Source organism: Aquarana catesbeiana, linkage group LG02 (assembly GCF_042186555.1).
Source record: "Aquarana catesbeiana isolate 2022-GZ linkage group LG02, ASM4218655v1, whole genome shotgun sequence".
Classification (NCBI taxonomy): Eukaryota; Metazoa; Chordata; class Amphibia; order Anura; family Ranidae; genus Aquarana; species Aquarana catesbeiana.
In genome coordinates, this window is record NC_133325.1 from 68871045 (window position 1) to 69015223 (window position 144179).

General features: G+C 44.7%; 1 protein-coding gene across 1 annotated transcript; it reads left to right on the top strand.

Moving 5' to 3' along the window:
• Window positions 1-6000: 6000 nt before the first annotated feature.
• On the top strand, window positions 6001-68450 carry LOC141126536 (zona pellucida sperm-binding protein 4-like). Its single transcript, XM_073612469.1, has 12 exons — window positions 6001-6160; window positions 8065-8186; window positions 20976-21072; window positions 36237-36383; window positions 41648-41832; window positions 44909-45006; window positions 48052-48179; window positions 52184-52373; window positions 53218-53365; window positions 59846-59918; window positions 60632-60736; window positions 68236-68450. The coding sequence occupies exons 1-12, from the start codon at window positions 6001-6003 to the stop codon at window positions 68448-68450; spliced, it is 1668 nt and encodes a 555-aa protein (XP_073468570.1).
• The last annotated feature ends 75729 nt before the right edge of the window (window positions 68451-144179 follow it).

Consider the following 144179-nt stretch of genomic DNA (forward strand, 5'->3'; position numbering starts at 1 on the left):
AAAGGAAGGCAAATAACCCCAGCAAAGCATGATCCAATTTGCTCCGGCAGGAGAAAAAACTCCTTCCTGACCCCCTGATCAGATATTCCCTGGATCAACTTTACCTATAAATGGTTAGTATCCAGTTATATTATGTACATGTAGGAAAGGGTCCAGGCCTTGTTTAAAACAATATACTGAGCTGGACAGAACCAGCTCTTGAGGGAGTCTATTCCACATTTTCACAGCTGTTATGCTGCGTACACACGATCGGAATTTCCAACAACAAATGTTCGATGGGAGCTTGTTGTCGGAAATTCCGACCGTGTGTAGGCACCATCGGACATTTTTTGTCGGAATTTCCGACAACAAAAATTTGAGAGCTGGTTCTCAAATTTTCCGACAACAAAATCCGTTGTCGGAAATTCCGATCGTGTGTACACAATTCCGACGCACAAAATTCCACGCATGCTCAATCAGAAGAGCCGCACTGGGTATTGAACTTCATTTTTCTCGGCTCGTCGTACGTGTTGTACGTCATCGCGTTCTTGACGTTCGGAATTTCCAACAACATTTGTGTGACCATGTGTATGCAAGACAAGTTTGAGCCAACATCCATCGGAAATAAATCCAGGATTTTGTTGTCGGAAATGTCCGATCGTGTGTACGCGGGATTACTATGAAGAAACCTTTCAGCATTTGGAAATGAAATCTCTTTTCCTCCAGATGTAAAGAGTGCCCCCTTGTCCTCCGTGATGACTTTAAAGTGAATAACTCAACACCAAGTTCACTATATGGACCACTTATGTATTTGTATATGTTGATCATATCCCCCCTTAATCTCCTCTTCTCAAGAGAGAATAAATTCAGTTCCTCTAATCTTTCCTCATAGCTGAGCTCCTCAATGCCTCTTATCAGTTTGGTTGCCCTTCTCTGCTTTTCTTTTTGGAGAGTCGGTCTCATCCAGTCCTGAGTTCATACCTTGGATACGTTGCTAGAACTCCAGCCAAATTCTTTGAGTTGGGGTCAAAATTGGAAAAGTTATTAGAATCTCTGTTAGATTTTATTGTTGCCTGTGCCCCATTTGGGAAAATGTCCCTCCACCTCATGTGTCAAAGGGACAGGAAAGGTGGAAAATCTCCTCAATGGGGACTTTAGTTTATTCACGTAGACAAGGCTTAGAACTGTTAGTTTTTGACTGTGTCCCCTTTGAGAAGTGTTTAATATTTGCTGTGTCACCAGAACATAGGGCTCCCACCTTCCCTGGTTACCTTTCATGTGGAGCACGCTCATTAATGCCAGGGACCAAGCAGAGACTGGGGGTACAATGTACCCCATACTCATTCAGGGGGGGTGGGATCTCAGGGCTCCCTTGTTAAAGAGGGCTTCTAGATTCCTGCCTGCAGACCCCCACAACCACAGCCCAGGGTTGTGGGGAAGAGCGAAGAGGCCCTTTGGGGTGGGGGAGCAGAGCCCTTTGTGGAGGGGGCGCTCGCTCGTCTCCCCCCCTCCACGCCGTTTTTTTTGGGCGTGGGTTCCCTTTAAAATCCATACCAGCCCCCAAGGCTCTGGAATGGATTAGGGTAGACCACCACGTCCTTTTTTAACAATTTTTTATTGCCAGCAATGTTTTTTTTTTCATTCAGCTGTCAGCGGGGAAGCCCGTTGCCTCTCACGTCATGCCTCTCAGGGGGCTTTGGAGCAATCTAGAGCACACTGTGCATACGCAGCTGCACATCATCACTAATTGCATGTGGTGATACATTTATAGCTTGTTGTCGTCTTTGGTTAACCTCATACGGTACCACATCAGCCATGGACTCAGACAGTCTGCATCCAGGCATCCAAGCTGCATGAGCTATTGCATGCTATCAGCCATGAATAGCTTTGTGAGCTGTCAGCCTCCCATTGCTTTCAATAGGACTTTACATTTTTTGCTAATCGCATGGAACCCCTGCTAGGTTTCCCACAGCTAATCACAAGGGGCACCATTGGCAAGTATGAATAAGGCCTAGGCAAATTTTATTCTTCCTGGATTATTTTTCGTGCATTTAGATGTTACTGCTTTACAGCAGGTTTAGCTGCATTAAATCATGTTTACACGTTTAGTTGTGCTTACATGGGTTTCCAATCGTATACTAAATGCACAGAATTTAATTTTCTTTTTCATACCAATCAGCGATAACTTTATGACCGCCCACCTAATACTCAGCAAGTCCCCCTTTTGCCGCGAAAATACAACCCTGACTTATGGAGGCATGGACACCACTAGACCCCTGAAAGTATGCTATAGTATCTGCCCATCAGTAGCAGATCCTTTAAGTCCTGTAAGTCGCAAGGAAGGGCTTCCATGGATCGGACTTGTTTTTCCAACACATCCCACAGATGCTCAATTGATATTGAGATCTGGAGAATTTGGAGGCCAAGTCAACATCTCAAACTCAATGTTGTGTTCCTCAAACTTTTCTTGAACCATTTTTGCAGCGTAGCAGGGCTCATTATCTAGAAAGAGGCCACTGCCACCAGGGAATACCATTTCCATGAAGGGGTGTACTTGGTCAACAACAAGGTTTAGGTAAGTGGTACATACAGTATCAAAGTAACATCAACACGATTGTCAGGACCCAAGGTTTCCCAGCAGAACATTGCCCAAAGCATCAAACTACCTCTTCTGGCTTGCCTTTTTCTCATACTGCATCCTAGCGCCATCTCTTCCCCAGGAAAGTGGCGTACACGCACCCGGCCATCCATAGGATGTAAAAGAAAATGCGATTGATCAGACTAGGGCACCTTCTTCCATTGCTTCATGGTCCTGTCCTGATGCTCTTGTGCCCATCGTAGGTGCTTTTGTATGTGGACACAGATCAGTATGGGCACCCTGACGGTTCTGTGGCTAGTCAACCCCATAAACAACAAACTGCAAAACCCATTTTTTCTGCTCTCAACACATCAACTTGAGGGACAACATGTTTACTTGCTGCCTAATATATTCCACCAACTTTCAGATGCCATTGTAATGAGATAACCATTCACTTAACATGTCAGCGGTTTATAAAAATATAGCGGAACGGTGTGGATGCAGTTAGAAATGTCCTCCAAATGCACAGAAATGCAAGTTTGAAAATGCCAGTGTGAATAAGGCCTTACTGTTCACTCACTGTACTGTATTGAATGAGGAGCCCCCTAAGACAGGAAGGGTTTTAGGACTACAGATCTACTCCTTCTCCTCTTCTCATGACATAAGGAACAGAAGTTCTGTGGTTGACAGAATAATGACTAGATTTCCAGCATGATCAACAGGTTTTTCTTTTAGCACTTATTGAACAGATATAAGAAAATCCATTCAATAGAATATTTAGCTGCTTGAAGATTTTGAACCTATAAGATACATAAAGAAGCCTCAACAAAGTTTCCAGGATGTATCTCTAACAGTCTGCTCCTCTCCCTTTGCAGCCGCTATTATGGGCAAATACCGGCTGTCAAAATGACAGCTGGGAGTTATTTTGTATTACACAGCAGGAGCAGCATATCCTGTGCAAAATGACACTCGCAGATAGTCATTGCACGTGTCATTGAGTAAAAACGATGTAAAAATGCATTGTTTCATTGTACTGTATTTACCATTTTATTCATATGTAGATCAACGTTGTGCCCTTTAATCCGAATATGACATCAGTTAAATACAGTAAGGCTCTGTCTCCACTATTGCAACCCCAAAGTCGTGCGATTTACAGTGCGACTTTGCAATGCGATTTTTGATGCAATGTCATGCGACCGGTGAAAACCATCTGAATACAAGTCGCACCGAAGTCGGAACAAAGTGGTGCAATAACCTTTTTTGGAGTCGCTGCGACTTGAGTCGCACCAATTAGAACGAGGACCATTGAAATACATGGGTTTTGACTTGTCATGCGACTTCACATCTGTCAAGTCGCACAACAACTCGCAGTACTGGTAACAGAGCCTAAATCTTACATGTAAAAAAAATCTAATAAACAGTATTTCTATGTAACCCTATTATTAAACCTTAGATAACCCTAATCAACCCTGTATAGCTCTTTCTTCCGCTTCATCCCATAGCTACTGTTTTTCTGCTGATTTTTTTTTTCACCTTCTATTTAATTTAGTATTAACATTTACATTTTTTTCATTTTCATTGCTTTTATATGTTTTTATTTATTTATCATTATTGTTTTTGCAGTAAATATTTAATTATACCACTTAATCTGAAAATCAAGTGCACCTTTATCCCAAAAATATGCATATATTGTAAAGGAAGATAAAGAGACTTTAAAGGTGCCAAACCACATAATTCATAAAATCATGTCTTTATTGTACAGTATGCAAATACTGTTAATTCATTAAAGTGATTGTAAAGTCTATTTTTTTCAATAAAAATAACAAACATGTTATACTTACCTGCTCTGTTGCAGTGGATTTGCACAGAGCAGCCCAGATCTTCCTCTTCTCGGGTCCCTCTTCTGTGCTCCTGGTCCCTCCCTCCTGTTGAGTGCCCCCACAGCAAGCCGTTTGCTATGGGGGCACCCGAGCCAAGTCACAGCTCCCTGTGTCCATTGCCCTGCTCCCTCTCCCTCCTTATTGGCTGACTGACTTTAATTGACAGCAGCGGGAGCCAATGGCGCTGCTGCTGTGTCAAGAGGGAGAGTCTTGGACAGCCGAAACACTCGTGGACATCGCTGGACAGAGATGGGGCTCAGGTAAGTATTGGGGGGCTGAGAGCTGCTACTGCACACAGAAGGCTTTTTATCGTAATGCATAGAATGCATTAAGATAAAAAAACATTCTGACTTTATAACACCTTTAAAACCAACTAGGAATATCCAAATATGAATGTTACAATGTTGACAAATGCTCTTCGCTTCACATGATTCAACAACCGGCTTCTTCAGAAGCAACACTGATCCTCCTCCCGGAAAATCGGGAAGCGGGATTGATACCCATCACCCGATTGGCTGAAAGGACAGGCGATCCTATTGGACGCCAAGGAGGAGGGGAGAAGACTCACAGCAGAAGCGAGGAGGAGAAGAGCCGCCTGGTCTCCACCGATGCCTGGATGCCCGGCCCCTGCCGCCGCTGCATGGTTACCCGTTTGCCGCATGGTTGCCTGATCCCCGCTGCCTAGATGGGGTAAGTGCCTAGACCGGCGGACAGCAGGGGGGGGGGGTTCGGTTGTTTGCCGCCCCCCCCAAACAAAAAAACACCAGCCGCCACTGAACTACACCAATATTGTTCTTTGCTTTTGGGATAAAGGTTTTACATAAATAAATAAAATCTGATCATTGCAAGCACCCCTGTCAGTGATCAATGGTTTGTCTCATCCCTGTAACTGATACATCTGCCTGAAAAAGGAAATTAATGCAGTCACCACATCTAAGCTGTAAAATACTTGTAGCATCCTGATGTTTAGGCAGGGTAGCTAGTAAATTTACCTGTCAGGTATGGTTGCCATTTTTCGGAAGACGGAACTAAGTAGTGCAAGAACCTATTTTGGAGACGCTGCGACTTAAGTCGCACCAATTAGAACGGGGACCATTGAAATACATGGGTTTTGACTTTTCATGCGACTTGACATGTGTCAAGTCCCAAAAACAAGTCACAGTAGTGGAAACAGAGCCTTAATGTTTACTATGCGTTTAATAATGCTTAAGCCCTGTGGCTTTGAAATCACGCTACTTCACTATACTTCAGATATGGAATTTCATGCAATGTTCACATTTATAATAAATGAAGCACAGGTAATGGTCACATACCACCAACCTTGTCAGATGATTGAATATTCCTTTAAAAGAAAGCTGTACATGTAATGTAATATGGTTCCTGAGGGTTTCCTGAAGTCTGGCTAGGACAACCTTGGTCTGTTTCTGAATAGCCTGTCTGTGCAGTCTATGGAAGAGTTAACTGCAATCCTGCTCAGGTGTCCTGTACTCAACACACTCCTAATATAAGAGTCCAGGTAGGATATCCTCTAGCATAAAGTGAGGTGTTAGAATAAAGGGAGCCATGTCGCTGAGGGTCCTAGTCAGTGCGTACTATGCAATCACTGGGGTTTTTATTACTTTGGCTGTACAAGATGAGGACCTGAATGTGCAGTGTGGAATGGAGAATATGCAAGTTGTCATTCCAAGACACATAAAGCTCGACGCCAAACTGAAGGTTCTTAGTAAGTTTCATTTAATAACAAAACTGCTGTGTAGTATATTTCATAGTTGTTGGATATTCCTTTCAAAGAGAAAATTGCGGACCCCCCCCCCCCCCCCCTGAAAAATTATCTGATATGTCACTGTCGGCGGACTTTGTGCAACCCATTCATTCAATTGAATGTAGAAGTGTTGCGAATGCCCTGGTTGTTGTTATACAAAAAGATGGCAACCAACCACCCCAATTTATAACTCGCCTTTGCAGTAAAATGCACATGGGAGGGCAACGCACAATACAAACAGACAAACATTTCCCGGGACACTTACCAGCTAGGCTGTAAAATCGCTAAATTGGCCCTAACAACTTATGTTTGAAACCGATGGCTTAGTTGCACACTTTTGCAAATATATGTGCCTATGCCAAGGCTCCTCTGTATACTGCGGTCTTTTAAGGCTACATTCACACTGGCGATTAGGGCAGGCGCAAATGGCACAGGCATTTGATTTTTGCTGTGGCTAGGTGCACAGATTACTGGTGGCTGTAGCTATTACCTGTGTTCACTGCTGGATGCATAATCATGATGTGAATGTAGTCTTGGCCTTGCGCTATATTTGAGTGCAGAGAATGCTTTAGGTCAAAAACCTTCTGCCTTTACAATCAGTTTGAACTCTAATTCCTTTGCTTTTGTTTGTCATCAAATGGCGTCAGTAATAGGAGGCACTGATGTGTAACAAGTGTCAGGAGTTCTGATTAATCTGCTTGCTCCAGGTCTGTCACTCCCAAAGTAGAGATGCCAGAAACTGTTCAGCAACCAGCCTTACTGGCCAGCAAAGAGATCCCCTGTACAGTATTCCTCTTATTCTTCTCTGGGTTTTGTCTGTATCCCTCCCCTGACATATTATTTCCCTAAATGTGTGAAAAGCTATCCAAAGAGGACTCCAATCTCCATGAAAAGCTGACAGAAGTCCTATTCCTCTCCACTCCAAATCTGTTGGTGTACCACAAAGGCCAGCAAACAAAACAGGACATTGTGCTAAATACCGAGCAGCAGATTTAGAGTGAGAGGTATCTGGATATAGACAGATGGATAGCTTTTTGTGTGTGCATGAGGCCTTACAGGTCTTCACCTTTTTTTTTTTTTTTTTTTTTTTTTTTTTTTTTTTTTTTTTTTTGTGAAGTACTACTTTAAGGAACTGGACTGTCTATTTACTAAAGCTTTTTTTAGGTGACCTTAAAATGAATAGCATCTGACATTTGCGCTGTGTGCTCTGTAATTTTTAGCAGATCGTCTTGGACTTCCTGGCAGAATCACGGCAATTCTGCCCACAATTCAAAATGCCCAGGTGTGAATGCAGCCTAAGCGAAATCTACTATTATCGGATTAAAAACCTCGTATAATTACTGCTTCTATGAACTTTGAAGGGAAGAGGTCTCAACCCATGTGTGCCACCATGGACGAGCTGGAGTAAGGCTACTTTCACACTGGGGCGGGCGTTGGCGGTAAAGTGGGTTTTAGCGGCGCTTTACCGTCCTTTTTAGTGGTGCTATTCGGCCATTAGCGGGGTGCTTTTAACCCCCGCTAGTGGCTGAAAAAGGGTTAACATCGCCTGCAAAGTGACGCTGTAGCGTCGGTTTGGCGACGCTGCCCCATTGATTTCAATGGGCAGGGGTGTTTTACACACTGTTCTACATCACTGCAAAGATGCTGCTTGCAGGACTCCAGTGTAAAAGCACTCGGGCCTTCAAACTGGAGAGACTCTTTACAGGCACTATGCAGGCACTTTTTTTAGTGCTGTAGCGCCTGTAAAGCGCCTCAGTGTGAATGTAGCCGAAAGGAAAATTGATGGATGTAATAACTACTCTGTAACAAGCTTTTCATGACTGGATTCTGTATAGTGGGTCTCAAGAGTATATAATATTTTTCAGGTAAAAGTGGAAAAATGGACATCTTGCAAACTGATGCTTCCTGCAGCCTTTGGGTGACCCAGAAACCAGATGGCTCTGTGATCGTTGGAACTGCTTACAAAGGCTGTTATGTCACTCAAACTGTAAGATCCATCAATACAGAAGTTGTATAGGGTGGTACTTTACATTTTCTCATACTGTTTTAATAGAAAAAAGAACTCGCCATCCTACTCGCAGACATATGTAAATGATTCTGGAGATGTGGGGGGGGGATGGTTTGGTTTAATGGTGTGTAGTGCTACTCCCGTCCCCCTGCCCAAGGGCCTCCAATTTTTAACTGGTTCTTTCCCAAAATAATGCAGAGACAGCCAGGTACATGGCAAGAGTCCATAAACAGTTTAGGGGATGGTTTTTGTTTTGCATTTATTCCTTAATGAATCTGGAGAGGGTGTAGGGCAGTATGGGATGCTGTGAGAACACTACATAGGACCAGAAAGACACTACACTACTCTTCTCTGAACAGTCCTTGCACCAAGAACAAATAAAGATAATCTGAAGCATTGTGAGGGCTGCCTCAGCCAGAATCACCACTGGCACTCTCACCCAAAGGACACCAGCACTCAGGTCACTAGGGCCTGAAGTTCAGGTCTGTAATCGCAATGTCACAGGATAGCCAGAAGCCTCTTTGTGGTATCCACCAGACTTTTTGTTAAGGGAGAAGTTATTGCCCAAAGTGCCTCCAGGATAGCTAGACCCTTTTTAACCTCCACCAGGCATTCTTCAGTGATCAGCTTGAACCAGTAGAACTACCGCAAGTTTGGGTAGAGGGTTGAATCCCTCCAACTGGAAGGCCCTGCTGTCCAACCTCAACAAAAACAACCTCAACAAAAATACACTCCTGCGCTGTGCGGAGTGCCTAGGTGAAAATGTGTACTTCCGTTAGGTGCTTAATGAATGGATTCTGCACACCCCGCTGCCTTAGCCAGCTAGGGGAAGTTTAAAGACCTAAAACAAGGAAAGAAAAAGCTGCATGGCCTAGTGCATTATCCTTGGTAAAAAGTTTATTCAGAAGTAAGTGGAGTACTCACATTTGGTATCTGGAATAACAGCACATCATTCCTAAAAACAACAAAATCCCAGCGCCAATAAATGGACACCTGGGGAACTAAACCATAACATGTGATATGTAACATATAATATAACATTTGGCATATGTTAACTCGAGGGGGGGGGGGGAGGTGAAACCAGTGCAGCTAGAGCAACTGTAACTGATACAGATGAAAAGCAAAAACAAAAAATAGTCCAGCGCTCTGGATATCACAAAGTCAAAATGCAATGGCCAGAAGTAAAAAACTGAATGACTTTAATAAAGGCAGTTCATAAAAACAGTCCCATGGATACACAGTACTTGAATATAATTGTGGTGAACTTAAAATTGTGACAGACTGTCCATTGAGCAACAAGAATCCAAAACAGGAGATCCATCCAACTACATGGTCCCAAGCTGTGATAAGTTGGGGGGGGGGGGGGGACAACCCAGGTTAAGGCACTCGGAGACCCGCAGCGGCGTGGAGGGAGACAACCGCTCCACCGTGAGGAGGGAGAGCGACGGAACCTCGTTTTGGATTCTTGTTGCTCGATGGACAGTGTGTCACAATTTTAAGTTCACAATGATTATATTTAAGTACTGTGTATACATGGGACTGTAGCCACAGAACTGAGCCATATGACCTTCCACACAGGAGCAGCTCCTGTATTTTTCCCAGACCAGAAGGAGAGACTATTAGGCAAGTATTCCTATGCTTTAATGGTTTCACTGTATCGGCCATAACTTCTTGATCTGAACCCTGTGATAGGGGAGTCTCTGTCCTATTATCTCACATGCACAGTGCCAGATAGCTAGGTTTGTGTGTGGTGTGTTCACCTTCCTTTATATTTGTAGATGAAGCTGTTTATTGCAGTAGAGTTTATATGCAGCTCCTGCTATTTTAGTTAATGCTGTCCCTTCTGGTCTGGGATTCTATAGCTAGTTCTGTCTCAGGGCGCAATGGCCAGTGTGGGCTAGAACCAGGTTAGGCATTTGATGTTCACTTGGTAGTTAAGAGGTCTGGTTGCATGGCAGATTATAAAATACTAGGGACTAAGATGTAGAGTAGATGGGCTGACTGAATTCCAGTGGCACACTGCTGGTGAGAAGCTGCATTTCTCCCTTCGTCTTTCAGGACAGCACCTGGAGAGAGCGCAGCTCCACCCACTTTCCCAGGAAACACTGCAGTCAGTTTCTTTAAAGACCGGACACTTCCACCATGGCCTCAGTTGTAGTGTTTCCTCCGCCATGGTGGAAGCGCTGCAGGGAACCAGGGGTGTGCTGCGCTTTCTCCAGGTGGTGAAAGTTAGGGCATACCGGATCGTTTTTCTTCTTTTCCAAGACAGCCCAGCATCCTCCCTGACGTGTGGGGGATTCTCCGGTGCCTCCTCCTCTTCATGCTCGGCGAGAGCCAGGCTGCGAGGGTCCCGCTCCTACAGACCGGTGGCAGGGCTGTGGAGTAGAGCGGCGTCTATTCCACGGGCCGCACGCCTTCCGGGTTCGGATGGCAAGCGCGTCATTTCCGACCGGGGGCGGGGCCTCGAGCGGCGCGACGCGGCTTCCGGTTCCGGCCGCTGGAACGCAGGAGGGGGGGGCGGTCTCCATGGCTGATTTCATTTCCGGCCCTCACAGCGGTGAGCGGCCCGGGAAAATCAAATAAAAGAGCACAAACGCCGCTGTGTGTCCTGTCAATAATGGAGGACGATCAGACGGCGGTGGCAGGAGCAGGAGCCACAACAATCAGCCAGGCTCAGGTAAGCAGGGATACTGGTCTCTGTCTTTACTCTATGGGCATTTATAATGTTTATATATTATCCCTTCCCCAAAAAAAAAAAAAAAAAAGTGGGGAGCCTGCAGATCACTTGGTCCTGAGTACTAAAGGAGGGATAAGTGATTAATTATGTTTTAAGGTGGATCTGTGGGGTGATTCACCGGCTGTGGAACAGATCATGGGTGTTAAGGGGTTAACTTCCTTGGTGGTGTTTTTTTCTGTGTTCCTTATACAGCATGTAAGCTGTTGTTTGTGAAATATGGTTCAGCTATTGTCTTTTTTTCCCTTGGGATATTGCAGAAGGCTAAAGAAAAGACCAAGCATGTCTCCCCTATTGTTAAAAGGAAGTGTCCCTCTTGTAAGGGGTTACTGAGGGATTCCTGGCCCAAAGTATTATGCAAATCTTGCATTACGGACATAGTTAAGGAGGAGACAGCTCCTGCTAGTCCTGCAGCTCAACAAAGCGAATTGCTAAGCTCTTTCAGGAAGGAACTGGCAGACACCTTTGAGTCCTTCAGGTCCTACCTAGATAGGCGTCCAACGGCGCATAGCAGTGTGGTGCCACATTCTCTATCCTCTGTTTCAGCATCCAGAGGGGGCAGCGACTCAGAGGAGGAGGAAAGTAACATTTTACTAAATTCGGAGGAGGAAGCAGAAGAAGTAAATGAAGCTTCTTCTCCTTCTTCTAGGTACAAGTTATCCCTTGAGGAGGTAGATGATTTACTAAGAACAATTCATACTACCCTTAACATCACAGAGGATAAGGCTCAGCTATCCCTACACGATAAGATGTTCCAAGGCCTCGGGGAGGAAAAACATAGGGTTTTTCCTGTACATAAATTCTTATCAGAGACCATTAAGAGGGAGTGGAAGGATCCAGAGAGAGCCCCCTTCTTTTCTAAATCCCTCAAGCGAAGGTTTCCGTTTGATGAGGATAGCTCGCATATTTGGAATAAAAAGCCAAGACTAGACGCAGCCTTTTCCCAGGTATCTAGGAATACTGACCTGGCCTTTGAGGACATGGGTATCCTTAAAGATACCATGGACAAAAAGGCAGACTCCCTATTAAGGAAGGCATGGGATTCTTCTTTAGCAAATTTGAAGCCTGCCATGGCCTCAACTGTGGTAGCCAGAAATCTGGAACACTGGCTGGAGCAGCTGAAAATCCACATTGAGGCAGGGACGCCTCGTAAGGATCTGCTTGATACGCTACCGGTGTTATCAAAAGCGGTAGGGTATATAGCAGATGCCTCAGCGGAGTCAATCAGGATGTCAGCCAGATCCACAGCTCTGATAAACTCAGCTCGCAGGGCGTTATGGGTCAAGACATGGACAGGGGATACTGCTTCAAAGACAAAATTATGCGGTTTACCCTTTGAAGGTGATCTAGTGTTTGGCCCTGGGCTGGAAGCTATTCTTGACAGAACAGCTGACAAAAAGAAGGCTTTCCCTATAAAGAAGAAGGTACTTCCGCAAGGCAACAAAAATTTTCGTGCTTTTCGAAAGACCCCAGATACCAAAGAGGCAGGCTACAAAAGGCCTTGGAAGTCTCAAAGAGGGAGGGGTAAGTCAGGAGTACTTTTTCGCACCCCAACCACAAGCCCAAAAAACCAGTGACGGTCACCCAACTGTGGGAGCAAGGTTACAGACCTTCTTTTTACAGTGGAAGACTATAACAAGCAGCCAGTTTATCCTAAAGACCATCTTGGAGGGTTACAGGCTGGAATTTTCTCAACCTCCTCCTGTGCGTTTTTACATAACACAGGCTCCCCGAGACTCAGAAAAATCACTAGCAATGACAGCTATCCTGAAGGACTTGATGCTACAAAAGGTGATAGTGAACGTACCCCCTGGGGAATTAGAACAGGGGTGCTATTCACACATATTTCTTGTGAAGAAACCGTCGGGAAAATTCAGGCTCATCCTGAACCTGAAGATTCTAAACAAGACTATCAGGTACAAGAAGTTCAGGATGGACACAATATTCTCAGTGAAGAATCTCCTGACCCCGGGTTGTTTTATGGCTTCCATAGACCTGAGAGATGCATACTTGCATGTACCAGTAGCGTCAACATCTCAGAAACACCTAAGGTTTGCGATAAAACTGGGAGAATCTACCCTTCATCTCCAGTTCAGAGCTCTCCCTTTCGGGCTGTCATCTTCTCCGAGGATTTTTACAAAGGTCCTGGCGGAGGCCTTGGCCCCACTCAGAGTAGAGGGGGTATCAGTCCTGCCCTATCTGGACGATCTACTAATTTTTGCCAAAACAAGGGACCTGTTAGTGAGAGATCTGGAAAAGACAATGAGACACCTGGTAGGTCTAGGATGGATAATCAACGAGGAGAAATCAAACTTGATTCCATCTCAGACCATACTATTCTTGGGTTACACAATAGATTCCATCCAGGAGAAAATTTTTCTCCCCGAAGGGAAGAAGGAGAAGCTTCAGGAGGCAGTGAAGAAGACGCAGACAAATATGCCAATCTCCATAAGAGCAGCTATGTCGGTCTTAGGGCTACTCACTGCGACTATTCCAGCGGTGCAGTGGGCACGTCTACATGGAAGGGAGCTCCAGCAGACAATTTTAACGAGTTGGTCCTATGGAGAGTCCCTAGAAAAATTAATAAGGATACCTGCGCGGGTTCAGAGGAAGCTTTGGTGGTGGAGAAATCACTCAAACCTGAACAGGGGTCTGCTCTGGAGTTTTCCTTTGCAGAAAAGATTAACAACAGACGCAAGTTCCTGGGGTTGGGGCGCCCACCTGGACGAGCAGATGGCTCAGGGGAGTTGGACAGACTGGGAAGCCAGAAAGTCCTCCAATTGGAGAGAGCTGAGGGCTATTCTCTTGGGTCTATGGGCCTTCGAAAGAACAGTCCGGGGCCATCATGTTCAGGTCCTATCGGACAATGCCACAGCGGTGGCCTATATATCAAGGCAGGGAGGAACAAGGAGCAGGGCTCTGCTATCCTTGGCACTCCAGATTCTAGCCTGGGCAGAAGACAGGCTAAACTCCATAACAGCGATACATCTGAAGGGAGATTTAAACCTTATGGCAGACTTTCTGAGCAGAGAAAGAGTACTGGAAGCAGAATGGAGTCTGAATGTAGAGACTTTCCAACAACTAACAGAAAGATGGGGAATGCCCCAAATAGATCTTTTCGCATCCCAAAAGAATGCAAAAGTAGAGGCCTTCTTCTCACTGAACAGGTAGGATCAGGCAGAGGGATTGGATGCATTAGCGCAGCCATGGAAATTCCAGTTGTGCTACGCCTTTCCCCCCTTTCAGATGATCCCCTTGGTCTTAAGAAAGCTACAGAAAGAGAACACGACTATGATTCTGGTGGCTCCTTTCTGGCCCAAACGGGCTTGGTTCGCAACAATACAGGGGATGGCGGTGGAACCTTATTGGGAGCTTCCGCTTCGGAAGGACCTCCTAACGCAGGGCCCCCTTCATCACCCAAATACCCAGCATCTCAGGTTGACAGGTTGGTTACTGAGGAGCAGATGTTAAAAAATAAGGGCCTTTCAGATAAACTGGTCTCTACCCTGCTGAACAGTCGTAAGGAGGTTACCAGGGCCATCTACTTCAAAACGTGGAAACGATTTAATAGCTGGTGTGCGATTAGGATACTTTCGCCACAGGAAATCGCTCCAGTGCTAGAGTTTCTCCATGAGGGAATGGAGATGGGGTTGGCAGCTAGCACCCTAAAAGTGCAGGTAGCTGCATTATCGGTTTTTCTTGAGAGGCAGTTATCAAGGGAGCCGCTTATTAGGTTTTTCAAGGCATTGGCCAGAGCTAGGCCAATACCTTTTAAGTTTTTTCCTAGATGGGACCTGTCTGTGGTTCTGCGGGGTCTAATCAAAGGACCTTTTGAACCTCCAGAGGAAGCGTCAATCAGGCTATGGTCGTTAAAAATAGTCCTGTTAGTAGCAGTAACTTCAGCTAGGAGAGTAAGCGAGTTACAAGCTCTTTCCATAAGAGAACCCTTTTGTTATATTTTTCCAGACCGGGTAGTGCTAAAAACTGACCCGGGTTTCTTGCCAAAGGTGGCATCAGCATTTCATAGGGAACAAGAGATAATTCTCCCTACCTTTTGTCCTAACCCGTCCAGTGCTAAGGAGAGGTCTTTCCATTCCCTGGACGTGAGAAGGTGTTTATTACATTATATAGAGATAACGAAAGATTTTAGAAGATCAGATTCGCTCTTTGTTCTCTTCTCTGGTCCACGGAAGGGGTATAGAGCATCCAAAAGCACCATAGGTAGATGGCTCAGAATGGCCATCAGCGAAGCTTATAAAGCTTCAGGAGCAGAGCCCCCTAAGGGGGTAGTAGCCCATTCAACAAGGGCAGTAGCAACGTCCTGGGCAGAGAGGGCAGGGGCTTCCCCGGGTCGGATCTGTAAAGCGGCCACGTGGACAAGTTTCTCCACCTTCACCCGCCACTACAGGTTGGACTTGCTATCAGCAGCGGAACAGTCGTTTGGCAGGAAGGTCCTGCAGGCGGTGGTCCCACCCTAGAGTAAGTACTCTTTTATCATCTCCAGGTGCTGTCCTGAAAGACGAAGGGAGAAAACCCTAGTTAGACTTACCGGTAACGGTATTTCTACGAGTCTTTCAGGACAGCGCCGATGACCCGCCCTAAGTTTTGAGGTTGTAAGATGTGTTATTGCTGTGTTCTGCTTATCTAATTTCAGCATGGCTGGAGGTACTCTATGAACAACTGAGGCCATGGTGGAAGTGTCCGGTCTTTAAAGAAACTGACTGCAGTGTTTCCTGGGAAAGTGGGTGGAGCTGCGCTCTCTCCAGGTGCTGTCCTGAAAGACTCGTAGAAATACCGTTACCGGTAAGTCTAACTAGGGTTTTCAGTTGGTTGGACTACAGCTGGAGGATCTGCTGCTCTTGTCATCAGGTCTTCAACATCAAGACAGACACAAAATCCTGATCATCTTCAGGGGTCAGTGCAACTGAACTTTGCTATAACGTTCATCTGGCAGTATCATTATTAACTACATCTACCCAGGTATATGTGCACAGTTCCACCAGAGCTCTTGCTCAGAGTAGGTTCATGACACATTTGCTAACTAAGCATGATTCAACAAGACTGAGGACATTTTGAGATTTTGAGGAGGAGACGAGGTACCAAAGGATGGCATTGATGAGAATGTAACTATTGCAACCAGAACTGTTGTGTTCCTGAACCCTGGAGTAATTGGATTTTTTTTTTTTTTTTTTGGGGGGGGGGGTTTTGCAGTCCTTTTCTCAGGTAGTTAGTTGCAGAACACAACACCCTCTCCTCTACTTGACTGGCCTTTATGTTGGCCTAATGCCTTTCTATTTTTGAGAGATTCCAGTCTCTTGTTCACTGCTTGTTAGGAGTGAATTCCTAAGCATGCATAGGGTTATAACCACTAGGGAGCTTGCTTCATTTGTTATGCATGGTGTCCAAATCTCCAGCAAATGGCAGTATATCTACATGTTAAGAATATTCAGTGATGCGCCCTCCAATGAGCTACTAGAAAAGGCTGTTACTGTCTGTACAAAAACCATCAACTTCTTTTTTTTTTTTTTTTTTTTTCTTTTGCTGCATTAAAATTCAATGGATTTCCTGTAGCCTCTTTACAGCAACTTCTGACTAATGCCATGCACTCTAGTGAGGACTGCACGATTTGGCGATTTAACCATGAAGGAGTTGCATGGAAATTCACTAGGTCCCCTTTACTCGTTCAGAGTCTGCCCACCCTGTTTCCAGTCCCACTAGCACACCAACAAACTCAAGCTCCAGTCTAGGTCTTTTTACGCTTTATTGTAGGTTTCAACCCAAAATGCAAGGGAGGAGTTTAGGGTGCAGGATACCCAATGCAAATGGAAAAACTGAAGACCACTTTCTGAAAAAATGTAGTGATCTCAAATATACAAACAGGGAGGGAACATACAAGTACATCTTGCCCTTTGAGAGCAATAATAGCACTTTATGGCATCTTACCCTCCAATGAGTACTTAACCACTTTCCCCTTGGTGGGCATCTCATGATGTCCGGGAGTTTAAAGTGGTTGTAAACCCTCACATATACCCAGTGAAGTGAACAGCCTCAGATACAAAGATTAAACCAATCCTCCTAGATACGTTTTTTTTTTTTTTTTTTTTTTTTTTTCCTACAACCATTCAAAAGTGCAGATTTGTAATAAAATCCTTATGCATCTGTGAGTACAGAGGAGGTGGAGAACTGCAGTTACAGCTCTAAGACACTGATAACTGATTGGAGAAAGGGACACATCCCTCCACCATAGGCAGACGAATGAAGGAACATGCAGAGCTGCAGTGGCGACTGGTTCTCAAAATTTTTTGGGGGGAGCAAACTGAAAAATACTGAAACACCCCCCCCCCCCCCCACATCATATGCAGCCACTGTGCCCACCAAACTCGTGGGGGTTCGCGGCTCCGGCACCCAGCCCCATGTGGATCATGGCTCAGGCACCCCCTCCCCCCGCGCATGGATTGCGGCTCTGGCACCCTCCGCGACTGACTGAGCCGATGGGACTTACCACAGCACTGTCAGCTGGAGATCCTCTCAGCGCGGCGGCTCCAGCACGAGTCTCCTCGCTGCTCTTCCTAAGACTGACCTCCTGACTGGCGGGGAGGAAGGTTGTAAAAATAGCAAAAATTTTTTGTTGTCACATAATTGGGTGGGATCAGGGTGCACTCTCTGCGCCCCGAGCCCACCCTATTTTGAAGCCTATTAAAGCCTCTGGCTCTAATCACGTGCTTCAAATAATGCCACCCCCTCCATAGGAATCCATGCGTCCGGTGTCCTGAAAGGGGCCGGGTGCATGGAAGGGGGGACAGTGCCCATAGTGCACGGGCCGCCACCGCAGTTGTATTGTGTGCCCATCTCCCTCCCCGACACAAATTTTATCAAATAGATAAAAAGTGGTTCTGGACAGCCACACTCCGAATATGCCTTTTATTCAAAAACTACAAACAAAAATATATGCCACAGTAGCGCAAAAGAGCTAATGCGTTTCACCCTATATGTAGTGCTGTTTGTTCTGCTGTGGCATGTATTTTTGTTTGTAGTTTTTGCATAAAAGGCATATTCGGAGTGCAGCTGTCCAGAACCACTTTTTATCTATTTGCTATATGCATTGCCAGCACCTGTGGCTTCTTAACTGGTGAAGAGCTTTACCTTTGGCCGATCCTCCTGGAGAGGTGATACATCCCTTCTCTTTACAAATTTTATCAAGTGTCGGGAAAAACTTGTCAGAAATGACTCATGCTGATAACAGGGGAACCAAGTACCAGAGAGAAATGGCACTCGGAGCTTTGGAGAGAAAAAACGCAAACATTACAGATATGTGCTCTCTTCAAATGTCATGAATAATGCCGCGTACACACGAGCGGACTTTACGGCAGACTTTGCCCGGTGGACTTTTCGACGGACTTTATGACGGACTTTCCGATTGAACGGACTTGCCTACACACAATCCACCAAAGTCCGTCGAATTCGTACGTGATGACATACGACCGGACTAAAACAAGGAAGTTCATAGCCAGTAGCCAATAGCTGCCCTATCGTGGCTTTTTGTCCGTCGAACTAGCATACAGACGAGCGGACTTTTTGACCGAACTTGAGTTCGACGGATAGATTTAAAACCTGTTTCAAATCTAAGTCCGTCCAGCTTTTGAGAAAACAAAGTCCACTGGAGCCCACACACGATCGAATTGTCCGACGAAATCCCGTCCGCCGGGCAAAGTCTGCCGTAAAGTCCGCTTGTGTGTACGCGGCATAAGGGTTTACAACCACTTTAAGCGGTTGTACCAGGATGATGCCTGCAGCTACAGGCATCATCCCAGTATCAAACTTTGCAGCAGACAATGCTCTTTCATGTGGACATGATTAGATGGGCTATACAGCCACTTCTACAGCTGGCGGAAGGGGGTGCCAGGAGTTTGTAAATTCTGGTTTCGGTTCTTTGCTTACCGGCCAGTGAAGCATTCCATCAGTCAATGTTTATCCTTTGTGATGGTAATAAAGTTCATAAAAAAAGTATGAATGTCCATCCTATTCTACAGAGAATAGTCCAAAAAAGAGAAAATATTCAGTGAGTGCTAGTTGTGTGGATGAATATACCTTGTTGATCTCAGAGGTGAATGGGCAGACTCGTTTGAGATGATAGAAAGGCAACATTAATGCCAATAAACACTTGTTACAACCAAAGTATGCAGAATACTATCTCTGAATGCACAACACATTGAAACCTTGAAGCAGATGGGCTACAGCAGCAGAAGACCAAAATCTGTGCCAGTCCTGTCGGCTAAGAACAGGAAACTGGGGCTACAATTTGCACACGCTCACCAAAATTGGACAATAAAAGATTGGAAAAACGTTGCCTGGTCTGAGTCATGATTTCAACTGTGACATTCAGATGGTAGGGTCAAAATTTGACGTAAACCTTAAAGCATGGATCTATCCTGCCTTATATCAATATTTCAGGCTGGTGATGTAATGGTGTGGGGGATATTTTCTTGGCACACTTTGGACCACTTTGGTGCCAAATGAGTGTCGTTTAAATGGCACAGCCTAGCTGAGTATTTGTTGCTGACCATGTCCATCTTTTTATGACTACAATGTACCCGTCTTCTGATGGCTCCTTCCAACCGGATAATGCACCATGTCACAAAGTTCAAATCCTCTCAAACTGGTTTCTTGAACATAAGGTCACTGTACTCCAATGGCCTCCAGTCACCAAATCTCCACACAATAGAGCACCTTTGGGATGTGGTGGAATGGGAGCTTTACATGGATGTGCAGCTGACAAATCTGCAGCAACTGCATAATGCAATCCTGTCGATATGCACCAAAATCTCGGAGGAATGTTTCCAACACCTTGTTGAATCTATGTCACAAAGGATTAAGGCAGTTCTGAAGGCAAAAAGGGGTCCAACCCAGTACTAGCAAGGTGTACCTAATCAAGTGCATGTGTATATTATAATATTTTGGGAGTTTAACTTGATTTTCTAGCAAAAATGCTGATTTTATACACCTGAGGAAAGTGTCCGAATTAGCCAGGCAGGGGAGTAGTTAAATACCGAGCGCTATAGGCGCAAGGTCCCCATTTGCAATGTTGTGCCATGTTCCCCTGCAACACTCTTCAGTGAAGTTTTCCCTCTCCAGCCCAGCGTCAATGGGTAGTTTTTCCTCAAGCCCCCAGCACATGGCACCTGCTGATGCCTAGTAGTAGCTTCTGTGAAACGCCACTTGCCTCCTCCCCAGGGGAAGCCCCGAGGGGGAGATGCTCTAATCCCCGGGGGAAGCCCCGAGGGGGAGATGCTCTAATCCCCGGGGGAAGCCCCGAGGGGGAGATGCTCTAATCCCCGGGGGAAGCCCCGAGGGGGAGATGCTCTAATCCCCGGGGGAAGCCCCGAGGGGGAGATGCTCTAATCCCCGGGGGAAGCCCCGAGGGGGAGATGCTCTAATCCCCGGGGGAAGCCCCGAGGGGGAGATGCTCTAATCCCCGGGGGAAGCCCCGAGGGGGAGATGCTCTAATCCCCGGGGGAAGCCCCGAGGGGGAGATGCTCTAATCCCCGGGGGAAGCCCCGAGGGGGAGATGCTCTAATCCGAAGGGGAAGCCCCGAGGGGGAGATGCTCTAATCCCCGGGGGAAGCCCCGAGGGGGAGATGCTCTAATCAGCTCCTCCCACATTTATTTAAATTTTCTCCCCAGCCACACCTGAGTGAGCCTCACAGGGATTGGTTAGGATCCAGTAAAAATGAATAACCCCTGTGTCTGACCCTCTCACACTATTGTTAGAACACCCTTCCAACAGCAGGCAGGAGTAATAAACCACCAGGTTTAAGGAGAACCTGATGAAACCTAAAATATTGCAGCTCAGCTGGCTACATCTCAGACATAACACAAAATTGAAAAATGCCTTTGCTCTTCCTTCTTCCCTCTTCTCCATTATTAACAGTATGTAATATGAGTAGATGGTAACTTTTTTTTCAATGGCCAATTTAGTAATCTAAATGTTAGCTTTGCATGCAAAGTACTTCTGGTTATTAACTTCTCCTCCTTAGGACAGAGACTTTGTAATGACTCTCGGCTTTCCAACAAAACAAGATGGTGGGAAGATGGTAATTTTAAGGAAAGAGCTCAAGTGTTCTATGGAGTCATGTGAGTAAGCCGATGTCAATTAACCCATTAATGTTCACTGTTCTAGGAAATTGTTGTAGAAATCTAATTTTTTTTAGAAAGGTAAGTTTTGATCCAGTACCAGTTCACCGGTAAGAGTCAGGGCAGTTGCCTGGTTGTTACTTTCACCCCACTTGCCTTATATTTTGATCTTTGAAAGTGTGCACATCGGGTAAGCTAATTGGAAGTCATTCATTCTTGGTTAGTGTATTATAGCAAGCAATTCAGCATGTCCAGCAACTAGCTTTTGCAAAATAAGTGGGAGATGGCGGCAGCCTCAAAAGTTTACTCCGGAAAGGTCCCACAAGACTATATAGCTGAAAATAGAATATCTGATGCAAGGCTTTCATTCGGGTTACTTGCTTACTTATTACAGATGAGTAGTTTAACACAGGTATGAATTGGCATTCAAAGATCACAATAGTTCTGACCATGCCATCTCTGCTATGGTGCATTAGTGTGTGCATTTTAATATGCTACCAAAGCTTCAAAACATGAGCAAAAATGGGACATGAACTTTTTTTGGCTGTAATGTGCCACGTACCATGCAGTGTGGGTGCTTTGTTAGTGTGTTGTGGTGCTTTACAAAATAAATGACGCACTGCCCTTGTGGATCACATGAGTAGTTGATGACTTCCTCTCTCAGATCTGTCTGCAGGATGTCCACTGCCAACTGTTTACAAATGACAGTAGGGAGGCACAGGGCCATAGATCAATCTTTTTTCCTGGGGGGGTTGTTCAGGTTTTGCAAACTTAAAGGCATCATTTACACTTTAATGTTAGGGGAGGTACGGTAAAAACACGTGACAGAGTGGGGCCATGAGACTTTGCAATGCAGCGCAGCAAAAATTATCCCCAGTCAACTGAATAGAATGCAATGCACGCAGTTGTGGTGCGGTAGTGCTGTCACTAGTGTACTTGAATTGACTTGCCTCCCCCCTCTATAAATATTGTTTTTAACTATTACAGATAATATTTAGTTGGTCTTTGCACCATCTCCTCGTGTGGTGGTGTGTTTTCAAAAAAAAAAAAAAAATCCCTGGTGCCACACATCCACTGAGTCCTATGGTAATGTAGTAGTGATGGGAGAGACCTCAGCCTGGGTTCTCGCCAGGCCACACCCCAACGTGTTTTGCTTTGTCCCCTGGAGCTTAAACATGGGGACCACTGGATGTGCAGACACAGGTTATCAGCAGTGGCCCTTTTTTTTTTTTTTTTTTTTTTTTTTTTTTTTTTTTTTTTTTTTTTTGAAAAGGCCACTGCTGATAACCTGTGTCTGCACATCCAGTGGTCCCCATGTTTAAGCTCCAGGGGACAAAGCAAAACACGTTGGGGTGTGGCCTGGCGAGAACCCAGGCTGAGGTCTCTCCCATCACTACTACATTACCATAGGACTCCGTGGATGTGTGGCACCAGGGATTTTCCCCATTCATCTTTCAGGACAGCACCATAGAGAGACACCGGCTCCTCCCCTCTTAGGAAACACCGCCTTCCAATTCAATATTTAAATCTCATCCTCCCAACGGCCCCTCAGTTCAGGTGTTTCCTCCGGTGGGGAGACACTGCTTGGGAACCGTGGCGGATCAGTCAGGGAGACTGAAGCCAAAGATTTTGTGTGAGGAAGAGGGGGAGTCGGGTCTCTCTAGCTCTTTCCCTCTACTATTGTTTGTTCAGTTAGGTAAAGGCTGGGGAAGCCATACTTACCTGTTTTTAAAACTGAATTGGCGCGCCTCAGCCTCTCTTGGGGAAAGAGACAGCTGAGGAGGTCCGTGTTTCTTCTGCCCAGGGGGGCGCTGTGGGAAGTGCCTGAGTCTCTCCTGCTTGTTCAAGCAGCCAGCGTTTGAAGCTCTATGGCCGGGTCGGATGACGGGTGACGTCAGTTCCGGCGAGGGCGGGCACTTCCGACGATTCCGCGTCTTCCGGTTCCGGACGCGGGGAAAGAAAACGGACCGAGCGTTCGGCTGGTGCGACCCTCTTGCTTTGCTGTAGAGTCAGCTGTCGGGGGAAACGATCGACCACCATCCTCAGCGGACATGTCTGAGACAGAGGTCTCTAGAACTGCTCCAGGAGACAGTAGCACCAGCCATGCTAAGGTAAGTGGAACCCTGGGGTGGTGTTCCCTTACCTAAATCCCGATAACTTCACGGGTGTTCTCCCCTCACTGGTGGTCGGGGGGAAGGGGAGTGTGTCTGGGACCCTGGTGGTGGTTGGTCCTGGGGGGGGCACTCCTGGTGGTCCTCCTGTAAAAGCACTGGTGGGATTGGGCATTTATGGCGACTCTCTCTTTCTTTTTCAGAAAGCCACAGAGAAAAGCAAGTCGCCTCATGGTTCAAAGAAAAAATGCCCCTCTTGTAGAGTTAGTATGGGGGAATCCTGGACCAAGGCACTTTGCAAGGAGTGCATTGATGGATTAGTCAGGGAACAGGCAGCAGAACAGGGTACAGATCTTGCTGCATCCGTCAAAGAGCTTTCTAGCACCTTTCAGTCCTTTAAGGCACTCTTTTCTAGCTTCCAGTTGCCGCAAGCCCAAAGCAGTCCTTTACCAGTGCAGCAGAGTGTTACACCTAGCCCAGTGGATACTCCCTCTGTTAGTGGAGAGAGACCAGGGGGCTCCAGAGTGGAAATTGAGGAGGAGCCAGATAGCACCGCTTCAGATTCTCAAAGGGAATCGGATGTGGAGGAGGTGGATGGGGAATCCACAAAAACCTCTCGCTATAAGCTTTCCCTGGACGAAGTGGAGGAGCTCTTGGGAGCTATTCACACCACTTTGGGAATTCAGGAAGAAAAGAAGGTGTTATCGCTCCATGACCAAATGTACAAAGGTCTTGGGGAACAAAAAAGGAAGGATTTCCCAGTCCATGATGTATTGGTTGAGGCCATAAAGAATGAATGGAAAGATCCTGAGAGAAAACCTTTCTTTTCAAGGGCTTTGAAGCGAAGGTTTCCTTTTTCAGAAGGGGAGTCTCTAGTCTGGAATAAGACCCCTAGGCTGGATGCTGCTTTTTCTCAGGTTTCCAGGCAAACAGATCTGGCCTTCGAGGACATGGGGGTTCTTGCAGACCCCATGGACAGAAGGATGGACTCTCTCTTAAAGAAGTCCTGGGATTCGTCACAGGGAAACCTTAAGCCTGCCATGGCGGTCACAGTAGTGGCCCGCAATATGGAATATTGGCTTACGCAGATAAAGGCGCATATTGAGGCAGGAACGCCAAAAGAGACTATTTTGGCTTCCTTTCCCATGCTACTTAAGGGTGTAGCGTATATTGCGGACGCTTCCGCCGAATCAGTGCGCATGTCCGCAAGGTCTTCAGCCCTCACTAATTCGGCTCGAAGGGCCCTATGGCTTAAGACGTGGCAAGGAGACAGCGCGTCTAAAGTTAAACTCTGTGGAATTCCCCTCACAGGAGATCTCTTGTTTGGCCCAGGTTTAGAGACCGTTTTAGACCGGACGGCCGATAAGAAAAAGGCCTTTCCCATTAAAAAGAAGTTTGGGGAGCAGGCTAAAAGAAAGTTTCGCCCTCAGAGAAAGTTTGAAACCCCAAAAGGAGAGCGGCAGAAAAAAGCTTGGGGGCAAGGGGCGGGGAGGGGCGATTTTTCGCCCTCCTGAACAGCCCAAGAAGACCCAATGACGGGGTAACCACGGTGGGAGGAAGATTGGGGGCCTTCCTCCCACAATGGGAGATGATCACCTCCAACCAGTTTGTGTTAGGGATTATAAGAAGAGGTTACCAGCTAGAGTTCTCAGAACCTCCTCAGCACAGACTTCTGGTCACCGAGCTGCCAAAGTGTGCAGAGAAAGCGTCAGCTCTTCTATCCTCCCTACAGGAGTTAGAGGAACAAGAGGTGATAGTGAGGGTTCCTGTAGAGGAGATAGGCAGAGGCTTTTACTCCCACATTTTTGTGGTCCGCAAGCCTTCGGGAAAATTCAGGCTTATCATGAATCTGAAGCCTCTGAATGTCTCAATTACCTACAGGAAATTCCGGATGGATTCTGTCTATTCGGTGAAAGCGCTTCTTCCCCCAAATTGCTTCATGGCGTCAATAGACTTAAAGGACGCTTATCTGCACATTCCAGTCGCAGAAAGTTACCAGAGGTTTCTCAGACTGGCGGTGAAAACTGGGGAAGGAACGTTTCATCTACAGTTCAAAGCACTCCCCTTTGGACTATCCTCTTCCCCCTGCATCTTCACCAAAGTGATGGTGGAGGTCCTGGCTTTCTTGCGGCTCAGAGGCATCTCTGTAGTCGCGTACCTGGACGACCTACTCCTGTTTGCTCCTTCCCCGGAGCAGTTGTACCAGGATCTTCAGGTAGCAAGAGACAGCTTAGAAAACCTGGGATGGCTCTTGAACCTGGAAAAATCCAGTTTGGTTCCGGCCCAAAAGGTCACCTTCCTGGGCTATGTACTGGATTCGACAAAACAAAAAGTGTTCCTTCCAGCAGAAAAAATCCAGAAGGTGGACAGAGCAATATTACTGCTCCAGGGCAGCAGTCAGATCTCAGTAAGGAAAGCAATGTCAGCACTGGGCTTACTGACTTCCACGCTTCCGGCAGTTCAGTGGGCAGGGCTGCACTTTCGCCCCCTACAGCTGTTTATTCTGAGTGTCTGGGACCACAGTCCAGCATCTCTGGACTCCCTTATATCTGTGCCAAGTCAGGTCAAAAGGTCCCTCTGGTGGTGGAGGAAAGGGTCCAATCTCTCACAGGGCCTGGAGTGGGTTCTTCCAGTGTCCAGAACGGTTACGACCGATGCGAGCGGCACAGGGTGGGGAGCACACCTAGATTCCCAGATGATGCAAGGCACCTGGGAAAAAGAAGACGCAAAGAAGTCCTCGAACTGGAGGGAACTGAGAGCAATAGAGTTGGCTCTCAGAGCTTTTCAGAGAGAACTCCTGGGGCAGCATGTGAGGGTCCGTTCGGACAACTCATCAGCTGTGGCCTACATCAACAGGCAAGGGGGAACCAGGAGCAGATCCTTGTGGGGTCTGGCAGAATCCATCCTCAGGTGGGCCGAAGGGAGCATTCTCTCTCTCTCTCTGCAATACATCTGAAGGGGGAGCAGAACCACGTAGCAGATTTTCTGAGCAGAAAAATGCTGAAGGAAGGCGACTGGGTCTTGAACCAGGACATCTTCGAGATGATTACTCGGAAGTGGGGGGTCCCCTCCGTGGATCTCTTCGCCTCAAAGGCGAATACGAAAGCTCGTCTGTTCTTTTCCCTAAACAGATGGGACGGAGCAGCCGGGGTGGATGCACTAGCTCAGAGCTGGCGTTTCTCAAAGTGTTATGCCTTCCCCCCTCCCGTAATGATTCCAGCAGTTCTGAGAAAATTTCGGTCAGAAGACACAACCCTCATTCTGATCGCACCACACTGGCCAAGGAGGCCGTGGTTCTCCCTCTTGAAGAGTCTGACAGTGGAGCCTCCCTGGATTCTGCCTATCCGGGAGGATCTTCTCTCTCAGGGTCCAATCTGTTGCCCTCAGGTGGAGCGATGGAACCTCGCAGCGTGGCTACTGAGGAAGAATTGCTAAAGGGCAAAGGTTTCTCGGATCGGCTAGTGACAACTCTCCTAAATTGCAGGAAAAGAGAGACGCAAGCCATTTACCTAAAGGTGTGGAAACGCTTTAACAGTTGGTGCACAGAAAGCTCCTTCGATGTACGAAGTTCTGTAGCAGTATTAGAGTTTCTGCAGGCAGGAGCGGACAAAGGATTGGAATCCTGTACCTTGAAGTTGATCACCCTCAAAACTGTTTTTGGTGGCGATCACCACAGCAAGGAGAGTAAGTGAACTCGAAGCCCTTTCTATTAGGGCGCCTTTTTTTCAGGTTTTTCCGGACCGTTTGATTTTTAAAACGGATCCGGCCTTTTTACCAAAAGTGGCCTCTAGTTTTCATAGGGACCAGGAAATTATTTTACCTACCTTCTGTTCGAATCCTGTGAGGGAACAGGAGCATATTTTTCACAAACTGGACGTTAGAAGGTGCGTCCTTCAGTACTTGGTACAAAACAGTTTAGGAAATCCGATTCTTTTTTTTGTATTGTTTTCAGGGGCTAGGAAAGGGTTCAAAGCCTCTAGACGATCAATAGCCAGATGGTTAAGGTTGGCCATTAGCCAGGCCTATGTAATCGGGGGTTTGGAGCCCCCGGAGGGTATTAAAGCACATTCCACCAGGGCAGTGGCAACTTCTCAAGCAGAGTGGGCTGGTGCTTCTCCGGAGCAGATCTGTAGAGCAGCAACGTGGTCCAGTTTTTCCACGTTTGTGAAGCATTACAGATTGGACCTGCTGTCAGCCAAAGACCAAGCCTTTGGGCGTAAGGTGCTGCAGGCAGTAGTCCCTCCCTAAGGTAAGGTGCTCGCTTATCCTCTCTATGGTGCTGTCCTGAAAGATGAATGGGGAAAAACGGAGTTACTTACCGGTAACATCCTTTTCCAGGAATCTTTCAGGACAGCACTAGTACCCACCCAGGTTTTTGATTATCTATGAGAACTCATCGCATGAGAACGTCAGGTGAGATAAAGATTTGTATGACGTATTCTTGTGTCTCCCCAGCTGGCCGGAGGAACTCGTGAAGAACTGAGGGGCCGTTGGGAGGATGAGATTTAAATATTGAATTGGAAGGCGGTGTTTCCTAAGAGGGGAGGAGCTGGTGTCTCTCTATGGTGCTGTCCTGAAAGATTCCTGGAAAAGGATGTTACCGGTAAGTAACTCCGTTTTTTTTTTTTTTTTTTTTTTTTTTTTTTCTCTTCAGTGACCACAAGAGCTGGGATAAGCTTCATCCCTTGCCTGCACTCCTGTAGCACATTCGGTATCTACATTACTCCCCACAGTGATTGAGCCTGATCGACACACTAACAAACCATGGGTCACAGTGGTTACCTGCTGTTGGGGACAAATTTCTAAACCCTGGATGCAGAGAGATTTTATCCAAGGGCAAAAATGTATCCCTACCTGCAGGTCACCACTGGATGTGCAGATACAGGTGGAGATGTGTTTTTGAGCAGGTGCAAGGGGCAAAATATTGTGGTGGGCAGTAAATTTGGTGATTTATTTAAACCTTAAAAAAAAAAGTGTCCTAAGAAATGTAATGAAATGTTTTAAGAGATGAAAAAATAAATATTGTGCACTGCCTACCACAGGATGGTGCCCTTTGCACCTGGTCAATATGGTTGGCTTTTATTCAGTCTTAAACTGTAGCAAACCCAGCTTTTGAACTTGTACCTACAAGTAAGCCTATAATAACGCTTATCTGTAGGTATAGTGAATATCTTCTAAACTTGTGGTGTTTTGGAGATATTGACATGGAAAACAGCCGGTGATGTCACCGGTACATGTGCTCTGAAGGGACAGCATAGTTGTACTTCTCCTGGGGAGGAGTGCAGTTAGTTCTGCACTCTTGTGACCCATTTTTAGCTGACAGCTATAGTCAGCTGACATTGCTCAGCAGGTCCAGGCTGTGGAAAGATCCACTTTAAAGTCATGATTCACCCAGATGCCTGGACCAGCAGCTCGCTCAGCCTCTTGGTGAGCCGCAGAGACCCTGAGCCAGTTGCACCTGCCCCCTCCAAGGTCTGGCATTCCAGTGAACTTGGGGAAAGCAAGCAGGGGGGTAGAGCCAGGGACTGACAGTGACCACTCTTTTCTCACTGAAGGCTGAGAACTGAGTGAACAGCGGTCTTTGAGCGCTCTGTTGGTTTTTAGAAGCAGCTGGGGACAGATGCAGCATTGGCTCGATGCCCCATCCACCTAGGTAAGTATAATTTACAAAAAAAAAACATTTCTTTTAAAGGGGGAAAAAAAATCTCCCTCTCCCTCCTAAGAACCCTCCCTCCCCAAGCAAATTATTCCCACTGCAAAATATCTCCTTCCCTCAAATATCCCCCTCCCTCCCCCCTGTCTCTAAACCGACCCACCAACATAAAAATATCTCCCTCAGTCAATACCCTCTCCCCCAGCAAAGATTCCTAATTATGAAGAAAATCTCCCTTCATCCAATCAAACTCCCTGCCATTACCCCCCCCACCACCACCACCAAAAGACACTCCTGCAGACTGGAATTCTTAATTCCTCCTTCCCAAAACAGAAAATTGATGCCTCCCCACTTACCAGACCTCAGATTCAGCACGGTACAGAAGTAGGAAAACTTCTGCATCCCTAGTCTTCCTTCGGCTGTGTCATATGATACCTTGAGGAGGAGTCTAGGAGTTCCCTTAACTGTGTACTGTCAATTGCCCAGCATCTGAGACCTCGCAGTAATTTAATTTTATTCAGGGGGACCCCTTATTAAACTGAGGGGATGGGGCACAATAGAAGGGTGGGGGGGGGGGTGGCTGCTCCACTCTGAAAACTCCTCCTGAGGCTAAACAGCAGGGACACTGGGCATTTTGCCAGGATGCTCGGGGTGGGGGGTGGGGTTTGAACACCCCTGACCCCCCCCCCCCCCCCCCCCTTACCTACCACCCTGGGGAGGCAGTTTAAGCTACTGACGTGTATCTGGATCCTGTTCCGTTTTGGGTGTCGGGGAGGCTCAAATGCATTGCAGAGATGCCTGACTATTTTTTCCTGCTATGGTTGATATCCAGCACCCTTCTGCATACAGGTTCAGCAACTCCTACCATGGCTAAGATGTTGGCCCAGATGGCACAATTGTTTAAAATCCTGATGACTACGCAGTGGCCTTTTGTTTTTGGCGCAGTGTATGTCTTGCATGGATTAGCCCCCTGGTATGTCATCTCACTCTGAGACCTACCAGTGTACTAAAAAAAAGTTACTCAGGTTGCATCCCCCTATGGTTGCACCATATACTGTAATGTCTTACTCTGACATGCCAGAGCAATCTTTTGAATTCCATATTTTTTTGAGGTTTTGCACAGCTTGCAAATATCTATTTTATATATGGCAAAAGAACCCATGACTAGTGTAGTCCAGATGTACCCCAATTTTACCCATACTGTTAGCCACCATACTCCACCCTCTTACCAACTTAAATAACGAGACCACACCTTTCATCTGGAGTATAAATGGCCATAACAGCCTTTTATTAAACAACTGTATAAAATTACCTCCAATATTAACTTCAATATGAATAACATATAAACTCAGATAAAACAACATGTTTTAAACAATCTGTTGGTCAATGACGGAGCTACCCCAGTTTACCACATATCCACAAGAGGGCACTGCAGGAACATGTTTCAAAACTGATAAGGCCTCCAGCTGTACCGCTCGGAGACAACCCCCTCCCGCAGTGCAACATACCGGTATTCCTTTCAGGAATACACAGGAGGGGCCATACTATTGCTGACCCCCCACCCCTTTTAACCTTTTATTTACCGCTACCGTCACCGACCAACAACAACAAACCAGCCACAGCCCGAAAGGATGAAACCTTATCCTTAAGGGCCCCTCCACACCCTCAAGGCCCGTTCTATTCCTTCCTGCAAACCCATGGTCCAAAGATCCGTCCCCACATCTGTGAGGTGGACCCCATCCCTCCTCAAATAGAGGCCTACATTTATCTCGAGCTCTCTGTGCCGAATCACCATGCCCCCTTGTTGAACCAAAAACCTCCCCACCACCCTGTTGACACGTATACGAGCCTTGTTAATCCTTACCACAGATCTAGCATTGCGCCACGAAGTTCGTGCCACAATATCAGACCATAGTAACAAAGTGTTCAGATAATTAGTGTGCAAGTGCAACAAATCTGCTTTTACATCCTCTATCAGGTCCCGGACCGTCCTCACCCCCAAATCGTTACCTCCAGCGTGTATGACCAACACATCCGGAGGTCTATCTAGCCAGGCAAATCGTTCCACCTCTGAAACCACTCTGCCCCACATCATTCCTGGTCTCCCCAGCCACTTGATAAGAGCCTCCCTTCTCGATATGCCTAACTGGCGCCCATCTGGTCTCGCATCACCTCTCCTTGCCCCCCAACAAACGTAGGAGTGTCCCAGTATCCAGACGAGGCGTGGAGACACTCCATCTGAAACGAAAAGACAACAAGGCAGGGTGATATCCCCAACGCAACAGACCAAAAACACCCACTACCTATATGTGAAAACCAAACTTATACAACATACGGGTTTCATTTATTTTTCATTTATTTATTTATTTATTTATATATATTATTCCACTACTAATTGAGGACGAATGTATGAACGGAATCTCTTTGATTCCCATCTACCGATCCTCCGCACCGCTGCTTCATCCAACCCGCATCTGGCAGCTTCTGTGGCCGCCCCAATGCGGAAGGAGTGTGAGGCGTATGCCTTCTCATCCAAACCTATCATCGATAAGCATTTTCGAAACACCGCCACAAATTGAAACTTTGAAAGGTAAGCACCCTTCTCATGACATAAAAATGGACCCTCACCTACCGGTCTAATCTTCCCAAATTCACCAACCGTCCTCACCGGACATACTGGCGATCCCGGTAATGCATGCAGCCACACATCTATGCCCTTTCCCAATTGGTCTGTTTTCGACCTCCTCAGCCGTAAACACACACTTCCCGTGCGTGCCCGCACGTCTTGCACCAAAATACCCCCTGCTTCCTTTTTGGATGGGCTGACCAACTCCCCTACCCGAAACGCCCCAAAAAACGCCAGCGAAAAAGCCGCTGTAAACAGTAAACATTCATAACTTGAGCTGCACACCAACCCTAGCTGATCACAAATTGCCAACAGGTTGGCAAAAGTGACCGGTCTACGGTTATCTTTTTTCTTGTGCCCTTTCCGGTACCCTTTTAATGCCTGCCGTACCCAAAATTCCTTCGTCCAATCCTCCATCCCCTGTAACTTAAACAGAAACGACAGCGCCGCCAATTTCTTACCAATAGACGATACCCCCACCCCATTTTCCATATTCCTGGACACAAAATAAATGACCAATAATCTCAACTCTCCCCCGTCATCCTTTGCTCCGGATTCCCGTACAAGTCTCAACCATTCACCCCATACCTTCACATAGGCCGACCATGTGGACTCACTCACAGACTGTTGTATCCATCCTGCGATGACTCCAATGCCAGCTCCCAGATCCAACCCGGGCAAGGAATCCCTTCCTTCTCTGCAGCCGGAGCTAATTCCCTGAACTTGTCCCACTGAAAGCGAGACAGTGAATCAGCCAGCGTATTTTCAATCCCAGGTATATGCACAGCATATATAAAAATATTCAATTGCAAGCACCGTAATACCAACTGTCGCAATAGTCTTATGACAGGTTGAGAAGACGCTGACAAGCGATTGACTACCTGCACCACTCCCATATTATCACAGTTCAGCCGCAACTTTAAATTCTGACAAGCCTTGCCCCATAATTCCATAGCCAGAACTACTGGAAACAATTCCAATAGTACCAAGTTACGAAGGAAACCTGCTTCAACCCAGGATTTTGGCCATGGTTCTGCACTCCATTGACCCTTAAAGAACGCCCCATATCCAGTAGATCCCGCCGCGTCAGTAACCAATTCTACATCGAAGTTGCTTACCGGACCAGACATCCACACTGACCTCCTGTTGTATTCCGACAAAAATTGATACCATACCTTTAAATCCTCACGATGATCCTTAGTAAGCCTAATGAAATGGGCCGGTGCTTTTACCCCTGCCGTAGCTGCAGACAGCCGTCGGCAAAAAACCCTACCCATGGGTATGATTCTACAAGCAAAGTTCAACTTACCAAGCAAAGATTGGAGATCCCTCAGCTGTATTTTTTTTCATCCCATGGACCCGCCTTATTTCCGTCTGCAGATCCAGTAACTTTCCTTGCGGTGACCTACATTCCATTGCCATTGAATCAATAACAATGCCCAAAAAGCTAATCTCCGTGGTGGGGCCCTCAGTTTTGTCAGCAGCCAGGGGAACACCAAACCGTTCTGCAGTGTGTTGCAACGTTGACAATAAAATCGCACACACACTGGAAGACGGTGGGCCTATGCATAGGAAATCATCTAAATAGTGTATCATAGATTCAAGGCCGGACAAATCTCTTACCACCCACTCCAAAAAGGAACTGAAAACTTCAAACATGGCGCAGGAAATGGAGCAACCCATAGGCAAGCATTTGTCCACATAAAATTGTTCCTGCCACTTGCAACCCAGCAGCCAAAAACTGTCCGGGTGTACTGGCAGCAGCCTAAACGCTGCCTCAATATCAGCTTTTGCCATCAGTGCCCCTTTTCCATAGCGCCTGACCCATCGAACCGCCACATCAAACGAAGTGTATGACACGGTGCAGACGTCCGGGTCAATGAAATCGTTAACCGAACCCCCTTTTGGAAATGATAAGTGGTGAATGAGCCGAAACTTATTCGGCTCTTTCTTGGGCACCACCCCCAGAGGGGACACCACCAAGTCATTCAATGGTTTTGCCTCAAATGGCCCCCCCATCCGTCCTAAAGCCACTTCCTTTTCCAATTTCTCCCCCACCACCCCCGGGTGTTGCAACGCAGATTTTAAATTCCGTGCTACTGGAGGAACCACCGCCAATGAACATGGAATTTTGAACCCCTCTCTAAAACCATCAGTGATCAGTAACGCCGCTTTCCTATCCGGATACTTACTTAGGAAAGGTTGCATCCTTTCCACCGTCACGGCGTCATCCCTCTTGTGAGCAAACTCCCCGGTACGTTTACCTTTTTTGAAACACCGAGACAGGGTGTGGGCTCCCCCACAGCCTGAACACTCGTGCTTGAATTTGCAGGACCCCCCAAATTTACAGGATCCTTCATTATACTGCCAGCATACCCCCCATTTTCTGCCGGCCGGTAGTCCTGAGGAGTTAGTACCCCCGGCCCCCCCTTGAAATAACTGAGGCGGGGTCCTAGCCGACGACATCAGCTTCATCCATAGGCTAATATCCTTATGGTCCCAACGCAGAGCCGGACGCACCGCTCTGCGTTGACGAAACTGCTCATCGTAACGTAACCACGCAGTTCCCCCGTACACTCTATGTGCCTCACCTATAGCATCCATATAACAAAACAACCCCGAACAATGTTCAGGGTTCTTTTCGCCAATGACACTAGCCATGATAGCGAACGCTTGCAACCAATTCACAAACGTCCGCGGTATCAATCTATATCTCCTCTTCTCCTCATCCTCCTTCTTGGAATCGTCGGGTTTAACCCTATCCAGGTTAAACTTTTCCAATGGCAACAAGGAGAAAATTTCCACGTACTCACCTTTTATGAATTTTTTCTCTCACTTCAGGTTTCAAGTGTGCCCCTAACGGGCCTTCAAAACAAACATATATCTCACATTTTGCAGCATCTGCCAGCCTAACCACATCAGTCCTGCCTTTTGTTTCTGCAGCCCCCTTCTCACCTGCTGTTTCCTTGTCTGCCACCTTCTCTGGCGTTGTGGTAGCTGGCACCTCTGTAACCGCAGCCCCTGTCGCCCTTTGTGCATCCCCTTGCGGAGCCTGCCCTGGTCCCTCTCCAAAGCGACCAACCAGGGCCCTTAAACCCTCCAATAGCTCCTGGAGCTGTCCCCCTGACCCCGAACTGGCGGGTGCAGTACTCGCCAGTTGTTGGTCAGTAACCTGACCCACCCCGCTCTGCAAAGGTGTCACCATCCCTCCTGCAGTTGTTGCTATCCCCCCCCAGCAAGCCCTGCAAAGCATTGGTAAAGGAAAAGTTATCACTAGACTTACCGGGCTGACCAGGATTCTTCCCAACAGCCGCTGTGCTGCTCTCTCTTGCTGGTTCCGGCTGCTGTAGCCCATCTTCCTCATCGGACACCTCGTCTTCGGACTGTTCCCCTTGCACTGGGACTGGCGTCAGAGGTAGCCCCCCAGGAGAAGCCCTCCTGGAGGCCGGAAGCCCACGCTGGTGTGAGGCCTGCACCGTGCGACGAGTCACTGCTGCTCCCTGCTGCCCTGAACTTCCAGCTACCGGGCCAGCCTGGGCGCTGTTTCCATCGCCATCTTGGGACACGTCCCCCCCCACCCGGTAAGCTCCGCCCACCCACGGTGCCGCTCGATCCACGCGACCCAGACGCTGCTGCTCTCGGCGCCGTTCTCCCCCTTCTGTCCACCCGCTCACACTCGTGCAGAGGTACTGAGGGGCTGTTCGAAATCCTCCGTGCAGTGCCAGCGTGCGGGGAAGTGGCGCCATGTTGGCCCGTGGCCCCGCCCACCGCTCCGTGACCGCGGCGTGTAACCCGCCCGGGCCCCACCGAATCACCTGTGTGGCTCCTCTTGGCCGGCGGTGCCGATTGCTCCCCCCTTGGGCTCCGTGTCAGACGACCCGGTCCATGTCCTGGCCCAGGTGAATAGCGCGCCGGAGGCCGCGATCTCCGCGCACGCGCAGACGGCTCACCTTCACCCCCTGCATGGCTTGCTTCTCCCCCGAGCATCGCTGTGACCTGGCTGCGAAGCCAGTCGGATCCATTCGCCGCCGCCTGCCGCAACCGCGCCAAAATCGCCTCAACGTCCGCCATTGTGTCTGAGGAGCAGAGAAATTCTGCCTCCTTGTGTCTCCTTCCCAGCACACTGTTCCGTTTTTGCTCCTCCCCTCTTTTATAAGGCCACTCCTCCTTACTTTCCTGTTATCTCCTCCCACACTTTTCCTTGAAACATTAACCCTATGTGTGTCACTAGACACACTGTCATGCCCGGCCCTGCACTATTCCTCTTCTTTCCATCATTCCGGGCCTCACTTTATGTGAAGTTTTGGACTCTGACTTGCACATGTAGCGTAGAAGGTGATTAGAAGCTCAAAACACTTGGTGACTGGACAGGAAAGGAATCAGAAGAAATAGTTGTATTTTCACTTGTTTCTGACGTGTTTTTTGTTGGGTGCTAAATTTTTGCAATTTGAAAAGCTGGATATCAAAGGTGCTGTAAGTGTCTTTATGTTGTCTGCCATAATTTATTATTGTAGTTAAAAGGTGGCACTGGGTCATAGATGGCAACCAATTGCCAAGCCAATGTATCTAGAGCAAAAAGTGTCTCCCACTCCTCCTTGTTGGTCAAATACTATTACCTGATACAAATGCTGTGACTTCTATTATAAGTTGGCCCTGGTTTTTCCAGACTTTATAAAAAGGACCACCCTACACATTACTTGCAGAAGTGGCATTATCCTCAAGTGTATTTCTGGTACCTTCCAGGATTGAAAGTCTTTCTTCTTCTGATCTTCAGATGATGATGCTCCAAGTCCAGACCAATGTGCTGCAGTCTCTAAACCTGACAGACTGAGCTGTCCTAGTTTGCAAGACTCGTGTACAAGTGTAGGTTGCTGCTATGATCCTTCAGACCAGACAACTCCATGTTACTTTGGCAATACAGGTAACCTTTTAAATCAAATTTTGTTTTTTGTTTTTGACCGATGATTCTAGCAGAAATGTTGGCTTATATGGTATCAGCATATTTGGTTGCATTTCAGAGAACACTGAACAATTCACAAATATGGGCTTCTGTCACTTGCGTAAACATCACTCTAGAGTCGGAAGTCTACTTCCAAGCTTTATTGAAGCTTTTAATGCAAATTTATGCTCCAGTGTGCTTAAGCCACTTTGCTCAACAAGCTTCCGTAAGCTATAGCACTTAAAGTGGATGTAAACCCGACATTTGACAGGTAAAGATACATGCAGGAGGCCTGCATATCCTTATAGATAACCCCTATGGCAGTAGTTTAGAAAGGATGACATTGGGTTTACATCCACTTTAAATGCTCAATCAGCACAAAAAATATCCTTAACTATGGAGCAGCTGTAACACTCAAGATCCATATATTAAATCCTGGATAGTAATTCACAAATAAAATAGTGCAGCATAAATACTAAAATTCATGTGTACAATTCATAAGATGCAGTGTAAAATATAATGGTCCAAAATCAGAGATGAGTCCATACATCAACAGTGAAGTAAAAAAAACAGCAGGAACGGGGAATGGATAGAAAGATATGTGAAATGTGATCACTGTGCTTGGACATCTCAGCAGTGTGGATCCATAAGACCTCCACCACAGGCAATATAAGCCACTCGCCTCACTGCGTGGACCTTCTGAGCCAACAGGTCAAACAAGCCTTCCCATAAAGGATTAAGAGATGATTGGTGCATCTGCAGGGATTCCACAGATACAGAACTACACCGCTACAGATCACCAGCCCCCCCGGATTTTCCTCCTAGACCTTTCTTCCCTGATGTTGTCAATATCACTTGATCTTGCTCAAGTGAGAGCCAGGTCAGATCACCTCTCCCAGAAGCCACTCTCCCAGTACCTGCAACAGCCTGCTCCTGAAGCATAAATTTTACATGGTGCAACAATTTTATCTGGTCCCCATTGACTGAGATCTGGCTGGCGATCAGGAGCAGTAGAATCCCTGCAGAGGCACCAATCATCTTTTAACCCTTTGTGGAAAGGCTTGTTTGCCTGTTGGCTCAGGAGGTCCACGCAGTGAGGTGAGTGGCATATATTGCCTGTGGTGGAGGTCTTATGGATACACACAGCTGAGTATCTTTCTAAGCACAGTGATCACAGCTGAGGATATCTTTCTATCCATTCCCCGTTCCTGCTGCATTTTTCTTACTTCGCTGTTGATGGACGTACTCATATCTCTGATTTTGGACCATTATCTTTTAGTGTGCATTTTATGAATTGTACACATGTATTTTAATAGCACCGCACTATTTGTGAAGCTTTAGCACTTGTCTCATGCCTGGTTTATGCAGAGGAAGGCTTCTCTTGCACCTCCGGACTGGGGGGGGTGTAAACGGGTTGGGGGGGCCCCTGGTAGAGTAAACAGGTGGCGCTGGAGTGCAGAGTCGCACCAGTGCCGGGTAGATGTGTTTGGTGCTGATCCAGTAGTCCGCCAGATGGCAGCAGATCTCTGTGGGCAGGAGCAGGCTGGTACTTAACCGAAGAGCAGGTCCCAGAGGTAGCTGGACAGGTGCTAGCAACTTGGTAGCTCCTGGAGGGTCTGGAACGTAAACAGTGAGACAAGCTGGTCATGCACAGAACAATCAGATCAAGTACAGATGCGGAGTCAGAATAGTCAACAAGCCGTGGTCGATGCAAGTGGAAAGCAGGAATAGTCGGACAAGGCAGCTCAAGAATTTAAGAGCAGATGCAGGTAAACGGTAACAGGACAATCACAGAATGCTGTAGACGAGACGGCACTGAACCTGGGTGCTGATCCAGCTAAAATGGCCCATTTGGTGCCCTTAACTGTCACCGGATGCGCTGCCCACATTTGCGTTGGCACGCTCAAACGCACCTTTTCCAGGCATTTGGGAAACGGGGATTCTTCTGTGGCTGTTCTGTCTTCTGACAGTCTTCCTGACAGCACTGCTTCAGTAAGCAAGCACTTTCATTGAGAACAAACTGGAGCTAAAGGTTGCTGAAGGCTTTACCCATTTGTGCATGGAAGTGAATTTTTATTTTTTAATTTGTTCTTTGTGTGATGCGCTAACTTGTATTTCTGCATTGACAAATGTTTTCAAGGCCATTAGTAACATGATGATAAGAAATTTGATAAACAAATGTAATATACAGTACATCATGTAAAAATACATAATGTATAAGGTTTACAAAGAAAACCATAATTAATAATAATAGCATATTTAATCTTAAATGAGCATGATTAATACAAAGAACAATGATACATACATACAATAGACATATAAGTCGTTTCTACATGATTAATATAAATAATGCAAACAGTACATGATATAAATACCCCAGACAAAAGAACATACTCAGAACCATCTCCATTCCAAGCTAGGAGCCGTAGAGCCAGACCTATAAGTTCTCTCCATAGGTAAAGTATCCATTGGTAGTATGTGCCCCTTATCTTTCTGATAGAGGGCATGATATATTAGATGCTTGACTATTTATATTTTATTTATCTTATAGCATTCTACTCCTGATGAGTCCATACTCAAGGGTGCCAAGCTATAGCTTGCTCACCATCATGAATTTTTCATTATCTGTATACATATAATTTTTATATCATGTACTGTTTGCATTATTTATTTATATTAATCATGTAGAATCAACTTGTATGTCTAATTGTATTGATCATTGTTCTTTGTATTAATCATGCTCATTTAAGATTAAATATGCTATTATTATGTATGGTTTTCTTTGTTAACCTTATACATTATGTATTTTTACATGATATACTGTATATTACATTTGTTTATCAAATGTCTTAATATTATTTTACTAATCAATTTTATCATGCCTATGTGGATAGTCCACCAGGGGTTGGATTAATAAATCCATTTATGGTCATGATCAAACAGTTTATATAGTAGTTGTTGGTAGTTACAGAGAGGCTTCATTTTAAAGTCCCGCCCTCCTTTTTTTTTTTTTTTTTTTTTTTTTTTTTTTTGCATGCAGTGTAAAATGGCTTTACATTTTGCCTGGAGTTGGATTTCATTCTGTTACAATATTCCTAACTCTTTACCCTTAATGTCCTTTGGAAGCCAAAGAAATGCACATACATTTTAAGATTGACTTTTGTGCTGGCCTACATTTTTTATAGTTTGGCTCCTGCTTTCCTGTTACAGCAGTTGTGCAGAGTGTTAAAATACTGTGCAGTCTAATAGACACCAGGTTTGACCCAGTGTACTCTTTAATGTTGCAGACCAGGTCAGACCCTTCCCTTTCTTATGTGGCAAGTCTGGATCCCTTGAAGAAAAAATGTTTTTTAATGGGTTTTCCAGTGTAGCGTTCTCCCGCAGGAGCCACTTTCACTTTCAGTGATCCCATTTCCCTACTTGGTGAACCTATGGCATTTTCTTCTTTCGCTGGCTCAATTAAGTCTAGAGGTAGTGTGGGGTGTGTTTTTGTTTTTAACTTGGATGGGTATGGGGGAGGCATGGGATGCCCCAAAGAAACAAGTAACATAGACTTTCTCTCCTCACCTTCCTGGTAGAGAGCTTCCAGAGTTACTGCTTGCTAGGAGAAATGTTTAGGAAGTGCTTCTTTGTAGAAACCAAAAAAAATAATAAATTGCATATAGTCTTTAAGGCACAGTGCTTAGGTCAGTACTTGAAAGGCCTTAAATTCGTTAGCTGCCACCTTCTGAGCGCTTCTCAGTGAGGGAGGGAAAGCCTCACAATACCACCAGCCACTGGACCCTCTTCCATCCAACATACCCCTGGTATTCTCGAGTGCTTCTCCAGACCATAAAAGCAATCCTAGACTTTAGGGAAGCTATGGCTGGGACCTCTGTGTCCTCCAAACAGCGTCTCCAGCAGACTTGCAAGTGGGTGTAGGGTGTAGCGGCTTCAGAGGGAATCGCACGTACTGACTTTATAACCAGGCAACGTTTATTACCGGAGAGATGGTGGTAGAGTGTTTACAGCAGTAATGCAAGTAGTTTCTCTCCAGACATGGAGGCATAGATACAACGCTGTATCCTGGCCTAGGCTGACAAGGCCAAGGCCTAGGGCAGCACTTTGCAGGGGGGCAGCACGGAAAGAGTCCCCACCGGCTTGCGCTGTTAGGGTAGCACCAGTCTTATGGGGCGGACTGGGCTGAGAGGCAAATTAGGCACTGCTTGCGGTATGCGGGCATTATCAGAAATTTGTGCTTAAAGTAGAATTTTTTTTTTTTTTTTTTTTACCCATTTTGGAAAGAGTAAGGAAGGTTTATAGCCCCTGTCAGTTTTATTTTTTTTTTACCATCCCTGTCCCATTGTACAGATTTCCCTTCACTTCCTGCCCCATAGCCAAACAGGAAGTGAGAGGAAATCTATGCAAATTTAGGGAATCCATTGCGCCCCCCCCCCCCCCCCCCCCCGGCCCTCAGAACTAGTGTCCCCACTCAAATATTTCAGGGCGGGTCTTAAACAGCAAGGGGTGTGGCCTTGACAGGAAAGGGTGGGTCATATTTAAATTAGGGGGTGCACGAGTTTAGTCAGGCCTAGGGCAGCAAAAAACCTAAATACACTACTGCATAGATACACAGCACAGTCACTTCTGATGTAAGCAGTAGTTGTATTCGTCAGCACTATAGTCACTTCTCACTGACTGATGCAGTATAAACCCAAGCACACAATGCATATCTGTAGAGGCTGATTTTCACACACGTTACCCAGTAACAGCGATATTCCTTCAACAGATGGCTATAGGCAACTGATACACTTGTCCCTCCCTCACAGGACTCCTATTGGGCCCTTTGCTGATAATATCTGTTTGTACATTTTTCTTACATAATCCTTGTATTTCTCTACTAGTGTGCATCTATGGTTTAATATTATATGCTGATTGCAGTAGTTCTTCTACCCCAGTTACTTTACTTATATAAAATTTTTATATATATATATATATATATATATATATATATATATATATATATATATATATATATATATATATATATATAATTTATTTTTAATATTAAAAAACAATTTTTGCGCCCTCCCATCCACCACTGGGTTTAGTGCAATATCCAGTTTGGGGAGGGGCATTTCTCAAAACCCCCAAAAAGAGGGCTACACCTTTCTGTCCTCAATAATAAAAAGTATACTTGATACAAGAATGTTCTAGCTTTATGCTAATGAGATGCTTCTTATTCAAATTCAACCTTCCCTCCCCAGTTACTGCTAGCTGCACACCAGATGGTTTTTTCTCAATTGCTGTTCCCAGCACCCTGACTGCACCAATGCTGGACCTGAACTCTGTTCACTTACTTGACAGTGGTGCCGAATGTGACCCAGTGGCCAGAAATGATGCATTCCTGCTGTATACATTCCCTCTTTCTTCCTGTGGGACAACATTCAAGGTAAGGGTACTAAAATATTAAAACATTTTACTGAAAATTATGCTATAGAAATGTATACCAGAACATTTATTGGAATTCAATATTTATAATGAAATCCATATCAAAATGAGAAGTATTTTCTCTAGCAATTGGACATGGGGCATGTGAAATTCTCTATAAAAAAAAAAAGCCTATAGTTGAACTTAAAGTTTGACTTGGAAAAACTTGCACCTCAGCTTGATCAAAACTGGATATTTGCGTTGCCAAAAGGATTTGTATTTCTGTCCAATCTTGAGACTTGCACAGTTCTGCAACACATCCCAGACCTGCCTGGTGCAGCAGAAGACAGTTAAACTAATCTTTCTCCTTCCTGGAATATGGTACACGCCTGTAAAGGGAGGAACTCTGCCATATTGTACTCTAAATCCCCCTGGCCTGAGGGCTATCTTCACAAATAAAGGAATGTCCACACGAGCAGCCTGTGACCTATTTTACTGTAAGACAATGTCAACCACTTCATTAAAAGAGTTCATGTTAATACAATAAACTTGAGCACAAAGTCCAGCACTACAGTACTCTTCAATGTAGTAACACTCAACACGCTCTCCAGCCATCTTCCCCAGTCTCCATTGTGGGTCTTCATCAACTGTGCCTGCGCCCTTGTGTTATATCAAGGGTAAAAAAACAATACTAGTACAGCGCAAATAATAAGAAAAGAAAAAGTCCACATGATCATATATATAATCAATTCCTCTTGGCCATTTTCATAAGGCACCAATATTCGTCAATTCAATCATAAGAATGCGCTTACCGGAAAAGGTGGACCTCTTAATTACAGGAGGTCATACGAGCCTGGGTTCCATAAGGACTGGGTAAATGTTGTACAGCTTTACTGGATCTCATCTGTGGTCATCAACCTTCAGCTTTCCCGAGTAAAGTGCATGAACCTGCAGTGCGGTGTAACATGTAGCAGTCCCAAAAATAAAGGAAAGGTTCTAAGTGTACTCCGTAGATAAAGATTTATTCAATAAAAGTTATTGTAAAAAACTGTTAAATATAAAGCGCTAAACAGCGCAGCACAATGAATGAAAATTTGCAAAGCTAAAACCGTCTGTTCGTGTCCGAACAGCTGTGAGATGGCAGCGGGTGACGTCAGAAGCAAGGCTCCGCCCCTGTACAGGGCGTTGCGTCCACACGGACTTCGTCACCAAGAGGAATTGATTATATGTGTGATCATATGGACTTTTTCTTATTATTTGTGCTGCACTAGTATTGTTTTTTTATTTGTTATTTAGGTTGGTGAATCCTTATAGTGTTCAGCTTGTATTTTTTCATTACATTATAGTTTGCGCTTATTGCCTTTTGTACATTATATCAAGGGTAGCCTGTTCCCATCTTCCTTCTGCCCAAGGCTCCATGCACTCAAGATTATAAAAGGGGCATTAACTCCACCCAGAAAGGGTCATCTAGCACCTGTTTTACATGCGTCTGGACAAAGCGAGATGCAGCAGACAGCTGGCCTTATATCTTGGTCACCCTGCTCTCTTCTGTCAGCATATTCTATTGTACATGAGCACTGTCGCATACCCAGTAAGCTGAGGTACCTGCAATCCTTGCTTTAAGAAAAAACACCATACCTGCGTCTTGTAGTAGAAGGGTAGAATTGTGTGTTTGGCCCCATATAAACCTTTAAATTAGAGCACCAAAAAGTACTTAAACAGGTGCTCCCATTCCATGGGGTCAGAAAAGCATGAGCATGATTCTGCACTAATGCTCATGCATTTTCAAGCCTCATGCTGCAAGCAAAACATTGCTCAGGTATGGACAACTTAAAGCAGAGATCTGCCAGGGGGCGGAAATTAAGTCAGCAGTTACACCTGACGCCGTCCTTCGGCTCCGGGTGCAGGCACCGACATCCTTTACTAGGGGGAACGGGAAGTTAAGCCTTGCAGCTTCACAGCCTGTTACCTACTGCGCATGCTCAAGTCGCACTGCGCAATCTGAATGGTCCCTGTTGTGTGTGTGTGTGTGTGTGTGTGTGTGTGTGTGTGTGTGTGTGTGTGTGTGTGTGTGTCTCTACCAGAAGACCGGGGGGGAGGGGCTGGACGTAGCGTAGTTCGCCGCACTACGCACAGCGCTCTATGCCCAGAAGTGGGAGCAGATACCTGGATTTGACAGGTATCTGCTCTCCCCCCCCCCCCCCCCGAAAGGGGGGGGAAATCCGATAAGCAGAAGTTCCTTTTCTGAGTGGAACTCCTGCTTTTTAAAAGGTAGAGGCCAAAGCTTCTCTTGGCCCTATTTCTTCTATGGCACGCAGGAGTGTGCTTAGTTCTGCACTCGTGTGACCTGTATTCAGACAACAGTGAGCTAAAGTCTGGTGTTGGCTGACATCACCAGTCATGACTCTGGAGCGATCCTGATTGTAATGTGGGGATCCACCCAGATGCCTAAACGGCAGCTGGCTCACCCTCTCGGCGCACTACTGAGAACTCCAGCCGGTCACTCCTGCCCCTCCACAGCCTGGTGATTCAGTGATTGCTGGAGGAGCAGAGCAGGGAGCCGGAAACTGACAGTCTCTGCTCACTGAAGAACTGGGTGATCAGCATTCTTTGATTGCTCAGCTCTCGGTCTTAGAGGCAGTATCTGACCAATGCTGCACCCACCTAGGTGAGTATGTAGTGTTTTGTTTTGTTTTGTTGGGATGGAGGGGGGTGGTGGTGGTGGTGGTGAATGGGGGCTAATCCCAGGGGAAAAAATGTAGCACAGGAAGAGCTCCACTGCAGGCTTGGTTCCGCTTAACAGATATGCCGGTTCTGTTTTCTTCTTTAGGTCCATGTTTATGCATTCATTTTCATTTTTCATTTTCACTATAGAAGTCAGAGTTGGCCATCGTATTAAAAACTATGTGCCCTATGTGTAGCTGTGGCTTATGTCAACGGTTTGTGCATTTTAAAATAGAATTGAAGTGTGGAGTGTGTGGGGGGGTTTTTTTTTTTTTTTTTTTTTTTTTTGTTTTTTTTTTTTTTTTTGTTTATAAAATTCATTTATCTTCACTATATTCTTTGAATGAGGTTATGAATGCAAAGTGTAACCCTAGGTGGTTGGAGATCAGGCCGTGTATGCAAACGAGCTGCTTGCCACAGAAACTGTACAGACATGGAAAGGAATCTCCATTACCAGAGAAACCACATTCAGGTAATTTATTTAATTTTTTTGTCTTGATTGATTGTAAGGGTTTTACTTCCTTTCCTGTTATGCTTACAACGGTTTTAACAGGTGAGAAGTACGGGGTGGAGAATTAAAAAAAAAAAAAAAAAAAAAAAAAATCTAACAAGGGTTATAACACTTCCCCCACTCTACTCTACTCTAATTGGGTTTTCGATCAGCTAGCACATTCACATAGTAAGCTTAAAGTTATTTGTCTATGGCGACAAAGTCCCACCCCTTAAATGCATTCCATTTAATGCTACTATGAACCCTTTAAAGACTGTCCCTTTGCATTTAACTGTGTTTAATGTTTGACATGATGAGACAACTGTAACCAATGTCTTTCTGCTTTTGTCTATAAAAAAAACTGTTAATGTTATCGCTGTCATTTACTCAAACTGTTCTGTATGCTTTTGCCAAATTCTTAAAAAAAAAAATGCATCTGGAACAGATCTGGAGGAAGTTTTGTGGTGTACTGGAGGCAGGCAACTAGTATTTTCAGGAAGCCTTCAAACAAAAACAGTTGACCTGTTGGTCCAGATGTCATTTACACAATATGGGATGCTCTACGGCCTTTTGGTCCCATTTCTCCTAGAGTAGGCTGAGGCCATTTTTTGTGATTGGCGAGAATCTAAGAATTTTTATCTGTAGGATAGTTGATGTGAGACTGAAATTGTATATTGCAGTGTTTGCACCAACTTGAGACTTCTGCTAGCCTGTGGGTAACAGGTTATTTAAGGTCCACCTTACAGGTAGGTATTCTATGGTCAAGCTTGTGCCTGATCCTCAGGACACAATTTTTCTGTAAAATTACAAGCCAGAACAGTGATGTTCCTCGTCTTCAATAAGATAGTGTCTGGTGTTTGGAGAAGAAGAAAAACTGGTAGCCACAGAAAAATAAGGTGAGAACCTAATGTAGTAAATAGGTAATAACCTTCACCAATGACAGATAAGCATTGGGTACATTTTAAAAAAGTTGAAATGGTGTTTGCAGCCTTTCAGGTGTAAATTACCAGTTTTTTGGTATATGCAAACTCATACAATGCTTGTATAGAGCATGGCTGTCTCCATGCAGAGAAGATCATGGTGGCTCTAGATTCTGACCCCAATCCTATATTCTTTTGAGGGACTTCAGAATGGTGAGTGGAAAGTGCACTTGTGGGCACCCATTTAGTAGGTTTATGGTTGTATATTGAAAGGTGTACCATGGAATAAAAAGGTTCCAAAGCCGAGTACAAGCAAGATGTTGCTTTTAAAGAACAATTATGCATTTAATGACTAAATGTCACGTCTCAGATTATAGGTGTAGCACAAATTCCCAAATAAACCTACAATTCAACCTCCATCCCAACATGCAACCACTGTCAAAGATCCAAGGAAACTATTTCTATCCTCATCCATCATCCATCTTTTCAAACCCCCGCCCAAAATAAATGCTTGAGCAGTTGAATCTATATGCTGGGGGAAACTTGCTTTAAAATGTATACATTTTGCTATTGAAAGAACTGGAAAAAACAAACTATTGGAGGTCATACCTATAATCGCCAATTACTGATACACTATATTACCAAAAGTCTTAGTCCATAGAGTTCAATATTGAGTTGGCCCGCCCTTTGCAGCAATAACAGCTTCAACTCTTCTGGGATGGATGTTCACAAGGTTTAGGAGTGTCTATGGGAATATTTGACCATTCTTCCAGAAGCGCATTTGTGAGGTCAGGCACTGATGTTGGACGAGAAGGCCTGGGTTGCAGTCTCCACTCTAATTCATCCAAAAGGTGTTTTATCGGGTTGAGGTTAAGGCTCCAGCAGGACAATGAGAGATGGCACTGGGACCTGATACCGGACGCGATGCAACAAGACGTTGCATTGGCGCTGGTCATAGCAAGTGCGTTTCAATGCCAGAATGCATTGTAGGGGCAGGAAGAGGATGTCAGGCCAGTCAAGTTCCTCCACCCCAAACTAATCCATGTCTTTATGGACCTTTTGTGCACTGTCGCCAACTCAATATTGAACCCTACGGATGAAGACTGGGATGCCATTAAAGTTCGTGTAGGCAGGCGTCCCAATTTTTGATAATATAGTGTACATGAAATCTATACAGTATTACTCAGAGCTAGACCACCATTCTAGAATCTAAGAGCTCCTAAAAAAAAAAAAAAAAAAACACTACCACAGCACACAGGAAAACAATTCTTTTATGCATTGTGTTCTTTTGGATTTTAACCCTTTTCTTACTGTGTGCGCAGTGTTGCCAACCAACCGTATTTTTACGGACAGCCCGTAAAAACAAGGCACTTTTCTCCCTGCCCATAAATGCCAGTAAAAAATAGCCGTGACTAGGACTGCTTGGAACTGCATGCGCAGTTTTGGAGCTATCCGATCCTGTATTTGGCTGGGGGCGGATTTCACCAGGTCTGTGAGGCGAGTGATGTCATGATGCATCCTGTCAGGCACGCCGACATTTAAAAACTGCAACCAGGAGGCTGAGCAGGCGGAACAGAGGACCCCTCCCTCGCGGTAGTCTGTCCAGGCAATCCAGAGTCCACGGGGATGGAGTGACAGCCCAGCCGACGATGGCAGGAGGTCTTTGGCATTGGGGGCATAAATTCTGGTGATCCTAGTAGCTACCAGGGATTTCCCCTTGCTTTCTGTGGTGGTTATGGAACAGAGGTGAAGGAGAAATCTCTCCAGTTGGCTATAGGTGACAAAAACTGATTGGACTAAATCCCCCCCCTTATATTGAAAATAACAAATATATTTATTTGCCTAGTGTACTCGTACTTGTTTGTAGCCTAAATCCTCAAATTTGCGCTTTAAAAATGTAGTTGTGTAAAATGCCAGTAAAAACTTGGCTGTGCCAGTAAATTTCAGTCTGGTAGGTTGGCAACACTGTGTGCAGTGTGTGGGTGTTTTTTTTTTTTTTTTTTTTTTTTTTAATTCTTCATAGAAGTGTTGCCTTTTTAAGGCTTCCAAAAAAATGGCATACAGGTTTCATTGTGTTTTTAGATCATGTGCACTGCCTCCTCTACAGGTTGCTGATTCGTTGCAGTTTTGCAGTCACTGGTTTCCTACCGCTGAAAGTAAAAGTTATAACTTTTCCACCCCCACCACCAGTATCCAGTGAAGGGCCAATGGAGTTTGACATGAGGATTGGTGTAGGTATGAACTTTTTTTTTTTTTTTTTTTTTTTTTTTTTTTTTTATTATACGCCCATGTTTAAAACTAGAATATAAAGTCCTAATTGCATCTTGCTTAGTGTTCACTTTTTTATAGAAAATTTGTAAAGGTGGCCTTACACCGGACCTCCTTCCCCAGTTCTCAGCGACCAGCGCAAGTCAATGACTTTGCGCCCACTAACCTGTGGACTTTTAGCACTTTCTGAGTCCCTTCCACTGATACAGGAGTACTGACCTACATGACTCCTACATTTTGGGCTGGATTAATACTGCGGCTATTGGAGTTGCAGCTCCATGCCCCTAACTTTTTTTTTTTTTTTTTTTTTTTTTTTTTTTTTATTAAAGCCCCCGGCTGGCCAGATTCACTTTCACCGCTCTTTACTGTCACTTGTAAACATAGGAGCCCAGCTTCTCCCAGGAGCTGCTTCCTCAGAACCTCCACACACTATGGAGGGCGGATGTAGAGGACAGCTGCCTGGGTACAGATGTATTTATGGGCTTCAGAGAAGGCATCCCATGCTGGCTGAGAAATGGTCTGGTGCTCAGATACCGGCGCCCCTTGCTGGACTGTCTCACTGCTGCTGTCCAGTGGTGGAGAAGCAGAGCTACAAATGGACTGTGGGATGCTAAGACCGACACCTTCTGAGGTATGGGGGGGGGGGGGCATTTGGGCACAGTTGGAGGAGCAGGGGTCAAAGCTGAAGCAGCTGCATGGAAGGTTTAGCTGTTGTGGAATAAGGGTTGGAGGTGGCTGCAGAGATCTGTGGGAGAAGGGTGCAGAAATGAGCTTTGGCTGTGGGGGCTGAAGTGCTCTTTCTGCATAGCAAACCCCCTGGACCCTGCACTCTATGTACATCTCCCTCTTGTGTATTAGGCAGTCCTGTACCCAGCACTCTGTATTGCGCTCTCCTGGTTTTATTTAACAATGCCCCTTTAAGACCCACCACTATGCAATTTGACCACACCCACCCAGCCACCCAAAAAACTGGCTGTGTAAGGAAAGCAGTGGGCCGACGGGGCGAGATCTCCCCTGGCCTGACTGTTCCTAAATCCTGCACGCATCACGTGGGCTGGGTGGCGGGATTAATAACAGGTGCTGAGCGGGCAGTCCTAACGGAAGCCTGGTATTCGGCTTCCGTAGTGTTAGGCCTGCACCCCCCCCCAATACGCAAGACAATGTAGATTGGTGGATCCTCCTTACCTCTCCTTGGCCTCCTTCGTCAGGCTGATCAGGGCTCTTCTCAGCATAGGCCAGTACTGGTTTGGGGTCCTGCCGCCCAGCTGCTCCTCAGCATCAACAGCTGTCATACCTCTGCCATCTGCACAAAGTACCCCCTCCCCATCCCCCGTTCTCACACACCAGAGGGATCGTGGGGAACAGACTAGACTTGAGGAGTCCCAGGGCGACAGGAGGAGGAAGAGGGTGCTGTGTAGGAATGCCTAGAACATGCCTCCTCAGAGGGGGAGGAAATAGGCCAGAGCACACTCGGAATAGCGTAGGAAGCCTTTTGTGTCACTTTAAACGTTGCGCCCAAGATGAGTGCACCGGCTGCCCCCCCTGCGCTACACCACTGTATACTGGAAAGAACCCAGGTATCCCTCACCTGTTCAGAGGCTGCCAGCCCAGGTACTAGCTCCAAAGCACACCACTACATGTGTGTGTGGTGTTGTGTTTTTTTGTTCTTTTTTTAAGATTTATTGCAATACTTAAATACCGGTGGGTAAAGGAATGAGGGTACAGGATACTCCAAAAATGCGTGCAGGACAGATTCTCCTTCAGTAGCAGCCTTAAGTATAGCTGATGGTAGAGGAGACAGCCAGCTTGTCTGAGACTCTGTAAGAACAGTTCCAGTCCTTTTAGCAACCTCTGACGTATAACCTTCAAAGCATAGGCACACATGGAGCTCTAGGGAAAAGGTCCTACTCACAATGTCCAGAAACAGCTCCCCAACCAGCTTCAGTGAAAGGAGTCCTTCACCAGCTCGGCTTCCTAAAAGTAGTGTCTTCCAGCAATTTCTAGACATGTGTAATTCGGATGAATCTTTGGTTCTTCGGAGATTTGAATGTATCTAAATGAAATGGTAACTAATTTAGTTGACTCATATATTTTTTTTTTTTTTTTTTTTTTGTATATTTCTTTTTCTAACATTTCCAAATTTTCAGGACAATTTGAAATCCAATCGGTTGAAAAATGATCACCCGATTTGAATTCTGTGTGAAGAATAGCTGGTTAGGGAGCGGGCCGGGAAGCCGGCCGCCACATCCTTGACAAATGACTCATTAGCTGTCAGCGGGCTTCCCCGCTGACAGATGAATGCAAACAAAATGCTAGCAATAAAAAATGCAGGAAAAAACAGGATGGGGTCCCCCCCCTTCGGGTCTGGTATATATTTTAACCCCAAAAAATCTATACTAGACCCTTATCCAAGCATCCAGTCCGATCAAGGCAGAAGAGGCCCAGATCTCGTTCCTCCATATGGAAAAATCAAATATATAAAAAAAAATCCCTCGGTGTAGATCCATCAATCATGATGCCGACCCCAAAAAAAAGCAAAGAAAACCTCTGGTCCCTACGAAGGCTCCTGGTGTATTTGGATTTTGCAAAAGCATTTGACACAGTTCCCCATAAACGTTTACTGTAAAAAAGGTCTGTTGGCATGGCCCATAGGGTGAGTACATGGATTGAAAACTGGTTTCAAGGGTGAGTTCAGAGGGTGGTGATAAATGGGGAGTACTTGGAATGGTCAGGGGTGGGTAGTGGGGTTCCCCAGGGTTCTGTCCTGGGACCAATCCTGTCTAATTTGTTCATAAACCACCTGGAGGATGGGGTAAACAGTTCAATCTCTGTATTTGCGGATGATACCAAGCTAAACCGGGCAATAAGTTCTCCGCAGGATGTGGAAACCTTGCAAAAAGATCTCCACAAATTAATGGGGTGGGCAACTACATGGCAAATGAGGTTCAATGTAGAAAAATGTAAAATAATGCATTTGGGTGGCAAAAATATGAATGCAATCTATATACTGTGGGGAGAACCTCTGGGGGAATCTAGGATGGAAAAGGTCCTGTAGTAGATGATGGGCTCATCAATGGCATGTAATGTCAAGCTGCTGCTAACAAAGCAAACAGAATATTGGCATTTTAAAAAGGGGATTAATTCCAGAGATGAAATGATAATTCTCCCGCTCTACAAGACTCTGGTCCGGCCGCACCTAGCGTATGCTGTCCAGTTCTGGACACCAGTCCTCAGGAAGGATGTACTGGAAATGGAGCGAGTACAAAGAAGGGCAACAAAGATAATAAAGGGTCTAGAGGATATTAGGAGAAAAGGTTGCGAGCACTGAACTTATTCTCTCTGGAGAAGAGGGATATGATTTCAGTTTACAAATACTGTACTGGTGACCCCACAATAGGGATAAAACTTTTTCGCAGAAGAGTTTAATAAGACTCGTGGCCACTCATTAAAATTAGAAGAAAAGAGGTTTAACCTTAAACTATGTAGAGGGTTCTTTACTGTAAGAGCAGCAAGGTTGTGGAATTCCCTTCCACAGGCGGTGGTCTCAGCGGGGAGCATCGATAGTTTCAAGAAACTATTAGATAAACAAACACCTGAACGACCACAACATACAGGGATATACAAGGTAATACTGACATATAACCACACACATAGGTTGGACTTGTGTCTTTTTTTTTTTTTTCAACCTCACCTACTATGTAACTATGTAACCATACTTAAAATAGAAGTTAAAAACCTATATGCATATAAACAAAATTACAAAAATTTGCAGCTGGGAATATGTTGATCTGGGGCAATCCAGGGCAGGAAATTTTGACAAGATCATGAGGGATTGAGGTGGCAAGAGCTTGTACAAGTGGGGCTCAGACTACTACAGGTGATATAGTTGCATGTATTTTTTGCTACTACCTCTTCTGGCCCACCCTTGCTCTCCCAGCTAGCTTACATTGTTTTGTTTTTTGTTTTTTCAGATTCACAGTACAGTAACTACTATGAAGACCAGGACTATCCAGTAGTAAAGGTACTGCAGGATCCAGTGTATGCTGAGGTTCGGTTACTTGGAAAGAGTGACTCGTACCTTAGCCTTGTGCTGCACCAGTGCTGGGCTACCCCAACCACAGACCCATTGTATGAGATACAGTGGCCAATACTTGTTAATGGGTAAGTGAAGCTTCAAATTGATGGTGGGGTGTATTGGTGTGTTTTTTTTTCTGTCTGTTTGTTTTTTATTTAAGGAGCTCTTGTCATTGTAAATTAATCAGCAGCTACAAAAAAAGGTAGCTGCTGACTTTTAATATACACACTCCCCTGTCCCAGGATCTCACGCTGTGCTCATCTGAGCCCTTTTTCTCCACCAGTCTTCGGTCCCCGGTGCCAGCATCTTAACTGTGGGGACCCTGTACGTTGTGAAATTGTCCTGGGGTCTTCTGGGACTTGTGCCAGAGGACTATGGGGAAGGAGAGAAGAACTTTTGACAAGTACCTGCTTCCACTTCCGATTCGGATTACCTAGGTGTCATTTCTGAAAGAAGTGTGGGGGAGGAGGCCTTAAAGCGAAACTTCCCGTTTTAGGTGGAGCTCCCCTTTAAGAGTAAGCATAGGCAAATAACATTTCCCCAGTAAAGTATTTGTTACAATACCTGATGGGAAGTGAAGTGAGAGAATCTCTCCAAAAGGAAGGAAATGTCATCTTGGACAGGTGACACAAGTGCCTAATTAGAAGATTTAATTTGTCTTTGTTTGTGAGCTAGAAATGTTGGCTTTCATTCCTGGCAACAGTGATCAGCAGAGCAGAAAGAATGAATCTCCCTAACTGGAAAACAGATGGCAATACAAACCCGACAAGAGTTCTAACCTCACAAAATGTAGTGCTGGTTTTAGATGCACTAACTTCACCAAACCTTATTTTATAATTGTGTATATTTGTTTCACCGTATGCAATGATTTGCCAGGTTTGTGACGGGTTGCTTTACTCGTGTGTTATAAGCGACTTTATGTAATTGCAGATGCCCATTCACTGGTGACAATTACATCTCTGAGCTGATGCCAATTAATGGCACCTCCACAATAATGTTCCCGACCCACTACTCCCGCTTCAGTCTGAAGACCTTTATCTTTGTGGATGAGAACACTGGTCAAACCCTCGGAGGACAGGTAGGCCAAGCTATGGGCTTTGTCTTGAGATTGGGATGCTGTATAGGCAAGGCCAAAATTCACAATGCATACTGGGTCCAAACCTTTAGCTGCAGAGGCATCTTCTCCATGTGGTGGCCATTTTATTTGTAAAGCAGGCCTTCTATTTCAGAGAAAAGGTTGACTTTTTTGCAAGCCCCCTGCCCTCCCAGCGCAAATGTCTTTTGAGCGACATTTGAAAATGGACCACCCAAAAATACTTGGCTAAAGCTCCGAACACTTCCAGATGGCATAGGTGAGATCATCATGCCTCCAGGCAGTCCTTGATGCTTCCACAAACAAGAAAAAAATAAATATATTATGCACACCCAAGGGTTATCACCTCATAGCTAGTTGATATACGGAACAGAATGGCCCATCCCCCATGTATCACCCAATGACCGGTCCCCCCCCTTAACCCTGTGGTAGGTAGCCCACACCTAACCCTCCCTCCTATGTCTAGTGATGGGGCTGCAGGAGACCTTCCCCCTCAGAGCTGAAACCAGGAGACTGTGTAAGCTACCACCCAAGATGGTACCCCTAATTAATGCACCTGCAGCCATTACAGAAGATGATGCAAATGGGTTGTCCTCCCAGAAACCTGAAAACCTGAATGGAGAGCTCTACACCTTACAGCCACAAAGGGCGAATGCAGTAGCTACTTCCATCACAGGTAAATCTGGGAAACGATCCCATCGGTTGATGACCACCTCTGTTACCGTTCCTCTTATGGCAGATCACATAGTCTAATCCCTCCTGTGTGGGTATTGGCGATTACTTAAAGCCAAATTCAGGAAAAAAGCAAAAGAAGTTCATATAGCCAACAGGAAGCTGGATATTGTAGAAGGACCCACACTCAGAGCTAATTACCCTGTTGCTCATTCCACGCCTGTGCCATGTCAGTAGGATGCATAGGTGTGCGCAGCCTCTTGCATTAGGGTGTGCACCCCAAAGCTCAAATACATATGCATGTGTATATGTACTGATGGTGTCAGTAGGGCAGTGGACAGTGTCAGTAGTTTTTATTAGATTTTTAAAAAAAATTATTTTATTTTGTAACTTTTTTTTTTTTTTTTTTTGGGATGAAATATCAGTGGTCTAAACAGGGGGGGAATATGCACCACACAAGGCGATTAAGGTGTGCCCTGGCACACCCTGTGCGCACGTCTATGGTAGGATGTCATGAAGAGGTTCCAACCCACAGTGTTCACAGAAGGCAGTTTACATATGAAAATGCAGTCATAGGATTGCATCCGATCCGGCAAGTCTATGACTGGGTCCCAGCACTCCAGGTACCCTGGTGTAACTGCTGATATGATCAGTCTACAATGTGTAAGGGTACTCACTGTCCTGCTACCTCTTGTAAAGACTTGGTGTTGGTTATGATCCTCTGATATTCCAGTTCTTGATTACTGCTCAATGAGTGGTCAGATCTGCAATGCTGTGTGTCAGACAAAAAATTCAGTACAGGTGATTGTCCTATGTGAATAGTACAGACATGCAGTTCCCATGTTGAGCCATTTTCCCATAAGCAGGGAGACCATCCAAACAATCCAGGTAAGCATCAACAGCTGTCATGGACGCACTGCTCATAGTTCTGCAACAGGTCTCAGGCGCACAGGTTCAGAGGCGCAGTCCGGCTAACAGGCATCCAGCAATGAACAGACGTGCGCCCATGTGCAGATCCCAGAGATAACGCACAGTGACATTGCCTTGACGACCAGTGACCTTTCAAAGGGCTCCAGCTATTAGTTCTTTGCTGTTTGATCTGCAGCTTTACCCTGTGACCTGATCCTGAACCTGCATCTGATCCAATACTGCCCCGGCTTCCTGACCTCGCTGCTATCTCCAGTCCTGACCCTTGGCTTCCTTAAAGGGGTTGTAAAGGTAAAAATTTTTTCACCTTAATGCATTCTATGCATTAAGGTGAAAAAACTTTTGACAGTACCGCTGCCCCCAGCCCCCCCCGTTTTACTTACCTGACGCCTCGAATCTTCGCTGCTCGTCCTCGTCATCTTCATTGCAGCTCAGCCTGGTCGCTGATTGGCTGCAGTGGATGGATTGAAAGCAGCGCAGCCATTGGCTCGCGCTGCTGTCAATCACATCCGATGACGCGGCGCACCGGGGGGGGGGGGGCGAGTGATACAGCGAGCGGCTGTAGCCGCCGGCTGTATCACGGGAGCGCGCCCGCAAGCACTCACCACCATGCGAGGGAGCTCGCATTAAGGTGGTAAATGCTTGCGGGGAGGAGCTGAAACAGCCGCCGAGGGACCCCAGAAGACCAGGTTCGGGGCCACTCTGTGCAGAACGAGCTGCACAGTGAAGGTAAGTATAACATGTTTGTTATTAAAAAAAAAAAAAAAAATACCTTTACAACCCCTTTAACCTTGCTCTGTTTACCTGTCTGCCTGATCCTCCATTACTAACCCAGCCTGAACTCTGACCATTCCTTGCCTTGTCTCTGCCTGACTGATCCGCTGTGTACTACCTGGCTAGTCTGACCTTGCTCCTGCATCCTCTGTGGACCTGCATCCGCTCACCTGCATCCTCTGCACACCTGCATCCACAGCACCCAAGCTGGTTCCCGTCTGCCAGCTGTCCTCTGCAGGCACTCATACCTCACTGTGCTCCTATGGTCACTGTCACAACTCCAGTGACTCTGGAGCCAAGGCTGTATGAGAGGTCTCCCTCTGCACGTCAGGCTCTCCCTCCAAGGTACATGTCAACAGCAAAGTCGGCTACAGACCATCCAATTTCCAGTTAATCCCGTGATTGGGGACTCCCATAGGTTCCTGAGTAGTTGGGCATGCGGTGCATTGGGGGGTGGGGGGTCCATTCCTGTGTCTGGTCTGTCCACATATATTTTGTACCTCCCCAGAGCTTCATCGGCACATAAAGGCTCCCTTCCTGTCACTGAATTATAAATGCATATAGGCTCCACCTACCGGCTGCCATGTCTAAAAGCAACAGTCTATATATAAGCCCCATCACACTATGTACATTTACTAAAGAGTTCACCCACTTATCTAATTATATATCACTAAAGGTGCACAGCTGGGGCGCAGCCCAAGCAAACATGCCTATGCCCAGGAGCTAACCAAGTCAGATCTAGCCATTGCCCAATCTATGGGTATAACCATATCTCATAAGGGAGCAGAAAACTAAAAGGCAAAAATGGAAAAAGAGAAATGGGCCAATATTTTGGGGGTTGACTTAACGGTCTCCCAATTGTTCCATGTGGCCCCAACAGAGGAAAGGAGCGAAGAGGGGGGGAATCGTTTCTCATTTTGGCGAAACATTGTTACATAGAGGAAACGGGGACAGCTAATTCATAGACTATGCAATGAAAAATTGTTCAATCCTTTTTAGGTGACATAGATTCCAACAGGAATATCCACTTCGCCTCCTTTTTGAAGCAATATCTTGTCCTTGTCTCCTCCTGTCAGACAATTGAAGTTTTTATAAATTGCTGCACATCTGCATCCCTCCGCTGATACCCCATCTCTACAATGTATAGCTATCTACTGGTGACTCTTCATCCTTTTTTTTAGTTGTACTCGTTAGGTGTTCGCGCTTCTCTTACAGCACTCCGGTCTCGTCTTCCCTATATAAATCTTGCCTCATGGGCATGATATCTGGTATACAATGAAACTGGAGGAGCAATTAACAAATGACCTGATTTGTATGTTTAACTTCTGAGTCAGTGAAGGACTTGGTCTTTACATATACTGCAGTGCCACAGGGGTACATGCCATTTAAACGGCCAGTGCCCCATACAATTCTGCCAGTTTGTTCTTTTTATATTTGCTCTTAACAAGGGTGTTAACTATAGTTGCGGCTCTTTTTGCAATAAGGATGGGTCTGGGACCCAGAATGTCTTTGAGTCTTTGGTCAAGGAGGAGGATGTGCCAATGTTTTGGTTAGTATTGTTTTCAGGTGTGTCCAATGTGGTTACAACTTTTTTTTTTTTTTTTTTTAAATCTTTTCCCATCTTTAGTTCAGGTATGAGGTTATCAGTATTTTGTGTTAAAATCCAAGGGTGTGATCCCTACTTTTATGTAGTGCTTTCTTCATCCCTTGTCTTATTGTAGAGTTGGGGTAACAATGTGCCCTGAATCTGTATCTGAGTTCCTTACTTTCCTGATAGAAGTCCATAATATTCAAAAAGTTCCTGCGTGTCTCTAGGAACTGTCCTATCGGGATACTCCTAATCGGGGGCCATGGCATAGGTGTGCATAGCCTATTGCATTAGGATGTGCACCCTAAAGCTCAAGCACACGTGTGCCTACATAAGGTCTTTCCCATCTTCCTGCTGGCACACTAATGCAATAATGCTAATGTGCATGGGGTTAGTAGGGTTTGCCCAGGCACACCCTGTGCACACGCCTTTTGGACCACCGATGCCTACCACAGAGTTGGTGGGGAGGGAAAGGCACTGGTCATTGAGAGATGCATGGAGGGCTATTTCTGGAGTGCTCTATCATGTGATGCTGTTTATCTCAATAAACTAGCTATGAGGTGATAAACCTTGGGCGTGCATAATTTTTTTTTTTTTTTTTTTTTTTCCCCCTTGTTTTGTGAAAATTTATCTAATGTACACACCCTGTTATTATTCATGGTGGTACCCTCATTCATTAAATATTTACTTGTAGTCCTTGAAGCTTGCATTCCATAGCATGACATCCAGGAGAATGCACGCTTGCGATGGGCTGGAGTGCAAACTCTAGCTGTGCTGGGAGGCATGTCAACCTCACCCAAGTCACCTGGAAGCATCAGAATTGAGGGGTGGGTTGTTTGGTTTTTATTAAAAAAAAAAAAAAATTTGATTTTATAGCGAACAGTTTGTGCAGCACTTTACAACATGAAGGCGTACAGTTACACTATTCAATACAGGAGGAATCAGAGGGTCCTGCTCATTTTATGTGTTTTTTTAAGTTTAAAAAAAAAAAATACTGATGTATCTTTCAATTTTGTGAGCTTATCACTTCCTGTACTGCACTACACTATCGGTTGCATTGTTCTTAGCTGGTTAACCACCTCCAATACGGGGCACTTCCACCCCCTTCCTGCCCGAGCCATTTTTCAGTTTTCAGCGCTGTCGCACTTTGACAATTGCGCGGTCATATTGCACTGCAATGAAATGAACCCTAATGACATTTTTATCTTTTTTTTTTTCCCACAAATAGAGCTTTCTTTGGTGGTATTTGATCACATCTGTGGTTTTTATTTATTACGCTATAAACAAAAGAAGAGGGACAATTTTGAAAAAACACAATATTTTTTACTTTTTGTTATAATATCCAATTTTTTTCTTTTTTCCTAAGGCTGATATGTATTCTTCTACATATTTTTGGTAAAAAAAATTGCGATAAGCGTATATTGATTGGTTTGCGCAAAAGTTATAGCTTCTACAAAATGGGGGATAGATTTATAGCATTTTTTTTAATTTATTTTTTACTAGAAATGGCGGCAAACTGCGATTTTGTTTTGTGTTTTGTGTCTTGTTTTTGTAACTGCGATATTGCAGCGGACATATCGGACACTTGACACATTTTTGGGACCATTCACATTTATACAGCAATCCGTGCTATAAAAATGCATTGATTACTGTGTAAATGTGACTGGCAGGGAAGGGGTTAACACTAGGGGGCGATCGAGGGCTTAATGTGTGTCCTAGGGAGGCGATTCTAACTGTGGGGGGAGGGGACTGACTGGGGGAGGTGACCGATTGATGTCCCTCTGTACAAGGGACACACCATCAGTCTCCTCTCCTCTCGGACGTGGATCTGTGGGTGCCCGGGGGACATCGCGGCCGCCGGGCACGTGCACCCTCCCCCTAGTGGCTTGGGAGGGTGATCACGTCATATGACGTCCGCCCAGAACAGCTGCCTCGTCCCGCCGTCATATAAAGGTGGGCGGTAGCTTAGTGGTTAAAAGCAGTGGTTCTCAACCCTGTCCTCAAGTACCCCTAACAGGCCATGTTTTGGGAATTTCTCTAGATAAAATAGCTGTCCAAAATACCAAGCCATTGACTGATTTAAAGCACCTGTGCACTTTGAAGGAAAACCTGCAAACAAGGCCTGTCGGGGGTACTTGAGGACAAGGTTGAGAACCACTGGTTTAAAGGACAACAGAACCACACCCCTTCATTATGGACAATGGGAGAAGGGCAGGGTTCTCTGGCTGTCTTGTTGCCCTTGCCCTGAAACTAAAGTCCTACTGTGACTGGAAGTTACCAGTAGAATCAACAGGTGGAAAAAAAAAAAAAAACGAATGCAGCCTTTGCATACAAGGCTTGGGGGTAGATACGCTTTTAAATTCCATTGTTTAGGGGATGTGGCTTGTGAAAATCCTCTGCCTTCAGTATTTGTGGTGCTTGTGACATCTAGAGCTTGTTGAAAGTCCTATTACTACAGTACTTCCCTACAGCAAAGACCTTCACTGCATATTTGACTGTTCCAGGTGTATATACACTGCAGTGTTTCAGCATGTATGCCCAGCCTTGAAGAGACCTGCACATCAACATGTTCTAGAAGTAAGTTTTTACTCTTATTCCAAATAAAATTCCATTTGACCCAAAGGTGCCAAACCTTGAAGAAAATTCAGATTGTGTTTTTAGTAATTGAAGAGCTGCTAGACCAGCATTGGGGGGGGAATCATATTTGGAGAGCTACTATACAAGCTCTTGTCACTTAAATATCAGGGTAAATCCCTACAGCGTGGGGAAACCTTTTTAAACCTTTTTGCTAATGAGAGATATATATATATATATATATATATATATATATATATATATATATATATATATATATATATATATATATATATATATATATATATATATATATATATATATATATATATATATATATATATATATATATATATATATTTTTTTTTTTTTTACCTCGGATCCCACCTCCTGTAGGCAGCACTGTACCTCAACCTTGCCTCCTGATAAAACTGTGCTTGAGAGCTGTCAGAACGCGCTCCTACACATTGCAGAAATAAAAATGTGGTTTTGAAAAAATAGTTCTGAGCAAATATTGATCAACCCTCCTGCAAATGCAAGTTGCCTTCTATTCTGCTAACCAGGAAAGAATCGCATAGATTAGCATAACAGCCAGACATCGCATGTTTTTTTTTTTTTTGCGCAAAAAAAAAGTCATGTCATTCCCCTGTGTAAACATGTAAACATTTAACACTTATTTAGTTTGTGTCCTCCTTCTTTTATTTTTCATTCTACAGGGAAAAGGTCAAACATCCTTATGAATAATAGTAAAACTGTTCTGGTCTCCTTGAATATCCCTGTGTACTTTGAGGTCTTCCTGCAAGATATGCAAAAAGTCACAAGTAAGTGGTGTGTGTGTGTGTGTGTGTGTGTGTGTGTGTAGGTTTTCACACTGGGTATGGTCAGGGCTTTTTTTCAGGGGAAACTTGGTGGAACTCAGTTCCACCACCTCTGGCTCAGACCCTTGGGGGGGGGGGGGGGGGGGGGGGGGGGGGGGGGGCTGCTCAGCACAATCACTTGTAAACAAACAAGTACGGTTTCTGTGTTTACAAGTGACAACTCTGCACTCTGTGTGTAAACCCCCCTGAACTCTGCACTCTGTATGTAATGCAGTCCTGGTATTTAATGCCCTTTTTAAGACCCTCCTACTGGTCATAAAATTTGACTGGACCACACCCACTATTGATGTGATTTGGGGGGGGTGGGTCGTGGTTGAGTTCCAGCACCTATTGTTTGAGAAAAAAATGCCCTGGGTATGGTTGTCCCAAAAGTTTTAGGCAGGTGAGAAAATGCTGTAAATTTTAAAGTAAAAATACTTTTAAAAAAAAAGTGTTAATAGTTAGAGTTTTGTTTTTCCCATTTAAAGCGGAGGTCCACCCTAAAATAAAAAAATATATAAATTTTATTTATTTATTTTTTTTCTTGCCAGAAACCCCCTGTTGCTAGTCAGTCTTCCTAATCTGCCTCTTCCGGGGCCATTCACAAAGCGCCGCGCGACAGGAAACAGGCAGTGAAGCCGCAAGGCTCCACTGCCTGTTTCCCTTCGTTAAGATGGAGGTGCTGGCACCTGATCCGATGGACTAATCGGCCTCAGGGGGCCGACATCGCAGGCTCCCTGGACAGGTAAGTGTCCTTATTAAAAGTCAGCAGCTACAGTGTTTGTAGCTGCTGACTTTAAAAAAAAAAAAAAAACCCAGCTGGAACACCGCTTTAACAATGGAATGTAAAGGAAAAAGAGGAATCGAAATCAAATCAATATTTGGTGTGACCACCCTTTTGGCTTCAAGACTGTACCAATTCTTCAGATGAGTGTCTAGAGGCATCAGTGAAGTATGGTGGAGGCTCTTGCAACTTTAGGGCTGCATTTCTGCAAATGGAGTTGGAGATTTGGTCAGGGATCAATGGGGTGTCAATGCTAAGAAATCTCAGTAGATACTTATCCATGGATGGTTTGACTCCCACAGAGCCCTGATCTCAACATAGTCTGCCTGGGATCATATGAGGAGATAGGTTGTGGGCTGCCTCAGATCCTTCCTTCAATCTGCTGAGATCCTTCAAAAACTGCAAGTATACCTAGAAGAATTTTTGTACAAAGAGTTTTATTGAAAATATATATCAACAGAATAGTACAAAACAGTGATGGATACATCATGAATTAACAGGTATAAGACTGCCGGTAACCGGCAGGTAGAACTGACATTCAAAGATATAAGCCAGGTCTCAGGCAGCTCAAGGCCGTGAACTGCAAACGCAGAATATTATGTCTGCAAACACTCTTGAACATTTAAAGGATGCCTAGCGAGATGTTATTGTAATACGTAACATTGCATTAAAAAAAAAAAAAAAAGAGAAAATCAGATTAAATTGATTAACCTCAAAGATAAGATACCTTTTCTATGGAGTAACTTTTTTGTTACCTTAAATATCCAACCTCTGTAGACTTAAGCCCAAGGGCCTGAATAAGAAGGAAAGAGAAATTGAAAGTGGGAGTAGAGGGGGGTGGGAAAAGGGGGGGGGGGGCGGGACCCTGGGGTGGGGGGGAACGGAGGCTCATTATAGGGAAAGAAGCATTAGGTCAAATCTTGATGGACGATTATGGGGCACCCAGGGTTGCCATATCCTGAGGAATTTATCATGCGTGTCCAACAATATGGCCGTAAGCTTCTCGTTTACCATGATATCATTCACACAATTTTTAACTGCCTCAAAGCTGAGGTTCGGGGTTTTCCAGGCCCTTGCTGTGGTCAATTTAGTTGCGGTAAAAATATGTGCTGCTAATTGGCGTTCAGGACGAAGAAGTTCTGCAATCGGTTTCCATAAAGGGGCCTCAAAAGGGTCCTGCTTATATGTGGTATTAAAAAGATTGCATAGTAGTGCGTATACTCTGGCCCATAATCTGCAAACCCTGGGGCAGGTCCACCAGATATGTGCCATCGTGCCCTCCTGTGAGCACCCACGAAAACATAGGGGGGAATAAGATGGGATGAAGCTTGCTAATCTAGCCGGGGTAAAGTACCATCTATAGAAGACTTTGTAAGCGTTCTCCAAAAAGAGAACATTCTTACAGCATTTGGATAGCATAATAGTCATACCTTGCCATCTTCCGGGTCTAATTGTTTCCCGAGTTTGGCCTCCCATTGGAGATGATAGGGTCTCAATGGTGGCGTCTTGGAATTAATTATAGCGATTTATGAGGGAAATCCGACCCCGAGGATTGGGGGGCGCGATCTACAAAGGCTTTCAAATAGGGTCATGGTAAAGGGGGGCCGAATGGGATTTTGTAAGCTGTTGGAGAAAGTGCCTAATTTGCAGGTAACTGTAATGCTCCCTAAGGGGGATATCGTGTGAGGAACGTGAAAGGGATGATCTTGGTTGGGGTGAATAACGAATGGATATCTGTAAAGCCGTTATCAGACCACCATTTAAACTGCAGTGGATTATCACAACCTTGTTGAAATAAAGGGCAGTGGAGGAGACGAAGTAATGGGAGATGAGGAGAAATTAGGCCTGCTGAGTACTTAACCGCATCCCACAGTTTAAGGGAGTAAGCCAGACAGGGACCTATGGTAGAGGGGCGATGTGCTTTAGGAAGCCAAGGAAGAGAAGCTAGAGGTGTTGGGTGTGCGTTGACTAAATCCATGGTGGCCCATAGTGGCATTTGTTTTCTCATGGAGGTGAGATAATGGGGCGATACCCGCAGCTGTATAATATGCTTGCAGATTAGGAACTGAAAGGCCACCATTGCTTTTGCGTGCGTAAAGTACCTGTCTCTTGATCCTGGGTTTCTAGGGGCCCCATATAAACTGCATAATTTTACGTTGATGTATTCGAATGATATGGGGGGGGCACATTGACTGGCAGAACTCTAAAATAATAGAGCAATTTAGGGAGGTACGTCATGCGTACTGTCACTATTCTGCCAAACCAAGAAATCGGAGTGTGGACAAGAGGCAAGCATAGCCTCCAGCTTTCGGAAAAGCGGAGGAAAATTGGCTTGGTATAATCCCGAGTACCTCGGAGTAAGTTTAATACCCAAATAGGGTAGTGAGAATAACCACTGGAATGAGAATGCTGATTGTAGGGGTTCCAGGGCCCGAAGGTTGATGGACAACGCTTTAGATTTTGCCAGGTTAACTGAAAGGCCTGAGAATGAGGCGAAGGAGTCTAAGAGAATAAATTGGGAAGGGAGATTCTGGGTTTAGTAATGGTTAATAAAATGTCATCCGCAAACGGTGACAATTTATGCGCGGTGCCTGCTACTTCTACTCCTGATATATCTGGGTGAGAGCGTATGGCCTCTGCCAGGGGTTCAAGTGCTAGTATAAATAGAAGTGGGAGAGTGGGCATCCCTGACGGGTTCCCCTCTTAATAGGGAAAGTAGGCGATTCATATCCATAGTAACGCACTTTAGCCTGGGGGGAGTGAAATATGGCTGAGACCCAACTCCAAAAAGGAGGTGCCGAAACCATAGTGAGTGAGGACCTGTGTCAAATAGGGCCAGGATAAGGTATCGAAAGCCTTATTGACATCTAAAGAAAGAAACAGAAACATTGTCTCCAGGGACCTTTCATGAGCTATATGTTGCCTGCCTACGGGAGACGAATCCCCCCGATCCTTTTTTTTATCAGGCGCGGTAGAAAGGAGTTCAGGCGATTGCCCAGAATTTGTCAATATCTTCATGTCAATATTTAATTAAAGAGATTGGCCGAAAATTTGCCCAGGAAGAATGGTCCTTATCTGGCTTAGGAATCATCACTATGTGGCAGTCAGCAAGACTGGTGTAAATGAGTGACCTCCTTTGACCGAGTTATACATAGCCGCTAGGTGTGGGGCCAGAACCTCTGCAAATTTTCGATAATACAAAGCAGTGAAACCGTCTGGGCCTGGTCTTTTGCCCACTTTCAGTTCCTTAATACACTGGAGAACCTCAGAGACCTGTATAGCTCGGTCCATTAGGGAGATATGGGATTCAGTTAGGGAAGGTAAAGAGAACTCTTTTGAAAGCATTCAGAGGCCCTGTATTGAAGAGTGATTTGGGGGGGGAGTAGAGTTTGGTAAGGCGATGGCAGAATTCTTCCAAGACCCGCTGGGGTTTCCCGTGCGGATGTTATGGCGGGTGCGCAAAGTTATGGGAGTAAATTTTGGGTAAAAGTGTGTAGCCTATTGGCCAACTAAGCATTGGGTTTGTTTGCCTTAGCATACCATTTCTGGCGGGCCCAACGTAACGAACATTCCGCTTCATCTGTCAGACATAGATCCAAGTCTGTACGGGCTTTGTCTAAAGATCTGCGGTTAGCAGGGGTGGGGGTTAACTTAAAGGCCGCCGAGCGGTCCTCCAAGTTCTACTCTAACTTGAGTCGGGCCTGAATCCTTTCTCTTTTGCGTTGAGATGCTATTCTAATAACGCGACCCCGGAGGACAGCTTTATAAGCCTCCCATAGTGTTATTGGGGACGAGACAGAACCTGCATTGAGTCTAAAGTATTCCGCAGAAGCTTCTTGGATTTCAGTGAGGATCGGTTTGAAGGATAAAAGTGAATCATTCATTACCCATGGAGCATGTTGTGGTTTGCTGAGTAGGCAGCGACAAACGGTTAGAACAGGATCGTGATCTGACCAAGGGACTGCTAAAATCGAGACCGAGTCTATTAAAGGGAGATGTTTCCGTAACACAAACGAATGGTCGATTCTAGAGTGGGAGTGATGAGGATGGGAATAGTGGGTGTAGTCCCTGCCCATGGGATGAAATAATAGTTACTTCATTGTCCTGAACAGAACCCTGCAGCAGAAGGTATCTACCATTAGGGTCAGCTATCTGTTTGTTACAAATAAATGGGATCGATTTACGTATAGCTATAAGGACCCCTCTCTGTTTAGTAGGACCATTAGCCAAATGGACTTGGGGATAGTTTGCTGCGAAATATTTGGGGCAGGAAGAGGAAGAAAAGTGTGCTTCCTGCAAACGGGCAATGTCTATTTTTTGTTGCTTAAGGTAGTTAAAAACCTTGACCCGTTTTGGGGGGGAATTCATGCCCTGAACATTCAGGGACAACCAATGAAGGGTCATTGGGTCTGAGATATAACGTTATGGACTACTCCATCCGTACACCCCAGGGTCTGAGGGCATGGGGAAAGGGAGGGAGAAGAATAGTAAAAATAGGAAAGAACATAAGATATAGGAATGCCGAGAAGAACTCGGATTAGAGTGTGTAGCGAGTACATTGACGTATCACGCCATGGGCAATAGGGCCCACAATGGGGTGGGACCATAGCCAAGACAAGTATCTTAGCCAGGTACCAACTCTTGAGGGGAGCAGTGGTCCATCGGAACCACCGGCCTATAGTGAAAATAATGCAATCAAGTTAAACAAAATGAACATAGAATGTAAACGATACTTAGAGATAGCGTCAATACAAATGGCTTAAAATTAATTACAGTATGAGAACCTCAGTGCGTTATCGGCATTTGAGGGTGTAGATGCGGGAGTCCCCCCTGCCCCCAGGGGCGACAGCCACAAGACCATCCACCCCAGAAGGCAGGGCGAGACCCCACATCAAAGTCAAAGCGCCAGCCCTATCACTCCACTGAACAGGAGTGAAGGGCCTCGGTGTGTAAACAAAAACAACCAACCTACATAACAGTCAGTGGAGGCGTGTCCCTAGCCTAAAACCATTTACCCTTCTCCCCCCACCCCAACAGGTCTTGAAAGTGATGTCTTAAGCCTGATGAACCCTCTACTCCACGAAAGCCATCAGCACTGTAGAGGTGGTTTGGGGGGCAGACTAGTGCCGGAGATCCATCAGGGAACCCCATATGGGGTGGTCCATGCCCGGGACCGCCATCTCACAAGCGGGGCAGTCTACAGTCGGGCAACGCCCTCCCCAGCCAAGCATCAGTCAACTCGATAGGGCAAAGGTATGGCAGGGGGACGTCCTCCAAAACAAGCTGCTGGACTCCTCAAGTTGGGTTGGAATTTAGAACAAAAACAGTCAGTGACACACCGGATAAGCGACCAAGAAAAGTGAAATGCACATCAAGGGAAGATGGGGATTTTCATCTGTTATTGGCTTGTTGGAATCGTTGGGCCTGCAGGTCCCGCAGCGCCTGGGATCCAGATTTTTATCTTTGTGATGCTTGAGAGGATTGACGAGGAGGCCTAGCGGGGCCTGGTCGGGAATGTGAAGCCTGGGCATCAGGTTGGGACAGAGGGATGTCCAATTGCAGATCCTGGAGATGTTGTTTTAGGCCTGATGGGGAGGTGGCATGGAACTGGCGACGCTGATGGGAGAAGGAAAGTTTAAAGGGGAACCCCCATCTGTACTTGATCTGTTGGGATTGTAGTACCTAGAAGAATTCATGCTTGTTTGAAGGTGGTTACACCAAATATTGATTTGGATTTATTTTCTGTTCATTTACTTTCCATTTTGGTAATTGCTAAAAATTGACCTTTCTATTTCTGAAAGCATTTTTTTCCACTTCCCTAAAACATTTGCACCAAAAAAAAAAAAAAAAAAAAAATCAAATCATATGATGTAGTCTGTTACTAGTATCACAGATGTACTTGGTTTGGCGTCCTACCTGTAACTTTGTTTTATTGCATCTTGTACCCAAGGAATCCATTGTATTCCCCAGAGTGACAACACTGTTCAAAAGTTGGTGAAATCTGACCTGCATTGTCACCTGTAGGAGTGTATTCATTCATGTGGGTGCTGAGACCCATAGTCCATGAATAGGACTCCATATGGGACTATGGGAAGCAGTTTGAGCTGCCTGCACATAGCAACTGGCTGCTCATTCAAGTTTACAATCTGATTTCACAATCCCCTTTATGTCTACCTATAGTTTTAAGTATACTTTTAAAAATCCAACAATTAACATGACTAAAGTTGACCCTTGTAAGAACTCCCACTGTTGATATCCCTGTGAATGCAGGGGGGGGGGGTCGGGTCCTGTTATTCATCCACCTTGCCTACATTCACAGAAGACTTTGCATTGTGTAAAAATACAAGAGGTTTGCGAATGGACGAGCGTCAGACTGAAAGATCCTTCACCATAAGTGGAGATGGTAAACCCATGCAAAGCCAGAAGTTCACTGCAGTGTGGAGGATCTGATTGCTTTAAAAATGGCAGCAGGACATGGGCTACATTTCATTAGAAGCATGTTATGTCACTGGTGCTGGAATTCTTTTTTTTTTTTTTTTTTTTTTTTTGTAATTGTCAACTTCAATAAACCATATATGATGTAGACCGGAACTGACCAGTCATATGGTTATGTCATTCACTAACTTTTGTGTGGGGTGTGTGGTTTTTTTTTTTTTTTTTTTTTTTTTTCTTCTTTTAGAAGTCTATGGAATCAAAAGACTGTCCCTGCCGCAGGATCAGATAAACATTGCGTTGGTGACATTGGGGATGTTGGGAGTTTTGCTCTTGACTCTTTCTACCTGGGCCTTTAACAGACAGCGCAAATCTAGGTCTTTGCTCATCAGCAAACCTCCCTCTGAGAAGAAAACTTCCATACATATCAGAACTGTATCCAGTGTAGTGGTAATGTCATGAAATAAAGTAATGTTTTGTGTGTTTGTGTGGTGTGTGGTGTTTTTTTTTTTTTTTTTTTTTTTTTGGCCAGTGGCTTTTGACTTGTGCAGGGGAAAGGTGCTGGAAAATGGGATCCTGCCCTCATCGAAATTAGTGATCTTGGGTTTTTGGGTCTTGTCATTCTTTTATTGATTTGAAGTGAGTCACTGATCTAGAATGACTCCATCGGGGTGTCAGCAGACTGACCCCCCCCCCCCCCCCCCCCCAATCACATTTTTCTCTGTGTGGTTAAGTGTTGACAACCCAGCTTTTTTCCATGGAATGTATAAGCCTAGTCCATATGATAAATATGGTGTGTGGCCACTTTTTTTTTTTTTTTAGTTTTAGAGCAGGGGAAATGGAGTGTAATATAACTTGTAATATTTAAAGCTAATCATATTTTGTCAAACTATATTAAAGAAAATATGAATTTTATATCCAAGATATGAAATGTACAATGTGACATAGAGTTGTGTAGTTGGGAGCATGAACCTCATCAATTTATCAACCTAATATTAAAGGCTTCCACGATTTTGGAGGACTTCCTTACCACTCAACTTTAATTTGCTTATTTTACTGTAAACACAATAAAAAAGTTTCCTCTAGGCAGTGCTATCAAACAAAATAATATATGTACTGTTTGAGGCACTAGCTCAGATACAATTTTGTGAGTATGTGACTAACCATATATGTGTGATTAGTTCAAACAATGCAACAAATAATTGATTACAAAATATCAAAATAATGCAAAAAGACCTCAAAGTAGGAATTGGTGCAAAGCAGAACTCTTCTAATGGCTTCTTTCTTTCACCACATGTGCATTAGTGATGTATGCTTGTCTTAGATGATGTGTTCTACTACCTAATAATATAAGGGGGCCACTCACCAGGACCTTCAACCGCAGACAAAAAAAAAAATCCTTCACATCACTGGATGAAGGAGTTCAAAATGTAAAAAAAAAAAATCATTTGCACCACTAAATGTTACCTACCAACTTGCCTGTGTGGTGTACGTTTAAGATACGGTGGGGACGGAAAGTATTCAGACCCCCTTAAATTTTTCACTTTGTTATATTGCAGCTATTCGCTAAAATCATGTAAGTTCATTTTTTTTCCTCATTAATGTACACACAGCACCCCATATTGACAGAAAAACAAAGAATTTGTTGACATTTTTGCAGATTTATTAAAAAAGAAAAACTGAAATCTCACATGGTCCTAAATATTCAGACCATTTGCTCAGTATTTAGTAGAAGCACCCTTTTGATCTAATACAGCCTTTTTTGGGAAAGATGCAACAAGTTCTTCACACCTGGATTTGGGGATCCTCTGCCATTCCTCCTTGCAGATCCTCTCCAGTTCTGTCAGGTTGGATGGTAAACATTGGAGGACAGCCATTTTTAGGTCTCTCCAGAGATGCTCAATTGGGTTTAAGTCAGGGCTCTGGCTGGGCCATTCAAGAACAGTCATGGAGTTGTTGTGAAGCCACTCCTTCGTTATTTTAGCTGCGTGCTTAGGGTAATTGTCTTGTTGGAAGGTAAACCTTCGGCCCAGTCTGGGGTCCTGAGCACTCTGGAGAAGGTTTTCAACCAGGATATCCCTGTACTTGGCCGCATTCATCTTTCCCTCGATTGCAACCAGTCATCCTGTCCCTGCAGCTGAAAAACACCCCCACAGCATGATGCTGCCACCACCATGCTTCGCTGTTGGGACTGTATTGGACAGGTGATGAACAGTGCCTGGATTTCTCCATACATACCGCTTAGAATTAAGGCCAAAAAGTTCTATATTGGTCTCATCAAACCAGAGAATCTTATTTCTCACCATCTTGGAGTCCTTCAGGTGTTTTCTAGCAAACTCCATGCAAGCTTTCATGTGTCTTGCACTGAGGAGAGGCTTCCGTCGGGCCACTCTGCCATATAGCCCCGACTGGTGGGGGGCTGCAGTGATGGTTGACTTTCTACAACTTTCTCCCATCTCCTGACTGCATCTCTGGAGCTCAGTCACAGTGATCTTTTGAGTTATTCTTTACCTCTCTCATCAAGGCTCTTCTCCCCCGATAGCTCAGTTTGGCCGGAAGGCCAGCTCTAGGAAGGGTTCTGGTCGTCCCAAACATAATCCATTTAAGGATTATGGTGGCCACTGTGCTCTTAGGAACCTTAAATGCAGCGGAAATTTTTTGTAACCTTGGCCAGATCTGTGTCTTGCCACAATTCTGTCCCTGAGCTCTTCAGGCAGTTCCTTTGACCTCATGATTCTCATTTGCTCTGACATGCACTGTGAGCTGTAAGGTCTTATATAGACAGGTGTGTGTGTGTGTGTGTGTGAGACCTTCCTAATCAAGTCCAATCAGTATAATCAAACACAGCTGGACTCAAATGAAGGTGTAGAACTATCTCAAGGATGATCAGAAGAAATGGACAGCACCTGAGTTAAATACGAGTGTCACAGCAAAGGGTCTGAATACTTAGGACCATGTGATATTTCAGTTTTTTTCTTTTTTAATAAATCTGCAAATATGTCAACAATTCTTTGTTTTTCTGTCAATATGGGGTGCTGTGTGTACATTAATGAGGGAAAAAAATGAACTTAAATGATTTTAGCAAATGGCTGCAATATAACAAAGAGTGAAAAATTTAAGGAGGTCTGATACTTTCCGTCCCCATTGTATGTGGGTAGGACCACTATATATCTATATAAACGTGTATACAACATTAAAAGAGGATATAGACATCATAGGGATTTATTTACTAAAGGCAAATCCACTTTGCACTACAAGTGCACTTGGAAGTGCAGTCGTAGGTCTAAGGCTCGATTCACACCTATGCATGTTGCTTTTGAGCGTTTTTGGAGGTTTTTTTTTCATGCTTGGCACGTTTTTGAGCAGCGTTTTTGTAGCGTTTTTGCCGCGATTTGCGTTTTGCGTTTTTTTTTTTTTTTTTACAGTCTTAAAAAAAAATTACAAAAAAAAAAAAAAAAACGGCAAAAACGCACCAAAAACGCTGCAAAAACGCTGCAAAAACGGTGCACTTGCGTTTTTGATGCTTGTCCATTGAAATCCATTACATGCAAAACGCTGCTTTTTGCATGAAAAAAAGTCCCCGACCCTTTCCAAAAACGCAGAGATACAAAAAAGCATTGATGTGAACATGTTCCATAGGAACCCATGTTAAAAAATTCCCATGCATTTCTGCAAAATGCAAAATGCATCAAAAAACGCGCTAGTGTGAATGGAGCCTTAGGGAGACATGCAAGGAAAAATCAGCATTTTTGATTTGATGATAAAATCAGCAGAGCTTCCCCTCATTTTAGATAGTCGCCTCAGATTTACAGCAACTGCACTTCCAAGTGCACTTGCAGTGCAGAGTGGATTTGCCTTTAGTAAATCAACCCCAACTACTTTAGACAAATGTATAATAGAGATTCAACTAAATTTAAAACTGTGGGATAGAGTAAACCACTATTGATTTAAATTGCTCCAAGAAGGAAGATTTTTGTTTTTAGGACTTTTTGCATTGTTTGTAATCCATTATAATTTTAACTAATCGCATGTATATGGTTATTCAAATACTCACAATTGCATCTGAGCTAGTGCCTTAACAAACGGCACACAATTTTTGGGCATGCACCAAAAAAAAAATTGATGGGAGCAGCTGATTGATGAAACACTAGAGGAATTGTACACAAGGGGCGCCATTTCTAATATTATTTTATTTATTTATTTTGGTTATAAAACAAAGTATGTATGTGCAGAGGAGCCAGACTTTGGGTTGCTGCCTAGCTTAGTGCTTAAGGCAGCTATGTATGTGGCATTTTATGGTTTCTTGAGGCCTGGGGAGTTTACTTTTTCTGGGCTAGGATCCAGTATTCTTTTGGCCAATCAGTTAGTCAAGTTCCCCGACTACTTTCAGTTGCGTCTGCATACTTGCAAGAAGCAGTAGCTGGGAATCGCACTGCCATTCATTTTTTTTTAAGACCAACAATGCATGGTGCCCGATTTTGGTCTTAGACCAGCTTGTAAGGGCAACAGCGGACAGTCCACTACTGCCTTTCTACAGCTCAGTTCATGCATCATTGCTGCACCCTTCTGGCCAATTTTGGGTTTGGACCCCAAGGCGTATTCTGGCCATTCTTTCAGAATTGGGGCAGTTTCTCGCCAAGGAGTCCCGGTTCATGTGATCAAAAAATTAGGTAGATGCAAGTTATCTTGCTTCTCTAGATATATCCTGGATCCTCTGGTCGAGATGTCACAGGTGTTTGTTGTTTTGACTGATTGTTACATTTCAGTTTTGCAATACATTTTTGATGGCTTCATTCTACTGTCTTTATTTTTGCCCCCTTTTAGGCATACTGACCACGGTATACCCCAGGTCTATTTTCCGTAGCTTCTTCCTTTCCTAAAACAATCCATAAGGAGACTCTGACTACACTTGCATTTCTTGTAATATATATATATATTTTTATACATAGCACTACCCACGGGAGTTGCTGATGTTTGGGTCCCTACTGCTGCACAGCCAGTCACTTGGCATTGCCTTCATTTGCTCAGGTACAAATCAGTCCTTGGCTTGTTTTTCATTTTATTAGGGGATGATAACTTGGATGGGGTAGGGAATTATGGGATCCCCAACTTTAAAAAATGTCCAGAACACAGAACAAAAAGCAGACAAATTCCTCTCTATTTACAAAGAAATCCCCTTCTTCCTTCATCATGCACAAACTTTGTTCACTACAGCACCTGCTGATCACTCTGGTGGAATTAAGTCTTTTCAATTTTAGCAGCAGCCCATCACAGGCTAGGAACATCCAGTCCCTGTGTGTCCTTCTGCCTCCCTGTAGACACTGAGCCCAATTCTAACAATGCAGAAAATACCAGCCTGGCTGCTTGCTTCTCCCAGTTCTCCTGATGGACACACACGGAGATTCCCCCAGGGCAAGGTGAATTAAGACTTGGCACTCTGAGGTCTGCAAAAGAGCACTGTTATGCTGAAATCTCTCGCCTTGTCCCTGAACCGTGATGATCTACTCACTGTTTGTTTGCTCTCTCCCACTGCCTCTACAGCATGAATCCCTCAAACGGCCTCCACTGGTGGGATCCTTCCAGGCTGAGGTAAAACCACTCCCTGGCATGGGTCCCTCAAGGGCCACTGAAGGCCATCTCCTCAGCACTGCTTCTCCGTCCTTCCACCCGACTCCTTTGCTAGCGTGGCTCATGTCTATTTAAGGGCTCCTCAGTTTCTTGCCAGGCCCCCACCCTGGTGATTGGGGCCCGCAAATATTCAAGGCAACCCCTCCTTGCCTCTCTGCCCACTATCTTCCAGAATATTCTAGAAACGGGGAGGCACCAGAGAGCTTCCAGGATGAGTCGGTCATCCAGCCCTGGCCTCTATTCACCCTGACCCAGACTTAATGACTCTGGTTTATCCCTGGGCCAGACTATAGTGTCTACTCTTAATTCTAGAGGGTGCTACAATAGTTATCTCAAAATGTTACATTCTTTGTTAATAACTTGGTGGTATTAAACCCAAAATCAAACCTTTTTATTATATTGCAGCTTACTGATTCTTTGACGTGATGGCTGCACTCCTTTCTTTTCTCCTTTCCTTTTTTATAGCAACCTTTATATTCCAGCCAGCAACAGTGAGACAAACCATTTAACACTGGCAGGAGCACTTACAATGGTTGGCTTTTATTTAGGTAAAACGTCATCGCCCCCCCTCCCCCCCCCAAAAAAAACTGCTGCTATCCAAAGGTGTCTAATACAGGTGTGTTACTGGCCAGATCAACAGGTGAAAACTGAGGGGGGGGGGGGGGAAGCTTAATCCTCTGAAATTCTAGGTTTTTGGTTTTGGGTCCCCTGTTGGCGGTTAGCCTTCATCACAGGCAGAGCTCCCCCATTCCTCCCCCTGCCCCCCTTTTTTTTTTTTTTTTTTTTTTTTTAAATATATGAATTTTCAAACTGTGTGTGGGTTTTTTTTTCCTAATAATTTTGGTGAATTTAGTAGGGGTACAATGTGGGCTGGGCGACAGTCTGCATAATTTAGATCCAGTAACCACCCCAACGTGGCCAGCGAGTGCATACAGACCTTTTTTTTTAGCTCTGAGGTGTGTTGCCTACGACAGTCCCATCCTGGACAGAGGCGGCCGGCAAGTGTCCAAGGTTTTCCTGGCCGATAGAACCACCCATCAACATGGTAGGGGGCGGTCTCGGAAGTGTTACCCAATACCTCACTACACTGGTAATTGGGACCCCCACAACCTTCACCCCTCTTACACAGTGACAGGCTGCAGGTACTCCCTGGGGTGTTAAGATCACTGGGCTCTCCTACCCCTGCCCCCTCCCCTCCAACCCAGGCCTGGGTTGCCTATGTCCAGTTCTAGCTCCATGCATCACCTTCAGACCCCCTCATTTTGGTGGCAGGGTCCTTACATTGTCTTTTGGGGGGTCATTCCTTTTTGGATGCACTGGCGGTGGTCTTTAAATCAATCGTCTCCCGGGGGAGAATGGCATACACCTTTTGAGGAGGCCCTTTTGAAGAAGTGGAGCTCTTCTCCTGTCAGACTCTGCCCCCCCATCTCTAGGTTTAACAAGGCGACCATGATGCCAGTGAAGGAGTCTTCCTTCAAGGATCCTGTAGATAGGAAGGCGGAATCAATTGCCCACTCTGTTTACGATCACTGGCTCAGCACTTCATGCGGTTTTGGCCATTGCCCTTGTGTCTCAGACGCTCGCTGAGAGGGCTAAGCTCTTATGCCAAGGTCTGGGTAATGAGCAGGTACTTCAGGTATAAGAACATGTGGTCCAATTGGTATAGGACTCAATGTGTTCTTGAACTCCCCACTGCTTTCCCGGCTCCAAGTCTCAGCTGTGATGCTCTGGCGAGTTCTCTGGGTTGAGTGTTGATCTATGAATTGGACATCTATGCAGTGGTGGAACTGCTAGGGTCACAATGGTTGCATTTGAGATCAGGCCCTGGCATTCTTTCACTGTCGGGGGGACGCTCGCCGCAGGACTCTGAGCTGAGTGTCCCTTACAGCCCAGAGCCTGCACGGACAGTTCCCCCTCCCTTGCACAGATGGGAGAGGGGAGAGCCAATCTGCTCCCCCCTCTTCTCCTGTGTGTTCTATGGGAAGTGTGATGCTAACCACCAATTGAATCTGATCATTCAGCAGCTGGGCTTCACACTTCCTGCTGTGTGCACACAGGCAAAGGAGGAGAAGGAGCAGATTGACGCGCTCCTCTACTATCCATAAGAGGGAGGTGACCTGTCAGTGCAGGCTCTAGGCTGTATGAGAGGGATTCTCTCCATTCGGGTTCCTGATGGGGCAATATTGATGAGCACTGATGGAGGCATTCGTGGGCAGCACTTATGATCAGTATAAACAATGTACTGTCGGTCCTGCCGGTTAACTGCTCTCCTTTCCTCACACAGACATGGTGTGGGAGGAAAAAACTGCCAATAACCAGAGTCTGTTTACAGATGTGGTAAAGGGCCACTGTGTCTAAAGAATACCACAGAGCGTGGCCTCAAGAGGCACGTGGGAGGCAGGGTTCTGGCAGATGTCCATAGATGCCTTCCCGGAAGTGGAAGCCTAGGGCTCGGATGAAGGGGGGGGGTGGTGTCAGGGGGGCCTTCATGGGTTTTACACAGGGGCCCTGAAGGTTCTAGTTATGCTTCTGCATCTATGAAAAGCCTGGCATCATCCTTACAGGGTGGGTGGTTCTTCGGTGCCACCCTGGGCAACATTATCATGAATCCAATTGGAGAAAAGAGTACTTTTTCTCCTACAGTCCAAGAAAGATAGAAGCTACACTGCAAGCAGGGTTCTTCTCTGCACACAAGTGGCTTTTTTTTTTGTTCACCAGGCTCTTCAGACAATGGAACCAAGCCCTTCAAGGCTCCCACAGGTGGCACCAAGTGATGCTGGTCGCACAAGCCAACAGACCAGTCCTTGGCATGAAGGCTTGTCTCCACCTGTTTCCAGGGTGGGGGGGGGGGGGCTCCTTCATTGGTTGGGCCTCTCTGCTTTCTGATAAATGTGTCTGCAAGCAGTTTTTGTCAGCTACAAAAATAGAATTTCTTTCCTATCTGCCAGAAAACTTTTTCATCTCTCCCCATCTCCTCTGAAGGTTCTTTTTGGGGTAGTACAGGGTCTGCTTCTCAAAAGTGTGAAAGCTGGTCCTGGAGCCATCAAGGTTTGGGGTGTGGGGGTTTTGCTTCAACCTGTTACCTTCCTTCTTCAGAACTGTTATCATCCAGTACTGTAGTTCAAGGCTTGAATTTCTTTGAGAGTACAGAAGTTCAAGATGGAAGCCATTTGTTTGGCCATGGCCTCTCTACATCAGTGGGATTTTCTAGCCTCCTTGGACGTCAAGGATGTGTAATTGTGTGTTCCCATCTGAGAAGGGCACCTGAGCTTTGCAGTCGGATGCACACAGTTTGTGGTGCTTCCCTTTTTGATCTGGCCTGCGCTCCACATGTATTTAGTGATGGCTCCATTCCCGGGAATGCTGAGACAGCGGGATTGCTGTGATAGGCAATCTGGAAGACCTCCTCCTATGATTGGAGTTTAATCTGCGCTGATGGATAACTTTGAATGCCATGCACACTCTGCAGGAGTTTGGCTGGGTGTTGAACCTCAAGAACTCTGCTCTGACAACAACCAGGTGTCTGCAATATCTAGGGCTGATCTTTGATTTGGTGCAGGCCAAGGTGTTCTTCCCACTGGACAAACTTTGAAAACTCTACTGCCGTTTGGTTGCTGCTGTCCTGCAGGTGTTATAGGAGATCAGAATATCGGTAAATTACTTTGCTGGACACAGGACTCGAATAAGAGAGTTTTTATTCCACTTTGGCCAAAAGCGGACACCTGACCCAACTCACGTCTGGATGCCAAGTGTCCAAATTACAGCTCATACAGTGTACATATAATTTCAGTATATTGCATCACAAGCATACAGACGGTATATTTCCGTTATACAAACATCTAACCTTTTAAAACAGCCAACCTACTCTTATTGATGCAAAGCTATTTAGTAAAGCGATTTCTTTGTATTCTTGCAAGAATCTTGCAGGTTTGCATTTGCAGGTTTTCCTCATCTACCTTGTTAATCAGCTAACATACTATAGCTTCAGGAAGGTGAGCACAGATGTCTGTGCTGGGGGGGGGAATGGGTGAATTCAGTATCCAACCGCAGCCTGTCACAGATGTTCTTAACATAAATGATTTTTAGCTGAAACTCTAGATCAGTCTTACTACACACATAACTATGGCCACATAAACTGACCCTCGTTGCCACTTCACAGGTCCCCATCTGCATCCTCCTTTTTTGCATGCAGGGTCTGGGCCTCATGGTGTCTACCCTCGAGGTGGTCCCTTATGTACAGTTCCACTTGAGGGTCCTGCAGAAGGAAATCTTATCCAAGTAGGACAAATCTACTGTATCCTTGGACAACCATATTGATTAATATATATGATTGACCAGGGCCTCCCTTCTCTGGTGGCTTTGGTCTCCATTTCTTTGGATGGAACGTCATTTCTCCCTCTTCATTGGACAGTGGTCATGGCAGACGCCAGCCTGTTCATCGTGTGTGTGGGTGTGTGTGTATTCATTCTAGGTCTGAGATTGGCTCAGGGCTGATGGACACTAAAGGAGTCTGTTACCTATCAATGTTCTGGAACTATGGGTGATCAGACTTTAAATCATTGGACAGAGCTTCTTCAAGGGTGCCTGTTAAGGAGCCAATCAAACACCGCACAGTGGTGGCCTATGTCAATCACCTGACCCATTCTTTAGTGGGAGGCACTTCACATGCCAGCTCTCTCCGCCGTTTATAATCCAGATGGTAGAAAACTGGTTACCTCAGTTGTCAGGTATTAGGTGGAGAGGTCGTTACACCCAGACTTGTTAATCAAATCGGCATGTAGCTCCAGTGCTCCTTGTTGCCAATATGGGACCTGAATCTGGATCTTTCAATTCTTCAGAAGCCTCCTGTTGAAAATGATAGAGATCTTCCCTTACTCTCTCCCAGAAGGTTGCCTTTTTGGTTGTTATTACTTTTACACACTGCGTATCGAAGTTGGCAGCCTTGTCCTGTAAGTCGTCTTCTTATTTAGTTTTACACAGGAACAAGGTGGTTCTCCATCTGTGTCTCCGAAGGTGGTGTCTGCTTTCACCTGAATGAGGAGGTTGAACTGCACTGTTTGGATGTGGCCCAGGTAGTTTGAGTACATGTCTGCTGCTATGGCCTCCTTTCGGAGGTTGAATCCTTTTGCAATTGCAGACTGCCCATGAAAAGGCCTGGCAACCTGCTCTGCTAATGGCTTAGGCCATTATGGCACACTATACAGTACCAGGGCGATCAGTGCCTGCTGACTGTTCTGACAGCACGTGTATTTGTGCAAGGTGGCTATCTGGTCATCTGTGCACACCTTTTTTACCATGGTTTACAAAGCTGATATTTTTGTCATCTTCGAAGGCGTATTTTGGCCACAAGGTTTTGCAAGTAGTTTTTTTTTTTGGTTTCTTGATCCTCTTCTGGGGGTTTATTGGGTATTGAATGTTCTTCTTTAGTTACCCACTCCTTTTGGACTTCCCTTTGCTCAATATAGAGAGTAGTGTACGAGAAAGGGATCTTACGGAGTACAAAAATCCAGTTTTGCAAAATGTAAATCTGCACTAGGTTCCTGTCTATGTGGTCAACTTGCTTGGTAAATCCCCCTCCATTTTAAACACTCTCTTGCAAATTTTTCCTTTTTCTGTTTTGTATTTTCTCTCTGTATCTTTCCTAGATTGCATTTGGTTTCAAGAGAAAACGCCACCTTCACATATCAATGAATTGAGAGCGAGAGAGAATTACTGACTTTGTACTGTCACCTGGTGGAGAAATAGCAGTTGACATGTACTAGTGTATTGGGATGAATGAAAAACACATACAAGGAAATTTTTTTGGCGGGGGGGTTGTGTGTTAATGTGTATAAGTAAAAGAATGGTTTGTGTTTTTCTTTAATCTGCTAATAATTTTGCCAATATTTATCTGGAGCAAGGTGTAAATAATAACTGAAGTCTCTTCTAGTTGCAATACCACTAAATGGATGTAAAATTCAATAACTATACAAAATTATACAAAAAATACTTATTTTATATGTGGTGCTCATGTGAGGATGGGGAGAAAGAAATTTGGGGCATGACCGGGGGCATATGCTTAAACACAGGACTGATGTTAAGGTGGAGCTCTCCATAAAAGCGGTACTGGCAGCAGCCGCAACCCACAGAACTTGATCTCTATTCCTCTTCTTTCCAAAAGTAGTCCCCCCTTCTCCTGTAACAAACTCGCCATCTGTGGCATAAGACTAAGTTCCAGAAAACTTCACACAATACAAATCTGCCCTCCTAAAATACTATTCCTGCCTCCAGACTGCCAAACAGACCTACTTTATCACACTCATTAACACCTTCTCATCCAGTCCATATCAACTTTTCTCTACCTTCAACACTCTACTCTGTCCTTCACTACCTCCACCCTCTAATTCCCCCACTGCCCAGGAGATCGCCAATCACAAAAATAAGATTGATACAATTCAGGAGGAGAGCTCCAACACGCAGAAACCTCCCCCTACGCAACACCCCATGTCCACAGATACAATCGTTACTTCCCTCATTTAACCCTGCTAGTATTAATGAGGTTGCTAAACTTTTATCAGTCATCTAACCACCTGCCCCCTGGATCCTGCTCCCTCGCAAATGCTATGCTCACCCTCTGACTCTATTCTCTAACTCACATTTTCAACCTCTCCCTCTCTTGTAGCAACTTCCCAAACTCTCTAAAACATGCGCTAGTCACCCCCATACTTAAAAAGCCCTCACTGGACCCCACCAATCTTAACAACCTATGTCCCATCTCCTTACTCGCCTTCTCCTCCAAACTTCTTGAAAGACTGGTCTACAACCGACTGAGCGACCATCTGACCATGAACAAACTTCTTGATCCCCTTCAGTCAGGATTTCGCCCTCAACACTCCACGGAAACTGTTCTCCTTAAAGTCTCAAATGACTTGCTAACTGCTAAAACCAGCGAACACTATTCTGTACTACTTCTTCTCCTGGATCTCTCTGCTGACTTTAACACAGTGGAGCACCCCCTCCTCCTCAATAAACTCCACTCCTTTGGTCTTCGTGACTGTACTCTTCGCTGGTTCTCATCCTACCTATCCCACTGCTCCTTCAGTGTCACTTACAACTCTACTTCCTCCTCTCCTCTTCCTTTCTCCATTGGGGTCCCCCAAGGTTCTGTTCTTGGACCTCTCCTTTTCTCAATATACACCACCTCCCTGGGTCAGTTGATTGCCTCCCATGGCTTTCAATATCATCTCTACGCTGATGACACCCAAATCTATCTCTCCACCCCCCAGCTCTCTCCATCTGTCTCCTCACGCATCACCACCAACTTACTAGCAGACATATCAGCCTGGATGTCACATCGCTTCCACAAACTCAACCCATCCAAAACAGAGCTTGTGTTATTTCCTCCCCCACTTGCTACTTCCCCTGATTTCTCTGTCAATATCAAAGGCTCAACCTTTCGGCCCCACATCCTATCTCTATCCAAAATTTGCCGCCTCAACCTCCGCAACATCTCCAAGGTAACCAATATCACCACAAAGCTTCTAATCCACTCCCTGGTCATCTCTTGCCTCGACTAGTGCAACTCCCTCCTCATTGGATTGCCTCTAAATAGGCTATCCCCACTTCAGTCCATCATGAACGCTGCTGCTAGGCTCATCCACCTCCCAAACTGCTCAGCGTCTGCTATACCCCTCTGCCAATCCCTCCATTGGCTGCCACTAAGCCAACTAATTAAATTCAAGATACCAACTATAACTTACAAAGCCACCACAACCTGGCCCCCAGCTACATCACTAACCTAGTCTCAAGATACCAACCTAATCATTCTCTTTGCTCCTCCCATGACCTCCTGCTCTCAAACTCCCATGTCACCTCATCCCATGCTCTCCCTCAGGACTTCTCCAGAGCCTCTGGAATGCTCTACTCCAATCTGTCCGATTTTTCTCTTACTTTATCCACTTTCAGACGATCCCTGAAAACTCATCTCTTCAGAGAAGCCTATCTGGCCCCCACCTAACAACTGTAAATGTATCTTCTCCATCAGCACATTCCCCACAGTTATTACCTCTTGTATCTCTTGACCTTCCCTCTTAGACTGTAAGCTCTAAGGAGCAGGGCCCTCTGATTCCTACTGTATTAAAGTGCATTGTATTTGTACTGTCTACCCTCAAGTTGTAGTGCTGCGTAAACTGTTGGCCCTATATAAATCCTGTATTATAATAATAATGTAACACACCAAAATTTAACACTGCCCAAGGGAGACAGACAAAAATGCAATAATATAGGGATCTGTATGAGGTCGGAGCAGACAGTGCAGTATATGGGGGTATAGGGTATGGAACAGTGGCGCTGGTGTTTTTTTTTTGTTCCTTTTTTTTTTTCCGAGGGGGGGGGGGCAAACAACCACCCCCCCGGAGGACAGTCAGGACATCGAAGTCTCGCACTTACCCCATCTAGGACGCGGGCAGAGTGTCTGGCAGCTTTCTTCCTCCTCCTTTGGTGTGGATCATGGTGGCTTCCGCCGTGCATCCCCCTCCCCCTCCTCCTCCTAGGTGCCTGACCTTTCAGCCAATCAGGAATGGGTAGCAGACCCGTTTTTCCTGATTGGCGGAGAGGCTATTTTAGTGACAGAAAAGCAAATGAATGTTCGCTTTTCTAACACACCTGCATGGGCTCTGAGCGCAATGCTCTGCGCCACAAATCCACCCTATTTTGAAGCCTATTAGAGCCTGCTGCTGTAATTCATGCGCCTGGTGTCCTGAAAGGGGGCGGACGCATGAATAGGGGGTGGCGGTGGCCGTGGATAGATTTATGCCAAGCATGAATCTATCCATTCCTCATAGAGGGGTTGATATCTGTGCGCCCTTAATGTATGGGCAATTGGACAATTAAAGCTTTTTTTTTTTTTTTTTTTTTTTTTTTTTTAAGTTTTAAATCCTTTAAAGTTTTTTGAAATCGCATAAAAATAGTAGTAGCAACAATCTTGACTAAGCTATATCAAGCAAAACATAAATATGGCTCTTGTGAAAGCTCATTGGATTAAAAACCTAACATTGTCTTGTATAGTCATCTTCCAGGGAAGCACTATTGCCAAAAAAATATTATTAGCCTTGGCAGTGGTATATGACAACCTATTATGAGCAGTGTGGCTGGAGTCACTTTGGGCGGGGTTCTTGTGGAATCCAGCTTGCCTTGGAGAGCCTCGGGAACTCTGACGCCAGGCTCATATCTCTGCTGAGGTAACTGAAGTCTGCTAGAAGTCATTATGCCCAGATATGGTATGGACCCTTGGGAGTAGCCTGGCAGCATTTTGATGTTGAACATGGAAAATTCCCAAAGTTCTGGGTCACCTTCTCCATAGCAAACAGGTTTAATACTACTGTGAGAGGTGTCCCATCTCATGGATACAAGCATAAACAAATCAGTATGACACAGTAGTGGTACTTAAAAACAATGTTTCCCTCCATGAGACTATGGCTGCAGGGAAGACGCGCGCACACACATGCCCACCAATCAGGGGAGGATTTAGTATAGCTGTGAGCTGCGCCGCCCAAATAGTTGTGCTCATTTCTAAATGCAGAAACCGGGCATCGGGCTTCTGTATTTAGAAGTGACAGCAGTCAGAGCCTGAGAGGAAACACCAACAGGGCTAGCGCTTGAGGAGTTCCGCCATGTTCTGTTTGAACAGAAGCTCTGCCTTCCTCTCGCTGCCCTCAGGATGGTGTCACCCTGGTGTGGTCCGCATCCCCTGCGCCCCCATAACGACACCACTGAGTGTACTCCACCAGGCCATTTAACTGTCACCTCATCTCAGTGACATTGAATCACAAGAATCTTGATTCTGTACATCACCCATGCCTATTCTCGCCAAGGCCTCACTCCATCTTCTGTAACTTCAGGCTGGGTCCTTAGGATACCCAATACAATACAATTTGAACCTAAATTAGGGTACCAGTTGCTAGGTAAGCAGCCTAAGCACACAAGCTGCTTCACTACCAGGACCTTTCATCACCTAAGTGAAGTCATCACCTCTTCCTGCCAAGCTAGCTGCTTATGCACAAAGACTCTAATACTTTAGTCATTAGCAATGACAAAATAGCCTCCTAATTGGCTCACTGCACATGCAGCTGCAGCCATCATCCCAGTACCAAAATGTTTAGCCAGCGATTGGCTTTCTTGCAGAAGTGATCGGGTTAGGCCTCTTTCACACGAACGATCCGTTCAGGTCTGCCTGTCAGCCTGAACGGACGCTCCATAGACCTCGGATGTCAGCGGTGACATGTCCGCTGACATCCGACCCACTCCGATCCGAAAAAAAACGGAGGAAAAAGCTACTTTTCCATCCGTCTGCAGTTCACACCTATGCATTTTTTAAATTGCTTTTTGCAGAAATGCACTACAGTCTATTAAACATGGTTTCCTATGGGACACGTTCACATTTATGCTTTTTTTCAGCCGCTGCATTTTTGGAAAGGATCAGGGACTTTTTGAAAAGCAAAACGGTGCATTTTTGGTTCAATGCACTTCAATGGAGAAGCTTCAGAAAAGCATGTGGTCTGCTTTTGCCACAATTTGCATTTTTTAATCTGCCCAAGAACAAATTGACAAAAAAAATTTTAAAAAATTCAAAATGCGTGTGCAAAAAATACAAAACACACTGCAGAAACTGATCAAAAAGCAAACTGTGTAGCTGTGAACTGAGCCTAAAAGACCCCAGATCTCCCAGTAAAAAGTACCTGTCACTGCCCATGCTATTACGAGAGATGTATACTTGCAATTGCAGTAAAGTTAATTAAAAAAAAAACAAAAAAAAAACAAAGTGACATTTAATTATTATTATTATTAATTTTTTTTTTTTTTAATAAAATATTGAAAATTTTAAAAATTAAGGAGCCCCTATCCCCCTGTACTTATGAGCAACTACCAATGCATATGTGGGTCCCACACGCCTATGTAAATTTTGATCATACCACACATGTGAGCTACCGCTGGAAATGTCCGAGTGAGAGCGCTAATTCTAGCCCTAGACCTCCTGTTTAACTCCAAAGTGGTAACCTGTAAAGGCTTTTAAAGCCTTGCCAATGGAGATTTTTAGGTACCGTAGTTTGTTGCCGTTCATAGGTGTACAAAATTTTAAAGCGTGGCAGGTCAGGTATCTATTTATTTATTTATTTATTTACAGTACTCAGGTATTGCATTGTATTGTATTTTGTGTGCACTAAAATTCAATAAAGTTTCCTGAAAATTTTGCGTTTTAAAAATGGTTGCTTAAATTTGTGAGACAAATAATTGCCACAACCACCATTTTTTATTCTGCTTTCAAAAAATATATAATGCTTGGGGGTTCTGCATAATTTTCTAGCAAAAAATGCTGATTTTTACATGTATGTGAGAAGTGTCTAAATTTCACCTGGAGGTCAAGTAGTTAGGGCCGGGTTCACACCTCCGGATGTGGCTCGCAGCAGGGGACGAATCAGGGCAGAATTTTTGCCTAAATTTGGACTTTAAAACGGAGCCAAAGATGTACAGCGTTCCTGTGCAAGCCACTCCCAGAGCCGCAATGGATATATGTAAACCGGCTCCATAGAGAGCCAGTCACAATCTCCTGTCATGTGAATTGGATGCGGTGAAATCCGCATCCAATTCACATAGGTGTGAACCCGGCCCAAACATCTTCTCAGGTCCATGACCCCATTGCAAGAGGATAGAGGAAAAAACTGTCCCAAACCTTTAGGCCCCTTTCACACCTATGCGAATTAGATGCTGCTTACACTGCATCCAATTTGCAGGACATTTTAAAATGCATTCATATGAATGCATCTGGTTCACACATGTGCATTGCATTCGCACTGCGCATTGCCCAAAAAACGTTTTCGTTTTCTGGGCTTTGCAGTGCGAATTACAAGCACATTATCTTCTATGGGAACGCATCTGATTTGCAGATGCATACCGTTCTGAACACGAATTCTCTCCTTCTCCTCGCTACACCTCCTCCCCCCTGCTCACTGATCCACAGCTACAATGGAGAGCTGAACAGCTGCACATGTGTGAACCCAACCTAACTATACAATGGTGGACGGCTGGTAAATCGACCACTAGTTGCACATGTATCAGAACAAAACAAAATTGCGCCAGATAAATAACTTCAGCAATTTGTTCTTTTAGGCCTTATTCACATTTGCTCAGAATTATGATGCCTAAAAAACTCTAAAATATTTTTATACCCCCACAATTCTTATGTTTTAAAGACATTTTTTCTGGCACAGGAGTGTGGTCTCTGCACAGCAGTAAGGCAGCTGACACTGTGCCCAGCCAGTGTGTACACAGTAGGGGCTGCTGGTGCTATCTGGCTAGCACATGTGTAGTAGTGGCTCTTGTGTTCTTGACTTCTGGCACTGTGCTTGACTGCATGCATAGTAATGGCTGTTTAAGCAGGGCCTGGCCAGCACATGCACAATACTGTGTTTAGATTTCAAAGCGCAGCTCTTGGGTCTGCCGGTCACAGCACCAAATCTAAAAAAAAAACCCACAGGAGCCACTACTGTGCATGCACTCTTGACATTGTATCACATTATTTTACATGTGGACCAATGTAAGTATGCATGGGCCATACCTGGAAGCTTATAATTAGAATAATAGCCACCACCACTCCAATGATAACAGTTGACTTCCAGGTCCCTTGCTAAGCAGCTGCCTTGCTGCTTAGCGAGCACTAAATCTTAATTGACTATGGATTTTATTCACTTTTTGCATTTTCTCAATGCATACAAAGGATTCTCGGAATGGATGAGGTGGAGATTATGATGTCACCACCCCAACTCTCCACCTCATCCAATCCGAGATTAAACACTTGAACTTGCTGTCTCTGGTAAGTTTCGCAGATTCTTAAAATTCATTCTGCTCAAAGTGTACAGATGTACCCTAAAATTAGATCTCTGGGAGTGCCTCAGGGTTTCTGTTCCATCTCCTGGGATAGAACATGTCTCTGCCTTTTTAGATCTGGTGGTGGTTTAGAGGGCAGCACAGCAGGAGTAGAGTCCTCTATTCTAGCATCTGCTTGACTTCTTGGTAGTAATGTTGAGGTATGCTTCGATATCTCTCGGCGCTGGGAGGGCTCTCTCCTGTGGGTAACTTGTGTTCAATGATGCTATAGCCTGGGTAATTGTCGCCCTGTGAAAATACCTGTTAACTACTTATCCAGGTGTTGCTTTACTGCTTCTAACTGGGTGGATATTAGTTCCTCGGTGAATAGTTGAAGGATAGGTAGTATTTGCACTCCTACCCACTCTGGTTTAATGGCTTCCTCTTTGCATGGTTAGGTCAATCTCTCTCTGGTGATGGCCCAAGTCAGAGCCCCAGCACAGGGCTGGGGAGGTTGGCTGCCACTGAGGCAGTGTTTAACTTCTCCATGAGGGTCTGTTCTCTCCTTGCCTAGCAGGAGTATTCCTGGCTGCACTTTAACGCAGATTATTTTCTGGAGTTGAGCCATCCCTTCTGTCCATTTCCAGCTAGCCCCACCTTTAAATGAACAGATAGCTCCATTGGAGCTTATGGTTTCCAGTCTACAATGGTCATAGGGGTGTCTATGTCTGGATGCCTCTGCTCCTGACACTATGGCCACTTGGGCCGGTTATACTGTGGCTAGAATTTGCCAGGCAGCTGTGGCATAAGATGGTCCAAGGCAATATGAATGACGACTTGGTGTATAGACAACCTGAAATGAAAACCTACACGTCCCTTCTCGTCCAGAAGCCCTTTTAGCCTACACCTGTGCTTTCCCTACCCAGCGGAGCTCTTTCCTGTTTACTTCCTCACTGCACTGAATGACAGCTGCCTCCTCGCCTAAAATCTCTTGGGAGATGGCTGCCTGGAGACTGATAGGAGACATTTCCTCTCCACTGGACTCTGAGCAACCTAAAGGGATGGTACAAAACCACCTTCAGGTCAAAAGACATACTGCAGCCTGCAATGGTAAATATTAGTTAAAAAAAAATTCTGATGTACTGGGTTTATTCATTTTTTTTTTTTTCCCCTCTTACCATCATGCACATACCTAGGCTCTTTAACCATTTTGTTTTAGGTATGTTAAAAGGAATTTTTGCACGAGTACCAAGCAAGGATAACCGGTCTTATTATCCGCTCAACACACTGGGCATTTGCCCCCGGTACGTGGTGTCCTGGCGTTTGGTTGCAGGTGAGGGCACAGTGCTGGCAGCCTATCATACTCATACTGACCTAAGTGAAATTATCTGCTCTGTCCAGGTGCATCAGCTGTCAGCCTCTCATAAAGTTGGACAGGCTGACAGCAGGGAGGCTGGACAGCACACCTGTGCCCTCCACTTGTAGGAAAAATGCCTGAGCCCCATGCATCTGGGCTTATTGGGGCTGGTACTCTTGTTTAGTGCTTGTAGGCAGGTACTGGGTTTTTCTTTGATCCGACTCTCCGGGTCTGTGTGCTAAAAAAAGGGACAAGGGCTCGGATCCTCGGGGGAGAACTTGCATGCGCACACACACAGGGAGAGTGATGCTCTGCCTGATGCCCTTGCCGGAGTCTGAATGGCCTGTGTCCTGCCGGAGCTAACTTCCATGTATGGACTCAACCAATATTGGACTTTTGCTTGAACAGGTATGCTGGGGCAACTACAAGCCTGTAGTCAGGGACTAGGGGTGTTAGGGGAATGTTTGCACTTTATCTTGGACTGTCCATTGTCGTCATCATGTTAATTTATTCTTCAAGTAAAGCTTTTGAAACATTGCCTTTGCCTAGTCTGAAGTTACTAAGTGGGATGCAATGCAAATAACCAGTATATACATATACACAGTGGGGAAAATAATTGTTTGATCCCCTGCGGATTTTGTAAGTTAGCCCACTTGCAAAGAAATTTTCATAGGTGTATTTTAAATGATAGAGACAGAATATCAACCAAGAATCCAGAAAAAAACACATAATATAAATGTTATACAGTAGTCTGCAGCTCGGGTTATTAAAACACATTGGGTTATGAAGACCTCAGTACAAGGAGCTCATACAGTGTGAAGATACAAGTGGTTACTAACGGTAACAAAGGTTTCTCTAGCAGCCTATTGTTAAGCCTGCACATGTGGCGAGGGCGATGTTATTGGCACTCCTTCGGCCACGATCTATCTCTTCATAGCAACGGAAGCAGATCTGCACAGCCGGGGCCCTAATCCTGTACACAGGTACATAAGAGCAAGAGTTAAGTGTAGTGCATGCATGGAGTCCACACTAGGTGCAAGGTGGGACCCCATACCTTTTAAAGGGGTTTTAAAGTCTCAATCTGCCCCCAGAGCCCCCCCTTTTTCTTACCTGAACCCGATCGTTCAGGCGCCGAGCACAAGCCCAGCGGCTCCAGATGCTGTCTCTGTCCTCATTGGATAGATTGATAGCAGCAGGAGCCATTGGGGGGGGGGGGTGAATCTTGCTGTCTGTGTCAATGGACGTAGCAGCAGGACTCTTGAGCGCACCCTCACAGGTGCCCCCAGGGACAATGGATCTCCGCGGGGGCACCCGATAAAGGGGAGAAGCCAGGAGCGCCGACAGGGCACCACAGAAAAGGAGGATCGGGGCTGCTCTGTGCAAATTACTTGCGCACAGCAGGTAAGTATAACATGTTTGTTATTTATTTTTATTTTTTTTAAACAAACCTTTACAACCCCTTTGTGGGAGTGAGGTAGCGGTGATATGCTGGACAGGTGGAGAGGGCATTGGCTGTGTGTGTCCCTTCTAAATGCACAAGTGACTGTGGTGATGCTTAATACAACAAGAGAGTTTACTAGAGTTTGTTCATGTCTGTCATTTACGTGGCTCAAGTAAAGGTACCTCATGTGTATGGCAGTGACCCTGTACAAAGTGCCTAGTGTAGCCCAGAAGAACCCACCTCTGGGTGAGCCTCTCATGTGACCCTTGCTTGGCGCCCAACGAGGAGGGAAACATGGAGGACATGACGACCACCTCACGACACTACACCTACTACCCACGCAACTCCATACCCTTACATACTCACGCAAAGGTAATGAAGGTTGTTTTAATGAGAATTTTGTGACAATGAGACTAAACTTTTGCTGAAATATTTGGTAGTCCCTAACAAGCCCTTTTTGTTTTGGTTTTATTTTGTGAACACATTGCAAGTTTAGGAAACAGCTGACTGATGGAAACTCCTGGCACAGGTGGACAGCTATTAAAAACATTATTAAGGCCCAACTCCAGTCAAAGCTTTTTTAGCCTTAGGCAGGATGAGAGAACCTCCCTCAGGTTTATAATATGGTCTGTGTGACCAAAGGGAAGATTTCCTCCCACTTTCTGTTGGGGTAAAAAGCGATGGAAAATCACTTCATTGCAGACATAGAGATTGACTGTACCGCCCCTACTGGCCATGGAAGAGTGTGGGCTTACCTCCAGCACAGTGAGAGGGCTAACATTACCCCAGTGTGGATCCATGGCCGTTGTGGAGAGTGTCATATGACAATAAAGGGGCCAATCACTTAGGACTTTTTCAGGTTTTAATTGCTTCAGTTTACAGGGAGAGAGGGTTAGGGTATAGGTCTTTATTAGCAACATGGCTTCCAGACTGCACCACACTCCCACTGATACAATGCATAGTGAGGATCACTGTGTATTGTAAAATACGGACCCTCAGGCTACACCGTCAGCACTATCTTTAGAAAGCCACAGCCAGGTAGTGGGTATTTTCAAGCCCCTTCCTCTACTCAAGGGAGTGCCAGGTTCCTCTGAGGGCGGACACTGATCCCTCCCTCCAGAAGGATTTCCATCAGGCTCTGCCACCTTGTATGCTGAGCCATTAATCGGTCAGGGTAGTTTGAGGAATTCGGTACTAGGCCCCATACAGGCTCCAGGCACACACAGCACAAATGCTTGCACGCACCTCCCCAGACAACCTGGGGGAAAGAGAGCACACCAGGCCACTCCCCAAACTTTTATACCCCACCGTAGCATGCACCACTGGAATGAACTTCCTAGTGGTAGCCGGAGAGGACATAAATGCTCAATAGCACAAGTTTGTCATCACTTCCATAACAATTGCCCTGAATGCCAGTGACACCCAGTGCCGGAAGTAGGGAACTGCAACAATCCTAAACATGGGAGAGAAACCAAATAATAAAAACTACAAATTGTCCTGAGCAAACTACTGACCAGGAGAGCTATATTTATTGGACACCACTGAAGAAGCTACAGAAGCGTTTGTTTAAAATCTCTGACAGGCTATTATTACTGTCTTCCTGTCCAAACGACAACTCCTCCTCCTGATTTCTTATTCTTGCTGTCACAGGGATAGGTAGTGAGGAGAAAACTCCAAAACTAAAAAGAAGAGAAAATGGGGTGGAGTTGCAACTTAAGGTTAGTGTGTGGATAGATAATTGTGAGATGCAAAAATGTATTTTTCATGGTGGTTTTCTGCTGATGCAGCACCCATTCTTGGTGCCTAGGTTCACGCATATAAATCGCATGCATTCCAGCACCCGCATTTAAAATGCGTTGCTCTTTACCAGATACACAGGGGTGACAATAATTCTTAATGATACCCCCACGCATCAGAAAATGAAGTGTTTTCTGTGTGACTACCCTGCGGGTGCATTTGAGGAAAAGGGTCTGTAACTTTTTCCCTGCATTTCCTGCAGGGAAAGCAGCCCATTCAACTGAATGGGCTGCTGTGCCCAAATCGATGCATCTGCACAAAACGAGGATTTGTGAACCTAGACTTATGGAGACTCAAGCTGGTCTCCCCCACAGCACCACCTCTGCTTGTAGAAAATTCAGGACTCCAGCCTTATTGGTCCATACTATTTACCTGTCATCTTGGCAGTATTGCTTGGCTTAAAATCTAACTCCTGGCACCCTAGACCTGGCTCGTCCACCCATGTGCATAATTTAACTGGAGTAAAAAAAATGTGTATACATAACTTTTTTCTAGGCATGTGCGGTTCAGTCACTTGGTGTCATGGGTATCGTTCACCATCTTCTGCCTGTGGCTGGATCCTGTATGCCCTTGAGAGCAACATAATTATGTGGGGGGGGGGGGGGGGGGCACTCTCTGCAGAATTCTTTTTGTGATCCTTGGATGGGAAGCAGCTCCTTGACAAGCCCTGGGCTCAAATGAAGTGGTTGGAATGATGCTGGGTGTTACTTAAATCAGAAGAAGAGCAGCACAGCATCGCTGGATTGGCAAGTCTACAGGAGAAATTGGGTGAAATGTGCAGCGCTTATGTGATCATATAAACCATAACAAATAATATGAGTACAAAAAACATGAATAATAAATGATGTGCTCAAAAATACTCCAAACAGTCCTCTATTATGACATGTGATGTCTATAAACAGAGGAACTTGGACGTGTGATGTCCAAAAAAGAAAAAATTCAGTGACAAGCTTCAATCATGTGTGATGATAATCCTCAACCACATGTGGATATAATATAGTGACAGTCTTTAACTTCAAATATGTATGATGTAATAACAGTTGATAGTAGATCCACCACCAAAGACACCAGAAGCTGCTTACCAGAGGGATTGAACTCAAATAGGTGTACACCTAGTGAGTCAATCAAGCTTTGTGGTATAATATACCAAGGGGATCAGATGCTCTATCCAGATATGACCTCCAGATGGACCTCCAAACAGGTGTAAGGTATGGATGGACTCAGTAGATATAGGCAGTCAGCCCCACCATTAAAAGAAAGAGGAAGGCATATAGCGTAACTCCGTATGGAAATTTTAATACATGAAAAGCAAAGGAAATACACTCACGTGTTTAGCAGTAAAATCAAGCACTTGTATAAAAGAAGACAGTGGTCTCAGCATATCCTCCCGATGCGTTTCGACTTAGAAGTCATCATCTGGGGTGCTGGACCACTGTACTGGCTGAGTATTTATAGATACTGGTTACCCCTCTAACAAGTGGCAGCTCCGTCTGATTGAAAGTGCCAATTATGGAGATTACTTCCTGGTTCCTCCAAAATGGCACCCGGGCTTGCATTCCAAGCCTCGTTTTCATATGTAGAGGAGGATTACTTCCTGGTTCTGCCAAAATGGTGCCCGGACAAGAGTTCCAAGCCTCATTTTACCATGTGAAAGAGGATGTAACATCATGTGGAACTGTGACTGGTTTAAACAGCCAAAAACATGGCACCGCTATTCTGGGGGACTTATAGGAGCAGATGTGGCTTAAAACGGCACAATGTCCAGTGTATATAACCTACAACATGGCGCCGTTTGTCATAAGGACATGTAAATTAATACACTAAGTCACAAGGTATCGCCCTTCTGGCAGCAAAAATGAAAAACAGTGGTGTAGTGGCCAGCACTCCCACCCAGCAGCAAAAGGGTCGCTAGTTCGAATCCATGTGGGAGTAGAAAAAAAATATAAAAATGATCTAATATATATAAAAAATATATGATACTAAGGTGTGACAAATGATGGCGCCCCTCAAAAAGGACATGTTATTGGTTGGATCAAGCTGATATTTGTGATAGGGACCAAACCAGTATATATTCAAATAAGAAATCCAAAATACATTCTAAAATATATGTTATCAGAAAAATTTATAAAATACCCTCATAAAAACATTTAAAAATACTTATAAAAAAACCTCTCATAAAAGGTACCAACTGGACCCTAAAGTACCAGGAATAGAGAAAAGGCATCATGCTTGGTTGATAAAAGCATTGATGTCCCATTCTATGTTCAACCCAAAAGGGGAGTAGGTCTGCAATTGGTGGATCCAATAAGTCTCCAAGCGAGAGACTCCCCTTGTCTTAGCTCCTCCCCTCCAAGGAAGTGTATATTTATGTATGAAAAGAAATTGAGAACCAGTAGGGTCTCGTCCATGATGCTCTCTATAATATCGAGGCACATTATGTTTGATGTCACCACTTTTTATTTTAGCGATATGCTCGCTGACTCTAACAGAGAAAGCTCAAATTATACGGCCCACATACTACTTCCAGCAGGGGCAGGTAATCAGATAAACGACATGTGTGGTAGCACAAGTGCAGAATGTTTTAATGGGATATGTACAGTTTGTAGTGTTCGATTTAAACTCGAGGCTTTTACGTCTACTGCAGGAATTGTATTGACATACAGTGCATTTTTTGCAGGGAAAATAATCCCACTAAGTTATGAAAAAAAGATGGTCGTATGGGGGGATTTATGATATTAGGTGCAATTTTTCCCTGCAAAGAAGGTACACCTCTAAAGATGACCTTAGGTTGTTCTGGGAGTATTTCCTTTAAAACACGGTCATTCTTAAGTATATTAAGTATATCCTAATGAGCATAGAGCACTTAAAGGAGCTATCTTGTTCACGAGGAGGTTTTGGTGTCAGCAAGGAATTTCTATCAATTGCAGCCACTCTATTTCTGAGGTTAACGATGTTGGGTCGTACCCCTTTTCTATGAATCTGACCCTCAGTGTTGATGCTTGAGTAAAATAGTTGTTTACATCTGTGCAATTCCTGCGCAATCTCAGAAACTGACTACGAAGCACAGACTGTAACCAGGATTGGTGGTGACAGCTGTCAACTGGTATAAAGCTATTGCGGTCAGTATTTTTGAAGTAAGTTTTAAACTTAAATTGGCGTGAGACCATCTCGATTTCGAGATTCAAAAAGTGAATTTTAGATGAGCTAAATTCATATGTCAACGATATCCCCCGATCGTTGTCATTTAAAAACACAAAGAAATCCCGGAGGGATTCGGGGGTGCCATCCCATAGGAGGAGGATGTCGTCTATATATCTGTCCCACAGTACCAATGAGGGCCTGTGTTCAGAATAGACGACATCCTCCTCCCATTTTGCCATAAAAAGGTTGGCAAGGCTAGGGGCAAATTTAGCCCCCATAGCCACACCCTTCTGTTGCAAGAAAAACTTTTGGTCAAACCAGAAGTAGTTGTGTTTGGTAGCGAATTGTAATAGCTCAATAATATATTCACTTTGTTTATTGGTAATGGAATGATCCCTGTTCAGAAAATGTGTGACCGCTTCTATACCTCTGGTATGGGGGATACAGGTGTACAATGATGCCACATCTGCAGTGGCCATCAGCAGGTCCCTTAAGATACGATGGAGTACCTTTGACCAATGGTTGAAGGTAGAAATCGATATATTTACCGATACGTGATGTTACAGAGTCGATTCCACTTATGATTGGTTGACCCAGATGGTGAACAGGATCCTTGTGGATCTTGGGCAAATGGTACATGATTGGGATTCTAGGTGCAGTAGGTACTAGGTAAGCCCTTTCTTTTTTATTTAGAATCTGCTCATTAAAACCTTTTAAAACTAGTTGGTCCAGCTCTTTTTTATATTGGGCAGTAGGGTTTCTGGTAAGTTTCCAATATGTCCTGGTCGCTTAATATCCTATACATTTCTTGAATATAGTCCAGTCTGTCCTGCACGACTATGCCTCCGCCCTTATCGGCAGGACGGACTACAATGTCTTTCCTCTCGCACAGTGATTTGAACCCGAGCATTGGAAAGAACTGGTTATATGTCTTTTTGGGAGGAAGCTTGGCTAAATCTTGCAAAACTAAGTCTCTAAAAATGTTGACGGCAGGAGCTGCAGATACGGGGGGCTGAATAAAGACGGATTAGACAGCCCTGAATGTACCATGCCTGAAGAAGCAGCTCTTTGAAATTGAGAAGACGTATTGGAAGCTAGATAAGGTTGGATATTAATCTTTCTAATACATTTATGGATGTCTATAAAGGTGTGAAATTTGTCTTTCTTTTGGGGGGCAAATTTTAAACCCTTGTCTAGTATCATCATTTCCTGAGTGGTCAATTCCTTAGTGCTTAAATTATAAACTCCATTGCCTATCATGTCCTTTTTATTTTTTCTTCTCTGGATTCTCCTTATTCAGCCTTATTGGTCCATACTATTTACCTGTCATTTTGGCAGTATTGCTTGGCTTAAAATCTAACTCCTGGCACCCTAGACCTGGCTTGTCCACCCATGTGCATAATTTAACTGGAGTAAAAAAATGTGTATACATAACTTTTTTGTAGACATGTGTGGTTCAGTCCCTTGGTGTCATGGGTATCATGGGACACTCTCTGCAGAATTCTTTTGTGAATCTTGGATGGGAAGCAGCTCCTTGACAAGCCTTGGGCTCACATGAAGTGGTTGGAATGATGCTGGGTGTTACTCAAATCAGAAGAAGAGCAGCAGAGCATCGCTGGATTGGCAAGTCTACAGGAGACTGTGGCAGACAGAAGGTGATTGTTTAACCACTTGACCACTGGGCACTTAAGCCCCCTTCCTAACCAGACCAATTTTCAGTTTTCAGTGCTCTCACATTTTGAATGACAATTACTTAGTCAGGCAACATGCTACCCATATGAATTTTTTGTCTTTTTTTCACACAAATAGAGCTTTCTTTTGGTGGTATTTGATCATCACTGGGTTTTTTATTTTTTGAGCTATAAATAAAAAAAGAACAAAAAATTTGTAAAAAAAAAAAGCATGTTTCTTTGTTTCGGTTATACAATTTAGCAAACTAGTAATTTTTCTTCATAAATTTTAGCCAAAATGTATACTGCCACATATCTTTGGTAAAAATAACCCAAATCAGTGTATAATATTTGGTCTGTGTGAAAGTTATAGAGTCTACAAGATATGGTGCCAATCACTGAAAATTGATCTCAGCTGATCACACCTGATGTACTGATGGCCTATCTCATTTCTTGAGACACTAACAAGACAGGAAAGTACAAATACCCCCCAAAGTAGTAAGAGGCATTGTGAGTTTTTTTAAAGTTGTAATTTTTTCCCACAATTTTTTGCAACATGAAGATTTTTTTTTTCGTTTTTTTTTTTTCCCCACAGAATTGTCATATTAACGGGTTATTTCTCTCACACAGCATATGTATACCACAAATTATACCCCAAAACACATTCTACTACTCCTCCTGAGTATGGCGATACCACACGTGTGAGACTTTTACACAGTCTGGCCACATACAGAGGCCCAACATGCAGGGAGCAACGTCAGGCGTTCTAGGGACATAAATTACACATTTCATTTTTTGACTACCTCTTACACTTTTGAAGGCCCTGAAGCAGCAGGACAATTGAAACGTTAACAAAATGACCCCATTTTGGAAAGTAAACACCCCAACGTATATTCTATAAGGCATAATGAGTCTTTTAAACATGGTAAAGGGCCGCTGCCATTGGCCCTTTACCCCGTTCCGTGACACACTGGGTTCGGAGGACCCGGCAGTCACGGATATTCCCAGGGGGCGCACGGGAGCGCGATTCAATGAGGACGTCCATGGAAGCCCTCCCACAATAAGCCGATTTATGTGCATGCGCCACCCCTGTTTGTTTTCTTTATGTGTATTAGGCAGGGCTTTTTTTTCTCAGAGAATAGGTGCAGGAACTCCACATTGCTGAGTAATTCCTGTCTCTGTCCCCCTACCCATCTCCGAGCACCGTTTCTTGATTCCACCCCCCACCCAACTCTCAGTACCGCCCCTTTTCGAGAATACAGAACCAAGTATCATTTTGTGGTGCTAAGTAATTTGTATGGAATTTGTTAATAATATCAATAAAAGCAGTAAAATAGATCCCCAGCAACAATAGATTTCCCCCAGCAACAACAGATCTTGCAGCAGCCAGCATCAATAGACCCTTCCCTCAACAGCAGATCTCTTTCAGCAACAATTGACCCCCGAGCAACATAAGCCACCCCCCCTCCAGCAGATCAGCAACAATAGACCACCATGCAAAAATAAGTCCCCTCCAGCAACAATAGATCCCCCAGCAGCCAGCTTCAATAGACCCTGCAGAACACCCCAGCACCCCTTGGCATTACATACAGTACTGGAGGTGCCCACGTTCCCGCTGGAAAAAAAAAGCCCTGGTATTAGGTACTCAGGACCTATTTCGGGAAGCAGCCATCTAACTTTTATCTTACATTCCTTATACACTAATTCACATTTCCTTACCATCGCTTGGCTGTCATTAGGTTTTCCTGTAGCACCATAGTTTTTTCAATTTCTTTCATTGGACATGATGATGCCAAGGGACAGTCCGCCACCGGGGCGCCATCTGCCAGAGGAGTGGAGGATCAGGTAGGTAAAACTGTTTCTCTTCTCCCCTTGCAGTTCGGGTGCAGGATCATTTTTTTCTAGTTGCCCAGAGTTGGGCTTTAAGCTGGAGTAGCATTTTCATCTTTTTCATTTTTAGGTTTTTGCTAATCCTAGAGTTAGGCTTTAAATTAAAGCTTTGAAGCCTAACTTTAGCCACTCTAATTTTGATTAGAGTGGGGAAGGTTTTCCCCTCACTTCCTGTCCCGGAGACAAAAAAATAGGGGGGTGAACAGAATACAGCTGGTGCATCTATCTCCCCTAGCCTCAGCCTTCATAGATTTATTTTTGGTGCTATGGTACAGGTGTACTTTAAAAGGAGGAGTGGTGTCGGTAGCAGACACATGGGACTGTTGTTACAGGATTAGAGAAGTGACTTGGAAACAGAATTTAGAATAACAGTTCCCCTGCATAGGGGAATTGTACATGACACTGTGCCAATGTGTCTGCTCCACCCAGCTTTGTTGCCAGTGTCTATAGAAACCACAGTGATCTGATCTTATGGCACAGCAGAAGGAGCAAAGCAAGCATAATTCACCACATCACATTGCTTCTCATCAGGTATGAGCTTAGGAATCTCTGTCAGTCGCTTAAAGAGCATCAGTTTCAACTAGGCTTATGCAAAAGTCTGAATATTCAGCCATCTGTTAGAACAGACTTTCACCCGTAGAGTTTTACTATTCAGCTTGAGTGTCTGACAGGTGCTGGCTGGCCCCACACACTGCGGTTGAATTACTAAAGGCAAATGGGCTTTTCACTTAGTTAGGGAAGTTGCACTATGCAAGGGAATTATCCTCACAGCTTAGTGAATACGGTGAAGCTCTGCTACCTTCCATCATCCAAACATGTGCAGGCATGTGTTTATTTTCCTTGGATGTGATTGGTTATTCTTTGCAAAGTGACATTTTAATACATCCACTGAGTACAGGGGAAATTCTCTTGCAAAGTGCAACTTCCCTTGCAAACTGAATAGCTTATTCTGCTGAGAGTATGCAGTGGTGTCAAACAAGAGTCCCACAATGAGGAGGGGGAGTTGAAGGAACTCCAGAGATTTGTTATTTGATGTAGTTATGACATTTGAGGAGCTGGAAGCCAGTATGTGGTCAGGAAGTTGACAAGGCAGCTAATGCTAATTTTAGGTGTTGCTTGGTCCACATTTGGAAATACAAAGATTATTCAACAAAGAATTCTTAAGAGATAGAATAACACAAAGCAACCGATCAAAAGCCCTGTGGTCATCCTAAAAAAATCAATTTTTTACAGAATTCTGAGAATTGAAAGTCAGAATTCTAAGATTGAAAGTCAGAATTCTGATGCCGCGTACACACGGTCGGACTTTCCGGCATACTTGGTCCGGCGGACCAGAGTGTGCCGGACAATCCGCCCGTGTGTGGGCGGCGGCGGACTTTTCCGGCGGACTTTTTCCCAAAAGCCCGCCGGACCAAGATTTGAAACATGTTTTAAATCTTTCCGTCGGACTCAGTTTCGGGCGGAAAGTCCGCTCGTGTGTGTGCTGGTCCGACGGAAAGCCCGCTCGTGTGTAGGCTGGTCCGACAGACCAAATACGACACGAGGGCATGGTATTGCATCTCGCGCTCGCTGCAATAGGAAAAACAAATCTTCCTATTGCGGCGAGCGCGGGGCATACCAGGCCCTTAGGTCTGGTATGGATTATAAAGGGGAACCCCGCTACGCCGAAAAAACGGCGTGGGGCCCCCCCTAAAATCCATACCAGACCCCGATCCGAGCACGCAGCCTGGCCGGTCAGGAAAGGGGGTGGGGACGAGCGAGCGCCCCCCCCCTCCTGAACCGTACCAGGCCGCATGCCCTCAACATGGGGGGTGGGTGCTTTGGGGGAGGGGGGCGCCCTGCGCCCCCCCCCAAAGCACCTTGTCCCCATGTTGATGAGGACAAGGGCCTCTTCCCGACAACCCTGGCCGTTGGTTGTCGGGGTCTGCGGGCGGGGGCTTATCGGAATCTGGGAGCCCCCTTTAATAAGGGGGCCCCCAGATCCCGGCCCCCCACCCTATGTAAATGAGTATGGGGTACATGGTACCCCTACCCATTTACCTAGGAAAAAAGTGTAAGTAATAAAACACACCACACAGGTTTTTAAAATATTTTATTAAACAGCTCCGGGGGGGGATCTTCCTCCGGCTTCGGGGGTCTTCTTCCGGCTTCGGGGGTCCCTCCGCTTCATCTTCTCCCGGCGTCCGGTTGGTTCTTCTCCGCTCTCCGGCCTCTTCTCCCGGTGTCGCAGGTCTTCGGCCGGCCCCTCCGCTCTCTTCATGTAGCTCTATTGCGAGCGGAGGTCCGGACTTCTGGGCTTCTTGGCTTCTTGGCTTCTTGGCTTGGCTTGGCTTCTCTTCTCTTCCCCCAGATGTTGACACGACGCTCTCTCCGGCTGGACTGGTCTCTGAGGGCTGCGTTGTGACTTATATAGGCGGAGACCCCGCCCCCATATGATGTCACAGTCCCTGGGCATGCTGGGACTGTGACGTTTTAGGGGGCGTGGTCGACCACGCCCCCTAAAACGTCACAGTCCCAGCATGCCCAAGGACTGTGACATCATATGGGGGCGGGGTCTCCGCCTATATAAGTCACAACGCAGCCCTCAGAGACCAGTCCAGCCGGAGAGAGCGTCGTGTCAACATCTGGGGGAAGAGAAGAGAAGCCAAGCCAAGCCAAGAAGCCAAGAAGCCAAGAAGCCCAGAAGTCCGGACCTCCGCTCGCAATAGAGCTACATGAAGAGAGCGGAGGGGCCGGCCGAAGACCTGCGACACCGGGAGAAGAGGCCGGAGAGCGGAGAAGAACCAACCGGACGCCGGGAGAAGATGAAGCGGAGGGACCCCCGAAGCCGGAAGAAGACCCCCGAAGCCGGAGGAAGATCCCCCCCCGGAGCTGTTTAATAAAATATTTTAAAAACCTGTGTGGTGTGTTTTATTACTTACACTTTTTTCCTAGGTAAATGGGTAGGGGTACCATGTACCCCATACTCATTTACATAGGGTGGGGGGCCGGGATCTGGGGGCCCCCTTATTAAAGGGGGCTCCCAGATTCCGATAAGCCCCCGCCCGCAGACCCCGACAACCAACGGCCAGGGTTGTCGGGAAGAGGCCCTTGTCCTCATCAACATGGGGACAAGGTGCTTTGGGGGGGGCGCAGGGCGCCCCCCTCCCCCAAAGCACCCACCCCCCATGTTGAGGGCATGCGGCCTGGTACGGTTCAGGAGGGGGGGGGGCGCTCGCTCGTCCCCACCCCCTTTCCTGACCGGCCAGGCTGCGTGCTCGGATCGGGGTCTGGTATGGATTTTAGGGGGGACCCCACGCCGTTTTTTCGGCGTAGGGGTTCCCCTTTATAATCCATACCAGACCTAAGGGCCTGGTATGCCCCGCGACGGGGCTCGCAAGGTGTCAATCTAGCCGATAAAAGCGGCAAGATTGACATCCTTTTCTAGTCCCGTCGCACCTGAGTCACGTTCAAAATGAACGGACTTGTCCGTGTGTGGGCAAGTCCGTTCATTCTGAAAGTCCGCCGGAACTCCGGCGAAAGTCCGTCGGAAAGACGGGCGGACTTAGCCCGCCGGAAAATCCCGGCGTGTGTGGGCAAGTCCGTTCGTTTTAAAGTCCGGCGCACCTGGCGGACAAAGTCCGTCGGAAAGTGTGCCGGACCAAGTAGGATAGAAAGTCCGACCGTGTGTACGCGGCATGACTTTTAATCTCAGAATTGTGTTTAATAAATTTTAGCATGGCCCAAACCTGGAATCTCAGAATTCTGACTTTCAAACTTGGAATTCTGTAAAGAAAAAAATAGGCCTAATTTAGTATGGAGGGCTCTTCCATACTTTTAAAACACTTTAAAACAATTGAAAAAAAGAATTCACTTTCTGTTTTATGCTGCTCTTGTCAAGTGGTAATATTTAGAAAGTGTTTGTATGTATACAGTCTGTGTGTATTTATGTATGTATGTGTGTATATATGTATGTGTGTGTGTATATATGTATGTATGTGTGTATATATGTATGTATGTGTGTGTGTATATATGTATGTGTGTGTGTATATATGCATATACAGTGGGGACGGAAAGTATTCAGACCTCCTTAAATTTTTTACTCTTTGTTATAGTGCAGCCATTTTCTACAATCATTTAAGTTAATTTTTTTCCTCATTGATGTACACACAGCACCCCATATTGACAGAAAAACACAGAATTGTTGACATTTTTGCAGATTTATTAAAAAAGAAAAACTGAAATATCACATGGTCCTAAGTATTTAGACCCTTTGCTGTGACACTCATATATTTAACTCAGGTGCTGTCAATTAGACATGTGCACAGCCAAAAAATTCGTTCGTTTTCGTTTCATCAGTTTAATATTTTTTTAGTTTTTCGGGTCATTCGTTATGATCGCGATTCGTAAATTCGTTCATTCGTAAATGCGTTCATTCGTACATTCGAACATTCGTTCATTCATACATTCGTACATTTTTACATTTGTACATTCGTAAATTCGTACATTTGTAAATTCGTAAAATCGGACATTTGTAAATTAGAAAATTCGAAAATTTGTAAATTTGTAAATTCGAAGTTTGAAAATCCAAAAACCCGAAAATTCACAAATCTGAAATAGTAACTAACTATTAAATTATAAGTATTGTAATTTCCTTTCCAATTTGACTGTCAGTGAACGTAACAAATACGAATTTATTCGAAGTTACGAATTACCCAAAACGAATGCTGCATCTAAACAAATGGAACGGAACAAATTAATAATAAATAATAATAATAAAACGTTGTTATTATTATTATTGTTATTTATTATTATCAATTCATTACGTTCCATTCCATTTTTTCAGATTATTCATAACTTCGGATAAATTTGTATGTGTTATGTTCACTAACAGCCAAATTTGAAAGGAAAATTACAATACCTATAATTTAAAAGTTACTAGTAATTACTAATAGTTAAGTTATTATTAGTTAACTATTATTTCAGATTTCCGAATTTTTGAATTTACAAATTTACGAATTCACTAACTTACTAATGTACGAATGTACGAATGAACGAATGTACATTCGTAAATTGCGAATGTACGAATGCCCGAATTTACGAATGTCTAATTTTATCGAATTTATGAATATTCAGAAAAAATTTGTTAAACTGGTTTTCGTTAATTCGGATATTCCCGAATTAACGAATTTGTCGAAATTCGTTAAAAAACGAATTCGGAACGAAACGAATTGCACATGCCTTCTGTCAATTTCTTCTGATCATCCTTGAGATGGTTCTACACCTTCATTTGAGTCCAGCTGTGTTTGATTATACTGATTGGACTTAATTAGGAAAGCCACACACCTGTCTATATAAGGTCAAAGAAACTGCCTGAAGGGCTCAGAGACAGAATTGTGGCAAGGCACAGATCTGGCCAAGGTTACAAAAAAAATTCTGCTGCACTTAAGGTTACTAAGAGCACAGTGGCCTCCATAATCCTTAAATGGAAGACGTTTGGGACGACCAGAACCCTTCCTGGAGCTGGCCGTCCGGCCAAACTGAGCTATCGGGGGAGAAGAGCCCTGGTGAGAGAGGTAAAGAAGAACCCAAAGATCACTGTGGCTAAGCTCCAGAGATGCAGTCGGGAGATGGGAGAAAGTTGTAGAAAGTCAACCATCACTGCAGCCCTCCACCAGTCGGGGATTTATGGCAGAGTCGCCCGACGGAAGCCTCTCCTCAGTGCAAGACACATGAAATCCCGCATGGAGTTTGCTAAAAAACACCTGAAGGACTCCAAGATGGTGAGAAATAAGATTCTGTTGTCTGATAAGACCAAGATAGAACTTTTTGGCCTTAATTCTAAGCGGTATGTGTCCGGTATGTGTCCAATACAGTCCCAACAGTGAAGCATGGTGGTGGCAGCATCATGCTGTGGGGGTGTTTTTCAGCTGCAGGGACAGGACGCCTGGTTGCAATCGAGGGAAAGATGAATGCGGCCAAGTACAGGGATATGCTGGAAGAAAACCTTCTCCAGAGTGCTCAGGACCTCAGACTGGGCCGAAGGTTTACCTTACAACAAGACAATGACCCTAAGCACACAGCTAAAATAACGAAGGAGTGGCTTCACAACAACTCCGTGACTGTTCTTGAATGGCCCAGCCAGATCCCTGACTTAAACCCAATTGAGCATCTCTGGAGAGACCTAAAAATGGCTGCCCATCAACGTTTACCATCCAACCTGACAGAACTGGAGAGGATCTGCAAGGAGGAATGGCAGAGGATCCCCAAATCCAGGTGTGAAAAACTTGTTGCATTTTTCCCAAAAAGACTCATGGCTGTATTAGATCAAAAGGGTGCTTCTACTAAATACTGAGCAAAGGGTCTGAATACTTAGGACCATGTGATATTTCAGTTTTTCTTTTTTAATAAATTTGCAAAAATGTCAACAATTCTGTGTTTTTCTGTCAATATGGGGTGCTGTCTGTACATTAATGAGGAAAAAAATGAACTTAAATGATTTTAGCAAATGGCTGCAATATAACAAAGAGTGAAAAATTTAAGGGGGTCTGAATACTCTCCGTCCCCACTGTGTATATATATATTTATTTTTTATTTTATTTTATCTTATTCTAATTGGTGAACTGCTCTATACCAAACTACTCTTTTTTTCCATCCTTAAGAAGATATGAGGAGACAGCCAAGGAGCAGAATTCATGGCGGGGATGTGACATTGTGGAATGCGACATCAGATGAAGAGATTATTAATGAACAGGAAGAAGCAGAGCTGACTTCTACATTGGAAGGGGTACCATTCAGTGAGTGATCATTACATAGATTAATTTTACGGTTAAAGATTTTACTGTCATAGGGTGGCTACGCTCACTCCTCTACTGGATCCATGGAGGGAGCTATGATTGTCACCCAGGCTAGCACACATGTCTCCGTCTTTTAATCTCTGTTACATTAGGGGGATTAGTAGTGTACAGAAGAAAGGATAACATTGTTTGGAGTTCCCCCTGCCAGCTGATTGGACAGTGAATGGCGCATATTGCACTAATGGTCTCCTCCTTCTGCTTTCTCCTTTTGTCAGCAAGCTTACCGCATGCACAGCCTTATTGGCTTACAGGGCTGTCCTTACCTCCCCCATTAGGAGTTCCACTCTGCAGCAGATTGCAGGGAGTGAATTAAAAAACAGATTCAGCATCATAAAGAATTTTTAGAGACAACCGGTATATTTTTAATGAATACATAACTGGATTCAACATATTTATATTTGTACAACTTCACTGGTGATCATAGATTTAAGATAGCTGGGAAGTTACCTGGTGGGTAAAGATGACTATGCAAAGTTAGGTTATGGTGCTGACCACCTTGGCACCACCCTTATCTCCAAGGAACAATTATGATTTTCATTAAAGTCTAACTTTACTTTTGTGGGAAAAAAACTAGCAAATAAAAAATAATAATAATATAGTACGGTATATACAATTGTAGCTCAAAACATATTGTAGCTGAATTTCATTACAAATGATCTTTCCTTTTCGATCTGCAGCTTGTAATTTTCTGTAAAATGCAATGCAATATGGTTACCTGGAGGTGTTCTGTACACAGAATGTCATTTCCTGCTTGTGTGATTGGCTCATTGATTTTCCCAGAAGTCTGCATTAAGATACAAGTTAGATTTCTGTCATCCCCTGCAACAAAAATGTAATTTGTGGTGAGATACTCCCAATAGGAAATCACATCTAAAGGGATGCAGGCCCCGCAGTTTTCCTTATTAGAGCCCTGCAAGTGCAGCAGCTGATTGACAAAAAGAAACCACTCCCGTTAGTTACACTTTCCACATGGACACATACAAACACACATGGATTTCTTCAGAATAACAAAAGCTAGGAATCTGCAACAAAATGTGTTAAAATCCTTGTAATGTACATAGATCACCCAAAGGGGAATTTTTTTTCTCAACAAAAGTGGGGTTACTCTTAAAAGTCCTTCCAAGCCAAACAATTCTGTTAGTGAGATCCATGGGCCCTTGTATTGCCCATAGTCATATGATGTCTATCTTGAGAACTTCAATCTAAAGCCGGCCATAGACGGTTCAAATCTTGGCCAGTTCAGCAGGGACTGGCCAAGATTCACACCATGTATGGGCAGGCTGATTGTACAACCAGTATGTTGGATTTTTCATGTGATTATGGCCAACGGCTATAGCCACTAGCAACAATCACCATGTGTTCCCCTGGCCGGGATGGCTGCCCCTGCCGGGGAGGGCGGAGGCCACAATAGCTCAATGGGAGGCATTCCCCCATCAACAGGGGCAGTGTTTGTAGGAAAGAAAATCTCTCCATCTAAAGCCAGCTTTAAACTGGCTGTACAATAGTAGATTTTTGGTTGAAATTTTTCAATTTAAGATCATTCCATTTTCTATTGGTTAGTGGGGTCAAATCCACATTCATTTTTGACCACAGTGATTAGAAATTTCAGTGGAGCAGGACAGAAAATATTTCCTGAACAGACAAATTTGTAATAGATAATGTGTTTTTTGTTTGGAAAACGTAATTAATCTTAATCTAATTGAATGTTAAAAGCAAACATTTTTAAGTACTTTCAAACAATATTTATCAAGTCATCTGATGAGCATTTTCATATATTTTGTAAAGATAGTGAGCTGAAACACTTATGCCCCGTACACACGGTCGGACATTGATCGGACATTCCGACAACAAAATCCATGGATTTTTTCCGACGGATGTTGGCTCAAACTTGTCTTGTATACACACGGTTGCACAAAGTTGTCGGAAAATCTGATCGTTCTGAATGCAGTGACGTTAAACACGTACGTCGGGACTATAAACGGGGCAATAGCCAATAGCTTTCGTCTCTTAATTTATTCTGAGCATGCGTGGCACTTTGTGCGTCGGATTTGTGTACACACGATCGTAATTTAACCGATCGGATTTTGTTGTCGGAAAATTTTATATCCTGCTCTCAAACTTTGTGTGTCGGAAATTCCGACGGAAAAAGTCAGATGGAGCCCACACACGATCAGAATTTCCGACAACACAATCCGATCGCACTTTTTCCGTCGGAAAATCCGACCGTGTGTACAGGGCATAAGATTGTATAACATGATTTATGTTTTAAAATGTGTGCACTACATTCAGCTGAAACTGCACTCTTGTCTACAGGGAAGCATTTCTTTTATGTTGGCACCCCAAAAAGGATCCAAGAGATTACTAAGGAAGAGAGGTTCCTACAAAATGATGAAGTTCAGGTTCCACCTGGTAAGAACAGAGTTAATTGACAAATCCTTGGTGGGGAAAGGGGAGATTTGGAACTTTATATGAGGCATAGGACCCGTAGGTACAATGCCTTCATCCCTGTTTGACAATTCATTAAAGTGGAGTTCCACCCAAAAAAAAAAAAAAAACTACATGAAAAATACAAAAAAAAAATACAAAAAAACATTTGGATATTTTTTTTTTTTTACTCACCTCTAAATGCCTGCTGCTAGGGGGTCCCTCGTAGTCTGCCTCTTTCAGTGCCTGGGCTGGTGACATCACTTCTGTCTCAGCACAGGAAGGGCTCAGCTCTGCTCCCTCCCTCCTGTCAATCATCTGGGACCCATTACAGGTCCCAGGTGACTGAGCGGCCAATCACGGCGCGCGGCGCCGCTCACGCATGCGCAGTGGGTGCCAGGCTGTGAAGCCACAGCCGGCGCCCACAGTTGCAATGCCGGCGTCGCTGAATGGGGCCTTTTTCTGAGATTTGTTGTTTACAAGTTAAAAACAGTTTTTCTTTCTAGAAAATTACTTAGAACCCCCAAACATTATACAATTTTTTTCCTAACACCCTAGAGAATAAAATGGCGGTTGTTGCAATACTTTCTGTCACACTGTATTTGTGCAGCAGTCTTACAAGCGCACTTTTTTTGGAAAAAATACACTTTTTTGAATTAAAAAATAAGACAACAATAAAGTTAGCCCAATTTTTTTTTATATTGTGAAAGATAATGTTACGCCGAGTAAATTGATACCCAACATGTCACGGTCTAGGGCTAGAAGTATTGCTCTCGCTCTACCGATCGCGGCGATACCTCACATGTTTTAACACTGTTTTCATATGCGGGAGCTACTCACGTATGCGGTCGCTTCTGCATGCAAGCTTGTGGGAAGGGGATGCGTGTCACCCGGACACAGCGCATCTCCGATCTGCAGGAGGGCTCTGTGATTGGCCCTCCTGATCACATGACGGCTGTGTCCAATCAGAGCCATGATATGATGTAAATACAGAGCTGGTTGCTAGGAGATCGGCTCTCCCTCCCCTCACATGGAAGTTGTCAGTGAGGAGAGGAAAGCAGATTGCTGCAGACAGCCGGTGATCAGTGAGTATGAGCTTTTTTAATGGCTTTTTACACACTGATCACCGGCCCAGTGTCCCCACACATGTAAAAACACAATGTAAACACACAATGTCCCCCAAATAGTGTCCCAAAAACACTGTCCCCACACACATGTCCCCACACAGTAAAAACACCCGTCCCCACATATGTAACACTAAAATCATCTGTCCCAATGATCATCTGCACACATATGTCCGTGATCATCTGCGCACATCTGTATATGATCATCTGCGTACATATGTCCGTGATCACACAAACCAATTATTATACACTTAACAGGATTTTTTTTTTTTTTTTTACCAAAGACATGTAGCAGAATTCATTTTGGCTTAAATTTATGACAAAATTAGAATTCATTGGATCTTTTTTAAAACAGAAAGTAGAAAATATATAATTTTTTCAAAATTTCCGCTCTTTTTTTCGCTTATATTGCAAAAAATGTAAAAATTATTTATGAATAAATACCACCAAAAGAAAGCTCTATTTGTGTGAACAAAATGATAAAAAAATTTCATTTGGGTACAGTGTTGCATGACCGCGCAATTCTTATTGAAAGTGCGAGAGCGCTGAAAGCTGAAACTTGGCCTGGGAAGGAAGGGGGTGAAAGCGCCCGGTATTGAAGTGGTTTATCACAGTGTTTCGGTATTCCTGGAAAATAAACCTCTGTCTTTCTTTGTACATAGAATAGATCACAAAGTAGGCATTGAGTGAGTTTGGATGTCTTTGAAAAAAACAGTCTATATTCAGACCATAACTATTGTACTCCTCCAAAGCTTTATCTATTTTATATCATTAACCCTTGAAACAGGTTTCCATGACACAAAATAGTCAGCCGAAAGCCAGAGTACAGTTGCCATTTATACCTAAAGTTGTCACTTAAAGCGGTGAGCCAGCTGAAATTTTTTTTTTTTAAAGACAAACATTGTAGCTGCTGACTTTTAATAAGCACACTTACCTGTCCAGGGTGCCCATGATGTCGGCCGCCTGAGGCCGACCTGTCCCTTGGCTCTCGGGTCCCGGCGCCGCTATTTGAACTAAGGGAAACAGGCAGTGGAGCCTTGTGGCTTCACTGCCCGTTACCTACTGCGCATACGCGAGCCACACGGCGCTTTGTGAATGGGGCGCGCTGCGTTCTGGGAACTGTGTGTGTCCCAGAACACAGCGCGCCCTATTCCCCAGAAGACAATGGAGAAGGAGAAGACTGAAGATCACCGCGGTGTAGGAAGATTGGGACGATCTGCCTAGCAACAGCCATTTCTGGTAAGTTAAAAAAACATTTTTTTTCATATTTTTAGGAACAGTTTGATGTATTTTTTTTTTTTTTTTTAGGGTGGCCCTCCACTTTAAATTCCAATAACTTTTGGGGAAGCAGGGGGCAGAAGTACTTCACAACACTGCAAAGGGACATCTAGTATCAGTCAACCTGGAAGAATGAAAACATACAGTGAGTGCACCGTGTCACCACAGCACTCTGCATTCACAGCGTAATGATGTAGACAACAGCCCTGATGTCACCGTATCAGCAACACTACAAGCTGGTATCAAAACATTTTGAGACTTGTTTTGTAACACTCCAAAAGATGGCAGCACAAGGCTGCACGCACAGTCACAGGGAGCACCTACCTTCATAAGTCAGTGTGCCAAAAGACATCGTCCTGTGTACATCGGGAGCTGTGCAACTGGTGCTATTCTGACCACGTGCATTACCATGTCTGCTATTTCATCATGGACAGCAAGTTAGGACAAAGAGCAAACAAGAAATTCGGTGTGAAACTGGGCAAATCCTCACTGGTATCATGTGTGAATTTCTGCGTAGGAATCTGCAACGTGCCTGCAGTTTTCTGCACGGGAAAAAAGTGACATGACGTCAAGATTGGTGTGAACTGGGCACATAGCTGATGTGCATAAAAACTGATGTTAATGTAAACGGTCAAGAAAACTGCTGATGTCTCTGCAAGTGAAAGCTGCACAGTTTCATCTATCAGTTTCCCTGCACATATGGTGTGAATGAGCCCCTACAGCCAAGGAAGCTGCTTCTGTTTGACCTGCAACTGCCATGGTGCTGCACATGTGATCAGTTATGACACCAGCCATTTAATGGTGTGACAGTTAGCAATCCCAGCATTCCAGGAATGTAACTGTTTTTTGAATCTGTTAAATCAATGGGTTTAGTTCTGATTTGGCCCCTTTCACGCGGGGTTGGCGTCGGCGGTAAAACGCCGCTATTGTTAGCGGTGCTTTACCGTCGGTATTTGGCCGCTAGCGGGGCAGTTTTACCCCCCACTAGCGGCCGAGAAGGGGTTAAAAACCACCGCAAAGCTCCTCTGCAGAGGCGCTTTGCCGGCGGTATTGCCGCGGTATCCCATTGATTTCAATGGCCAGGAACGGTGAAGGAGCGGTATACACACCGCTCCTTCACCGCTCCAAAGATGCTGCTAGCAGGACTTTTTTTACCATCCTGCCAGCGCACCGCTCCAAAGTGAAAGCCCTCGGGGCTTTCACATTGGAGACAAAGCAGCGGCATGTTCAGGTCGGTTTGCAGGCGCTATTTTTAGCGCAATGGCGCCTGCAAACCGCCCCAGTGTGAAAAGGGTCTTAAGGATTTACTGCTGTTCAGGGGCTCTGGGCTTCAGCAAAATGGCAGCCTCCAGCAAGAAGAAACAGGAGCAATGCAGGAGGCAGTTTACAGCACAGACTCATTTTGGTAGCATAGTTATTATTATAGAACAGTGGCGGCTGCTGGTATATTATTATTTTGGGGGAAAGGGGGCAATCCACTTCCTGCGCCAGGATTGGCCGGAAGGAGAAGCAGAAGGACAATAGCGAATATTAATTCACTATTGTCACACAAGTAGTTGGGCTCACCCTTTTTTGAAGCCAGTTATAGCCTCAGGCTCTAATCATGTGCTTCTAAAAAACAAACAAACATTGGAATCCATGCGTCCAGTGCCCTGCATGTAAATTAGGGGCCGGGCGCATGGATTAGGGGGACGGCGCCCCTGCGCCCCGTATGGACGGGCCACCCCTGATATAAAATATATGTTTATTGTTAAAGAACATTATTTTTATCAAATTATTATGAGTAAAGTTCAAGTTCAAGAAGGTTATCCAGTATACATGATGATTGTACTTCAGTATTGTGCGCCCTCCCATTCTAAGGACTACAAAACAGTATTTTCTGATAGATCAGATCTAACTTGTCTAGGGGAAGAAAATTTGACTAGGAACAAGAATTTTTTTTTATTTTCTTGTAAACTAAAGAATTATGTTGTGCTTTGTGGTTTCCATTATATATATTGATACGTCTTCTAGGCAGTTCAAAAGATTTATGAGAAGACTTGTGTTAAACTTTATCAAGCACTCTCATCTCTTGCAATGCAGCTTTATCTTTGATGGACTGCAAACCATTCTGCAAGTGAACATTTGTTAACTACACAAGATCATTTTTCTTAGTACTGTTAGGTGATACTTGGGGACCCAAAACCAGTGATTTTCATCAGAGGGTTTATTGTAGAGGCCCTTGACAATTTTTCTGTTGAGTATTTATACTCATAATTAGTACATATACACTTGATGATAATCAGTGTTGATCATAACCTAGATATTAGTATGTAATAAAGTTCATTACATCTTAAAGGGGAACTTCAGTTAACAACAAAAATTAAAAGTCAGCAGCTACAAATACTGTATCCAGGGCTGATGTTAGAAACTATGGGGCCCCATACAGACAACCTGACACAGAGCCTATACAGACAACCTGACACAGGGCCTATACAGACAACCTGACATGGGGCCCCATACAGCCAATGCTTCACTCATGAATGAACACAGTAAGTGATCAGTCACTCATTGTGTTTATTCAGGAAAGGAAGGGGCTGGTAAATATTACATATTTACCTAACCCTTCCCCCATTCTCAATCTCAAAGGATCCTATTGTGTGCTTGCAGTTGCCAGTGGAAAGAAGAGAAGGGAAGCCAGCAACGTTATATGGGCAGGGTGGGGTGGGGGGGGCACACAGGGGGGCCCGGGCAGCAAGAGGAAATGTATGGTGCACAGGGAGGGTGATCTGTGTGGCGGGGGGGGTGGGGGGGGGGTGGGATTCCTAGAACTAATTCTTTGTATGGTTCTCACTGCAGCAGCTGTGCCAACAGGAGGAAGAGGAGAAGAAGCCAATTTGGGGATTGGTTCCAGTAATTGCCCCCCTGCTGTACTGATTACCCTGCCTGCCCACATCCGAATTACCCTGCTGTCTGGGCCCCCCTTTTGGCCCAGGCCCCGTACAGGTGGACTGGTGGTACCCCCTTATCTGCGGCCCTGACCAGTGGTGGCCCATCCATAGAAGGCGCACAGGCACCGTCTCCCCTATCCATGCGCCCGGTCCCCTGATCTACATATCAGTGGCACCAGACCATGGATTCCAATGCGGGGTGGTTGTTGTTTTGAAGCACCTGATTAGAGCCAGAGGCTCTAATAGGCTTCAAAAAAAGGGTGAGCTCAGAACACAGTGCATTGTGCTCCAAACCCACCCGGTTGTGTGACCATAGCGACCTGTTTCCCGATTGGCCAAAGTGTCAGGCAATCCTATTGGATGCCTAGCGCTTTGGTGGAAGACACACAGCGGAGGAAGCTGGAGGAGTGGACATTGGAGCCGCCACGGGCGCTGCCCGCTCTCCAGGAGAGGACACCAAGCCCCGCCACACAAGCAGGTAAGTGTCTGCTGTTTCAGTGCCGTGCCACGTCACCAGGGGGGGTGATGTTTGTTTGCCGCCTCCCCAAAAGAAGAACCCACCAGCCGCCACTGGCCCTGACTGTATCTGCTGGCTTTTAATAAAAAGACACTAACAAACTCAGGGATCCAGTTGCTGGTCTTTGGGTCCCAGGCGCAAACATGTTGAATGTGGAAAGCTGGCTGTGACTCCCAACAGCTTCATAGCTGGCTGCCCACTGTGCAGGTGCAAGCCAAGCTGTGCTCTGTGGATGGTCCCGTAGCCTCCTGGGACCTGTGACATATCCCAGGAGGTTGCGGGTGGTGAGAAGGAGAGCCGAACTTATGCTGGTGCATAACGAAACTGGGAGCTGGTGCCATTTTGTTTTATACATTATGTTGCACTTCCAGATCTATTGTTCCCCAAGTTTAGTTGCCAATTAGCCATGTTGGGTAATTTGTTACTGGAAGAGGTTATGGTCTGGTAAAAAAAAAAAAAAAAAACACCCCCAGATTTCTTATTGAAAATGGTGCATACATATTCAAATGGTTGCACGTGTGCTTTGAAAATTTAAAATCTGTGAGCGGGGAAGGTTTTCTTACTGTCGCAGTAAATCTATTGGGAGTGGTGTACAAGCCTGGAATTCAATTTGCGGTAGAATATTACGTGTATAGAGTGTGAATATTTGACTGAGTTGAGCCGAGTGAAAGTTATGGAGATGATTTGTCATCCCCAAGCTTGGGATTTAGGCTCCATTCACACTTGCACAAATCCAAAGTTGCGTGACTTTGGAGTGCAACTTTGATGCAACCTTGGATGGGTGCGACTTGGACTTTGACCAGTGATAATGGACAAATGTTGCACAACTGTTGCCCTTATAACGATTAGGTGCGACTTTGATGCGGCTTTTGAGGGTTTACGTTGCAGTCTATGGCACTCAAGTCACATGAAAGTCAGACCAAAGTAGTGCAGCAACCTTTTTAAAGTTGCTACGACTTTAATTTGCACATATTTGAACGGTGGTCATTGAAAAACATGGGGTGCAACTTGTCAAGTGTCCAAAGTTTCATAACAGGTCGCACAAATGTGAATAGAGCCTAATGCCGTGTACACACGACCGGACTTTTCGACAGCAATGGTCCGACAGAACGAATCCGCCGGACAATTAGATCGTGTGTGGGCTTCATCGGACCTTTGCTGTCGAAAAATCAGATGGACTTTAGAAATAGAACATGTTTCAAATCTTTCCGACGGACTCGAGTCCGATCGAAAAATCTGTTCGTCTGTATGCTAGCCCGACGAACGAACAACAACGCAAGGGCAGCTATTGGCTACTGGCTATGAACTTCATTATGCTAGTCCGGTCGTACGTCATCACGTTCGAATCAGTCGGACTTTGGTGTGATCATGTGTAAGCAAGTCCGTTGCGTCAGAACTCCGTCGAAAGTCCATCAAAAAGTCAGTCGAAAGTCTGCTTGTGTGTACACGGCATTAGAAGTATTTAAGAATTGTTTATTCATTCATGGTTTAAATTCAACCAATATAAAAACAACATTTTTGATAAAGATACTGTCCCAATATAAGCATACACAAAACAAAACACAGGCTACAAATTAAGAAGTATTAGAAACGAAAACATAAAAGTGCAAACATGTAGACATTTGAACGTGAATGATGCCTCAAAAGAACACACTGCACTAATAACACATGCTTGAAACCAGAACCATGATTGAATGGAGCATTCTGATGTGCAGCTCTCTGCAGAGACTCCTTTTTAGTGTATCTGCCTTCATGCTTATCCACTTTGTCCTATATCAACATATATGCTCTTTGAAAATGCATTATGCTTTAAACCCAATCAGTAAAATCAACATACAAGCTTTAAAGCATATGTAAATCCCCGAAAAACTAAACCTTTCTATACTGCAGCTTACCAGTTCTTAGATGTGGTGTCTGTATTTTTTTTAGACTCTTTTGTCTTTATTTTCAAGAAACGCTTTTCATGTCTTTATTTTTCTGCCAATAACACACTTCTTTTCCTAGGGTAAAAATGCTCCTTGTACTGTTTCTTTGGAGTCTGCACCCAAAGCTGCTTTCTTGATTTTAACTACAAACATGTTTTCCTCTTTTTATCTCCTTTACATGGGAGATGGGGGGTTGTTGTTTCTAAAATATAGCTTGGAAGAGACATATTATTGTTTGAGATTTTCGTTCAATTCACAAGATGTGACAAGGACACTGCATGCTGCAGAGAGAGCCCGGTCACTACACACCTCGCCCGGTGAGAATGATTAGCTGGTAAAAGCAGCCTCGCCTTGATTCATCCAGGTCATGTACCCAACATGTTTCGTCCTGCCCCTGGGGTTTAATCATAAAGATTATGATATTGTTTACACCCCAGGGGCAGGGCAAAACATGTTGGGGATGTGGCCCGGATGAATCAAGGTGAGGCTGCTTTTACCCATAGCTCCCACCTGTTCCTGATTTGGAGGGACTGTCCCTGATTTGGAACAAAGTCCCTCTGTCCCTCTTTCCTCCTTATTTGTGCCTCATTTTGGTCTGATCTATATAGTTTAGGTATCGACCTATATTGTTTTATTGGTGCCGATACGATACCGATATTTCGGCCACCTCTTTTGCCGATAGCCGATATTTTTGGCTGATTTTTGTACAAAAAAAAAAAAAAAATTTACACTCTCATTTTACATTTTTATGTTTTTAATCACTGTTATTGTTGTCACAAGGAATGTAAACATCCCTTGTGACAGTAATAGGCATTGACAGGTACTCTTTATGGAGAGATCGGGGGTCTATAAGACCCCAAACCCCTCCTTTGCACTTCAAAGTATTCAAAATGTCAAGATCGCCGTTTTTGAATACTTTATTTTTTAAAACTGGTGCCTTTAAGATGCCAGTAATCCGGGAAGTGATGTCATGACATTGCTTCTGGATTACTAGATCCGAGACCCGAACAAAGCCTTCGTCCAGCCAGTTGCTCGGGTCTCCCGGTGGTATGGGAGAGCCTGGGCGAGCGGTGAAAAGCGGCGGTGGGGGGGAAGTGGAGTCCCCTCCCGTTGCTTGTAATAATACCCCCCTCAGCCCCCCTAATACTTGTTGTGCAGAATAATGCGCTGGAAGCTTCTTGTATACAGCAATAAGTTTTACTTTCATGGAGGATTGCAATGCATGTCTTTACAACATGAGAAACATGAAACAGGAACAAGGAGCATACAAGTACACCATGAGGAAAGACAAACACTTCTTCTCATTACATTACCATAGAATACATACTATAATAATACAGCGCTACCTGCTGCATAGATAAGCATAATGCAGTATATAGTTCACAGTACTTTACATTACATGCTGTTGTCCTTCCAACAATACTTACCTGAGCCCATCTCGATGCAAAGATGTTGTGTGAGAGTCTTGGCTACCCGGGATTCTCCCTGCTCATTGGCTGAGACGGCAGTGTGGCCCCATTGGCTCCCACTGCTGTCAATCAAAGTCGGTGAGCCAATGAGGAGAGAGAGGGGGCAGGGCTGAACCGCAGCTCTGTGTCTGAATGGACACATAGAGCAGCGGCTCGGCTCGGGTGCTTGCTGTGGGGGCAATCAGCAGCAAGGGACCCAAGAAAAGGAGGATCTGGGCTGCTCTGTGCAAAACCACTACACAGAGCAGGTAAGTATAACATGTTTGTTATTTTTAAAGAAAAAAAAATGAGACTTTAGTATCACTTTAAACATTTATTATGGGTCACAAGGACACTGCATGTTCTGTTTCAAGCAAAGCTTTATGCATTGACATACCCCCTTTAGACCTCGGTCCATCCAAGCAGTATGGTCAGCTGCTTAATAAACATCCCCCACACACAGCTTAACCCTTGAATAAGACAGCGCAGTTTAAAGTGGTTCGAAAGGCTCAAGGTTTTTTACCTTCATGGATTCTGTCCATGAAGGTAAAAAAACACTCTTTGCAGCAACCTCAGCCCTTCCCTAATACTTTCCTGAACCTGATCTTTCTCCAGCACTGTGCACAGGAGCCTTGGCTCTGCTGGGTCTCTCCCTCCTCATTGGCTGATACAGCATAGGCTCCTGTTGTTGTCAATCACAGCCAGTGAGCCAATTGGGGAGGGGGTGGGGCCGAGCCATGGCTCTGTGTGTGAATGGACAAGCACACCAGTGGCTCGGGAGCAGCACCTGCTCGGATGCCCCCATTGCAAGCTGCTTGCTCTGGGGGCACTCTGAAGGAGGGAGGGGCCAGGAGTGCTGGCGGGGGACCCGAGAAGAGAAGGATCAGGGCTGCTCTTTGCAAAACCACTGCACAGAGCAAGTAAGTATAACATGTTTTTATTTATTTGAATTTTTTTAGTTATTGCCTTTATTATCACTTTAATACAACATAGTTTTGCTTCTTAAAATAAAGTAAATGGGATGTTCATTGGCCACTTGAAGTGTAAAGAGACAATAATTTTTGAGCCTTATGCCTGCTATGAAGGCTGGCAGCTTACTGGGGGGATCTAAAGAAGGGAGGTGTCCATCCAAGGACTAAACTAATTAGCCCCAGCGTACTGAGAATTTGGATCATACCATTAACAAATATAGAAATAACAAGTTGCAGTTACACTGTTACTATGCACCAAGATACATAATGGAATGCTTTGCAACAGTTATGGATACAGGATGTTTCAGAACACTACATTTCTAGCAAGATCTATAGGACTTTTCTGTACTTGCAGAGAATGTACACACCCTGAAAAAAAACCAAACTCATTCATTAGAGACTGATACACTGCAATATATTGAATTTTGTTCTTTGGTTTAGATATCCTTTAACACGTTTATTCAATTTCAAAAGTTGTTTTTAATATTTTTAAACCTGAATCTTTCTTTAAAATAATACTTGGTGATAATTCCATCATAGTCCTTGTTCAGGCACTTTTTATGGGATTACAGCTGCCTCTTTATTGTGCTCTTGCATTGTCAGTTTTGATATGCGCCCCTGGAGAAGTCTACAAGAGGCTGTGACCACACATACCGCGCAGACATGTTCCACTATTGTTCTTAATAGGAATGAGGTTCTGGTTCGCCACTACCATGGGGAGTTTTGGGATTTTAAACACTTCAATACCGGGCACTTTCACCCCTTTCCTGCCCAGGCCAATTTTCAGCTTTCAGCGCTGTCACACTTTGAACAACAATTGCGCGGTCATGCAACACTGTACTCATATGATTTTTCATAATTTTCAGACAAATAGATCTTTCTTTTGGTGATATTTAATCACAATTTTTTTTTCATTTTCTGCTAAACAAACAAAGATCGAAAATTTTGAAAAAAAAAAATGTTTTTCTTCGTTTCTATTATAACATTTTGTAAATAAGAAATTTTTCTCCTTTACTGATGTGCGCTGATGAGGCTGCCACTACTCACATAAGAGGACAGGCCTCCCATGGCCTGTATCACCTTGCCTAGGGTTTCAGCCCTGCAAAAAGCCCTTCAGATCAATACTGCAGAAGATTACTGTGATGGGAGTCACTTTGGGTGGGGGGCCCGTGGAACCCAGAATCCCTTGGGGAGGTTGGGAAACCCTTGTTTCAGCTTCCCATGCACCTCCTATGTTTAAGCCACCCTGTGTCCATTCGGGGCACAGGGTGACCGAGAACCTCCAGTCTGATCTGTGCTAGTCAAACTCACTGTACAATCACACTGGAATATTGTATTTGTACAGTGGGGACGGAAAGTATTCAGACCCCCTTAAATTTTTCTATTTTTGTTATATTGCAGGCATTTGCTAAAATCATTTATGTTAATTTTTTTTCCTCATTAATGTACACACAGCACCCCATATTGAGAGAAAAACAGATTTGTTGACATTTTTGCAGATTTATTAAAAAAGAAAAACTGAAATATCACATGGTCCTAAGTATTCAGACCCTTTGCTCAGTATTTAGTAGAAGCACCCTTTTGAACAGCCATGAGTCTTTTTGGGAAAAATGCAACAAGTTTTTCACACCTGGATTTGGGGATACTCTGCCATTCCTCCTTGCAGATCCTCTCTAGTTCTGTCAGGTTGGATGGTAAATGTTGGTGGACAGCCATTTTTAGGTCTCTCTAGAGATGCTCAATTGCGTTTAAGTCAGGGCTCTGGCTGGGCCATTCAAGAACAGTCACGGAGTTGTTGTGAAGCCACTCCTTCGTTATTTTAGCTGTGTGCTTTGGGTCATTATCTTGTTGGAAGGTAAACCTTCGGCCCAGTCTGAGGTCCTGAGCACCCTGGAGAAGGTTTTCGTCCAGGATATCCCTGTACTTGGCCACATTCATCTTTCCCTCGATTGCAACTAGTCATCCTGTCCCTGCAGTTGAAAAACACCCCCACAGCATGATGCTGCCACCACCATGCTTCACTGTTGGGACTGTATTGGTCAGGTGGTGAGCAGTGCCTGGTTTTCTCCACACATACTGCTTAGAATTAAGGCGAAGTCCCAAGATGGCAGAGAGACAGCCTCATGGCAGGCTTTTGCAGCAAGAAAGAGAGGGAACAATTGCCTGTGTGCTCCCTTCATTCAAACATACACGCCCACTCGTAGCCACCCCCATTTGCCTTCCATCCAATAGATATTGCCGAGGGGTATTCCTTCAAATGTCTGCCCATTCTACAGAAAGCATGCTGTATTGTCCACTAGGGGCAGCTCCATTAGCCCTGGGCCATCTTAGCTAGCTCTTATTCTCTTTGAAGCCTGTAATCACACATATCACAGCAGGTGGGCTTGAGCCAAGTCATTGTTCTTCTGATTACAAAGTTTTGATGTTTGATCATTCCTCCCTGAGTCTACCAGGAAGTGAAATACCAGAAGTATGATATTAAATCATGTTGCTATCCAACAGGGACGTTTCGTTACAATTACATCTTAGCAGCACTGGGGGTGTCTGGCTCCCATGCCCCATCTACTAGGCCCCTTCCACACAAGCATTTATATAGGCACGAAACACACACACATGACATCATGAAAGGAGGGTCTATGCTCAAATGGAAGCTAAAGTGGATGTAAACCTGATTCATGAAATTTGACCTAAGCACACATATCTGCAGTGTTTTGTTATCTCTCTCCAAAGCACTATGTCTAAGCACTAAGTCTGGTGTCTTTCTGTTGCTCCTTTCTTCTGTTATCAGCATGATAACTTCTGACAAATTCTCCGACAACCAGATAAAACCAGCCCGAAATTTGTGTCGGGGTGGGTGCTATAGATTAGCAGAGAGCTTGTCTATTCAAAGCACATTCCTTCCTTCCTCTGCCTATGTGGAGTGGGGGTGTGTGCCTTTCCTCCAATCAGCTGTCATACAGTGTGTGCCAAGACTTCACTCCCAGTGCTGAACAGGAAGAGAACATTCTAACACGGTCTGGAATTTCTAAAGAATGTAGAAAGACAGCAGATATACAGTACATGTAAAACTTATGTAGGGAGATTTGTTTCATCTCTGTGTATAATAGGGATCTTCAAACTGCGGCCCTCCAGCTGTTGCAGAACTACAGATCCCATGAGGCATTGTAAAACTCTGACATTCACAGACATGACTGGGCATGATGGGAATTGTAGTTCCTGAACAACTGGAGGGCCGTAGTTTGAAGACCCCTGGTGTATAATCTGAGGCTGTTCACTTCACTGGGTATATGTGAGGATTTGCATCCACTTTATCACAACTTTCCCTTTACCGTGCTATAATTGGAACAAAGCCATCTAGTGGCAGGTAAGCTAACTGCACCTGCCAACATGTTTGTAAATATGAACAGTATTTTACCATTTTGTTGGGAAAATGGGGTCGGGGCACTGGGAGGACCTCTTCTCTATTGTTGGGTGATACCTTTATATCTCGGCACTGTTTGTTGTTTGTGTATCACATGCCTGAGGAATGGTCCCTGCAGGCTCCTGAAATGTTGCTTTTCTATACGATTACACAAGAATAAAGAGCTTTGCACTTTGAAACAAGCTTGTCGGTGTGCTGGCAACATATTTCACTCATGTTGTACACCGTGACCAGTTGGGAGTACTTGCAGCACGCTTTTAGTAACATGGCCGATTACAGTATGGTGTGCCAGAATACACCAGGTCATAAGAACTTGTCACCAGTTCCTCTTCATGACAGAGTTAAACTTTTTCCACTTTGAGATACAAGGGCTGTTGAGTGATTTGTGGCACTCGGTTCATTATCATTCGTAGCAGAACCAAGTGTTAAAAACAGCTTTGCTGAAAAAAAAAATATGATTCTGATGGGAGATGCTGCTAGGAATACCTATTCAGGTCTATGATCATCTACGGCAGTTTCTTCTCTAACATCCAAGCCACCAGACCGCAACTTTCTTGTAAAAATTAATGAGCTGAGAACTGTAAATCACTGAACTGCAAACTCTTTATCCCATGAGGAAGCAGAAAGAGTTTAAATCTTTCCTGAAGAGACTTTCATTCCATTTATCTTACTCTTATTACCAATCTGGTAGTAAAAGTGAGATAATAAATGTGAATGGGAGTTATATTTAAAAAAAAAAGTAAATCCTCTTCTAAGTCCCCTCTAGCAATCGGTGGATTGTGTAGAATCTCTGTGTGGAGATCCTATTCATTGCCAGCAATGCATTAGACGTGGAACAAGAACGTTTGTGAGATGGGAGAAGATAATGATTTAAAGAATGCATAGAGCTACTGTAAAAACTTTCTTCTCATCATTTCATCTTTAAAATCTGAATGTTCTCTGAGATGTCATCAATATTCCCCCCAATCTATGCTTGGCAGACTATATCATTCTGAAATGATTATTCAGTTTTGCATATTCCTAATAAAGGGAGCAATAGAAGAAAAACGAAGAAATATTTTTATACATGGAAAAGACTATGTGTTCGCTAGTTTTTTTTAAAGTCACGCACTAGCCTAAATGTTTTTGATAAAGTCAGTAAGAGAACTTAAAACTTTTTTTCCCGTGTCCTCATTGGAGAGATTTATGCTCACTTTCTGTACACCAGGGAAAGAAGTAAAAAGTTTTGGCAAAAACTGTTTAGCGAAAAAAACTCTTGCCTAAATAAAAACATTGTTTCTAATTGCAGGGATTTTTAGATTTTAGAATTTTTGGTTCTCAGTTGCCAATGGTATAAGATCTGTGATTCTGCCCATGATAAATTGTGATCTCCTTACTCTGACTCCTCTAATCTCCTGCTCCAAGATCTGTTGTGACCCTGTGAAGTCTGTAAAAGCTCCCTACAATAGAAGAAATAATATAATCATCTCCCTGGTGGCCTGTGCACCTTCCTGCCCACTCTGTTCCAGCACTGCAGCCTCCACCAAAAGTCTTCCTTTGAAACATTCAGGAGTGCCTAATGGTAGAACGCCATCATCCTACTGGTGACAGTGGGGTCGGTTGACAGGGTCACTGCACATGGCAGTATACACAGGCATCCGACATTCACAGAATAGTCATAAACTGAAGATTTTGATGGGGCTGCAGCACTGGAACATAGGAAAGGTAGGAGGTACAGGCCACCGGATAGGTGAGTATATAGGATTTTGCAGGAAGCTGTTAGCGTTTTTTTAAAGATTTAAAGCTGAGCTTCCAGAATGTTAAAAAGAAAACACAAAAAAGTGGAGCCCCTGCACTGCAAGCGTTAAATGCTTGTTAGGTCTTGCTTTAGAGAAGAGGCATTGGTGGTCCATTAGCACAGCGTGGAAGAAGCCTGCCAGAGAAAGGAGTAAGGTTAAAATGATTGCATATGCAATTAAAAAAAAAATAAAAAACAGGTTTATAGTTGCTTGCTCTGTGCAATGGAATTTCACAGAGCATCCCCAAACCTCCTCCTCCACTGGCGCTTCTTGCTCCTGCTCTTTGGCGGGTGCCCCCATAAGAAGCCACTTCCTATGGGGGTACTCATGAGAGCTCGATCCTGAGCCTCGCTGTCTGCGTCCATAGACACTAATTGAGGGCGGAGAGCCGTACAGATGGGCACAGCACTAGATTGTATAGGTGCTCAGGTACTGTAGGTGTATGTGTGTGTGTGTGTGTGTGTGTGGGGGGGGGGGGGGGGGGGTTGGAGGTTAGGGGGGATACTACTACCTAAACATTTTTTATCTTAATGCAAGAAATGCATTAAGGTAAAAAGTGTTTAGGCTTTATAACCACTTTAATGTGCGTGTTCACCTTTACAAAAAAAACTGTATAAGTGAATTAACATTGCTCATCTCCTTCTTCTCCTGCAGTGCTTCTGGCATTGACCTGATGGATTCACATTGACAGTGCTGACCAGTCAGAATCCATGTGGTCTATCCTGGAAGGTCTAATGAAGAAGAGGGAAAAGAGCAGTAATTTAAAATCCCTGGATACTGGAATGGCTGTGTAGGTACTGGAAGCTTGGCGCAGCAGGGGCTGGGTGAGTAGGGAGGGTGGCCAATGTTAGTACACCTTTTACAGTTTTTATTTAAAGGTGAACTAACCCTTTAAGCTGGCTATACTCTATAGGAATTTGATCAATGAATGACCCTTTCGCCGTCCTCACACCCTTTGATTGAAAAAAAAGGAGTCGAAGGAGCCAGGTTGAAAATTGTAAGCCAAACAGCAGCTGAATCCTATAGGATGCAGCCATTGTTTGGGTATTTGCATACATCCCCATGCCGGCAGTCCCATTCATGTATAATGGGACACAGTGGCTGCAATATGTCCCAATATAACATCCATATGGGTGTGGGTGCCTGTCCCTAAACTCCCCTCCCGGGGTGCATTTGGGGCCATGCAGCTACAGCTGCATCCGCATGGTAATATTGGGAAACAGTGGCTGTGTCCATGTCCCAAATAAACATGAATGGGACTGCCAGTAACACTTGTTCATTCCCATAACGGCAAAACGCAGCCCTGCATGGGGCACGGATTTATTGCTTTGTGTGAACGAAGTCTTAATATTTGCCCCTCAAATTTTTTCCATGGGCCCTACGGCTTGTAATTAAACCCCTGTAAGCAGATACTCATTCCAGTTTTACCTTAACCCATGCAAGATTCATAGATGCACATGAATTGAGTGATTACACTGCATGTCACAAAACATTTTGCACTTCTACTTGTTTACAACATAGCCACACAGCTGCTCCCTTGAGCAAGTCTCTTAAAGTGGATGTAAACCATGAAATTCATTAAATTTTAGCTGGGCACATATATCTGCAGTGTTTTGTTATCTCTCTTCAAAGTCCTGAGTCCTGTGGCTTTCTCCTGCTCTGTTCTTTTGTTATGAACATGATAACTTCTGACAACTGAGATAAAACCAGCCTGAAATTTGTGTCGGGGTGGGTGCTATAAATAGATTAGTAAAGAGCTGGTCTATTCACAGCACAGTGTGTGCCTTTCTTCCAATCAGCTGTCTCACAGTGTAAAGCAAAATCCACACCCACAGATGAATCAGGAAGAGAAAGTTCTAAGAGGGTGTGCACTTTCTAAACAGTATATAAAGCTGAAGACAGAAGATATATACCATATTTATCAGCATATAACACGCACAGGCGTATAACACGCACCCCAATTTTTGGAGGGACGTTTAAGGAAAAAACTTACATTTTAAATAAAGAACTTTGAAGCAAAATTAGGGTCACAGGTCATCAATGCACCCTGCTCAGTTCCCATCTGCAGCCTCTAAATTGCCCATCAATGCACCCTGCTCAGTGCCCATCTGCAGCCATTAAATTGCCCAACAATGCACCCTGTTCAGTGCCCATCTACAGCCTATAAACTGACAAACAATGCAGCCTGTTCAGTGCCCATCTACAGCCTATAAATTGATAAACAATTCAGCCTGTTCAGTGCCCATCTGCAGCCTATAAATTGACCAACAACGCAGCCTGTTCAGTGCCCATCTGCAACTTATTAATTGACCAACAATGCAGCCTGTCCAGTGCTCATCTGCAGCCTCACCTTTCCCATCATTGCAGCCTCGCCTGCGACAACAAGACATAAAAATGAGGGTCATCACTGGGCAAGGATATTCAACAGTAATAACCCAACGCAGGTTCTAACCCTTTTCTGTTTTCCTGAAAAAAAGAAAATTGTTTTGCGCAGACTTTCTGGCACTGAATGTATGCAATAGCAAGGGTTGCTGGGGTGTGCTGGAAGGTCTATTGTTTCTGGCTGCTGAGGAATCTTTTCTCTCTGCAGGGGATCTATTGTTGCAAGGGGACAATTGTTGCTGGGATGGATCTATTATTGGGGGAGGAGTCTATTGATGCTGGGAGATCTATTGTTGCTGGAGGGAGGTATTGTTTTTGGGGGGTCTATTGTTTGCTTGGGGATATCTATTGTTGCTGGAGGGGGGGTCTATTCTTTGTGGGGGGTCTATTGCTGCTGGCTGTAGGGAATCTACTAATTTACTGTCTTCCTTGTTATCATTAACAAATTCCATACATATTACGTAGCACCACAAAATGATGCTTGGTTCTGTGTTTTCCAAAAGGGGTGATAATGGGATGTGGGTATGGGGTGGAACTAAGCAACGGTGCTCAGAGGTGGTTAGGGGGTGGAGAAAAGGGGTGACTAGTATAGCACTCTCTATTTTAGGTAGATGCTAGAAGTAGGATTTTTGTGATTGAAGGTAAATTTAAGTAGGCCTAGCTGTAAGTGTACCTGTTTGTTTTGATGTGTGTGGACTGGGAGTGGCTCAGTGTAGGCTGGTGACTCACAGATAGCATCATCTTTTGGGTTACCTCCATCTGGCTTCTAGAGGATTCTAGAAGGGAGGAGGGGAAGAGAGGTGGAGCTGTCCGAAGGTGTCTCAGGGAGCTCTGACCAACCCCCAACTAGGATTGGCAGGGGGCAGGCCTTCTTGATATACCCAGGGTCAGCCCAGCTTGGGAGGAGTTGTCGGGTGGAAAAAGCTGGAGATGGAGCATTAGGTTGTCGGGGCCTTTGAGGCACTCCCCAATCTGGGGGGGAGGGGTGACCTTGGGCCTGATGGGTTCGGGTTCAAGTCGGAGCATTCCTTAGTAACAAAGGAGGATCTGGACAGGAGGTACAAAGAGGGACAGAGCAAGACAACAGGAGCTAGTGTTACCAGGCAGGTCTCCAGGAGGGTTCCATCGGAGTGCAACCAGGAGGGCTTGTGAGCAACAGGCACAGTTGGGAAAGCTGGGGAGGCATGCCAGAACAGACTGGGAGTGTGCAGTCTAAGGTGGATGTAGAGCCAGCAGGAGAGACTGTGATGTCATGGTCAGTGAAGTTGGGCAGCTGCAGTCAGGAGGGCTGGCAGGGGCCTGAAGAGGACTGACTGGGAGCAGTAGTCCACCACAGGACAGCTAGCACTAAAAGACTTTTCTTCCACTATTTGTTGCTACACTAAAGGGGCCCGCGGTCCCTGCATGCAAATGGCAATTGCTAAGGCCTGACCGAGTCAGAGTTGGGCCTACCATGTGCTAGCTGTGCCCGGAACCAAGTATTGTATAGGAGAGAGAGATAGTTTACAAATGAGCGTTGTGCTGGAGGAGACTGCAGCTCTAGAAGTGTAAATAGAGGTTTCAACTGATCATCCCATTGATTCCATTATTGATTCTGGGCATCTCATAATTTCCTTCACCCTATCCATGTTCAAAATCCCTCAATAAAAATACAAAACAAACATACAGAATGTTTATTGTCTCTAAAGGTGAATGGGAAGGGAATCCAAGGCTGGGTGGGCAGGGTAACAGGTGGACCACAATATCCAGCAGCCCCTATGGGGGTACCGCTACACTCAGAAGGGGAAAGTGCCTGCACCTATTCTCTGAGAAAAAAAGTCCTGGTTTTGTGGTAGTCTGTGCCAGAAGGGAGCTTCTTAGCAACGTGGATACGCCAAATATTGATTTGATTTTGTAGGTTTGTAGGTTATTATTTGATAAATAAAAACTATTCATTGCATTATTTAAGAAAGCATGCTCGCTTTAACAGCCTATTTTCAGTTTCAGTGCCTGAAGCCTTTGCACAGCATTGTAGGCATCTCTTATTTCAGGGACTTTGATATGAGGCTGAATTGGTAATGCAGGCCCTGAATCCCTGTAGCCATCCCTGTGTCCCCAAGAGCAAGAGGTAAACTGAGGGCAAGAAGGAAGAGAGAGCCTTATCTAATTCTAAGGCGTAACTGAAAATCATCTCACCTTTCTTCACAGTTAGAAAGACCAGACTGGAAAACCTGTAGCAGAAGGCAGATGACAATTCCATTCTGCAGTGGTCTGCACTTTTAATTCTCGCTACACCAAAGATGAGCTATTACTTTAATCTATTCCCTCCCAAATCGCATTGCAATGCTATCCAGAGAAGAAAACAATAGGAATTTCACACCGATAACATTACTTCACATTTATTTTTCTCTCTAGTAATGCAGCTGGACAGGATTTTGCAAAGTGAGAAGACTATGAGATCCTTTAATCCGGCCGTTCTGCCTCGGAACAGCTTCCTGACACAACCCGACAATTACTCCAGACACCGGGGAATCAAAGGTAAGTGTAACTCTTTCTCTGCTAGACTTGAAAGTATACTATTAATGCTTAAAGGGTAGCTGCACTTTTGTGGAAAAATATAACAACAACAAAAAAAACATAACATACACAATTGCTACACAAGCCATATTGTAATTTAAAGGAGAAGTAAGGCCAAAGCTTTTTTGGCCCTACTTCTCCTATGGATCGCAGGTATGCATATTGTTCTGTACTCCTGTGACCCATTTTCACTCAGCCTGTCCAGGCTTTGGAAAGATTCCATCTTTACAGTCGGGATCCACCCAGATGCCTGGACAGGCAGCTAGCTCAGCCTCTCAATGAGCCACAGCTGCTCCCAGCCCCTCCACAATCCAGGGCTCCAGTGAGCGCTGGAGGGGCACAGCAGAGAGCCAGTGACTAGTCACCAGCTTTATGCTGACTGAAGACTGAGAGAACTGAGCGATCAGCAGTCTTTCATTGCTCAGTTCTTAGTGTGAGGGGTTCGCTCGGCAGCGGGTGTGTGTGACCCCCTGGATGGGTTCACCACACAAAATCAGGCACAGCAGACAGCTTGGTAGGTGAAACAAAAACAAAGGTGCGGTTTATTCAGACTAGATGCATTGAAAAAATAACAGAAAAACAAAAGAAACATGAAAAGAAATCCTGGTCAGCTTGACCGCTTACTACACACGTAGTGTCCCTAACTAACAACTGGGTGCAGCCTTGTGCTGCCCCAGACCCTATCTCTCTTTGAGAAGTTTTGCCACACAGGCGTTAACTCACCGCAAAGCTCAGATACCACACTCCCCAGTCTACACAATCACAGAACTGGTTCCAGGATGGAGCATCTCCCTAAGCATGCTGGGATGTTTTCTATAGGTCTTAATGAGCCCACTTACTTCAGCTGGGCTCATTACCTCTTCCCCTGCAGGACTCCCAGCACTCCCCCTAGTGGTATAAGTCAGCATAAAGCCTGAATCTAGGGCATACATATTTTCCATCCTGGATGCAACCAGGTGATTTTACCTGCCTGCTGTCACATACCCCCCCCTCTTGTTTCAACCTTGGGGTTGGAACACACGCAGTCAGGCACGCATGTACTCGAGACAAAGCATCCACATTCCCCATTTTAACGCCAGGGCGATGCTTTACTGTAAAGTTGAATTCCTGTAGGGCCAGGAACCACCTATTTATCCTTCTATTGGTCTCCTTGTTTTGAGCCATCCACTTTAAAGGAGCGTGATCAGTTACCAGGTCAAAGTGCCTACCTAATAGATAGTACCGAAGGGAATCTAGAGCCCACTTCACAGCTAAACACTCCTTCTCAATTGTGGCGTAATTTACCTCATGGGACTTCAATTTCCTGCTGAGGTAAATGACTGGGTGCTCTTCCCCGTTCCAGACCTGGGACAACACTGCTCCCAACCCAACGTCTGATGCATCAGTTTGTACAACAAAGTCCTTAGAGAAGTCTGGGGAGTACAACACTGGCTGGCTACATAAGGCGGTTTTTAATGACTGGAATGCTGCTTCAGCCTCTGGGGACCATTTGACCATGACAGACTCTTTCCCTTTTGTCAGGTTGGTGAGGGGCACAGCCTGAGAAGCAAAATGGGGGATGAATCGCCGATAATAGCCAGCGATTCCCAGAAAGGCTCGTACCTGTTTCTTGCTGTTGGGACGTGGCCAACTCTGTATGGCCTCAACTTTATTGACTTGAGGCTTTATCACTCCCCTCCCAATAGTGTACCCCAGATATTTGGCCTCCTCCTGTCCAATGGTGCACTTCTTTGGATTGGCTGTAAACCCAGCTTCCCGTATGGAGTCTAAGACTGCTTGCACTTTTGGCAGATGTGAGACCCAATCTGTGCTATGGATAATCACATCATCCAGGTAAGCTGCAGCATACTTCTGATGGGGCCTCAGAATTTTGTCCATTTTCCGCTGGAATGTTGCAGGTGCATTCTGTAACCCAAACGGCATTCTCTTGTATTGGAACGCCCCATCTGGGGTTACAAACGCCGTTTTCTCCTTGGCCGACTCGGCCAGGGGAATTTGCCAATACCCTTTGGTGAGATCGAGAGTTGTCATGTATCGGGCTGTTCCCAGCCGGTCGATCAACTCATCTATACGCGGCATGGGGTAGGTGTCAAATTTTGTAACTTTATTCAATTGTCGAAAATCGTTACAAAACCGCCAGCTCCCATCTGGTTTGGGCACTAGTACGATAGGACTGGACCAGTCACTCTGGGACTCCTCTATCACACCCAATTCCAGCATCCTTTGAACCTCCCCACGTATTGCCTCCCGTCGGGCTTCTGGTATTCTATAAGGTTTTAGTTTTACCCTTTCTCCTGGCGGGGTAATAATATCATGCTCTACGCCAGAGGTTTCTCCCGGTAGCTCAGAGAAAATCTCTTTGTTGCGAAGTACAAACTCTTTAACCTCCTGTTTTTGGGGTTTCGATAAGGAGACTGCGATTCCAACCTCAGGAACAAAGCAATCAGACTGGACCGGTGACAAAGTCTCTGCGACTAGGGATTCCCTATCCCTCCAGGCTTTCAGCAGATTGACGTGATATACCTGTTCCGGCTTTCGCCTTCCTGGCTGTCTAACCCTATAGTTCACCTCACTCACTTTTTCGAGAACTTCGTATGGACCTTGCCATTTGGCCATGAATTTGCTTTCAACCGTAGGGACTAGCACCAATACCTTATCCCCTGGGGAAAAAGTACGGGTCTTGGCCCCACGGTTGTACACTCTCTGCTGTGCTAACTGCGATTGGGCCAAATGTTCCTTTACGATTGGCATTACCTGTGCAATTCTATCTTGCATCAGGGCGACATGCTCAATCACACTCCTGTGGGGAGAACTCTCATTTTCCCAAGTTTCCTTGGCGATATCCAGCAGTCCTCTTGGGTGTCTCCCATAGAGTAACTCGAAGGGTGAGAAACCCGTAGAGGATTGGGGTACCTCCCTAATGGCAAACATCAAATAGGGTATTAGACAGTCCCAATTCTTTCCATCTCTATCCACCACCTTCTTTAACATTTGTTTTAGGGTTTTGTTGAATCTTTCAACCAACCCATCTGTTTGGGGGTGATACACAGACGTACGTAATTGTGTCACTTTGAACAACTTGCATAGTTCTTTCATAACTCGGGACATAAAAGGTGTACCTTGGTCCGTAAGCAGTTCCTTACAAATACCCACACGGCTAAAAACAAGTGATAGTTCTTTGGCTATGGTTTTGGCCGAGGTATTTCGAAGAGGAATCGCTTCCGGATAACGGGTGGCATAGTCCATTATAACCAAAATGTACTGATGCCCCCTAGCGGACTTCATTATCGGACCTACCAAATCCATTGCGATCCTCTCAAAGGGGATCTCAATGATAGGAAGAGGTACCAGCGGGTTACGGAAATGTGGCATAGGTGCCGATTTCTGACACACAGGGCAGGAGGAACAATAATTTTCTGTTTCCTTCATGACCCCAGGCCAATAGAATCTCTGCAATACTCTCTCTCTGGTTTTCTCTGTCCCCAGATGACCTCCAAGAATGTGCCCATGGGCCAATTCCAACACCAACTTCCGGTAAGGTTTGGGCACCACAAGTTGCTCAACGGTTTCTTCTGCCCTTTGAGCCACTCGATACAGTAGGTCCCTTTCCACAGTGAAGTACGGGTAAGTGCAAGTTTTTTCTGGGTTCACTAACTCGCCATCTATTTTCACCACATTCTCCCGTGCCTTTATTAGGGTGGGGTCTTTTAACTGTTCTGTGGCAAAATTTTCCCTGTGAACCTCAAGATCTGAAAATTCCACAGACGGCATGTTTTCATCTGAGGATGTTGGCTCCTCCCCATTTTCTCGAGTTTCCCCTGCCAATACCGACAAGGGAAATTCTGGAGAGTCCTCACCACTCTCAGAGGAATTCTGGTCATCATCTTTCTGGTCTATAGGGGCACCAGTGGGGGGCTCAGGACAATCCCAGAGTTCCCAGAACATTGGAAAATCCCTTCCCACAATGGCATCATGTGGTAAGTGAGACACTAACCCCACCTGATGAGAGAGGTTACCTTTGTGGGTCTCAAAAAACACTGAAGTTACAGGATACTCTCGGGTGTCCCCATGCACACAAATAACAGCCACCTTGTTATTCCCAGAGACCACTGTAGTAACTAATTCAGCCTTTATCAATGTCACCAGGCTACCTGAATCCAGCAACACATCCACATTTCTACCATTAATACACATTTTACATAAATGTTTCTCAGGTCCCCGAATGGCAGTACAAGCGACTGTCGCAAACATCGACTGACGTCTGTCCCTTATAAAGTCACATTGCATAGGTTCATCCACAACTGGGCAATTAGCTGAAATATGTCCCTCTTGCCGGCAGCGGTAGCAAATAATCTTTTTCGCTGCCTCTTGCGGCCTGGGCTTCCCGGGCTGCTCCCGCCAGACATTAGGTTGAACCCCCACCTTCTCACTCTCTCCACCCTCACCCCTTGGAGTCATCTTACCCGCCACTGGGGATGGTCTGGTCTTAGGGTGGAAAGTCCGTGAGTCCCTGGAAGAGGTGGTCAGGTTCTCTGTAGCCAAGTAACTCTCAACCAGATCCACAAGCTTATCTGCAGTTTCTGGGTCTCCATGGCTTACCCACTTTTGGATGGAAGTAGGAAGAGCTCTCAGAAAACGATCCATAACAACACGTTCCACAATGTTTGGTGCGGTCAAAGTCTCTGGCTGCAGCCACCTCCTGCTCAGGTGAATGAGATCATACATTTGAGACCTGGGGGGTTTTCCAAGCCGGAAAGTCCAGTTATGTACACGCTGAGCCCGGACGGCCAGGGTGACACCCAGCCGTGCCAATATTTCTGTTTTTAGCACCACATAGTCTTTTGCTTGGTCCGGCTCTAGGTCATAATAGGCTTTCTGCGATTCCCCTGTTAACAGAGGGGCCACAAGTCCAGCCCACTGCTCCTTAGGCCACTTTTCCCTTTCAGCAGTCCTTTCAAATGTGGTCAAAAACACCTCCGGATCATCCTCTCCAGTCATTTTTGTCAGTAAACGGCTCACACCAAAGGATGCAGTATTAGTGGAACCACTTGCCTCACTGGTCTGCGGCCGTTGCTGCATTAATGTCTCGATTTGTTGTTGGAGTCTCTGCTCTTGCTTTTGTAACAGCTCTATGAAGCGGGCCTCAGATTGCTGCTGGGCTTGTTGCTGAGCGTCCAGACTCTGCAGTTGAGCTTTCTGCTGAGCTTCCAGACTCTGCTGCAAAGTTGCATTTGTCCGCTGCTGATTTGCATTTGCTAGAGCCAGCTGTCTCAGTATCTCCTCCATGCTGGCCTTAAAAAAAAAAAAAAAAAAAAAAAACTGCCCCTGCTTCTCCACCAACTGTGAGGGGTTCGCTCGGCAGCGGGTGTGTGTGACCCCCTGGATGGGTTCACCACACAAAATCAGGCACAGCAGACAGCTTGGTAGGTGAAACAAAAACAAAGGTGCGGTTTATTCAGACTAGATGCATTGAAAAAATAACAGAAAAACAAAAGAAACATGAAAAGAAATCCTGGTCAGCTTGACCGCTTACTACACACGTAGTGTCCCTAACTAACAACTGGGTGCAGCCTTGTGCTGCCCCAGACCCTATCTCTCTTTGAGAAGTTTTGCCACACAGGCGTTAACTCACCGCAAAGCTCAGATACCACACTCCCCAGTCTACACAATCACAGAACTGGTTCCAGGATGGAGCATCTCCCTAAGCATGCTGGGATGTTTTCTATAGGTCTTAATGAGCCCACTTACTTCAGCTGGGCTCATTACCTCTTCCCCTGCAGGACTCCCAGCACTCCCCCTAGTGGTATAAGTCAGCATAAAGCCTGAATCTAGGGCATACATATTTTCCATCCTGGATGCAACCAGGTGATTTTACCTGCCTGCTGTCACATTAGTTTTAGAAGCAGCGGAGGATAACTGTAGCATTGGACTGATGCATCCATCTAGATGAGTAGAATTTTTTTTTTTAAAGAACCCCATACTTGATCTGGAACCCTTGGATCACCTATCGCCACCTTCATCTTCCTTCATGATAGTTGACCTTTTTCGTCCCCTTTGTCGCCAGAGGTTCCCCACACCAGGCCCCCTTCCCTACCGTCTCTCCCTCTCTCCTGTAGTATGGACCTTACACTTTCCTTCTTGCTTCTCCCCAGCCCCCCACACGCACACTTTTTTTTCTCTTTTTTTTTACTTTTTCTGTCTTCTCTTCTCACAATGTTGTTTTTTTTTCCTCAGTAGACCATCTCGATTCTAATCTGTCCACATGCATGATGTGACTTTTGATATACACTGTTCTGATTCAATATTGTTCGCACTGGTCCAGGTTACGCTCCAGAAACTACATCACAGCTTTACCCTTTGTTCTATTGTGTTTATTGGACACCTGTTTGACACAATGTTGATCCTTTTATTTAGCTTGTTCTCTTTATATCCACATCACGGAATGTTTGATCTGTACCACTTGCTTAAATCAGTAAACATAGTGAAATGGAAAGAACCCCATACTTTTCTTTTACTGTTAATATAAATTACATTTCCTTTTTCAATCTGTAGTGCTGTAATTTTCTGTAAAATTAAATGCAGCTTGGCAACCTGGAGGTGTTCTGTACACTGTTGGTGCACAAAATGGCTCTGAAAATGTAATTCCCTTCTTAATTGATTGGCTCGCTGATTTACCCAGAGGTTTGCACTGAGATACAAGTTAGATTTTAGGCATCCCCTGTAATAGAGATTTCAATTTTGCTGACACTTGTGTCTCAGCAGTGCAAGCAGACTGTTAAAAGGTCACATCTTTATTAATCACCCAAACGTCCTGCTCCAACTTCTCCTACAATCTCTTAAAACAGAAATGCCATAACATTTTCTTTAAAATGGCAATACACAGAAATTAACAAATACACAACACCTCCTCACCCCCCACACCTCTGTTATACTACAAAAGCTGTTTTTTTTTTAAAGTGTATAGTCAGGTGCCTAGGTAAAGTTTTGGAAAGGTTTTGGTGCGTTCTTGTTTTGCTTGCGTCTATTTAGCAAGGTTACTCTGTGGTATAAGCAAGGAAGCTAAGACTTCTGCAGTGTGTAAATGTGCTTTTACTATACAAAGATGCTGTTAAAAGTTACTTATCTTCTGTTACTGTATGTTCGTGATCTCCATTGGCAACGATTCTTCTGGAGGTCAGGCACTGTTCTTGTATCATGAGTGGCTTCTGATCTTCAAAGCATGATGATGTGTGTGTCCCAGTCTCTACTCATCCCTTTTTATTTGTACAAGTTTGTTGACAAAAGTTAAAAGTTACAAACTTGTTTCCATAACAACCAACTAACAGTCATTCTTTCAGTTTGAGAGACCCTCTCTTACTTGTTTACTGTAGCTATAGAGACAATGGCCTATACAAACTGTCAATTGAATACAACAATGGTATCTAACCCCATTGTATGAAACAGCATTTGCTTGAGAAATCTACTCAAGCCAAAAACTGACAGTAATCTGACCAGTTCACTATTGTAATATTGACCCATGTATCTTATGTCTGATTAATATAAAAAAATCGTATTTTTAACAAACGCAACACATTCCGTCCTAGATTTTTTTTCTTTCAGACTCTATACAGAATATCACTTCATTACTAAGAAAACTCATTCTAAACATTCATTTTCCTTGAATGCAACAACTCCCATATTTCTGTCATTAAGAAGGTGTTTCAGTCTTTAACTAAAAAGTTCATTAGAAAGTCCATTCTAAAGTTCTTTAGAAACAAGTCCAGGCTTGTAATACATCAAAGGCTTTGCTCTACAAAAAAACGTTTGCCCCAAAAATTTAACAAGGGTAACTATGGGGAAAGGGGTACCATCATCCAGTGTTAGTATGTTAAGAGGCAGAGGGGAGAATATATAAGGGCTACTCCAAGAACGCCCTAATTCACCAAAGTGTTTGGACTATTGCGGTACCCAAATATAAAGTACGACAGAAATAAAATTGTCAATTTATTTAATTACAAAAAAAATCCTTGCTCTCTCACAGCTCTTGCGATCTTCCGTCATTCTTTCCATCATGTCCTATGGATCAAATCAGAGACAGCCTGTGGAGTGGAAAACATAGCGGATTATCTGTTCCTTCTAATAATACATAAACAGTAGATCCAAGCCCTTCAGCTACAATCTCTCCTCTAAATGGCTTCTTGACTGGATATCTGACTAACACTTTGCCCCCTGCCTGTACCCACTTCTGACCCTCCGAAAGAACATCAATAGGGAGGAGAGGAAATATACTGATACTTCCCAGACTTCCCAGAAGATCACTGCTGTTTATTTTGGAAGGTTTGATGTTATGTAGCCTCACTTTCCACTCTTGATGAGAAGTATAACCAGTCAGAGTCCCAGCCACTGTTTTCAAGCTCATCTGCCAATGCAAATATAACTTCAAACCTTCCTGAAAGATTCCCTCTCATTCCTAGATAGGCTTCAGCTTCAGATATGTCACTCTTGGTTTCTATGTAATGGGAAGCAGTAACATGGTATCTGTTAAGCCCTGTTCTTTCAGGCACCTTACATAAATACTGAACTCTGCACTCCAGCTGTGGAAACTGTGCCCCAGCCCCTACCATCCTCTCATATGATGTGCTTTTGGCTATTGGCCTAGAATTTAACAACATGACTGTCTGTGTGAGGACCCGATCCCACCCCCTTAGTGTATGTGTGGGTGTAAGTTTGCGTATCTGGCCCTTCAATAGCCCATTGTATCTTTCAATCAAACCATCTGCCTGTGGATGGTGTGGGATGTGGCACAACCAGTACACTCCAGAATCTTTGGCCCACTGCTGTTCTGTTGTTCCGGTGAAATGTGAGCTGTTATCACTTTGGACTTGTTTGGGACAACCATAAGCAACGACAAGTTTCTGGAGCAGTTGAAGTGTTGCGGCTTGATCTGAACATTTGCAAGGATGAACAAGCATAAGTCCTGAATAGGTGTCCACTGCAGTGCAACAATATCTCAGTCCATTGTTTCCCCGGGGCAGGGGACCGATGAAGTCAATCTGCCAAGACTCTGCAGGCCTCTCACCCCTCTTAATCGACCCGGTGGAGTACTTTTGCAATGGCCAGTGTCGCACTTCTCCACACACTGTACAGTTCCCTATTACAGTCTTTATCATGTCCATGGATATAGGCAAATCCTCTCTGCTGTGCCCATTCATATGTTCCTATCTGCCCCAAATGTCCAGATTGCTTGTGGGCCCATTTCACTAAGTTCATCAAAACAGGATCAATTGGCACAACTGCCATCACTTTGGCGATTTCATCTGCAACTCTGTTATAGTTCTCAAAGTCTGGGACTAGGGGCACATGTGCATCAACATGTCCCGCTTTTATGTTGCGGGAGTGAGCTTCTTTCCAGATGTAGTCCCAGACTTCCTTGCCTCCCCACACCACCTTTCCATGAATCATCCATTCATTGGACTTCCACGTGGGCTTCCAAGTTGTCAGTCCTTTAAAAACCGCCCAGCTGTCAGTGTAGATAGTGACATGGTAAGAAGGATCCTCCTGAACAGTCATCACTACAGCTTTCAACTCTGCATACTGACTGGACCCTCCAATTCCCGTCTCCTGCAGGACTGTGTCTGTACTTGGGTTGTAGGCTGCTGCTGTCCATTTACGCCCAGATATGGCTGAACCCTCAGTGAACCACACTGACTCCTTCATGTCTTCTGACAGAGACTCAAAGGGTGGAGCCTCTTGATTGGGGGATGACTGCAGCACAGGAATTTTTTCTTCTGGCTGGGTGCTGGTAAAAGTAACAAGCCCTGCCAACTGTTTGGAAATGTCTCTAACATCCCCAGCTGTAATACCCCCTCTTTCTTGAAGGTACCACTTCCATTTCATCAGTCTGGTTCTGGGCTACAGCTACCCTAGTGGTCAGTCCATTATCTATCACCCATCCTGCTATTGGCAATGCAGTATGGATGGTGACTGTGTCCTTTCCTATAATGATCTCTACATGTTGAAGTGCTGTGTAGGCCCCAAACAGGTACTCCTCTAGGGGCGTGTATCTCTTCTGTGCCCCTGTCAGTTGTTTGGACAAAAATCCAATGGGTCCCTTCTTTTCATTTGGCTGCCATAGACTCCAAGATATGGTACCATTCTGCTCCACTACATCCAGCTGAAATGGTACTCCTTGTCTCACAGGTCCTAATCCCTGATGCTGCAAAATAGCTTCTTTAGCAGCCAGGAATGCAGTCCACTGCTCTGAACCCCATGAGAACTCAGTTTTTTTTCTGGTGACATTATATATAGGCCTCAGAATCAGTTCAAGATGTAGGATGAACGATCTCCAGAACCCCACAACTAAAATGAACTTCTGTGTCTCCTATTTGGTAGTAGGGGGCAACAGAGCCTGGATAGTTTGTACAACTGTCTCTGGAATTTTCCTCTGCGGCCCAGTCCACATCATTCCCAGGAATTTCACTTCTGTTGCAGGTCCTTGGACTTTTTCTTTGTCGAGAGCCCACCCTCTGTTCTCCATGTGATGTATCAGCAGGTGCAGTGCTTCAGTTACATCTTCTTTTGTTCCAGAGATCATGATTTCATCAATGTAGTGAAGGCGCATCATATGCCGGATGCTGGGATGCGTGGTCAGCCGAATTTACAAACAATTAACTCAAGGGTTGCCTCTCTCGGCCCCAGTATATCGCTTTGGCCTATGCGCATCCAGGTCGGGCGGGGTAGGTGAATCTATGTACCTCCTCGTGGAGACATGTTGCTCAATATCTAATTAAAATCACTCAAGAACAGCACCCGTACCCACAACAATACAGCTGCTCACCGTCCCTTCATATGAAAACAGTGGAAATAAAAAGTAGTATAGGGCGCACAGGACTAGCGTAGTCCAAGTGATGTCTCTATTAGGGGTCGGCAGTCCAAAAATGAACGGAAGAAATGTTGGTAGGAAGGGATGAAAGGATGATAATCTTCAGCAAAAAGGGCTGCAACTTTAAAAGACTTGAAGCAGGGTCTAAAATGACATAAAAACAAACAAAGGCGCCTCTAAGTGCAGAAGATAAACAATTTTAATACCCCAACTGGGTTAAAAACACTTACAAAATAGGAGTAGAAAACAGGCACATCGTGGGTAAGGCTGCATTGGAAGGGGTCACGATCAAGGAAGCCTTCAGGAGGATGGATGTAGTCACTGTCAGCAGCGGTGTAAAACACAGGGAACAGCTGTGAAGCCGGCGTCGTCAGCGTGTGAGGGCTGCGAACCCGGAAGTGATGTCATCCGATGAGCGGCTCTGTGACCAGCCTGAACCGCAAACGAAAGGCCAGCTGACGACGCCGGCTTCACAGCTGTTCCCTGTGTTTTACACCGCTGCTGACAGTGACTACATCCATCCTCCTGAAGGCTTCCTTGATCGTGACCCCTTCCAATGCAGCCTTACCCACGATGTGCCTGTTTTCTACTCCTATTTTGTAAGTGTTTTTAACCCAGTTGGGGTATTAAAATTGTTTATCTTCTGCACTTAGAGGCGCCTTTGTTTGTTTTTATGTCACCGTCCCTTCTAACACCTCTTGCCTTTTTATGTGGTCTTTTAAATCCTCATTCAGAGTAACCAATGAAACTCTTCCAGATGAAACCCTCTTTTCAATTATGCCCCTGAAGAAGGACTGAGAAAATATTAAGTACCCCGAAATGCGTCGGGCTTGAAAAGAGTTTCTCTGTAGACCATATCATTGCTTACTGTTTTATGTAAACTATGTCAATTATGTAATATGTTTTTGCTACTCAGGATATCCACAATGTTTTTAGCAAATGTATTTCTTTATTAAATAAAAATATTCTTTTACACTTCATATTATTTTGTACTCTCCTACATATTCTACTTTTGTGCAAGTGCCGGGAAAATCCAGTTAGGGGAACCTCTTTTTTCTACTATTGATGATTTATTGGATGTGGCACGGCTTTTCCCTTTTACCTAGGTGAGTTGGTCGCTCTCTTGCAATGTAGTGAAACACAGCAACTTTTAAACTCAGGGTACTTGAATCTCGGGCAATCAGATACGCTTTATCAGGATACCCGAATGTGAATGTACCTCTTTCAGTCTGAATTGACTGACCTTGTAAATCCAGTATATCCATCCCAAGAATATTTTCGGCTAACTCAGATACCAAAACATTTGTCATAAATCCTGATCCCTTGCCAATAGCCAATTTCACCTGTATCCTAACTGCTGGTGTAGTTTGCCCTCCCAAACCTTCTACATAAATCAATTCTCCTTTGTGATGGGAAGGATTTCCTTGCAAAAGTGTAACTTCAGCTCTGCTATCAACTAAAGCCATTACATGTGTAGAAGAAGATGACTTTACCCACCATACAGTGACAGGTGCATATGGGAGTCAGTCTCCTGCTGTCACTGCCCATACTGCTATTATAGGAGACTCACCTTCCCTTCATAAAGGATAAGGAACCTCCCAATCCCCTTTTCTTATGCTCCCTAACTACTCCCCCGGATAGAGGGATTTGGGTTTGGGTTCATGTTCAGTTTTGGGAATTTTTCGTTTGGGGCTAACAGGAGTTGTCTGTTCTGTTTTCTCTAAGTCTAGGCTGATGTTATCTTCACTAGGAGTAGTGTTTCTAACCCTGACAGTTTTCCATACTAAATGTTTCCACCTCTTCAGCATTTCTGCAGTAGAAATCCCATCTATCTCATCTTTAGGTACTCCTGCCTTTAATAGGTCCACCCACATTTCTTTCCTAGAAATAACTAGCTTGGTTTTCTCTTCACCTCCTGTCTTCTCTACCTTTTACCATTCACTTTCTTCTCTGTTCTTTTCTGCTTGTATTCTTCCTGTCTGGCCTTGACCTTATCTACTGCCCTGACAGGTTTTGTTTTAATCTCCTCTAGCTCCCCCACCTGGCTTAAAAGGGTTGTTGCTTTATGAATCTTGCTGTTTAATCCCAGGCCTCTCAACAAGGACAATAATGGAGCACTGAGATTAAATGGCGCAGACTTCATCAGCTTAGAGCGCAGAGCAGACGTAAAGGGTTCCATATCTGGACCCATCCATTCTGGAAATGTATTTAATCCGGTTATACAACCCATCTCACATAACCTGGAAATACCCTCTCCCATTGATCTCCAGGAGTAGGTATTTTCCAGGTCAGTAGGATTAGCGTATACTTGGACTACTCTATCTCTCACAAGGTCTAACAGTGAAAAATTCATGCTAAACTCTCGGGCTTTTCGCATTGCCTGACACAATTGTGGATCATGGGTTAACACTCCCATAGTCACTGCTTCCTTACCTGACAAAACAACACTGTCTGCCCCTTCATCCCATAAGTGTAGGAGCCAACTCAATAGGGGCTCCCCAGACCTTTGTACCTGGCAAACTTTTTCTTTCCCACTAGCAGATCATCATGCAAAATATCAAACTCTATCTCCTCATCCTCACTATCATTTGAGGAGAGCACATCCTCACAATCCCAATTTTGGGATGTGACAATGGCACGTACCCTGGCTTTACTAACAGGTTTATGTCCCTTCCTTTTCCTTAAGGCATTAATTGATTTGGTCATGAGGGCTGCACACCACTCTTGCAAATCATCAGCCCGACGTACACACTCTGAAGCAACTGCTAGCTGGTCTTTTAATACCTTAACTTCTGCCTCTGCCTTCTCCCTTCGTGATTCGGTATAAATAGCATGAAGAAAATACCAGCTCACTGTGGACACTGTCCTCTTCTCTTTTTTTACTTAAATCCAACCCCTTAAGGCTAAAATCTACAAAATGATCTGAGACTTTATCACCCCAAGTCAGGTTCAAGGGAGAGGCATACTTCACAAATTCTTTAGCAAGAGGTTCCCACTCATTGTCTCTGACCCAAATAGGTAAGCTGCACACTTCCTTCTGGCCACCAGAACCCTCTGCAGTCTTGCTTTTCCTAAACCGCTTACGCAGCATTTTACCTAGCACAAGCTACACAACACACTACAGAAAAACAGGTCTGCCTCAGTTGAATTATAGCACAGATCGCAGCACAAGCCCCCAAATGTTTTGCTTGCGTCTATCTAGCAAGGTTACTCTGTGGTATAAGCATGGAAGCTGAGACTTCTGCAGTGTGTAAATGTGCTTTTACTATACAAAGCTGCTGTACATACAAAACTATTACAATATTAGGAATACAATACAAGACTGACAGATATCTATAACAAGCAAAATGCCTAGCAAATGAACAGCCTATGGTCTATAACAGTACAAATACAGGCGAAAAAGGAGATGCCGCTCACAAATCTTCCAAATGTTAAAATGCTTCCGCCCTGGTATGAACTCGCTCCAGGTGCTGGCTTTGTACATATTGGATGAAGATGAAAAAGTTCCTGGATAGCCTCAATCTTAAGAAAAAACATCTTTATTGTAGAGTATAAAAAATCCAAGATACAGTCACATGGGAAATGACGTACAGGGTGAATAATCGCTAACGCGTTTCACATCGTTAGATGCTTACTCATAGCTGAAGAGGGACAAGAATAACATGTAAATAAGTAGGTTAAAGGGTGGGGTGAAAGCACTAATAGAGCTACCAATCAGCGCCTCACACTTAGGTGCACACCCATACCATACACTTAAAACACTTGTAATCCCAAGAATAGAAAAACACCTATGAATCGGGATGGGGAGGTACTGAGTTTAGCTTGGAAGGATATAGGGATATATACCAAACATATACCCAATAGACGAATATGCTAAATACCAGCACATCTCACCATGGTGTAGACATATAGATGGGATAGTGAAGGTAAGAAACACCGGAAAAGAAGAGAAAACATACGTACATAGATACATGAAAGGTACATAAAAAATACATATATATATGTATATATGTACCAAACACCTTCCTTTATGGATAGAAGCAAAAAATATATGCATATAGTAAGTATGTAACCAAGAAGTATATCAAAACATGACTACAAAGTCATAAATACAAACTGTATGTATATCTAAAAAAGTATTACTTGCACAGAGCAAAATTTATCAAATTCATGGTTATATACTCGCGGAGTCATTATAAATGTTTTTCTTCAAGGTGTTATAGTCTGTTACAAAAAGACACTATTATCCGAATAAAGATCAAACCTTAAATCCCATGTTGTATTGTATAAGGATAAAGAAATAAATAAAGTTTCATCTCTCACTGGTGAGGGACAATATGGTATCCTATTGAAAAGAAGGAGAGATAAATGTCGGGTAACATGTGTAAATACAAGACTCTTATATAGCCAGTATCTTACTTGCTCTAAATACGAAAAAAGAGGGATGAACCTACAAGAAGATAGAAGAAATAGGAGGAAAAGAAACCAGCCAAGACGGACTATAAGAACCAACTATGCGATGTGATGAAAGCACAAACACATACAGAGTGAGACCTGGGAGTCTCACTCAGTCCGCTGAAGGTTGCTGCAGAAAACACTATTAAAGTACTCCATGAAACAAAAAAAACCCAAGTGGGACTGCAGGAGCTGACCGTAAGATGTGCTGAAAACACTAACACGTACAAAGTGAGACATGAAGTCTCACTCAGTCCGCTGAAGTTTACCGCAGTAAACGCTACATAGACACTAAATATATTTGGAACAGAATACCTCTTACTACACTAGACAAGATCAGGGCAGAACACCAGAATCGGTACTATCACTACAATCTGAGATGTTTTGTTGTTTAAAGCCTGAAGCTATAAAGATTTAGACAAAAACAGCAACCAGAAACATGAAAAATAAAAAATAGAAAATGAAATGAAAAGCAGCAACGGGAGACTCAAATGATGAGTTCAAGAACCCGGTCAGTAAATAAATTAGTGGTTATAGTCTATTAATAAAAGTGTGATACATCCCACTCAAAATTGAGTCCAAAGGGTCGTCTGGTGTTCAAAAAGAAAATCCATCGAACCTCACATTTACATAATGTTTTAAACTTATCGCCACCCCTTGGTGGTGTCACGATTTTATCAATGCCCTGAATGACAAGACTAGAGGTGTCTTTTTGGTGAACTTCGTTCCAGTGTCGGGCAACATTTGTGGCATGATCTTTTTCAATATCGTAAAGATGGTCATACAGACGATCTTTAAGTCTGCGTGTCGTTCTGCCAACATATTGTATGGAGCATGTAGTACAGGTGATTACATATATTATATAGCGTGTATTACAGTTGATAAAGGAGTGAATTTTGTGGGGTTTACCTGTTGACACAGACATTACTGTATCACCACCCTTAATGAATGAACAATAAGCGCAACTACGTGTCCCACATTTAAAAGTTCCTCGAAAGATTAACCAGTTAGTGGACGTATTCCTGCTAGAAAAAAGACTTGGTGACAAAAAACTGCTGAGGGACGGCGCCTTTCTAGATACAGTACAGATACCTTTAGCTAGAATCCTAGAATATATAGGGTCATGAGACAAGATTGGGAGATATTTGGTTACAATTTTCTGTATTTTGTGAAATTCAATGCTATAAGGTGTAGAAAAGGTATGGATGAAAGTAGACCCATTAGTATGACCACGTTTGTACTTACTTTCTGATTTTTCTGCAAGAAGTTTGTGGCGAAGTGTTCTTTTTGCTATAGATAGACCTCTGTTAATCATGGCTTTAGAATACCCCCTATTTTCAAACCTGGAGGACATCAAGGCAGCTTCCCTGTCAAAATTTGATTCCTTACTACAAATTCTCCTAAGTCTTAGGAACTGCCCAAGTGGGATGTTCCTAATGGCGTGCCCCGGATGATTAGAATCAGCTCGAAGGAGTGTGTTGCCTGCACTAGGCTTTCTGTATAGATTAGAGATAATCTCAG

Coding starts and splice junctions, on each gene's coding strand:
- LOC141126536 (XM_073612469.1), top strand. CDS start 6,001: ATGTCGCTGAGGGTCCTAGTCAGTGCGTACTATGCAATCACTGGGGTT. Junction 21,073..36,236: donor CAAGTGTTCTATGGAGTCAT/GTGAGTAAGCCG, acceptor TCTGATCTTCAG/ATGATGATGCTCCAAGTCCA. Junction 45,007..48,051: donor ACCAGAGAAACCACATTCAG/GTAATTTATTTA, acceptor CCTCCTCTACAG/GTTGCTGATTCGTTGCAGTT.